Below are 135,953 nucleotides of genomic sequence, written 5' to 3'. Positions count from 1 at the left end.
ATGTGCATAGTTTCCTAGCATACTATGCACAGACAGCCGTCAGAGTGGGATGTTGGTCTTCTGAGCAGACCCTAGTACAGTCCGCACCAGGGATGTGCCTGTGGACTTTGATGTTGCCTCCAGATGAGCTGGGCAAACTCTGGCTCAGATAAGAATCGCTTTTGTCCTGACTAATACAGAAGTCCTTTCTTTCAACCCATCTATATATACCCATCTGCCCCTTACATCCCATGATGCCTTGTACCGGTTCTCACATACAAGGCCCATTTTCTTTAGAATTCACACACCACACATCTGGAGGCATGGGTAAGAAACTATAAGGGATGGGGTGGGGAGGTCCTGTGGGTCCTGCTTTCTTGTGGGGTGACCAAATAGACAGCCACATACAAAGCTCTTCAGCCACATACAAAGCCATTTTTTGAATTCATGAAGAACATTATGCGGCGGACTTCCAGGGCTTGGACTCAATGCTCCTCTCAGGGATGGCGAGCCTGAGACTGTCTCATTCCCAGTAGTTGAATAACGTCTGGAATGCCGAGACCCCAGCAGCTTATGTCCTGGAACTCTGAGTAGGAGTGAGCACGGAATAAAGAAAGTGCAGACGCTTGTACAATAAAGCCCGTTTGGGTGAGAGTTTTCTAAACCATTGCAACCCAGAACCTCAGGGTGTTTGTTACATACAGCATGGGTGTGTGTGTGTGTGTGTGTGTGTGTGTGTGTGTGTGTGTGTGTTCGTCTAGGTTGTAAACATCCAGGAGGAGGAAGCCATAGTTATAGGCCTTACACACACTGCTCAGTCACTCATGGACTCCTGAGAAAACTCTGCTTTTCCTTGAGCCTGGGCCACGTGGGAAAGGGTTTGGGTCTGGGCCTGGGAGTCCTTGGATTGGCCATGTGCATGTCCACAGTGCAGTTCACAGAGGCCCTCACTCTGGGCTGCACTCACTCCGGGTTCCCTCTGCTCCCTACACTGAAAGGCCTAGGAATCCCTGAGCCACACAGCTCCACCCATCCCCTGACATTGCACTGTGGCTCTGGAGAACTTTGACAGGGCCTGCCACCATGAGGTTTCTCCATGTCATCACACTTACTTTGTCCCTTCCCAACACTGGCCTCCCCTGGTGGAGATGCGCACAGCAGTCTGAGTTTCCAAACCTTACAGTGATTTTCCTACCCACAGAGTCAGTGAGTCAAACCAAGTCCCAGTTCCTGATTTTATAGTTTACAAACGTTTCTTTCTTTTTTTTTTTTCTTTTTCGTAGCGTGACAGGGAGGGGGCCTGCCAGGGCTCTGTCACTAAGCTATATCCTTAGTTCCTCCATTTTTATTTATTGTTTTGAAGCAGGGTCTGGCTCAGGTCCCAGGCTAGCCTCTGACTTAGAATCCTTCTTATTAGTTTCCTGAGTTGTTGGAACTCCAGGCCACCACATAGACACATGTGAATCAAAGTAGTGTCTATGGTATACTACTATATAAAGAGGTTGGACAGTGGTCCTTCTCACACACCTAAGGAGGACTGGCCCACCCACGTGGAGAGACAGCCAAAGTTCTGAGCACACGGTGAGTGGCTTGGGGAGCCCAGTGGTTGACTCAGCCTGGCCTTGTGTGCTGGGTTTAAGGTGGGTCTTCATGTTAGGGGATTTGAATTTCCAGGCTTGTTTTCTTAGCTACCTTGGAGTGTAGTGAAAGAACTCAGACTTAGAAAGGAAAGATTGGACCACTACATACATAACTCACTCATCCAGAGGATTCCAGGAGATCTTGTGAACTCTTTATGGTCACTACATACATAACTCACTCATCCAGAGGACTCCAGGAGACCCCGTGAACTCCCTATGTCTGAAACGACCAGTCGTCACTCAGCCCCACATTGTGTTCCCATTTGCTCACGTGTGGCATATCCTGAGGTCATTATTGATGCTTCTTCCTCTTGCCTTTCTAATATGGGAGGGTACTTGGCTGACTCTTCCAAACATCCAGAACCCACCTATTGCAGCGACCCCCCCCCACAAGGATCTCCCCACATTCTCCCTTGCTCCCCACAGCCTGTCTTCAAACCACCAGTTCTCCACAGCCAGAACGAGCCCGTCAAGTCACCCCTTGAAGCCCTGCCACAGCAGCCCCTTCTGACTCGGCTACATTCCCTCAGGGACCGATGACATCAGTGTCTTTTCTCACGTAGTCTCCTTTGCCCCAGCCATGGTGGCCTTGCTGCTAGCTCCGGAGTGTGGTAGGCCGTCTTAGGACGTTTGCTCTGTCTCTGCCTGGAGGCTCTTCCCCGGGTTGCCCTTTGGCTAGTTCTCACTTCCTTATAGTCCTTAGGGAATGTCACCCCTCCTGGTCTCACCGGGACACATGTCAGGCAGACTATGTCACAGAGTCACAGCTCCCGGCTCTCCCATCTTCGCGGCTGCAGCTACCTCAGCCCCACTCACAGTACTCTGGTCTACTTACGCTGCCCTAGTCCGTCATTTTTTTCCCCACAGAATCGATAACTTTATCACGTGCTTTTTAAATGTATTCATATTGTTCATTGTCCCACCCTCCCTCACCCCACAATAGAATGTCAGCTTCTCAGCCGGGCGGTGGTGGCGCACGCCTTTAATCCCAGCACTCGGGAGGCAGAGCCAGGCGGATCTCTGTGAGTTTGAGGCCAGCCTGGGCTACAGAGCGAGATCCAGGAAAGGCGCAAAGCTAAACAGAGAAACCCTGTCTCGAAAAACCAAAAAATAAATACATAAAATAATGAAATAAAAAAATAAAAGCTACCAGTGGAGATGGAGAGATGGCTCAGTGGTTAGGAACATGTACTGCTCTTGTATAAGGCCCAAGTTCAGTTCCCAGCAACCAAGTCAGGTGGCTCACAACTACCTGTAACTCAGCTCCAAGGGATTCCACACCTCTGGTTTCTATGGACACACACGCACACATACACTCTTAATAGTAGTGTGGTGGCACACACCTTTAGTCCCAGCACTTGGGATACAGAGACAGGTGGATCTCAATTCAAATTCAAGGCCAGCCTGGCCTACATAATTCAGTTCCAGGACAGCCAGAGCTACATAGTGAGACCCTGTCTCTTGGGGGGAAAAAAAAAGCAGAATCTATCAACTATTTATGTATCTGTTTGTCTTCACAGTGTCCTTGGTCCACTTATAAAGAATGGGTGTGCTGGGCTTGTTGTGTTCAGGGGCCAGTTAGCCTATTAAGCAAGTTTACAAACTTCAGGTTGCTTCTGACAGGAGACTTTAAAATCCCTTTTAAACAAAGATGTATTTTTGAGGCTGGGTGGTGGTGGCGCACACTTTTAAACATAGCACTTGAGAGGCAGAGGCAGGCAGACGTCTGAGTTTGAGGCCGGCCTGGTCAAAGAGTTAATTCCAGGACAACCAAAATAAAACAAAGATGTATTTTTTAATTTATGTGTACCCCTGTGTGTTTGTGTATGTGTATGTAGATCTGTATACATGTGAGTATACCAGGGGAGTCCAGAACAAAACACCGAATTCCCCTGAAGCTGGAGTTACAGGCAGTTGTGAGCTACCCAGTGGGTGCTGGGAACTGAACCCTGGTCCTCTTCGAGACAGTGTGTGCTCCTAACTGCTGAGGCATCTCCTTGGACCCAGGAGGGTTTAAAGTGTCGATCTTCAAGCTGGGGGTGCAATGAAAGAGTACTTACTTAGCATGCAGGGGGCATTGGGCTCCAAGGACAGGGAGGAAAGGGGAGAAAATGGGTAGGGTGGAGAGGTGAGAGAGAGAGAGAGAGAGAGAGAGAGAGAGAGAGAGAGAGAGAGAGAGAGAGAGCGAGCACTTTGTCCTGGGTCAGAAGCCGTCAGAACCACCCTGACATGTCACTAAAATCAACCATGTGAGGAACAGTAGCCATAAACTCTGGCAAGTCATTCTTCCAAGTAATTTTCCAGAAGTTTCTGCTCACACAGTCACAGATGCCTAATCTTGAGCTCTGAACAAAGGACCGTGAGCGGTGGGACCGCGCAGTCTACCCTGTGATCAGCTCCATTCTAGAGCCTGGTTCACTGAGTCATTTTTTTTTTTCCAGCTCTTTTTGGCCCAACAACAATGCCTGAGTCCATGGCGGCTCCATTCAGAGAGGAGAGAGGTTGAGTTCCCTCTGTGGGGCAAGCCTCCGTGACACACCAGGTCCAGGGACCTTTGTCACCTTTGGCAGAAAAGCAACATCTTCCAAACAAGAGCAGTCAGTCCCCTGTGCCGTTCTGGAGATGGTTGTGCCGGTGGAGACCTTCTGTCTAGTCTCCCCTTCATGGAATCTTCTCTGCTTTGCTTCCTGTCAGCCCATCCCCCTGTCAGCCTATCCCCCTGTCAGCCCATAGGCACCCAGGGAAGGAACAGCTGGAAAGGCCGTTATCAGTCGAGGTCAGATTCAGACCTTACGTGAAGCCATGCTGTCCCGTGGACTATAGGGAAACATTGAGCACTGTTGCCTCTAAGAGACCAGCGTGCCCAGGGTTAGCCTAGTAACGAATGGACTAGCTTGTGTACACCCGAAAGGCTTCCCCTGGAATTCCACGGTTAAGCTGTGACCATCACCTGCCCTTTCTCTCCTGTCCAAAGAAAGGATTCAGGATCTGCTAGATCAGTATTCTCTCCATCTCTGACCTCTTCAGTACCTACTGGATGGTCAGCTTTATGAGGGCATAGCCTGGTCCGTGTCTGTTCATCCTCGCAGCCAGTGCTGGCCTATAGCGTGGCTCAGATATGTGTCCAGTGATTGAGGAAGGATTGGAGGGGTCAATGAGAGCTTTAACTGGACACATATCCGGGTAGTGAAAATGGATCCACTAGTGTGTGTGTGTGTGTGTGTGTGTGTATGTGTGTGTGTGTGTGTGTGTGAGAGAGAGAGAGAGAGAGAGAGAGAGAGAGAGAGAGAGAGAGAGAGAGAGAGAGAGACTGAACTCAAGTCCTCACAAATGCTAGGCTCTCCCATGTAGCCACATCTCCAGCTCATTAAGATGTTAGAAACACATGAAGTGAACTGGTTGACCAATCAAGAGAGTTTCCCAACTAATAACAGTTGTTTTTTGTTGGTTCGTTTGTCTTCCTTCCTTCCTTCCTTCCTTCCTTCCTTCCTTCCTTCCTTCCTTCCTTCCTTCCTTCCTTCCTCCCTCCCTCCCTCCCTCCCTCCCTCCCTCCCTCCCTTCCTTTCTTCCTTCCTTCCTTCCTTCTGATAGTACTGGGGATCAAACCCAGGGACCTGCATGTGCTAGTCAACCACTAAGCTACATTCTCAGTTCTTTATGCTGTCAACAGCATGGATTAAGAGTTTCCTGCAAGGCTCTCAGGAGGCAAAAGCAGGTGGGTTTCTGTGAGTTCTATTCTGTATACTGAATTCAGGCTAGCCAAGACTACATAGTGAGACCCAATAACAAAACACACACACACACACACACACACACACACACACACACACACACAAAAAAAAAAAAAGAAAGAAAAGAAAAAATAAAAAAAAAAAGAAAAATGAGAGAGAGAAACACAACAAAAAGTATTTCCTCCACGCAGCACATTGTACCACACCCAGAAAAGTGGAAGGGGTGCTCTTGGTTTACTGACCAGAACAAAGGCAACCGCTGAAATGTTACAGGATGACACACACAAGAGCATGATACTGACTGTACCAAATGCCGTGGCTCTGAGTCACCAGGGATCGGTACTCATAGTGTCTCCATCAGAGCGTTCATTATCCTGGCTGGTCTCTTAGGAACCAAGCTCCTTGTCTTCAAATGCCTCATCACAGTCTGTGATTGGATAGCAATCAGATGTCATTTTCCCCCTCACGACACTGCAAGCCTGAAAGACTGTATCTCTCTCTATATATACATACAAATATATATATATACATATATATATGTATATATATATACATATATATATATATTGATCAAGCTACAGTCCAAATGCCTGCACTGTACTGAAAATGCAAACAGTGTATGAATTAAAGGTCATGGCCAAATTCCTTCTTAAAATGTTTCCTTCCTGGGCAGGATTGCAGTAGCCATTTAAGAACCTAGATAAGGGTGTGCACAGTACTCATTGACTGGCCACAGAGGCTATATGTGGTCATACCCAGGCAAATAACTGCTGTTATTTTTACAGAGTAAAACTCAAATCCAGACTCTCTCTCTTGGTTTCTCAAGGTAGGGTTTTTCTGTGTAGCCCCAGCTTTCCTAGAACTCACTTTGTAGACCAGGCTGGCCTTGAACTCACAGAGATCCGCCTGCCTCTGCCTCCTGAGTGCTGGGACTAAAGGCGTGCGCCACCACTGCCAGGCTTAACTTTATTTCAACTCTGGTGAAAACTCACGGTGACTATTAAAGCAGACAGCCATTCAGTGATATTCATTCATGTTTTTATGTGATGCATTTGGGTGTAAGCCTTTAGACATCATAAACCCGACAAGACATGTTTAGGAAATGTGAGTGGAGATGAGGAATGCGTAGCTTTTCAGAAGTTATTATTATTATTTTTTAATCACATGGAGATAGTTTTCAAATCACACAAAAGTCCCCAAGCTTGAGAACAAAACCCTAGGTAGGCTTTTATGGTCATTAGGTGAACTCATTACTTTCTAAATCTAAACCTACTGACAGAGAAACTACAAACTTCCTCTCACTTAGTCATTTTACAACCAAAGTGTCTCTCGCTCTCCCCTCTCCTCTCCCCTCCTCTCCCCTCCCTTCCCCCACCTTCTTCTCTCTCCTGCTTTGAGACAGCCCCACTGTACTGCCCAGGTTGGCACTGAACCCCAGGGTCACACAATACTCCTGAGTAGCTGGGAATACAGGTTTTCATTGTCACACCAGCTCTGTGTTGAGTGCTATTTTTTTTTTTTTTTTTTTTTTTTGGTTTTTCGAGACAGGGTTTCTCTGTGATTAAATTTAATTAAGTTTATTCCAGCAAAGTAAAACAAAGCAGAAAGGACTGGTGAACTAGAGAGTCCCCAGAACCAGAGCAAAGTTCAGTGAGAACTTCAGCCCAACGTCACTGATATTGTTAATTAAAGTCAGAGCCTGGAGCTGGGCGGTGGTGGCGCACGCCTTTAATCTCAGCACTCGGGAGGCAGAGCCAGGCAGATCTTTGTGAGTTCAAGCCCAGCCTGGTCTACAGAGCGAGATCCAGGAATGGCACAAAGCTACACAGAGAAACCCTGTCTCAGAAAAAAAAAAAGTCAGAGCCTGGGAAGTCCTAACAAGCTAGACATCCTCAGTGGGCCAACTGAAGAGACAAAGAGACAAGTAGCATTGAAAACCAGAAAGGGGTGGGGGTGGGGGGACTTCGTTCAATATGGCTACATTAGAAAGAGGAACAAGCCGGGCGGGTGGTGGCGCACGCCTTTAATCCCAGCACTCGGGAGGCAGAGCCAGGCGGATCTCTGTGAGTTCGAGGCCAGCCTGGTCTCCAAAGCGAGTTCCAGGAAAGGCGCAAAGCTACACAGAAAAACCCTGTCTCGAAAAACCAAAAAAAAAAAGAAAAAAGAAAGAGGAACAAGAGGCCCAGTGACCCCCCCCAAGTCCATCTCTGAGGTCCTGAGATGAAGTTTAGATTTGAATAGAGGGCAAGAGGTATGCAGAGAGAGCTAAGCAGTCCTGGTCAAGACGGAGCCCTGCTCATCACCCACCCATCACTGCCTGAGTCCCTGTCCCACCCTTCAGGACTGTGAAATTTCTTTCCTGGAGACAAGCTCCTCCTCCGGCTGCACCAGGCTTCCCTTTTCTTTCTCCAGCTTGTAACTCCTGGGGAAACTCCAGTTGCAATGGCTGGTAGCCTGAGAGAAAGACACAAGAGTCTCTTTAGACTGTATTCATTGCTGCCAAGACAATCACACACACACACACACACACACACACACACACACACACACACACACACACACACATCAATAGACAACATTTGGAGGAAAAAAAAAAAAAAGACACAGACAGCAAAAGTATTGGCCACAGCCTGGCCGGTCACCCAGTTAATTGGTTACAGGGTCTCTACATCCCAGGGAAGTTCAGTGACAGGCATTACATTCTCTGTTGGTTTGGTCTCTTGGGCTCAAGGCAGGTGCCCAGACCAAATCTATAAACTCCCACAAATTTTAACAGTAATCAGCATGACTTTGTAGCTCAGTGAATTCTCTTAAATCGGAAAGAACTGAGAGGAAGAAATACATAACATATATAGACAGAAATGCTGTTCCTTCAGATTTAAGCTCACTCTCAGACTCACCTGAGAGGTTGGAGGGGCCCTGATGGTTTTAGCACAGTGACCAGTTAGAAACCTGTTGTAGAGTATTATTATTATTTTTACTTTCATTTTTATTTTTTTAGTTTTTACGAGACAGGGTTTTTCTGGGTAGTTTTGGTGCCTGTCCTGGATCTCGCTCTGGAAATCAGGCTGGCCTCGAACTCACAGAGATCCTCCCGGCTCTGCCTCCCGAGTGCTGGGATTAAAGGCATGCGCTGCCACCACCACCCAGCATAGAATATTATTTTAAGATGTGTTACATTTGTTTATGCTGTAGAACATTTGTTTAATGATGCAAAGATGTGTTGCATTCTGTGTTACTTTGCCTGTCTAAAACACCTGATTGGTCTAATAAAGAGCTGAACGGCCAATAGCTAGGCAGGAAAAAGGATAGGCGGGGCTGGCAGACAGAATAAATAGGAGGAGAAATCTGGGGAGAGGGAGATCAAGGAGCAAGGAAAGGAGAAGGAGAGGAGGACATTAGGGTCCAGCCACCCAGTTATACAACCAGCAACAGAGTAAGAAAGAAAGGAAGGAAGAAAGAAAGAAAGGAAGGAAGGAAGGAAGAAAGAAAGGTATGTAGAATAGAGGAAGATAAAAGCCCAGAGGCAAAAGATAGATGGGGTAATTAGTTAAGAAAAGCCGTCTAGAAACAAGCCAAGCTAAGGCTGGACATTGATAAGAAAGAATAAGCCTCTGTGCATTTATTTGGGAGCTGGGTGGTGGGGCCCCCAAAAGAGCAAAGAGTAAAAACAGTCAACTCCAGAAACCTAGGGAGGAGACAGTTCAGGAGGAAGGAAAGACTGACATCTGAGGGTCAGAACATTAAGATCTGGGTGATGTAGCCGACGGTAACACACGAATTATCCCGTCCAAACAGAAAACATCCTGTGCGGCTTTCTCCTCCTGGCTCCAGGGCTGCCCCTCTGCCTGTGACTCTGCTTGCTCCCATTTCCTCCTCTAAGGAGAATGGGAGCCTCAGTTGCTAAGTATTTGAAGAAAACATTAGCACAACCACAAAGGAAAGGGAGCCGGCTCTGGCAGAGTCCCGGTGGAAGAGCCTGGGCCCTCTTGCTGTCTGGCTTCCATTTTTTTTCTCACTTTTATTCTTTTCATCATTTCTTGTCACATTACATGCTTCTTAGCCTTTCCCAACGCCTCTTCCCACTCTAAGCCCAACAAACACTTCCACCCCGGTTCTGGAATGCTGCTACAAAACCCACAATCACACCAGCCACTACAGTGTAATGGAAAGAAAATTCCCATTTCTGAGCCGGAGAGATGGCTCAGTGGTTAAAAGCACTGACTGCTCTTCCAGAGGACCTAGGTTCGAGTCCTAACCCCCATGTGGTGGTTCACAAACATCTGTAATTCTAGTTCTACTAATGTTCTCTTCTGGCCTCCCTGGGCACTGCCCACACACGACACACATGCAAGCAAAAACACTCATAAAATAAAAACACGCATGAAATAAAAATACATACATCTTAAGACAGAAAAGAAAATTCCTTTTTCTATAAAGGCAACATGAAAGTCTTTCCAAGTGACTGAAATTGTTCTTGAATGAAAATGAAATAGAAATCAAACAAAACTGGCAGACATTTTGTTTTCATAGAGACCTGCATGTATGTCTTTCTGAATTTAGTCTTGCTAAGAGTGGAGTTGGGGGCGCGGGGCGGGGGGGGGGGGGGGGGGGGGGAGGAAGTACTCCCTTAACAACAATCATGAGACTCTAAAGGCATAGCTTCATGGAACACATTTCTGCAAAGCCACAAAGATGTCATGCCCTTTTTAAACCGAAAGATCCACGTGCAGGGGCTTATCCTAAGAAAGCAGAGATGTGCACAGGGAATTGTGTGAGAGGAAGTTTAGCACAGCAGTATTGGAAAGCACCAGAATGCCCAGGTGTTCCCCCAGTGTTCTGGAAAGACCTAGAAATTTTACTTGCTTCTTTTGTTTGAGACAGAGTTTCTCTGTGTAGTCCTGGCTGTCTGGGAACTTGCTTTGTAGACCAGGCTGGCCTCGAACTCACAGAGTGCTGGGATTAAAGGTGTGCACCACTACAACACAGTCCAAGACCTGGTATTTTTAACTTGTATTGTCACCTAAACCTCAGCTGGATGATCAGGACCCTGGCCATCTGTGATCTCTCTAGGTAATGATTGCTAATCTTACTTTTATAGTATAAACGGTGTGGTTTCCCCAGTATTCTACTTAAAAACCCCAACTAGTGTACTTTCCGTTGCAACCCTTCAAACTTCCTCTGTGGTTACCGACAAAAATGTGATCTTTGAGAGCCAGTGAGATGGATCAGTGGGTAAGGGTGCTTGCAGGGTAAGTTCAACCCCCAGAACCTGTATAAAGGTAGCAGGAGAAAATGAACATCCCAGAGCCTTCTAACAGCCAAATGTGCACCATGGCATGCGCACCCACACAGACCTCATCATGTCTATAAGCAACAATAATAAATTAAGTAAAAGAAAAGTGATCTTTAAAACAATTATTATATTGTAACACACACCAACAGCATATTGTGGTTAATAGGAACTTAGCAAAAGGGTCTTGAAGGCTAGAGAGATGATTCGGTGGTGAAGAGCGCTTGTTGAGCAAGCATGGGGACTGGAGTGTGGATACCAGCATCCAGCTAACAAACCGAGCATCCTGTACACGCCTGTATCCTAGGAGATCAGACAGAAAGACAGCTGGGGCTTGCTGGTTTCTGGTTCATCCAGTACACACAGCCCCAGGTTCAGGGAGAGAACTTTCCTCAGAGGAGAAGTCAGAGAATGATAAAGGAGGACCCCTAATGCCCTCATCTGACCTCAACAAGTGCACCCACCTACCACGCTCCCCCAATAGATGAGATGAATCCTTAAAATGCTTTGAGTAATCGAATTGAGTGTTCACAATCTATTTAAGCTGTAGGCTTAATTTTTTTTCTGCACAAAGAAAGCATTTATGCAGCAATAACCTCGTGGAGAGAAAATGGCTGACCGGAGCGGGGGGGGGGGGGGGGGGGGGGGGGGGGGGTACAGCTCAGTAGTAAAGGACTTACTTGCTCAGGATGCGCGAGGCCCTGCTACAGAAAAAAAAAAAAAATCTGTCTTAATTTTTAGAATTACATTACTTTATGTGTATGAATGTTTGCCTGCATTTATATCTGTTACCATGTGCATGCCTCGTGCCCGTGGAGGTCAGGAGAAGGCATCAGATCTGCTGAGACTGGAGTTACAGTTGGTTACGAAGTACCATGTGAGTGCCGGGAACTGAACCTGCGTCCACTGTAAGACCAACAAATGTGCTTAGCTGATAAGCCGTTTCTCCAGATCATAAACACAAATTCAATTTTTGGTCACCCATTCATTCAACAAACGTACCTTCTGTGTATCAGGCACTTGGAAAACCTGGAATAATAATAAAGAAAACTGAAGCTTCAAGGAATCACACTTTTTATATACCTAAAATTAGACACAATACACTTCTTAAGAGTGTGTGTGTGTGTGTGTGTGTGTGTGTGTGTGTAAAATGAAGTTATGCCACTTGGACTGACAGTCTTCCCCACAAGAGCCATAGACTAGTTAACAAAAACCCCATTACCAGGCACAAGAAACCGGGGTTGGGGATTTAGCTCAGTGGTAGAGCACTTGCCTAGCAAGCGCAAGGCCCTGGGTTCGGTCCTCAGCTCCTTTGTTCACGTTGCTGGTCATGGTGATCCAAGTGGTTACCAAAACAACATACGATGTTGCTGCTGCCCTTGGTTACCTCTCGGTGGCTGAAAACACTACCTATCGCTGAAGACACCAAGTACATACAAGACATAGGACTCGGAAGGGGCAGGCTCCATCCAACCTGAAAGCCTCTTTCCTGGGTGTAGCTTTCAAAGTACCAGACAGGTGTCAAGGGGGATGTGCTGGCTCGTGTTTGTGCCAACTTGACGCAAGGTAGATATGGGAGGAGCTGGAGGGAGGGCTAGGAAGGAGGGAAATGACTAACTAGATTTTTTTTTTTTAAAGATTTATTTATTATGTATACAGCATGTATGACTGCAGGCCAGAAGAGGGCACCAGATCTCATTACAGGTGGTTGTGAGCCACCATGTGGTTGCTGGGAATTGAACTCAGGACCTCTGGAAGAGCAGCCAGTGCTCTTAACCTCTGAGCCATCTCTCCAGACCCCGACTAACTAGATTTTTTTTTTTTTTTTTTTTTTTTTTTGGTTTTTCGAGACAGGGTTTCTCTGTGTAGCTTTGCGCCTTTCCTGGAACTCACTTGGTAGCCCAGGCTGGCCTCGAACTCACAGAGATCCGCCTGGCTCTGCCTCCCGAGTGCTGGGATTAAAGGCGTGCGCCACCACCGCCCGGCTTCCCTAACTAGATTTTAATGTAAATATTTTTAATGAAAAGAAATTAAGGAAAACATAGGGGGTTGGGTATGGTGGGTGGTGGTGCATGCTTTTATTGATTTACTCTGTGTGGCCCTGGTTGTCCTGGAACTCACTCTGTAGACCAAGCTGGCTCTGTACTGGTTGGTAAAGTGCTAGCCACTTAAGCTTGACCATCTGAACACACACACACACACACATACATACACACACACACACACACACACACACACACACACTCATAAAAAGAAAGCTAGGCATGGCAGTCACATTTCTTTTGTTTATTTATTGTGTGTGCATGTATGTGCTGTTGTTTGAGTATGTGTGTGGGAATGTGTGCTATGGCCCTCCTGTGGAGGTCAGAGGACAATTTGGGGCCACCAAGATGCCCCAGTAAGTAAAAGGCACTTGCTGCCAAGGCTGGCTATGTGAGTTCCATCCCCCACCCCCAGAACGCAGTTGGTGGAAGGAGAGCCCCAACTCCTGCATTTGTCTTCTGACCTCTGTCTCTGTCTCTGTCTCTGTGTCTGTCTCTCTCTCTCTCACACACACACACACCAATGGAATAAAACATTTAACACAAGAGAAAATTCTTTAGCCAGGCGGTGGTGGTGCATGCCTTTAATCCCAGCACTAGGGAGGCAGAGCCAGGCGGATCTCTGTGAGTTCGAGGCCAGCCTGGTCTACAGAGTGAGATCCAGGACAGGTACCAAAACTACACAGAGAAACCCTGTCTCAAAAAACCAAAAAAAAAAAAAAAAAAAGGGGTGGTGGTGGTGGAATTCTCTAACCTTACTCTTATAAGCCACACTCTGAACAAAGCTATAGGGAGATTTGGTATTTTTTCTTCAGTCTTTAGAGATGTAACTTGAGAGTTCTAATTGTGACTAACTGGAGAAGCCTACACTCATCCTATGGGTATGGGCTCCCTCTCCCCCTTCCCTCCTCCCTCCCTTCCCGCCATCTTAATTTCTAATTACCCCCCCCACACACACACACTTAAGATCTACATTAAAAGAGGCTATGTGCCTCCACGCCCAGTTCTACCCTGCAATTTCTTCTCTGAGTTTTGTCTGAGTTCCTACTGGTCCTGAAAGAAAAGGAATTCTTCACATTCCTGGGGGCGAGGAGGGGGAGGGGCAGAACGAGCTGTGCCTGTGTCCCAATCTAGGTTGATAGGGTGACTCAGCAAGTCCAGATAGTGACCTCTGCCTCTCGAAGGGACTAACACCCTCAGGAAAAAAACATGTACGAACATGTACAAACATGTCCATCGCAGGATTTCTCGGAAAAAAAAAAAAAAAAAAAAACAACGCAAATGCTGAGATGGTTGGTGACTAGACTGGCAACCAAAATGTGCGCACCACGGTTCTGGTGCCACACATGGAAAGACTGGACAAGCACAGGCCTGGTGGTGGACACCTTAAATTCTAGCACTTGGGAGGTAGAGACAGGCAGATTTCTATGAGTTTCAAGGCCAGCCTGGTCTACATAGTAAGTTCCAAGACAGCTAGAGCTACATAGTGTCTCAAAAATCAAAGGAGGAATTGGGTCAGGACAGGTGCGGCACGTGTCTGTAATATCAGCTTTTTGGGAGGGAGGGGGAAGAGGATCATAGAGTTTAGCCTGGGCAATGTAGATGACATGGTTGAGATCCTCGTCTAACAGACAAAGAAGAATGGGACAAGTCTAGACCAACTTCAATAGCTAGCGTGCATCCTGCTGGAGAAACCATGTAATATTATATATTTACATAAAAAGAAAACCAACTCCAATACAGAATGAAATGGTAGTGTGAGGCGCGTAATGGGAAATGTATTATTAGACGTTCTGCTTCATGACCCGGAGTAGTTAAAATCCTCAGAAATCCCAGAGTGCTGGAAATGTCTTCCCCATTCATAATGAGCCCTCTTTGATCACACTTTGATTTTTTTAATTAATTAATTAATTTTTTATTTTTTAGACAAGATTTCTCTATGTAACAGCCCTAACTATCCTGGAACTAACTCTGTAGACCAGGCTGGCCTCAAAATCACAGAGATCCACCTGCCTCTGCATCCCAAGTGCTGGGATTAAAGACATTTGCTACCGCCGTCTGGCACACTTTTGAGTTCATGGTAACAAAGGGACATAGCTTGGGACCCCAAAATAGCTCAGGATGGGTCCTGTCTCTTGAAAGACAAATAAATTAGAGATTAGAGTTCAACCCCAGCCTCCAGGAAAGGGAATCAGGAGATTAAGCTCTATAACACTTCAGCAGGAGTTGTGCATACAGCTCAGATGGTAGAGTGTTGGCATGCACAAGGCCCTAGGTTCGATTCTCAATCACAACAAAACAAAATCCTTCTGAAGGTAAGATCTGAGGAGCTTCTGTCCTGGGACTGTGGATCACCCAAAGAGAGCATGGAAGTTTACCCACAAACCCTGCCATCTGGCTACTCCTCTATGCCCTTTGTCATATCGTTATAGTAGAACAGAAAGCATAAATTGTTTCCCTGAGTTCCCTGGCCATCCTAGAAAATCATCAAGCCCAATAGAGAGCATTGTGGGAACTCCAGCAGAGAGCATTGTGGGAACTCCAGCAGAGAGCATGGTGGAACTCCAACAGAGAGCATGGTGGGAACTCCAACAGAGGGCATGGTGGAACTCCAACAGAGAGCATGGTGGGAACTCCAACAGAGGGCATGGTGGAACTCCAACAGAGAGCATGGTGGAACTCCAACAGAGAGCATGGTGGAACTCCAGTTTACAGGTAGCTGATGGGAAGCAAGGTCTGCATGATCTGGGACCTCTGGTGAGCTTTTGAAGTCCTCAGGAACAGCCTTTGGGATCCGATTCTAATGCAGGTGGGCTTTTTTCTTTACACACATTTTGTAAGGACGACATGTAAGTGTGAGCAAATGCGTGAGAGCAGCGAGGAGGAGGAGCCAGCTTAGTTGGTAAACCTGAGTTGCTTCCTCCGGGATGACCAGAGATAGTGATTTGAATAGTGTGAAAGGGCTTTTATCCTTATCCATAATACTCTCCTGTTTTTGTTTTTATTTTAAAGCATTACTTATTACTTGTTTACATTTTATTTAAAAATTTTAATTCATCTTTTTTTCTGGTCAAATATACATATTCCCCATAAACAAATAGAAGTAACTGTCATATAAACCAAATAGATAACTGTCATATATGTAGAGATGGAGGGACAACACAATTTGAAATCAAGAGAGATACTTTCTTTTTTTTTTTTTTTTTTTTTTTTTTTTTTTGGTTTTTCTTTTTTTTTTTTTTTTTTTTTTTTTTTTGGTTTTTCGAGACAGGGTTTCTCTGTGTAGCTTTGCGCCTTTCCTGGGACTCGCTTGGTAGCCCAGGCTGGCCTCGAACTCACAGAGATCCGCCTGGCTCTGCCTCCCGAGTGCTGGGATTAAAGGCGTGCGCCACCACCGCCCGGCGAGAGATACTTTCTTTTATATCCAAAATGAAAAAGAGAGGTCTAAAGTCAAAATAATAAGGATGTCTGAAGCCATGAGGCTCCAGAGCAAGCAATCTGAGAGGAGACCTCCTTCCTGGGGATAAGGTTGGGACCTCTAGGCTTGTAGCATCAGAAGCTACCAGGATGTGGAAAGCCGTGATTATGAGCCCCATAGCAGAGCACGTGGCTAGAATTCCTACCAGCCAGCCCCCTTGTCCTGAAGATTAAACCTAGGCCCTCACACATGCTAGACAAGAGTTCTACTACTGAGCTATCACCTCAGCTCTCTTTATCTTTTTTTTGCTTTGAGGCGTAGGCTCACTAAATTGTTAAGGCTGGCTTTGAACTTGTGAACCATGTTCCTCAGGCTCCTCACTAACTGGGATTATAGGTCTGTGCTATTAGGCAGGGCTATGGGTAGAGATTTCTAAATCTCTTAGCAATCAGCCACTAGCTTTGAGCCTAATGCTCTCTAGGGAAGAAATTCTAGACACGCACTGAGCATGGCCAGAAGTATTTCAAACTCGCCTTGGGAGGAGAACTTTTATGTAACCTAAGATTGCCAGGCAGTCCTGAGAGGCAGTGCTGCTTTTGAGAGATTTTAATTTAAAGCCCATTCAAACCTATCTTTCAAAAATACTGTAATTGAGGCTGGGCAGTGGTGGCTCACGCCTTTAATCGAAGCACTCGGGAGGCAGAGGCAAGTGGATCTCTGTGAGTTCGAGGCCAGCCAGAGTTACACAGAGAAACCCTGTCTGTCTTAAAAAACAAAACAAAACAAAGCAAAACAAAAATGCTCTAACTGCCTAGACTGTCAGACTTTCTGAGTTTTGGGTTGTGCTATCTCTAATTCCCTCAATGAAAAATAGTGTCAGGGCTACATAGACAGGTCAGCAGTTAACAGCACTTGTTACTCTTGCAAAGGACCTGGATTCAGTTCCCAGGACCCACATGGTGGTTCACAACCATCTGTAAACTCCAGTTCCAGGGGATTCAGTACCCTCTTCTCTGAGAACACCAAACATGCATGTGGTGCACATCCATACATGCAGACAAAATACACATAAAATAAAATGAACAGGGCTGGAGAGATGGCTCAGTGGTTAAGAGCACTGACTGCTCTTCCAGAGGACCCAGGTTCAATTCCTAGCACCTACATGGCAGCTCACAACCGCCTGTAACTCCAGATCCAAGGCATCTGATACCCTCATACCAATATACATAAAATAAAATTAAATAAATTATTTTAAAAAGAATATAAAATGAATAAATCTAAACAAGAAGAAAAAGTAAAAGAAACATCTCATCAGTCATGATCCTTAGTTGTAAGCGGCAGAAAAGCAACACTAACCTTGAGTGATGCAGGAGAGAAAAATATGTTTAAAAAATGAACTCAATGAATCATGGATTCATCTAAGAAATAGTTTTGGGAACTGAGCAGGTTGAAAAAAGTCGAGCACTGCCAGAACCCCATCCAAAGGCATGAGCCAAGCCCTCCCAGAGAGAACATCCTACTGTCTGTGGGACACTGGACAGTAGCCTGCGCTGCTCCAGCATCTCTTGTGAGATCTTGGCTTTTCCATTATTAGCACCTGATCTGGGTCTAGGTAACTTGCCCTTCCTTGTCTAACTGCCCTGGAACTGGGAAAGCAAGTATGTGGACTTTTGCGTTATTGGTGGGAGGAGACAGTGCTACCTCCCACCATACATGGAAAGAGAATGCTTCAAGCACAGAGAAGGGGGTTAGAGGTTAAGCAGTCTAAACAATGAATGTCCACGCCAAAGTACGTTTGCTACCGCTACCCTTGTTCACACAGCTGCTAGAAACACAATATTTGGGCCAGAATTCTGAGCTGCCCTGGAACTCCTAGAGTCAAGGAATCCTCTGCCTTCATGCTGTGTTACCTTTTTCTAGGGAGATGAGTGACCAGATGGGGTACCAGTGACAGACCAAAGCACAATTCCACCTATTAGAACGTAGGCCCGCACCTTTAGGCCAGACCCCATAACCTGAATTAGGCCACACTTCCCTGCGGCTCCCTCTGGGACAGAGGGTTAAGAAGCTGTCTGGTCTGTGTCCTAAGAGCAGACCCTGATTTATGATCCTAACCAGTACCAGGCTTCTTCATGCTTTTTGTCATATCCGCAATGTTGAACTGAATCATGTGATGTGAAACCTCCTGCCATCCCTAAAAGGTTATGAAAAATCAGATCTTTCCCTTGTCCTGGGGATCGGGCTGAGACTCCTGGGTGGGGGTGGGGGGGCTGCTGGAGAGGTTCTTGCTCTCTTTCTCTCTTCCCCCCCACCCCCACTCTGAATGAACATCCTCTCCAAGCTCTAAAGGGAAACCTCTCAGTCTCTTTTTCTTTTTCAGTCTCTATCATATTTAGATCTCCAAATATTGTATTGTCTCTAATGTGTTCCACTCCTAGAGGCCCAATCACGACCTTGAGGTCCTTCTAATAAACCTCATTGAAGAGAAATGGACCAGCTTCCTTTCAGAACCAGCAGACTGCCGCTTTACCTCTTTATATTTAAAACCACAAAATCCAACTTGGCCACACAATGAGTTTATTGGGTTTGCTTACAGAACACGGGTGAGGGGTTATTTTAGGAGAATGAGTGCCACGCTCCCCCCCAAACAGCTGCATTCTGCACAGCCTCACCTCACCGTGGATAATGACGTGATAAAATTGCATCATGGATCGAGGCCAGCCTGGGCTACCAAGTGAGTCCCAGGAAAGGCGCAAAGCTACACAGAGAAACCCTGTCTCGAAAAACCAAAAAAAAAAAAAAAAAAAAAAAAAAAAAATTGCATCATGGAGTCCTCTTAGTTAACCTATCCCTTCCTATATGCTGTATAGGATTCTTATATCTATTATATTCTATTTTTTAAAAAGATTTATTTATTTATTATGTATACAGAAGAGGGTGCCAGATCTCATTACAGATGGTTGTGAGCTACCATGTGGGTGCTGGGAATTGAACTCAGGACCTCTGGAAGAGCGGTCGGTGCTCTTAACCTCTGAGCCATCTCTCCAGCCCCTATATTATATATATATACATATATATATATATATATGTGCGTGTATATATATACATATATATATATATTTTTTCTTCTAGTCTCTCACCAAATCACTTGCAAGTTGAGGAGGGGAAAGGGGGTAATGGTTGGAACCCGAGGTGAGGATCTTAAGACCCTTCTGTCCCTCTTTCTACTAAGGAGTGCTGATAGGTCCACTGGCATCCTTATAGACCTCACTACTTCTATACTGTTCCGTTTAATTAGTTACTATGGCTACCAGGCCACAGTGACCTCTAGTCCAAGATGGTGATTGGATGAGCATGTTATTTCTGGAGGAAAAATGCCATATGGCAACACTCAGCCTCCCCAGCAACTGAGAATATGGGTGTACGCACCAAGTTCATTAGAAAAATCTCATTTTTCTGTATTCAACCACCTTCTTCTTCTCCAGGGCCTGCTTGGCATGGAGGAAACTCCAGCAGCTTCTCCATCTTCAGGAGTGAGGATGCTGCCCACCTTCAGCGGGCTTCTGCTTCTTCAGCTTCTTTCTCTTGAGATCTGCTCTCAAGGCTTGGATTTATAGGGTATACAGGAGATTACCAGTGTTGTTCCTCTAAAAGGTGGCTTCGGTTGTCCCTGTTCCTCTCTGTGCTGATTTGAATGAGAATGGCCCCCACAGGCTCACATATTTAGTGTTTGGTCTCCAGTTAGTGGAGTAGTTCTCAACTTTCCTAAAGCTGCGACCCTTTAATACAGTTCCTCATGGTGTGCTGACCCCCAACCATCAAATTATTTTCGTTACGACTTCATAACTCTAATTTTGCTACTGTTAGGAATCATAATGTAAACATCTGTGTTTTCAGATGGTCTTAGGAGACCCCTGTGAAAGGGCTGTTTGACCCCCCAAAGGGGTTGTGACCCATGGATTGAAAACCATTGAGTTAGTGGAACTGTTTGGAAAGGATTATTTAGAGGTGAGTTTGTTGGAGGAGGTGTGTCACTGGGGGTGGGCTTTGAGGTTTCAAAAGCCCATGCCAGACCCAGACTCTCTCTCTGCCTCCAAATTATAGACAAGGATGTAAACTCCCAGCTACTGCTCCGGTGCCGTGCCTGCCTGCCTACCTCCATGCTCCCCACAAAACTGCTCATGCTTTCATCCTCTGAGAGCGTAAGCAGTGAGGTGCTTTCTTTTATAAGTTGCCTTGGTCATAGTGTCTGGTTTTTTTTTTTCAGAGCTGAGGACGGAACCCAGGGCCTTGTGCTTGCTAGGCAAGCGCTCTACCACTGAGCTAAATCCCCAAATCTCTTGACAGCAATAAAAGGTAACCAAGACACTTCCGTAAGAGTTTCTATGGTAAATGCTATCAAATGAATTTGTATTGCTCCCACAATCCAGAATCTCAGGCCATAAATCCTTAGGGCCCTGAATCTAGGTCAGTGCTAACACACACACACACACACACTGTAAAGACACTCAAATTATCTTCATCTCTCAGTAGGGATGTGGCACTAGCCAGGTGTGTGTCATTCCCAGAGGCAGGTGGATCTTTCTGAGTTCAAGGCCAGCTTGGTTTACATAGTGAGATCCTTTCTCAAAAAAGCCAAAATCTCCAAACCAAAAGAACAACATTTTAAAAATAAGGATCAACTTGTCCCCAGAAAAGTCTCAAGCGAAGTGGCAAAAGGTTACCCTGGGTGGTAGGCAAACAGCAGCCGTGGGCCTGCTTCCCTCCATCTTTCTTTGTGGGACTGGGGACTGAATCCAGGTGAAATGTTTACCTGGGTTTGGGGTGCAAGGGGGGGGCACTGGCAGATTTCCTTTTGGGTAAGAGATTTATTAATGCACTGGACAGGCAGATTGAACGGCTAGGGAAGGAGGTGATTTCTGATGAGAGTTTGGATCCACAAGACAACAGTAGAGGGGTCCCTTTTAGTAAATCTCAGAGGAAGGGAAAGGTTTCACGTGGTCAGTCTGTCTGATTCTCCTGTGGGTGGCAGGGGAGCGGGAAGGAGGGTCTTGCCAGGGAGGAATGTGTGACTTCAAGGGTAAGGGGGAGGGGAGTGAGGAAAAGGAGGGAGCGCACCTGGCTGAAGTGTTCCTATTATACAGGTTAGGGGGATGTGTTATCACCCGTAGTCCTCGGATGTCCTGGAGTCTGGTAGCCTGAGCCTGTAAACTTGGTTGGGGAAGTGAGAATGGCCTCTGACCTCTTCTATAATCCCCTGCACCCTAGAAGTCTATTAAATAGGGGGTTAGAGATCCACAGGCAGGGAGCTAGCTTACCATTTCCTCCTCCACACCGCAGCTGGAAGAAAGAGGCTGCTGCAGGTGGGTGTGGCCTGAGCTGCAGTCTGGTGTGGAGTCTACCACCAGGGGCCTGCTCATACCAGGCAAGTTCTGTCTCCAGTTCTGTAGCAATTGCTTTAGAGAGAGCAGATCTGGTTTGATTTCTCAATCGTCAGGGTCCTTAACCTATACAGTATTGATCCTGTGACTCTCTGGCTGGCCCCAAGTGGGTTGGCTTCCTAATTGTTCCTCTTAGTTCTTCTTTTGCTGTTTGAAGCTCCGCCTCCAACTCAAGCTTCACTCCCAGGTTCTCTACTCCTGAGTGTTCTGGGATGTTTCCTCCCTCCACACTTAACAACTCAACTTTTTGCTCCTTCTAGTATTACCCATGTCAACAGTACCATTATTTTCTTTGGCTGGAAAGAAAGTTTGGCTGGGGTCCATAACAGCGAGGGCTATGTCTGTTTTTGTTCACTACTCAGCCTATGGTACTGGTACTTGGTACTTTGTCTGGTGTGTGGCAGTTCTGAGGAGTTAAACGTTTTCCCTCTTTGAAGATTCAGCAAATGGTGGGCAGACTGGAATTTGAAGTGGCAAATAAATGTCTCGTGTGTGTAAGCATGGGAACCTCACAGAATATAAGACTTAAAGGGCCCAGGAACTTGTCGAATATCCTGAATTCCAGAGAGTTGGGGCTTCTAGAAACAGGTGGCCAACAGGGGAGGGGGAGGGGAGAGATGCACAGTTAAAAGGTTGTTTATACTGTGCAGACTCTGGAATGTTAGCACTGCCCTCCGAAGAGTGGTGACAGCCTGTGGCAATCTAAATGACCTCATGTGGATTGTCTTTAGGCAGACATGTCTCAGCAAATGCCCCTGCTTGTCTGCCGTACACTAATCGAGATAGATGGACATCTGTTACAAGGGGGATGGTTTTCAGAGGGATACTTGTGTCTGCCCTTCCTGTAAGAAGCCATCTCAAAATAGGACATGAAGTCTATTTTGGGGAGGCATGTATTGGTATATTCTTGTATACACCATAAGCATCGAGTACTAAATCCTTGAAAGACTGAAGATTAAACCCAGGGATGTGAACATGCTGAAGGAGCGCTCTCACCATAACTGGTTATTACCAGCAGGCCTTTGACGGGGATTAACTGCCCCCCTCTCAGGCTTTTGTTTTGGGATGTAATTTTGATTACATAGCCCAGGCCAGTCTTTGTTCTTTATTCAGTCTGAGCTGACCCTGAACTTTAGAACCTCTTACCTCAGTCTCTTGAATGCTGGGATTACAAGTGTGTAATATGTATTATTTATGCTTACATATTTATTTTCTATTACTTGAGGTTTCCTTCTTATTCTCTCTTCCTCCCTCCCATCCATCTGTCCATCCATCATTTATGAAATAACCTGGGATGGCCTCATAAAACTCCTGTCTCAGACTCCTGAGTGCTGACATTACAGGCATGTGCCACCATACCCAGCTTGAGGTTTTCTTCTTTTTTTTCGAGACAGGGTTTCTCTGTGTAGCCCTGGCTGTCCTGGAACTCTATATAAACCAGGCCGGCCTTGAATTTAAGAAATCCACCTGCCTCTTCCTCCCAAGTACTGGGATTAAAGGCGCGTACCACCACTGCCTGGCCAGCTTGAGGTTTTCACTCATCCAATGTTAGGTATAGAATCTGACAGTCAGAAATCTAACTGTATTTGATTTCATAAAGGCATGATTTAAAAGCCACACCAAGCCCCTGAGGTTAATAATGGAGGGAACTTATTTCAACACAGGATCTCATGTTGTCTCTGGCTGGCCTCAAACACTCTGTAGCCAAGGATGACTTTGAACTTCTGATCCTCCTGCCTCTACTTCCCAAGTGCTGGGATGACACATATGCTTCATCATGCCTGGTTTATGTGGTACTGGGGCTGGAGCCCAGGCTTCATGCCTGCTAGGTGATCTCTCTACCAGCTGAGCGACTTCATCTCCTAAGGATATTACATTTGTTTGTTTTGAGACAGGGTCTCTGTGTAGACCAGGCTGATCTGGAACTCACTACATAGATCAGGCTGACCTTGAACTCACCGGTTTCTTCTTCCCTAGTCCTGGGGTTAAAGGCTATGCCATCATGTCTGGCTCAAACCCCAAAGAACAAAAGTCCCTTTCTCTCTCTTCTTGAGATGGGTTATCAATGTTGTCCAAGTTAGTTTACATTGCTCATCTCCAGCTATCCTCCTGTCTCACCTTCCTGATTATCTTTGATGGCACAAACTGTCACCACACTGTTATTTTGTTTTTAAGATTTAAGATCTGGGGGCTTTTGCTTTTGGTGCCGAGGACTGAACAATGCGGGACCTCCCCAACAAAAGCCTTACCACAGCCTACATTTTTAAATGTATCTTAAAAAGTAGATCCAGCCAGCCGTGTTGCTCCCTGTCTGGGATTACAAACACACACCGCTACACCTGGTTTCAGCCTCAAGGCCCAATCCCTTCTATAACTTGAGCCCTCACGATAACCACCAACCAGGAAGTTTGCAAACACTGGAGTGTACGTTTATGGCTTTTTTTTTTTTCATTTAAATTTTAATTATGTATGTGTCTTTGCACACGAATGCAGTTGCTCATGGAGACCAGAAGGTTTACAGGAGCTACAGTTACGCGATTGTGTCGTCTGGGTGATGAGAACCGGAAAAGGAGCAGTATGCACTCTTCACCACTGAGCCATCTCCCCAGCCATATTTTTATTTTCAAATCTGAAAATAACTCACTCGTCTACAACTCCAGCTGCTGGCGGGGCGGGTTTAAAATATCACACAGCTGTTATTCTTGCTTCCGTTTTGGTAGCAGCAGCAGGAGCAGCACCTGGATACGAATCTGCCGCGTTACCATTGCGGTTTGAGGTGTAAACACATCAACAACAACAACAACCACCGAAAAACAACTCATTAAAAGACTGTGCGCCACACCCGCGTGCTGCGCGGGACAGCGACCCCCTTTCCCCATCTCCTGCGCGTGCGCGCACTGCGCGGCCGCCGAGCCCCGCCCAAGCCCGTCTCCTATTGGTCCAGGAGGCGTGCGCGTGCGTACGCGCTCGCTCGCGCAGGTGCCCGGATGGGCCGTGGCTTCCGGCGCGCTGCCCGCGGACGGTAGGGGGCGCGCGCGCGCGCGCGCCTGCGGAGCTGCTCCAGCTCCAGCTCCGCTTTGTTGCTCCGGCGGAGAGGCGGGGTTGGCCCTCCGCGGCCCCGGGGTAGCCGAGCGACGGCCGCGCTCTGAGTCGGGAGCCGCCGTCGCTCGAGCTCCGGAGCGAAATGGTCGCCCAGGCCCAGGCCCCGAGCCAGGCCGCGGGGCCTCCGCGTGTCCCGTGAAGGGTCGGGTCGGATCGGGTCGGGCGGGAGCCACGCGGGGAGAAGAAGAAGCAGGTACGCGCCGGAAGCGAGGCTCCGTCCCGGGCTGGGCGGCGGAGTCGGTCGGTGTGTGTGTGTGTGTGTGTGTGTGTGTGTGTGTGTGTGTCCGTCCGTCCGTCCGTCCGTCCGTCCGTGTCCGTGTGTCCACCGCTCCTGCGTCCTCCGTGGCCTGCTCTCAGCCCGGGCGGGGCCGCGGGGCCCGAGGCCGGGCCACCGTTGGCTGGCGGGTGGCCCCGGGTGGCCCCGGGTGTCCTCGGGCCCGTTGGGAGGGCGGGGTCTCGACTGGCGCGCGGGGAAGAGGGGGGGACGACGAGCCGGGGTCTCCCGGCAGGCCCCGCGCGCGGCCAGATGGCGGCGGCGGCGGCGGGGGGTTGGGAGGGTCTCCGGGGTCGCTCTCGGCACCCTGCGGCAGGGGTCCGGTCGCCAGCAGGTGCCTGTCGCCTGGCCCTCTGGGACGGGCGAGCCAGGGCTGCCCCGGGAGTTGACTCAGCTTTTTCCTGCTGGGCTGGTCAAGTTGGGACACGTTCGGCGGCGCCGGTTGGAGGAGCTAAGTCCTGACTTGCCTCCAGCTGGGGTTATTTAAACCCGCTCCTCTCCGCAGCTGGGGTGCCGGCGGCGAGCGGGAGACGGGGACACCTGTGGCCTCCCCGACGACGACGACGACGACGACGGCCCCTCTCCGGCCTGCGATCCAGGTAAGGAACAGCTCGCCTCGGGTCGTTTTGTTTTTTTTTTTGATTTTCGAAAGCCGCTGTGAAAGACGTTTTCTTTCCTCTTTAAAAAATAAATAAATAAATAAATAAAAAGTGTCTTTTTATTTTCGCAGATATTTTACCATTTCAAGTTTTTATCGTATGTGTGTTTTTTTTTCTCCCTACTTGTAGGCCAATGTGCAATACCAACATGTCTGTGTCTACTGACGGTGCTGTAAGCACCTCACAGATTCCAGCTTCGGAACAAGAGACTCTGGTTGGTATTTTTGTCTTGAGTGTATAGAAATAACTTATTTTACCAGGTAAACCCAAACTATAGCAAAGCCCTTAAAATTAACTGTGCGTTTAACTAAAAATCGTTTCTCAGTTGTAATTGTTGTATTAGAGAATTAACAGCAAGAATCCATATTTTCATAGCCTTACACCTGACACAGGTTTTAGAAATGAGTTCCATTACGTCAAGGGTGGATGCTGACGCTTATGACATGCGTTTTCTAGTTTGTTCTACCACTGTTTAACTTTTTAAATGATAATCTAAAAGTCACAGAAGTAATGCATGCTTTTTGTGAAGGTTTTAGTCATTACAGAAATGCATAAAATAAAAATTCAAAGTTCCAGTCTTTGCTCTGTCTTTTAAACTTCCTATTCTATATTAACGTATAAAGGTGTTCTATAACTTGGCAGTAAACTACAGAAGTACTTTTAATGGCTGCATAGTAGTTGATAACATGAGTACACCATTTGAACATTTTTCTTAAGTCTTTATAGCTTTTTTTGTTTGCTTTGGTGTTAGGGATTGACCCCAGCCTTTGGGGTGTGGGTGCATAAATACTCTCCCACTGAGTTGAGCTACATTCTTAACCCTATGACCTACTGGTAGATGTAAAAGTTGCCTCCTGTTCTTGAGTAAAATATGTGATTATTCTGTAAGAAAGATGGGGAAATAAAAATCCTGAGACTTGAATAAACACATTTGATTGCTAACTGGTAACTGGTTCAGCAAAAGGTGATGATTGTCTTCACTCCTGCCAGCTTTCTTTCCCTTTTCTTTTTGATGTAATTTTGTACATATTTGTGAAGAATAATGTGATGATTTGCTATATGCATGTAAATCAAGGTAATTAACTTTCCATTCCCTTCATCATTTATCATTTCTTTGTTGGAAATTTCCGAACTCACCTTGTAGTTCTTTATAGAGTGTGTTGTGTTACTATGAGCCCGTTCTTACCATTGCTGGACTGTTGTTTCAGTATACATGCCCCAGATCTCCTCCGGTGAGGCAACACAGCTTTTCATGTGTTAAGTAACTTGTTTATCCTGAGCTTTGCCCAGTATCCATCTCTCTTTAACCCCTCTTCTTAGCCTCTCCCTTTTCCCTCTTCCCCTCAGTTCCTTTTGCATTTTCTTAGTGGTTTCTTAATAGTACCGTGTGCAACTTGATGTTGTCTTTCCCACTGAGAATATTTTTATAAAGTCAGATTTGTCTGTTTGGATGGCTTTTGAGTTTTCTTTCCTTCCTTCCTTCCTTCCTTCCTTCCTTCCTTCCTTCCTTCCTTCCTTCCTTCCTTCCTTCCTTCCTTCCTTCCTTCATGGTTTTTTGAGATAGTGTTTCTCTGTGTAGTTTTGGTGTCTGTCCTGGATCTCACTCTGTAGACCAGGCTGGCCTCGAACTCACAGAGATCCGCCTGGCTCTGCCTCCCGAGTGCTGGGATTAAAGGCGTGCGCCACCACCGCCCGGCGAGTTTTCTTTTATTCTTAAGTATAAGAGTACGAAGAATGTTATCTTTTATAGTAGTTTGTTTTGTTTGTTTTTAAATCAGCTCTTACCTTGTAAGCCTTAATAAGAAACTGGCTTTCCGCCGTCGGGCGGTGGTGGCGCACGCCTTTAATCCCAGCACTCGGGAGGCAGAGCCAGGCGGATCTCTGTGAGTTCGAGGCCAGCCTGGTCTACAGCGCGAGATCCAGGAAAGGCGCAAAGCTAGCTACACAGAGAAACCCTGTCTCGAAAAACCAAAAAAAAAAAAAAAGAAACTGGCTTTCCATTGTAGAGTTTTGATTTGAGTTAATTTAATATGTAAAAAACTTAGGAGGTGTTTGCTTGGGCAGTACATATGCTAAAACTGACACACTACAGAGAAGATTAACATGAGTTCTGCATAAGTGACTGAGAATTAAGGATTAAAAAGTAATTTTCAAATTTTACTAAGTGAAAAATTTTTTTTTTTCAAGTTTTGGAGATAGGGTTTCTCTGTGTAACAGACTTGGCTGTCCTGGAACTTGCTCTGTAGATCAGACTGGCCTTGAACTCACAGAGATCTGCCAGGCTTTGCCTCCTGAGTGAGTGCTGGGATTAAAGGCGTGCGCCACTATACCCAGCTGGTTCCCATTTCATTTTTAAAGCTTTTTCTTTGTTTTTGAGATTATAATTATACCATTTCTGCCTACTTTTTCCATCCTCCAAAGCTTCCAGTATACTTTTTCTGATTCATGACCTTTTTTTCATTAATTTTTGTTACATGTATACACACATCTTCGTCTGTGTGAGTAATGCCATTTGTATGTATGTTTTCAGGGCTGACCATTTGGTATTTGATAACCTATTTGTGTGCTCTTCAGGAATACATGCACTTTTAAAAGGGCATTTAAAACTTTGCTAAAAAGTCTTTAAAACAAAAAAGTGAGGCTGGAGAGAGAGCTCAGCAGTTAAGTGCACTTGCTGCTCTTTCAAAGGACCTAGGTTGGATTCCCAGCACCAACCCTCTTGAATGTAATCCTGGTTCCAGAGGATCTACTGGCCTCTTTTGGCCTCCAGGGGCACTGTATGCACATGGTGTACAGAAATACATGCAGGCGAAACATCAGTACATATAAAATACAAATAAATAAAAGTCTTTAAAAAAATACCAAAAATAAATATGCAAAGATAATGGTTTGTGTGGCAGTGTCAAATGTAAAAGTTGAGTTTTGCAGATAAAAAGCATAATCACGTAACATGCCTTCTCCATCCCGGTTTTTCAAACTTTCTTTCAACTTTAGTTGACGCAGTATATTTATTATCCTAGAAGCATTTAACGATATTTAAAAAGAAACTAAATGCTGTCTAAAGGTAGTATTCACTTCAGTCCTGTTTGTCTTCACGCTTCATCGTGAGGTTGCATTCTAGGCCATGTAGACCAAGAGGGCTGCTAGCACAGTGTGATCTGCAACAGTGGAGCCAGAAAAAAAAATAGCTGTCTTGTTAGAGAAAGACAGCTAAGTGGCAAGGGGCACTGGCCACTCCTCAGTGGACCTGGCCGCTATTCCCAGCACCCACGTGATGGCTCACAGCCATCTGTAGCTCCAGTTCTAGGGAATTGGACACTCTTTTCTGGCCTCCCTCGGGACGAAGGACACAAGTGGTGCACAGAAGTACATGCAGATAAAACATCCAATGCATAAAACCAAATGAAACAGAAGGCTGTCCTTATTGGCACCCAGTAGTTCCAGAACACAAGCTAAGAGGAACCATGACCATTAAAGCTGTGAAGAGCAGGAGCATCTTCAGAGTAGTGCATGACTGATGGTAAGAAACTTTGAGTTCAGTGCCACTTTATCATGGTGCTCCTTGCTGGTACTCCACTGGTGGGTGTTGGCTGCCAGGCTGGGCTCCCGAGCAGCTCTGTGGTTCACAGCTTGCTAGTTAGGTGGTAGTTGTCTTTTTTTTTTTTTTTTTTTTTAAAGGATTTTTATTTTATGTGTATGATGTTTTGCCTGCATTTGTGTATGTGTACCATATGGATGCCTGGTGCCCACAGAAGCCAGAAGAGGGTGTCAGATTCCTTATAACTCAAGTTACAGATGGTTTTGATCTACCATGTGGGTGGTGGGAACCAAACCCAAGGCCTCTGTAAGAGCAGCAAGTGCTCTTAACCTCTAAGCTATCTCTTTAGCCCCACCAATTATCATCTTACCACTGGGAAAGCTAGATTAGAGACCGACAAACTGTAGCTTCTGGTAAAATTTGACCTGTCTTTGTAAATAAAGTTTATTATATATTCACTTCTATAGTTCATATAGTACTTTACTTTAAATTGGCTGGGTATGGAAAAAAATTCCTTATGGCTCTTCTGGTCTTATTGGCATGCTCTTTAAATAAAGGTCCTATGTCTTTTTTGGTGTCAATGTCTAGCCTTTTTGAGTGCATTGTAAAAGATTGTAAGTGGGTGCTTGAGGTGTAAATCACATAGGAAGAAAATACTGAGCTGTAGTTGAGGGAGATGAATTGTCTTTGAAGTGCTCCTACCTCTTTGGCTTGGATTTGTTGTGTAGCAGTCAGGAATCTGGTGTGTAATAGGTTGGTGATGGCTTTAGTCTTAGAGATGTAGTCTCTTTTCCTTCATTCTGTAAGTTTCCGTACAGTACACTAGGCATACTGGATCTCCACTAGATTTTGTGGTAGTAAACAGATGATAGAGCTGGAGAAGAAAATAGCATCACACTCCCGTGTATGTGCAGGCCCTGCAGAAGCCAGCAGAAGACGTGATCACCTGGAACGAACTGGAGTTTAGACAGTTGTGAGGTGCCTGATGGTGGGTGCTAGGAACTGAACTTGGGTCCTCTGCAAAAGCAGCGAGTGCTGTTAATCTCTGAGCCTCTTGATACTGTTTTTTGATCACAACTAATAGTATTTAATGATTTCATGATAATTGCATAATAGCTTTTTCCAAAGCATTTTCCCTCCTTTTTGGTGATGTGTGCTATTCTGTTTATGAAGTCTATTGCACTTGGTGTAAAACCCAACTTTTTGAGGTCTGACTTTGTAACAAATTGTCAAACACAGTATTTGCTGCCTTTATTGAGCTTCTTTCTGGACAGACTTGCAGGGCTTACTGTAGAATGCTTTCTCCGGTGTTAACAACAGCTCTTTTCTTTCACAGGTGAGACCAAAACCATTGCTTTTGAAGTTGTTACAGTCTGTCGGTGCCCAAAAAGATACTTATACTATGAAAGAGGTAAGCAGAGCTGAGAGATGGAGAACTGATGTCGTAATAACATTCAGCGCTTTTCAAGTTCGTGGGTGACATTGGTCATATCGAAAGATTTTGTAATAAGCAGGGACATGGTTTTGTGGCCATTTGAACTGTTTTGAAGCTAAAAATACTAATTTGTGGACTTTCTTTTTTAGAGACAAGGTCTCTCTATGTAGCTCTTGATTGTCCTGGAAATTGCTATGTAGACCAGACTGGCCTCGAACTCCCAGTGATCCGCCTGCCTCTGCCTCTGCGTGCTGGGATTAAAGGTGTGTGTCACCACACTCAGCATTGTGTTTCATTTTTTAACTAGAAACCCAAACTGAAAGAGGTACTATAGAATTCTTGGCATTTTTGTGCTGTGAACTCATTTGGCAAACTGGTTAAAGTCTCAGATCTGTAACTTCTCAGAATTATTTAAATACATATTAGTAAGCAAATTTGTGATGATACACTTTTTACTTAGTTTTGAAATTTTTTTGGTTTTTCGAGACAGGGTTTCTCTGTGTAGCCTTGCACCTTTCCTGGAGTTCGCTCTGTAGACCAGGCTGGCCTCAAACTCACAGAGATCCGCCTGCCTCTGCCTCCCGAGTGCTGGGATTAAAGGCGTGTGCCACCACCGCCTGGCTAGTTTTGAATTCTTTTTTTTTTTTTAAAGATTTATTTATTATGTATACAGTGTTCTGCCTGCATGTATCCCTGCAGGCCAGAAGAGGGCACCAGACCTCATTACAGATGGTTGTGAGCCACCATGTGGTTGCTGGGAATTGAACTCAGGACCTCTGGAAGAGCTGTCAGTGCTCTTAACCGCTGAGCCATCTCTCCAGCCCAGTTTTGAATTCTTAAAGCTGCATTTATTTTGTGTATATGTGTGTCTGTGCCTGGTGGAGATTAAAGGATGTTGTGAGGGAATCACTTCTTTCCTGCCCTGTCAGTCCTGTGTAATGAAACAAGGGTCATCTGCCTTGGCACCTGCCCAGTGTAACGCCTTCTAGATTAATAAAGCACTGGTAGGAAGTTTAATAAATTTGATGTTAATGTAATGAGGAATAAAAGAATATGTTGATGGGTTTGCTTCAGGTATAGGATAGTACAAAAGCATTTTGGTGTTTATTGGTGACAAGAATTACTTAGAAATATCATAACTTGTTGCCTATATTCATAATGGAAGTGAAACCTAAATTGCACTTCAAATTTAGTGAAAATGAAGATCTCCCCACCTGCTGCATCCAAATTGTTGGATTCTCTAAATTTTTATCCAAGGACCTCTTGGGCATCCCTGGATCCCAGATTGGAACTTGTACTCTAAAGATACATGAGTACTGTACTGAAATTCTCCGGTGAGCTGAATCATGAACCTGTGTTCTGTTTCATGGATACAACATTGTATTCTTCTTTATTTTGAAGTTTGTTCATAAAAGTATGGTCTTCAGTGAGTGGCTGGGCACTTGTAGACAGAATTTCAGTGTGAGTGAGATACAAGATTACCTTGTTTACTTAAAAGACTGAAGTTCTATTCTTGTGACAGGCTAGTGGGACAGGAAGAAACTCCCAATTTGTCTGTAGCTATACTGTTAGAAATGTGTCCGAGGATACTTTCTAGAAGGAACCTATTCTTTTTGTCCCACTGCCTGTCAGCAGTGTTCATGACCCATGGACATGTAGGAACATTCCTTTAAGATTGATTGACTCCTGCTGCACTACTAAGTCTCTTAAGCATTAAGTGATGGTTTTTAGGGACATTAACTTTGGATTGACCTTTATAAAATTAGTTAAGGAAACAAAGTATGGCTTTAGTAGTAGATAGAATAGAAAATAGATCAAGGCCATCAAAAAGATGTAGGGTGCTTGTACTGAGCTGTATGCATGGCTCAGTGGTCTTCCTCTGCTCTCTGCAGGGCATTGGCTTTAGGACCCTGCCTTCCAAGTCCCTTACTTAAAAAATGAAACTTTTACTGGCTGATGGTGTTGCACACCTATAATCCCAGTACTCGGGAGGCAGAGCCAGGCGGATCTCTGTGAGTTCGAGGCCAGCCTGGGCTACCAAGTGAGTCCCAGGAAAGGCGCAAAGCTACACAGAGAAACCCTGACTCGAAAAACCAAAAAAAAAAAAAAAAACCAACTAAACTTTTTTTGTTGTTTTGTTTTTCGAGACAGGGTTTCTCAGTGTAGTTTTGGTGCTTGTCGTGGATCTTGCTCTGTAGAGCAGGCTAGCCTCGAACTCACAGAGATCCTGCCTGGCTATGCCTCTTGAGTGCTGAGATTAAAGGTGTGCGGCACCACTGACCGGGTACATAAAGAAACTTTTTATGTAATGTATGTACAACCTCCCTTATACTTTAAGTTGCTCTAGATTACCTATAACAATGACAGTACAAAGTTGTTAATACTGTATTATTTGAGGAGTATTGACAAGGAAAAGCATTTCCATGTTTAGGACAGACCCCTGGAGTATTTTAGACCCAGAGTTGGATGGACCATGGAGGTGGGACTTAGGGCTGTTTATATTGTCTGTACCAGTTTTCAGTTACAAGCTCTTTATCCTGGGGCTCTTGAAAAAGTAGTGGACACCTGTATGGGATAGTAGAAAGTGCACTGGAATAGGTCTCCGTCCTAGGGGGTTTCCTCAGGTGTCAGACCAAGGGGCACCCTCTCGGTTTCCGTACAGTGCTCTCAGTTCTGTGGGCTGTCAGGATGACGAGACTACTGACAGACTCGCTGTGCCCTGCAGAATGCTTACCGATGTTGTGATGGGCTGCTTTTGGGATAACAAAGTATGTGCCTGAAGCTGACTTAATGGCACACATGGAATATTACTTACAGTATATTACCATGGACTGTGTAGAAAGATTCATAACTTTGAGGATACTCCATTGGGAGATGTCATTGAGGATTTTCCTGATCCTCTGTGATGACTTTAGAGCTGTTGAAGAATATATTTGTGACATTTGTCATTGCTCTAATTTACCACTGTGTTTTAGTTGATTTTTTTTTCCTTCAATTTTTTGCATTTTTTTTTGCCTCTCTTTCCTTTCCTAGTATGTTAGTATCTAGATTTCTGGGAAGAATTATTAAAGTTTTTTTATGAAAAAAAAAGAAAAGAAAAGCAAGAAACACATTCAAGTAATGTGGAGAAACAGTTACTTCTATTTTCATCAACTTAAAGGGAAAGTGTTTTGGTTTTTTGAGATAGGGTTTCTCTGTGTAGTTTTGGTGCCTGTCCTAGATCTCGATCTATAGACCAAGCTGGCCTCGAACTCACAGATCAGCCTGGATCTGCCTCCTGAGTGCTAGTATCATAGGAGTGCGCAACCACTGCCCGGCAAAAGGAAAGTGTTTTAAATGGGGTGGTGGTGGCACATGCTTTTAATCCCAGCTCTTAAGAGGCAGAGGCAGGCGGATCTCTGTGAGTTCAAGACCAGCCTGGCCTACAAAGCGAAATCCAGGACAGCCAGGACTACACAGAGAAGCCCTGTCTCAAAACAAAAAAAGTGTTTAAAAGAGGTTCTAAATACAAAATGTTGATCTTATACATGATTGTGGATATGGTGGTTGTTTAGATAAGTAGGGTATTACTCAATGTATGTAAAATTGATACTTAGTTTTAATACTTAGAAACCGTTATTTCTATTTCAGATTATATTTTATCTTGGCCAGTATATTATGACTAAACGATTATATGATGAGAAGCAGCAACATATTGTGTATTGTTCAAATGATCTTCTAGGAGATTTGTTTGGAGTGCCAAGCTTCTCTGTGAAAGAGCACAGGTAAATCAATCAGTAAAGCTGCAGCTCCTCTCCATCTCTGTCCCTCTGTCAGAGACAAACTGTAGCCGTGTTTACAAAATGCTCTACTGCCGGTAACACTCCTGGCCCTGACGTTTGTTTGTTTTTTGGTGGGAGCAGGTATGTTGTTTGGGAACCTGAACTCTGGAATCTTAAAAATCTGTTGTGTTTGTTTGTTTTTAATTGTGCATGTGCCACTCACTGTGAGTGGGGGGTTCCAGAGACAGCATTGAGGAGTCAAACTCGGGTCTCCAGGCCTGACTTCTTTTTGAGAGCAGTCCAGTCAAGTTGTGTGGGTGTGTAAGTGGATCTAACTTCTTCCAGTCATAGGTTCTCTAGTTATAATTTTTCTTTTTCTTACAAGGAAAATATATACAATGATCTACAGAAACTTGGTGGTCGTAAGTCAGCAAGGTAAGTTAATTTTGAATAATATGAAAATACTGTAATTTTAAAGACAATTCTTTTTGATTCAGGGTCTCGTGTATCCTAGTCTAACCTCAAACTCACTATGTAGCTGAGAACCCTGGAGCTTTTAAATGTGTGTATATGTGCTATGTGTCTGGGTGGGACACAGGTACCATGATGCACATAACAATTTTGCAGAGTTCTCTTCATGTGGGTTCTAGAGATCCAGCTCAGATTTTGAGGCATACATGCACACCCTTCGACCTTGTGAACCGCCTTGCCAGTTCTTACAACAGTTTGAGGACTTGAGGTACACTTAGTGATAGAGTGCTTTCCTGCCGTGTGTGCAGTTCTAGCTCGAATCCTTAGCACTGTAAAGTAAAAATGCAAAGCAAAACATCAGAGACATTGTTACTGATGTGGATTTTGTGTTTCATATATCTGGTTCTCTGATTTTTTTAGTCAGCTCTTTCAGTGCCCACTAATTTTTTTTTGTAAATTATTGCTTACTTTCATATGTGTAAGTATTTTGTATGTCTGTGTACCATCTGTGTGCAGTGCCTCTGAGGACAGAAGGGACCATCAGATCTCCTGGAACTGGATTAGAGATGGTTGTGAGCTGCTGTGTCGGTGCTGGGAATTGGATCCAGATTCTCTGGAATAGTAACCAGTGCTCTTAACCAGAGCCATATTTCCAGCCTCTATTTACTTTTTTGTTTTGAGATTAGATCTCCCTGTAAATTATCCAGGCTGGTTTGGAACTCAGTCTTCCTGCTCCCCTCCAAGTAGCTGGGATTAGAGCCCCTATGGCATTCATTTATTTATTCAGGACTGCTGGGAATTGAACGCAGGGACTCATCTGTGCTTGGAAAGTGTTGTACTAGTTAGCTGCCTCAGCAGCCCTGTGGTTTGTTCTCATTCTTTTTTTAAAAATTAAAAACACGCTGGGCAGTGGTGGCACTTGTCTTTAATCCCAGCACTTGGGAGGCAGAGGCAGGTGGATCTCTTGTGAGTTCATGGCCAGCCTGGTCTACAGAGCAAGTTCCAGGACAGCTAGGGTTGTCAAACAGAGAAACTCTGTCTTGAAAAAACCAAAACCAAACAAATAAATTGAAAACGGCTCTTTTCATGTTATGTGTAGGGGTGTTTTGCCTGTATGTTTGTCTGTGCATCCCTTGTGTGCAGTGCCCACAGAGGCCAGAAGAAGGGCATTGATCTCCTAGGACTGGAGTTAGACTATTGTGAATGAGCTGCTACCTCTTGGAAGAGCGTCCAGTGCTCTTAACCTCCAGAGCCATCACTCCAACCCTCTTTTGAAAAAAATTTAATTATGGAGCCTGGTATGGTGACTCATACCTTCAATCTCAGCACTTGGGAGGCAGAGGCAGATGGATCTGTCCAGCCAAGTCTATATAATGAGAGCCTATCTCAAAGAAAAAAAAAAAAAAAAAAAAAGAAAAATTATGTGTGTGTCCTTGTATGTGCACATAAGTGCAGGTGTCCACAGAGGCCAGAGGTGTTGGATTCCACGTGACGTGAGTGCTGAGAAAGGGAACTTAGGTCTGCTCCAGAATGTGCTTTTACCCACCGAGTCATCTCTCCAGTCCCATGATACTCCTTTAAAACAAAACAAACAAGCAAACCCACGTTTGTGTGTGTATGAGCACTTCTATGTGCTACAATGTGCATTGTCAAATGACGACGTGAAGGAGTCGGTTCTCTTTCCATCATGTGGGTCCTGGAGATCAAACTCTGTATTGATATTGAACTCAGGTCATCAGGCTTTGGTGACAAGCATTCTTACTTTCTTTTTTTTTTTTTAAAGATTTATTTATCTATTTATTATGTGTACAGCATATGTGACTGCAGGCCAGAAGAGGGCACCAGATCTCATTACAGGTGGTTGTGAGCCACCATGTGGTTGCTGGGAATTGAACTCAGGACCTCTGGAAGAGCAGCCAGTGCTCTTAACCTCTGAGCCATCTCTCCAGCCCGCATTCTTACTTTCTGAGCCATCTTGCCAGGCTCAGTGATTCTTTTCCAGAGTTACTCTATGTAAATTACAGTAGGTGTATAAACTTGAGTAGGAAATGCATGTCAACTGAAACTGTAGTATGAAAAGTGTAATCGACAATGTGTGATACAAAGTTGAATGCCTGTTTATGTCTGTTGAAACCTTGAGTTATCAGTTAGGATGTCTTTTGAAAAATAGACGGTGTTAAAGGCTGCCTGGTAGAAGTGTGGTCGGACCTTGAGGAACTGAGGTGTTCGGGACCTACGTAGGCCCTTGAAGAGTGAGATCTCATATCTTTTCTATTCTTGGTCTTTCTCTTGTTTTTGAGTAGACAGACCTTTTCCATTTTTTAGGTAAGCAACAGTTTAGCTCTCTACTTGCAGTTCTTTTTTTGTAGTGCTGGGAATTGAACATAGGTCCACATGTGTGGTTCACCAGCACTCTTGACACTGAGCTACATTCCCAGACTGACTTAACTCATTATTTTGGGATGCAGCCTTTTTGAGACTCTAGTAAAGGCATTTGGTTTTCATTCTGTAAAGGCAGAATACATGGAATAAGTATTTTCATAGATACTTTTTTAAAAGAAGGGTCAGTCTTCCTCCTTCTTCTTCCCCCCTCTTCCCCGTCCTTCCTCTCTCCTCTCCCCCTTCCTCCTTCTTTCTCCTCCACCCTCTCTCCCCCTCCTTCCTCCCTTCTCCCCCTCTTCCTTCTCCTTCCTCCTCCCCCTTTTCCTCCTCCTCCTCTTTTCTTCCTCCCTCCTTTCCCCTCTTCCCTCTTCCCCTTTCTCCCCCCCCCTTTTTTTTTCAAGACAGGATCTCACTATACATCCCTAGCTGAGCTAGAATTCACTATGTAGACCAGGCAGACCTTGAACTCACAGAGCTCCACCTCTCTCTGCCTCCTAAGTGCTGGGACTAAAGGTGTGGGCCACTATGCCTGGTCCCATAATACATTTTTAACAAGCTTCTTTCCAAGGAAAAAATCCTGATTTGTAGTGGTTGCTGATTTTCATGCTATAAATACTTTTATTTCTACAGTATATAAACACTGAGTTGAGAAGACTTACATTATCTCCCCAACTTTAAAGATGTTTTGAGACAAGATTCTACTTTGTATTTCTTACTATTTTGGAGTTGGTGATCTTCCTTCTTCAGCCTCCCAAGCTCCCTAGGATTATAGGTTTATGCACCACCATATCTGGCTAGTAGTGTATATTTGAATACTGGTAGGTACAGGCTCCAAAACATTATCAAACTTATAAAGGTTATCCTTAACCTGTAGCTACTGTGTTCAGAAGCTTGTTTGGTTTCTAGACTGAATTGACCACTCTCTTGTGATTCACTATTCCATTCTGTAGTCAGGGTTTATTGTGTTGTGTTATTGTGTATACTACACTATATGTCTGCTTCCTGTGTCCCATTCAGATCGCATACTGCATAGTATAGTATTTTATTAAATTGTTGATTTGGGATTCAATACCAAAATAATGCCTATAAAAAGCACCAGGATCTTAACCCAGAACAAAGTAATGATTAATTTGGTAACTGAGTCTTTTTTTTTTTTAAATGTGAAAGAGTAGCCAGACTGGCTTTGAACTTGGGATCTTTTGGCTTCTGCCTCATGAATGTGCTGGGATTACTGGTGACCTCTAAGGCTCTTTATGAAGTCAAATGGTGGCACAATACATTGTTATGGAATCTGTGGCAGCACTTTGAACTTTCTCAAGTTTCTTATAGTCGTCATTCATTTAAATAACTGACAGATGACTAGAAGAACTAAAGGGTCAGCTGTAAACTACTTACGTTATTTTCATTTTCAGTTTTGTGTTTCAGTTAGAGTCATTTTGAAAATCCTAGATCAGAATTGTCAACCTTGTCACACTTGGTACTTTACTAATTTGTCCTATATCTATAAATGTACTAAGGCAAATACCCAGGTAACACAGCCTGTCTGTGCACGTATTCAGTTTACAGTCTGTCTATTGCCACAAAATGTGAGAGAGTTAAATTGTGGTAACCCATCATTTCAGAGTGCCTAGTCAGTGCTCAGGCATGACTGTTGGTGATGGAAGTGCTTCAGGCTGCCAGTGAAGGGTATTTGATTATGATTTGGGGTAATTTTGTCCTTCCCAGTTCTGGAATTTTGATGTTTTGAGAGATTGGTCTGTAAAACTAAATGCAAACTATACCTGTCTACCTGTGGCTCATTAAAATTCATTATTTTCCAATCTAAATCTTCCACCTTCCTAAAATCATCTCTTGGTGAGTGGTACCACACATGTTTTCATCTAGTTAGTCTCTTGGGATTCACTTTATCAGCTCCTTCCACACTACATAGCAAACTCCTGGTCTTTGTTTTTCTTTTCAAGACAGGGTTTCTCTGTGTGTAACCCTGGCTGTCCTGGAGACCAGGCTGCTTCCTAGGAGTCCTGGTTCATGCCATCACCGCCCAGCTTCTAACACCTGGTCTTAACCAGTTCTTATAGCCTTACTGTTTCTCAAGTTGTTTGCTTGCCTCTATGTTCTATCGGTTGTTTTCCCCTTCTGGACATTGAGCCCAGGGCCTCACTCATGCTAGTTGAGGCCTCTTCCACTGGATTACCTACAGCTCTTGTCATTTTATTTTGACAGTCTCACTGAATTGCCCGGGCTGGCCTCAAATTTGTAATCCTATCTGAGTCTGCCCAGTAGCTGAGGATGATTGGTGTATGTCATGCCCAATGGTTTGTTGTTGTTTGTTTCTATGTTTTTTTCTTTGTAAATTCTACTTTATCAGTGATTTGTTACTCCTTATTTGGGAGTTTTCTGATTGCTCCCTGGGGAGAATAGTTCTATGAGCTAGGAAATCAGCCATATTTCTTGAACTAAAACCCTTTTAGTGTTGAGAGGTTACAAGATGGCCTTAGGCAAGTTTAAATAACTGCTCAGAAGGAGGACATCTTGTGCTGTTTGACTGAGCACACATGGCTCCTTGCACAGTGACCCTGCTTCCGTTCCAGTAAAAACGAATTAGTTTTTAATACTGTGCCACAGAACTGTTTGTGTGTCTGGATTCCTTCTTAGATAGTATTTTTTCTGTCTGGAATGTCTTTTATACACTAGCTTCAGCACAGGCTATTACAAAATCTGTCCTGATAGTTCTTTAGTCTCTTTCCCCCACATCTATCAAACAATACTTTGTTTCCTCTGCTAGTACAGCCTCTCCTCGCCCCTCCCCAAGACAGGGTTTCAATGTACAGCCCTGGCTGTCCTGGAACTCACTCTGTAGATCAGGCTGGCCTCCAACTCAGATCTGCCAACTCTGCTTACCTCTGCCTCCCGAGTGCTGGGATTAAAGGTGTGCGCTACCATGCCCAGCATCTGCTAGTATATTATAAAAAGGTGCTCATTTTACTTTATAATTCTTGTTTTAAAGTTTCATCTCCAGGTTTTAGCATGCAGATGACACTCGGGACATCCATGGTTAATGTTTGTTGAAAGGTTAAATTTTGTACAGGCTGTGTTAGACTGGTGATGTTGAGTTCTTGTTCTTGAGTTGAGTCGGTTTTTACTTTGTCTTAGAGCCTGCAGACTCCGGCACATCCATGAGTGAGAGCAGGTGTCAACCTGAAGGTGGCAGTGATCGGAAGGTAATGGTTAAATAAGTTTCCTTTTTAAAATTTCTATTTGTGTATTGTCTGTGAGTGTGTGAGCGTGTGTGCGTGTGCATCCTCGGGCCAGAGGAGGATGTCAGGTCACCTGGAGCTGCCCCAGACATGAGTGGTGGGAACCGAAAGTCAGCCAGGCAAGAGCAGCACAGGTCTTAATCTCTGAGCCATCTCCCCTCTTCATGACAAGCAGTTCTTGAGAGCTGGAGGGTTGTATAAAACAGGATGTGGAGAAGCCTGGGCTGTGTGTTTGCTTTCATGTTTCATGTTTTCATGTGTGCTTAGGACCCTGTGCAGGAGCCACCGGAAGAGAAGCCTTCCTCTTCAGATCCAGTTTCCAGACCGTCTACCTCATCCAGAAGGAGAGCAATTAGTGAGACAGGTATAGACATATTTAACAGTTGTTCGGGTGTGTGTGTGTGTGTTTGTGTGTCTTCCTCCAATGCAGTGCTTCTCAACCTATGGGTCGAGACCCCTTGGGGGGGGTGTCAGACCTTTTCACAGTCACCTAAGACCATCGGAAAACACAGATGTGTACGTTATGATTCCTAACAGTAGTAAAGTTACAGTTATGAAGTAGCTACAAAAATAATTTTATGGTTGGGGGTCACCACACCATGAGGAAACCAGCTGTTAAAGGGTCGCAGCATCAGGAAGGTTGAGAACCGCTTCTCTAGACCCCTAATTTTGGTTCTTTTAATAAAAAAGGAGATGAACTCTTATTTTCTATTTTACTTTAATTATTTTTTTGGACAGCATCTCTGTATAGACCAGGCTGGCCTCAAACTCAGATTCACCTGCCTCTGCCTCCCAGGTGTTAAGAATTAAAGGCATTAGGTATGCGCCACCATACCTAGCATAGTTCCATTTTTAAAGCTTAGTGTTGACAGAAAAAGCTCTAGATGGATTAAATTTATTGTAACTTGTGGAGGTAAAGTTCAGAAAAAAGATTGGAAGCTCTTTTTTTTTTTAAGATTGATTTATTTATTATGTATACAGTGTTCTGTCTGCACATATCCCTGCAGGCCAGAAGAGGGCACCAGATCTCATTACAGATGGTTGTGAACCACCATGTGGTTGCTGGGAATTGAACTTAGGACCTCAGAAAGAACAGCCAGTGCTCTTAACCTCTGAGCCATCTCTCCAGCCCGCCTTTTTTTTTTTTTTAAACTTTATTGGTGTTTTGCCTGTATGTTTGACTGTGTGAGGGTGTTGGATCTTGCAGTTACAGACAGTTGTGAGCTGCCATGTGGGTGTTGGGGAACTGAACCCAGGTCCTCTGGAAGAGCTGTCAGTGCTCTCAACCACTGAGCCATCTCTCTGGCCCCAAAGATTTGAAGCTTTGAAGTGTACTTAGTTGGACAGATCCAGTGGAACATTTGACTTTTGGAATATAAATGGTTGACTTTCTGTTTAAATTAATTGAAATTAAATTTTGTGGCCAGGCGGCAGTGGCACACGCCTTTAATCGCAGCACTTGGGAGGCAGAGCCAGGTGGATCTTTGTGAGTTTGAGGCCAGCCTAGTCTACAGAGTGAGATCCAGGAAAGGCACCAAAACTACACAGAGAAACCCTGTCTGAAAAAACAAACAAACAAATGTTACAAATAGGTAAATAGGTACTGAAGACATTTCAGTTTCTAAATCAGCCATGGTACAAGGATTTAACTACCGTTTTCCCTTAATATAGAAGAAAACGCAGATGAACTACCTGGTGAGCGACAGAGGAAGCGCCACAGGTCCCTCTCTTTTGATGAAAGCCTGGCTCTGTGTGTGCTGAGGGAGATATGCTGTGAAAGAAGCAGCAGCAGTGAATCCACAGAGACCCCCTCAAACCAGGTAGGCCTCTGGTGTTGATGATTTAGAAGTTATCTTATTTGTTTTATTTTTTATTTATTTACTTATGTATGTATGTTTTTGGGAGACAGAGTTTCTCTGCAACAGCTCTGGCTGTCCTGGAACTTGGTTTGTAGACCAGGCTGGCCTTGAACTTAGAGAGATCTGCCTGTCTCTGCCTCCCAAGTGCTGGGGTTAAGGCGTGCACCACCACCACCACCACCACCAGGCTTATTTTTTTATGTAAGGGTTTTGTCAGCCAGAATGTTTCACGTGCATGCAGTGCCCTGGAGGCCAGAAGAGGGCGTTGAATCCCCTGGACTGTAGTATGGATGGTTGTGAGCCTGTCTGGGTGCAGGGAATGGAACCTGGGTCATCTGCAAGAGCAACAAATGCTCTAAACCCTGAGTCATCTCTCCAGTCCTGTGTTTTGGTTTTAAATTAGAAAAAAAAAAGGTTTTTAAAAAATGTAGTCCTTAAAGTCCTAATAAGCTTATAAATAGAATGCCTGTTATAGGAATTCTGTCACTGGTCCACTAGCCAATTGAGAAGAGCCTTTTGATCCAAGCAGCGGGTTATTCATTGGGGATGGATGTGACCGAGAGAGGAGGCAGAGCAGAGGGATGCTCATCCTTGTTGAGCCAGGAAGCGGTGGTGATGGGCTTTTTCAGCAATAGCTTGCCACCTACTTCAGGTTTTTATCTTATAGTTGTTCTTTAGTTTTATAATAAAGAAACATATATCAATAACAAATGCCCATGTTTGATATGAGATTGTTGCTGAACACAGTGGTAAATTGTAATTTTAGAGCTACGTAGAGCTCCCTGCTTGTACCTCTAGGTTTGGAGATAAAGGTGGGAGATTAGAGGAGCCCTGCTCCTGGAAAAATGAATACAGGTTCCATCATTACTAATGTCATCTCTATGTGAGAGAACCTTTGTGGACCCCTGTACTAGTCTAGTAGTCAGCTTAAGTGTGCTGGAGTATACAGTCATCTGAACATTTAGAAGTGACTTTTTAAATACAAGAAGGAGCCTGGAAATTCAGCTCAGTCATGTACTGTAGACATCTAAGGCAAGTTTGCTTTCCTTGCCAAGGATCAAACACAGCACTTGCTAGGCAAGCACTGTACCATTGTATACCCCTGACCCTACTTGAATATTTAAAGACAGGGATTCACTGTAACCCTGGCTGGCCTGGAAATTGCTGTGGAAACTTCATGTGCCCCACTAAAGACGGCTTTCAAAGTTGGGAAGTTTGGCTTAGTTGGAGCTCTGTACCAGTAAAGACAATTCCGGTACTCACTGTCCATGTGTAAGCCTATGTTTCACAGAGCTGATTAATAAATAGGCCTCTGATTTCTAGATCTGTGTATGACAGATATTAAACTCAGACCATGCTGATTTATTTGTTCAAAGTTGAGCTGCAATAAAAGTCCCTTAAACTCAGACCATGCTGATTTATTTGTTCAAAGTTGAGCTGCAATAAAAGGCCCCCCCCAAGGGGTGGGGAGAGGTGGAGACTGGAGAGGTAGTCAGTAGTGAAGAGCACTTGCTGTTCTTCCAGAGGACCTAAGTTCAATTTCCAGCATCCATGTTGTGGCTAACAATCATCTGTAACCATAGTTCCAGAGGATCAGATGACCTTGTCTGACTTCTGTAGGCACCGAGCATACACATGGCGCATGTCCATACGTGCAGGCAAAACACCCATACACAAAAAATAACAACAAAGACAACTTTTTAAAAGAGTGATTTGTTTGTTTTTGTTTTTGTTTTTAAATGTAGTCTTGGACATTGAACTATACCCCCAACCCAGGGCCTTCCACATGCTGGGCAAACCTCTATTTAGCTGTAAGGATGCTTAACCCTTTAAAATATATTTTTTTTTTTTTTCGGTTTTTCGAGACAGGCTTTCTCTGTGTAGCTTTGCGCCTTTCCTGGAACTCACTTGGTAGTCCAGGCTGGCCTCGAACTCACAGAGATCCGCCTGGCTCTGCCTCCCGAGTGCTGGGACTAAAGGCGTGCGCCACCACCGCCCGGCTTAAAATATTTTTTTTTAAAAAAAGTGCATCGTTGGTGTTTTAGTTTCTTTTTTGTTGCTGTGATAAAATATCATGACTAAGGCAACTTACCCAAGAAGGAGCTTATTTTGGCTTACCATTCCAGAGGGGTAAGGATCCATCGTGGTGGGGAGGTGTGGCAGGAGGTAGGCATGGTTTTTGGAGCAGGAAGTTGAGAATTTGCATCCTTAACAACAAGCATGAAGCAGAAAGACTAAACTGGAAATTGGCAAGGCTTTTTAAATCTCAAAGCTCTCCCTCAGGACGTACTTGCAGTAAGGCTGCACCTCCTCAGCCTTCCCAAACAGTGCCACCCACTGGGTACCAAGTAATCAAATGCCCAGGACTGTTGGAGATGTCTCATCTAAACCACCACACTAGTTAATATGGCAGTGTCTCTTGGTCACTCTTTTTAATTCTGTGTGTGAGTGTAGGCACAAGTGAGTGCAGGTGCCCTCAAGTCCAGAAGAGGATGCCAAAGTGGGTGATGGGAACTGAACTGCAAGACTGGTGTGTGTTCTGTGTTCTTTTAACAGCTGAGCTATTCTCCAGCTCCTTTTTTTTTAAAAAATTTTTTTATTTAATATTTTTAATTCTTTGAGAGTTTTCATATGTGTATACAGTGTTTTTAACTGTATTTACCTCCACCCGTCCCCGTATCTCTTCCCACATGCTTTGGATACAACTTATTTAGCCATATGCACATAGGTAGTGGGTCTTTCATTGGAGCACACTCCTGAAGACAATTACCCTCTTGCCCTTTCCCCAGAAGCCATTGACTGCTAGTAGTTCCTCAGTGAGGTGTTAGGCCCTGTAAGCTCCCACCCCATGCATGCTGGATTGTTGACCAGCTTCACTTTCGACAGGCAGCCACAGTCTTCAATACGTGGTGCATAGACTGTCAAGTCCAGAGACACTGTTCCGAGCTCTTCCCCCCAACCTTTGACTCTCAAAATCTTTCTACCCTCCTTCCTATATGTTGTTCAATCTCAGAGTGTCTCTCTGTGTGTGTGTGTGTGTGTTCTAGCTAATTTAATAGAGTCTATGTGCTTACAACATGGCCCATTCTCAAAATAGAAGTTTTTTTTCTGTAGGGGTGTGTGTGTCTGTGTGTGTGTGTGTGTGTGTGTGTGTGTGTGTGTGTGTGTGTGTGTGTATTATAAAAATCAAGTTAAAAATTTAATTAAGCTTAAATTTCTTAAATGAGAATGCTTTTAATAGGACTATTTTTTTGCTTTGTTTTAACTTCCCTTATATTTGAATGTTAATCTCAGCAGTCTCACCGTCCATTTACAGGAAAAACTATAGTTAAATAATTTGTTAAAGGTTCCTACAACTGAACACATTTGAAATAAGACAAATAAAACATTTTTAAAATTTTTTTATTTTATGTGCATTGGTGTTTTACTTGAATGTATGTCTGTGTGAGGGTGTCAAATCTTAAGAGTTAACAGACAGTTGTGAGCTGCCATGTGGGTGCTGGGCATTGAACCTGGGTCCTATGGAAGAGCAGCCGTGCTCTTCACAGCTGAGCCATCTCTCCAGCTCTGACAAAACATATTTCTGTGATGCCTTTTTATTTCTGTGTTGCCCCTTAGCTCACACTTTACAAAACAACTTGTTTTTTGGTTTTTGAGTTTTTTTGGGTGGGGGCAGGGAGTGGATTTGAGACAGGGTTTCTCTGTGTAGCCCTGACTGTCCTAGAACTCTCTTTGTAGACCAGGCTGGCCTCAAACTCAGAGAAATCCACCTGCTTCTGTCTCCCAAGTACTGAGATTAAAAGTGTATACCACCACCACCACCACCACCACCACCACCACCACCACCACCACCACCACCACCACCACCACTACCACCACCACCTGGCTTCAAAACGGCTTTCGACATTGCATTTGAAAAAAACACATTTGCGTATGTGTGTGGGTGTTTATGTCTGCCACAGTGCATTTGTGAGAGTGTAAGGAGGACAGAGGACAGCTTGAGGAAAGTGATTTCTTCTTTCACCATGTGGGTCCAGGGATAGAGAACTCAGCACCTCAGTCTTGGCATCGTTACCCATGGGCCGTCTCTGGCTCCCAACAGTGTTGCAGTTTTCATGATACTGTAGACCCAAAGGGTTGTCAAATACCATAGAGGTAACCTTTTAGTTCTGGTCTGCTTTGGTCCCTGTTAGGTCGTTGTCTTTTTTTTTAAAGATTTATTTATTATGTATGTGTTCGGTCTGCATCTATGCCTGCAGGCCAGGAGAGGGCACCAGATTGCATTACAGATGGTTGTGAGCCACCGTGTGATGCTGGGAATTTAACTTAGTATCTCTGGAAGAGCAGCCAGCGTTCTTAACCTCTGAGCCATCTCTCCAGCCCCCTGTTAGGTCTTCTTTTTTTTGTTTTGTTTTGTTTTTCGAGACAGGGTTTCTCTGTAGTTTTGGAGCCTGTCCTGGATCTCACTCTGTAGACCAGGCTGGCCTCAAACTCAGAGATCCCACCTGGCTCTGCCTCCTGAGTGCTGGGATTAAAGGCGTGCGCCACCACCGCCCGGCCTGTTAGGTCTTCTTAATGTGGAAAAGCAACCGTAGCTGTGTAGCACACACAGGCATGGCTTTGTTCAGGAGAGAGTCATTTATAAAGATCCACTGGTGTTATGATACAGCATGCAGAGCACTGCTGCAGGAAGTAGGTCTGATACCAGAGAGTCGAGTGGGGTGAAGGAACACTGTTGGGTCACTAGAGATGTGACTGACTGTCCTAACCTGTGTCAGTGGGATTTCCCTAGGAATTAGAGCTAGTTCTTAATGAGTTGTTTTTCTACTGTTTTATCAACATCACTTTAAGTCTTCACTTAGAAATTTATAAAGTAATATACTTCATTTTTGTGGATTATATTAATTCAGACTCCTTTCGTATTTCAAGGGACTGTATTCTCTAGACGTTAAATGATGTGTCTGAAGTTCAACAGCTTTTGGCATCACATTGAGAATGCCTGTATTCTAACTCAGAGTCATGCATTTTTCTCAGTTATAGATTAGGATCCAATTTCTGATCAATTTAGTGTAGAATTTGAAGTTGAATCTCTTTTTTATGTTGTTTTGAGATTGGGTCTCTCTATTTAGTCCTGGCTCTTGGCTGTCCTCTGTAGACCAGGCTAGTCTTGAACTCACAGAGATCCTCTTGCCTCTTCATCTGCTTCCCAAGTGCTGGGAATAAAGGCGTGTGTCACCATTCCCAGCCTTGAAGTTGAATCTCTTGATTCAGAACATTGTAGCCTTGGTAGGTGTATGCTCCCTACCCTTAGCATAGACAGACATTAGGTTCTGAAGCTGTGAGTTACTCAATCCTAAAATGAGAGGCTAGTTGAAAATACGTAGAATTTTTTTTTTAATTTAAAAATGTATCTTGAAGCTTTTCAAATCAAGTTATTCTCAAAGTTTATTTCAAAACAAATATGCCATTGCTGGGCTGATAGCACAGGCTTTTAATCCCAGCATTCAGGAGCAGAAAGAGGCAGAGCTCTCCGAGTTAACATCCAAGTATGGTCTACACAACATGTTCTAGGCCATCCAGGGCTACATAGGAAGATCATGTCTCAAAAAACCCAAATACCAGATTTGTATTAGTGTCGTAACTAGCATTCTGGCATGCTAATAGTGTGATTAAGGTCGATCTTAGCCTTCTTGTATATAATAGGAGAAGCTTGCAGTTATGCTTCATATAATTAGTAGGTGTGTATATAATCAATAATCGTATAATTATGAAAGGTCATTAAATGTGGTATTGTCAGAGAATTAGCCAGAGAATTAGCAACTCAAATTATCTTAGGGAGGGAAAGTTAGTGTAGGATTATTAGGAAACTAGATCTGGCTGGAGTGTGGTGTTGAGTAGAATAGAAGGCGTGTTTAGCTGGGGGCATTTCAAAATGCTAACTTCAGTGCTCAGGGCCTTTGACCTTTTTTCTTCATGTAGTAGAATTTTGAGCAGGGAAGATTCACTGTTCATGTAATAACCTTGAACCTTAACCTTGAGCCAGTCTGTTCCGCATGAATAGGGGGAGGAAGTAGTGACACAGGGTGAGTTTAGGGAGCTCTTACTGAGGCCCAGAGGCAGTGTGTTTAAGTTCACTTTATTCTTTCTCCATAGGACCTTGATGATGGTGTAAGTGAACATTCGGGCGATTGGTTGGATCAGGATTCGGTTTCCGATCAATTTAGTGTAGAATTTGAAGTTGAGTCTCTTGACTCAGAAGATTACAGCCTGAGTGAAGAAGGGCATGAGCTCTCAGATGAGGATGATGAGGTGGGTTTCTGTGCTCATTAGCTTTTTAATAAGATTGAAGATGTGATACGTTCAGATTCACTTGAAATTCTTGCTTTTTGATTTGTGGATTTAAGGCGAAAGTTTATAGTTTCTTATTGCATGATTTATTATATTACTCATATTACTATAAACTTAGTTATTTAACAACTCTTGCCATGTGGGTGAAGAGTTTTCTCTCCTACTTGACTGGAACTGTGTTTGACTTTGCCTTCGGAACTCCTCATGGACAGTTAGTGGCTCAAGTTCTTTGTTTAGGACTTACTAAGAATTCAGCCTTTTTGGTTGAAATGTGGTAAATTGATACTAATGAATTTGTCTTACTAGGTCTATCGAGTCACGGTGTATCAGACAGGAGAAAGTGATGCAGACTCCTTTGAGGGAGATCCTGAAATTTCTTTAGCTGTAAGTATCCAGATACGTCACAGAAATAAAAACACAGCGCTGAGGTCAGAATTGGGAAACTGCTTAATTTACTTCTTAAAGTGAGGTGATTTGTATAGTTAACATTTAAACTCTTAGGACTTAGAGCATTTTTCTTCTTTGTAATGGGGTCTGTTGCTATATTTGTTTGGTTTTATGGGGTGGAATTTAAACTTGAACATATTGGACCCCTTGAAACATCCATCCCTGCCTTGTAAGGCCTTTATGTTTGGTTTTGGGGATGAGTGGAAGCCACACTTAGGAATCAAAGAATCACTATGGGAGGGTATGTAAACTTTACCCCCATTGCTTCTGTATTAGGCTGCTTGTCGGGCAACATAAACTGGATCTATTTATTCAGGGTACACTGGGAAGTGTCCTCAGGGAAAATTCATCCTTCAGTTTATGCAAGGATATAGGATATGTTCAGTGATGACTCAGGGATGTGGAGAGTTCGCCCTGCCAGTTGTGTAGAGAGAAGTTGCCACATGGAGGACACACTGAGCAGTTAGAATACAGGAGGACTGACGAGGATGGGCATGTAGTTTGGATTATGGTGAGAACGGCAGATTGTAGCTCCAGTAGTTGACAAGAACTTCTCTTAGGGATAAAAACGGGGTGTTCAGCTGAACTGGCCTTTAGAGCATGTCTTAAGGAATCCTAGTGACTGGTGGGTTGGAAGTGTTTCTCTAGGAAAAGCAGATTTCATCTGGATTTATCATGTAATGTCTAGGCAGTGTTCCAGATTGAGCTTTGAAGGAAGTGGGAACAGACTTAAAAACATAGGGAAAATGCTGTGCCGGTTGCTTCAACTAAGTGGATAAGCTATGTTTTCCCAGCCAGATAAGACTTGATAGGCACACGTACCACACTGAGGGTTTGTAACTTTGGGATTTCCAGTATGGAAATCAGTCATGCATTGAAGAGACTTTCCTCAGTGCTGAGCATGGAGCCAGGCCCTTGTGCATAATCAGCAAGTAGTCTGCCTGTGGACTGGTTCCCAGCCCAGCTGGTTCTGTTTCTAAAACCTTTCAAAAAGTAACCGATTTGGGGCGAGTGGCGGGGAGATATAACTTTTTTTAGTTTTTTTCTTTTCTTTTCTTTTTTTTTTTTTTTTTGGTTTTTCGAGACAGGGTTTCTCTGTGTAGCTTTGCGCCTTTCCTGGAACTCACTTGGTAGTCCAGGCTGGCCTCGAACTCACAGAGATCCGCCTGGCTCTGCCTCCCGAGTGCTGGGATTAAAGGCGTGCGCCACCACCGCCTGGCGTTTTTTTCTTTTCTTTCTTTCTTTTTTTTTTTCTTTTCTTTCTTTCTTTTTTTTTTTTTTTTTTAAATCAGTGCTAGGGATTGATCCCCAGGCCTATAGTCAAAGAAACTAGCATCTGTTATTTTACATAGTTCTCCTTTTTTGTGTGTGTACATGTGGGGAAAGTACCTACTCTCTTAGCTAATTTCTGGTATACAGCATTAACTATATTCCTCATGTTCTTTTTTCCTGTCTTATGTAAAACATGAAATGCTGAAAATTGAACTATGTGATAGACTTTTCCTCAGGCATATTGAAGCGACTAGCTTCGTTATGACTAGTAATGAAAGGGTTCATGTCTTCTTTTATTGAAGGACTATTGGAAATGCACCTCCTGTGGTGAAATGAATCCCCCGCTTCCACCCCACTGCAACAGATGTTGGACCCTTCGTGAGAATTGGCTTCCTGAAGGGAAAGGGAAAGATAACAGAGAGATGGCCGAAAAAGAAGGCTTAGATGTGCCTGATGGGAAAAAAACTACAGTGAGTGACCCTAAGGAGCCGTGCCTTGAGGAAAGTGATGATAAAGAAGGACAAGCCTTCCAGTCACAGGACAGTGAGGACTGTTCCCAGCCATCCACTTCCAGTAGCATCGTGTACAGCAGCCAAGAAGATGTCAAAGAGTTGGAGAAGGAGGAGACACAGAACAGAGGAGAAAGCATGGAATCCGGCTTCTCTCTCAATGCCATTGAACCATGTGTGATTTGCCAAGGGCGGCCTAAAAACGGCTGCATCGTTCATGGCAAAACCGGACATCTCATGTCGTGTTTCACATGTGCAAAGAAGCTAAAAAAGAGAAATAAGCCCTGCCCCGTGTGCAGACAACCAATTCAAATGATTGTGCTAACTTATTTCAACTAACCCTGCCCATAACAATAGAAATATATATTTCTAACTATATAACCCCCCAAAACAGACAACATGCGTTTTATTTTTATTTGCATTTATTTTTATCTACACTAAAGCGAGAAAAGTGTCTCAGTCCACTTAAACTTTGTTGTATAATTGATCTCCTTGAGGGTATGAATAGTGACTGTTTCCTTCTTTTAGGAAAACTTCACTTGATTATATTTTACATTTGGGTTTTAATGTACTCTGCATTGGCTGTGTGGCTCCTTTTTCATTTTCCTTATGTTTAAAGTAATTTCCACTTGGAAGTGAAATGTGTCCTCTCCAGCTAAAATGATGATGGGCCCTTTCTGAGAATTGACTACATTAGAAGCATTTGATTTCCTTTTTTTCCTCTGTTAATAAAGAACATTTAATTTATTTAGTACCTCTCACGTAAGGAGTTAGAAGCTGTGTGAAGGATCGAATATTTAAGTTATTGAAATTCTGAAACTCTTTAGTTCTCTAGTGGCTGTGGGCTGTGGGCTGGAGAGATGACTCTCTTGGTAAGGCACTTGCTTGTGTAAGCCTGATGATGTAAATTTGATCTCTGGAGCCCCCAAAAAGGGGAAGAAGGGAACCAGTTCCACAAAGTTGTCCTCTGATAACCACACATGCCCCATGTGCACACAATTTTTTTTTAAAGGTACGAGTTGTATCTGTTGGTATGTAAGTAAAAAACATGCACCGTATTTTCAAGTGCGTTGTCATATGGAGTAGAGCAGATGATGCACTGATCTCTCAGGTGGAGAATTCTGAGGCCCTTAGAAGCACCTCCTTGGACTTAGCCCCATGGTTCCCGATGTTGCCTAAGTTTCAGGCTGTACTTAGGCTAGGTGTAGAAACCATTCAGCAGAAAGACTAATTCAGAACATGGGTAAAGAGAACTCATTTTAAAACATGCGTAGTATTTTAAAATGATTTCTCTGTGTAGATTAACCTCTTGATTCATAATAAGAATCTTTCCCTTTGCTTGAAGGGCTGTGTATAGAAAGGGCTCAAGTATAGGAAAGTAAAATCCTCTGGACTATAAGTTTAGAGTAACCAAAGGTAGTTTTGTGCTAAACTCGTTGACGGAAGCATCAGAAACGGGAAACACTCCTTGATGAAGTATCTATCCCATAAGTAGGAGAATGGCAGGAGCAACTGCTTCAGCTTTGGCTCCTGTGACTCAGTGAAGCTTCACTCTATCAATTTGTAATACAGAAATGACATCCTTGGGGAATACCAGTTTCCAAATGTTTATTTAGGTGTGGTCTACATACATTATTTATTTGCAAATGAATGATTTATTAAATATCTAAAGAATTGTTTCAAGAGCTTCATTGTCTTATATATTTTTCATAACAGTCTACATGGCTAACAAATCTTGACGTCTCTGCGTACCTGTGTACGTTGGCTGTATCTTCCCACTTTGCCGAGGGAGCTGGATGCTGTCTGGAGCCCGCAGGACACTGAGTAAGAAGTAATGCTGCAGTTCAGCAAGGCATGAATGAATGCTGTTGGGTCATCAAGTGGCAGGCTGGCTCAAGTAGTGTTTTGCTTGGTTGTAGTGAATGGTGTAGTCTTCTTATAATTGCTTTTTTTCTTTGAAACTAAATCCCAGGAAGCCGGGAAAGTCTTGTCACAATTTTATTGGTGCTCAACAGGAATTGACTGGATGGGGCTGGTGATTGAGCTCAGTGCACACATGAATTCCTCAGTTCAGTTTTTTAGCACTGGGGGGAAAAGTAACTTTTTGTTTTTGTTTGTCTTGGGACTTGGGTTTTGAGACTAGCCTCACAATAGCAGCATGCAGACTTAAGACCCCCAAACCGAATCCCAGGAAAAAAGTAATTGCATCATTCTTGGGACCCAAGTCTTGAGGCTGACCACAAAAAGCAGCATGTGGACCCCAGACTCCAAAGCTAAGTGGTTAGATCCCTATTTTTATTTAAATTCAAAATTTCTTGCGTTTTTATTTAAAGATGTTGCTGTTCTGTATATGTGAAGGCTTGTGGTATTGTGAGAAGTTTATAGTAGTACTTGCTGGTTGAGTGTTTTGTAGCCCAGGTTAGTCAGAACTCAGAAATCTGCCAGCTTCTGTTTCCCAAAACTGGGATTAAAGATATTCCTCCACCATACCCGGCCTGAATTAACTTTTTCCTTTTTTAAAGGCAGGTGCCACCACGACCCAGTTTGAATTAACTTGTAAAAGGTTTTTTCAATTAATTTACTTTGTGAGTGAGACAGTGTATCACAAGACACATGAAAGTCAAAGAACAATTTGCAGTTGGTTAATTCCTTATATCATGTGGGTTCTGGGAGTTGAGCTCAGATCATCAGGCTTAGCAGTAAGCATTTGATGAGCCACCTTGGTGGTTCCTGGATTTGATTTTGTAGTATGTGGTACTTGAATGTAATTGGTCCCCATAAGTCATAGAGAGTGAGTGGCACTATTAGGAGGTATGGCCTTGTTGGAATGGGTGTGGCCTTGTTGGAGGAAGTGTGTTGCTGTGGGGGTGGGCTTTGGAGGTTGTCTATGCTCAAGCTACGCCTAGTTCAGTTTGCTTCCTGTTGCTTTGGAGCAAGATGTAGGACTCTTGGCTCCTTCTCCAGCATCAAGTCTGCCTGCATGCCACCATGATGATGATGGACTGAACCTCTGAACTGTAAGCCAGCCCAGTTGAATGTTTTTCTTTGTAAGTGTTGCTGTGCTCATGGTGTCTCTTCACAGCAATAGGAACCCTAACTAAGACAAGTCTTGAAATCTTACTGGGAATGTAAAGTCAATCTGTGACATTTATCCCTCCATTGATCATTAGGGTTGAGCTGATCTGGCTGGCTAGGTGGATGCCCCCTGTGTGTGTCTCTCCTGAAGCTGTATGCTTGATCAAAGAGGATGCCTTCTCTTGATAGAGGGGGACCATTCTGGGTTTGTTTTGTTTGTTAACTGGACAATGCATGTGCATCTGTACCTGCACATGCACAAACACACACACACAAATAAGTTTGTGACCATATTTTCTGTCATTTGATCAACTGTGCGTGTGTGTTAACAATAGATGTGGATGTGAAGAGAGATGCTGCTGGAGATTGAGTGCAGGCCTCAGCTATATCCACAGCCCTTGTGGGGAGTTTTGCCAATGATAAATAGTGTATTAAAAAGAAAAATGAGCTGGAGAGATGGCTCAGCAGTTGAGAGCACTGGCTGTTCTTCAGAGGAGCTAGGTTCAATTCCCAGCACCCACATGACAGCTCACAACTGTCGGTAACTCCAGTTCCAAGGCATCCTCACACAGACGTACATGCAGGCAAAACAATGAACATAAAATAGTAAATTATTTAAAAAAAAAAATCCACCTGAAAGCACCTGATGGAAGGAGCTGAATGTTCTAAAGTGGGCTGAATTTAACCAGTGGTAAGTGATAGAATATAAGAGCAGAAGGCCGAGCAGTGGTGGCACATGCCTTTAATCCCAGCACTCAGGAGGCAGAGCCAAGCGAATCTCTTGAGTTCAAGGCCAGCCTAGTCTACAGAGCGAGATCCAGGACAGGCACCAAAGCTACACAGAGAAACACTGTCTGGAAAAACCAAAAAATAAATAAAACAAAAGAGCAGAAGGTAGATGAGAGACAGTCCATTGATTTGATGTTTTATTACGGGTGGTTGAGATATTTAAAATCAGTATTATTTTTGGTAAAGGAGAATCACAGTTTCTTTGCTTTTGTTTTTTAAGAAGAGGGATGCTATTGAAATAGACTTGAATTACATGTTCTTTCCTCTGTGTACAGGTTTGGGTAGGTACACTTGGTAGATGTGGGTGTGCATGCATGTATGTAAGTGCTTGTGAAGGCTACAGGTTAATAATAGTGACCATCCTCCATTGCTCTCCACCTTAATTTTTTTTTTTTTTGTCTACATGTGTATGTAAGGATCACACGCATACAGTGCATTGAATCACATGCATGCGGTGCCTGAGGAGGCTAGAAGAGGGTGTTGGACCCTTAGAACTGGAGTTTCAGACATTTGTGCCGCTGTAACCCTGTCCTCTGCAGGAGCAGCAAGAGCTCCTAACCAGGCAGCTGTCTCTCCCGTCCTCCTCCCTGAGGCAGGGTCTCTGCTGACCTAGTGCTCACAGATGGGGCTAGGCCAGCTGGCCAACAAGCCCAGGGATGTGCCTGTCTGTCTCTGCAATCACTAGATGTGGACCGTTCGGTGCAGCTTTTTACATGGGTGATGGGATCCAAATGGTCCTCATGCTTTCATCAAGCACTCTACTGACAGCCAGGCCCTGAGCCCCGCCCATGCTTTGCTTTTCCAAACCTCTCTCCTTTGAAGGTTTTAGAAAGCTATATAATAATAATAATAATAATAATAATAATAATAATACACTTTTATTTGCTAATTTCATACATAAGCACAGTGTATTTAGACCATATCCACACTCCCAGTTTCTTTCAGATACCTCACATCTCCCTCCTGATGTCATGTCATGGTGGTTGCCTTTTTTTGTTGTTAATAATCCACTAACTCTAAAGTGCTGCCCTCAGGATTTTTTTTTTTTTTTTTTTTTTTTTTGGTTTTTCGAGACAGGGTTTCTCTGTGTAGCTTTGCGCCTCTCCTGGAACTCACTTGGTAGCCCAGGCTGGCCTCGAACTCACAGAGATCCGCCTGGCTCTGCCTCCCGAGTGCTGGGATTAAAGGCGTGCGCCACCACCGCCCGGCTGCCCTCAGGATTTTTAATTACTATTTTTTGTTTCAATCAGTATCTCCACTGCCTGCAGAATACTATCTTTCTAACAGTGTGGAGTCCTCAAAATAGTCTCTCACCTTCTGAATTCCCCAAACTAACCTAAATTTATTGCCATTATTCTGGATGGATGTCATAGGGTTAAATTTTTGTACTGGCCTAATTTTGGCTCACAGTTTTCCAAGCCTGTTAATTGGGGCTTCATGTAGGGTTATAATAACACCCCACTAAGGTGACTTCAAACTTGATGTGTAGCAGAGGCTGGCCTTGAACTTCTGATCTTACTGCCTTCCCACATGCTAAAAGTACAGGTATGTACCATCACGCCTGGTTCCAACGTCTGGTTGGTTAGTTTTTTTATGATAGTCTCATGTAACCCAGATGGCCTTGACCTCTGTGTAACCAAAGATGGCTTTGAATGACTGATCCTTCTACCTCCACCTCTGTGTGAGATCACAGTGTGCCATCAAGCCCAGGACTATACATTCTTGGCATGCTGCCAACTGAGCCACATCCTCTGGAGTCCTCTGAAATGGTTGCTTTTCACATTCTAAAACTAATATTCATAAGCTTCCTTTAGTGGGAGGTCAAAATCAAGATCACAGATAGGCTACTCCTTTAGTGAGCTCTGACTTAAAAGTGTAGAGACTAGGAGAGGTGTGGCACAGCCACCCAGAACAGACCTCAGCTTAACAGGATTCCCTTGGATTCATTCATGACTAGCCATTTCCAGAACTCTACTAGGTGGCCCAGATCTCATCTGTGCAGACACATGGTCACAGGTAATGTGGTCACGGGTCCCTTTGTATTTTCTCTTCCTGGGAAGATGGTTGCTTCCTTTTGTGCCCTTCCTCAAGCTATCAGATAAAATGCATTGTATAGACAACTGGGCATTCAGGATATTGACAGGCAATGAAAACAGCTCCGCACATTTGTTTTTTTTCCTAATTTCAAAGAAGACAACTTTTTTTCTTTTTTGGTTTTTCGAGACAGGGTTTTCCTGTGTAGCTTTGCGCCTTTCCTGGAACTCACTTGGTAGCCCAGGCTGGCCTCGAACTCACAGAGATCCGCCTGGCTCTGCCTCCCAAGTGCTGGGATTAAAGGCATGCGCCACCACCGCCCGGCAAGAAGACAACTTCTTAAAATATGAAAAAATACTGTTGGTATAAAAATTGTCCCTCCCTAAAAAGTTCTATGAAGACTGATCTTTAAGACTCAAGTTAGAACTGTAATATAGAAAGAATCCCCCAAACCCCTTATATAATTTTATGTATTCACAATACCCATTTCCAGACATTTTCTTTTTATAGAAACAGATTTCCAGAGAGCATGAACTGTGACTTGGAAGCGGCTTGTCGGGAGGGCTGAGCTTAAGCACTCATTAGCAGGAGACTCCTAACTACTACGAGAACAGCTCAAGAAGAAAAGTTGCTGGCCGACAGAGCAAGGAATTCGAGACCAATTTCATTTTAAAAACACCGTGTATACAAAATATGAGGCTTTCTTGTTGGACAGAGGCCTTTTGTTTTGTTTGGACATAGCTAACCAGTTCCCTCTTTCCCCTATTATAAAAGCAACACGGGAAATTTGGAGGCTGGGGTTTGAGCTGTGGAGAGAATTCAGCCTTCTCACACTCATGAAGGAAATGGGGGGAGAAAACAATTCTGTGCTCTGGAATAACCCACGGACATACATGTAGACAAAACGCCCATACACATAAATAAAATCCCAGTTGTGCAGCCGTTTTGGCAATAGATGTGCACTCAGATCAACATGTCCTTGACTAGAAGGCGCAATAACAAGATTTTTATTGATGAGGTTAGGACCCTTAAGTTTCCCAGCTCCTTCTGGAAGCAAATTCTTTGTTTACAGCTCTGCTGTATGTTTCAACAAAAGGACTTGGGAGCCAATAAAACGTGTTACTCAGGACAAATGTTTTTTGTCAGGGTTCCTCAAAATGTGTTTGGAAATCTAAGCTTATACGAGGCTGATGATTTAAGAAATGGTTCCATGGCTTAATGTACTTCAGATTTTGGCTTCTCTTCTGCATGACTACTCAGATCCTTTACTATGTTAATGTGAATATTTCAAAAGCATTTTGTTTCTGTGGTGTTGGAGACTGAATCCAGGCTTTGTGCGAGCTTGGTAAGCACTTCCACACGGAGCTGCATCCTTTGCCCCAGATTATTTTTGATCAGAAGACACCCTTGCCCATAATCTTGTCCATGGAACACACAGCCACATAATTCAAATTAACTCAGAATATGTCACAGATAGCATACACGGTCCTGGAAGGACCATCTGGACTTTGGGAATATTATTGAAACATTCTTGTCTAAGACCTTAAATTTGGTCTCTCCTAGAGTATATTTGATGGCAATTTTCTTTCTGGTTTGTAGATTTTGTTATGTTTGCAAACAAAAAAGTAATGGAAAGAGACAGCATTCACTAAATGAATATTTTTTTTATTGATAAGCAGATAAATTTAATAAGCTCAGAGGTAGTCATGGTCCCTCCACAGCGAATGTTACAGTCTTAGACAATTTGAGCGTACTTTTTATTTTCTGTTTTTCGAGACATATTTTCTCTGTGTAGCCCTGGCTGTCCTGGAACTCACTCTGTAGACTGGGCTGGCCTCGAACTGCCTGGCTCAATCTGAGCATCTTGCTTACTGGTCTTTTAATGATAAGAATCACTGAGAAGCTTGTAATAAAAAAAAAAATCAGGAAGAAGCCACTTGCGAAGGGCTGTGTGTGTGGGGTGGCTTGTGTGCTAAGATACGATAAAATAGTCCGTGAGTAACAGTAGTGTCTATTAGTGATGTAAGTTCTAGAACAAATCCAGGAGTGTGAAGTCTGTTGTAGGCATCCAGAACCGTGGTTTTACCTCATCTAGCCATCACCTGCCCCCTCACCCCACCCACAAGATCACAAGGAAGGCAAAAGTCACCTCACAAACATCCACTAGATTGCTGCCTCACAGAATGGAGTCAGACTTCTGCTGCAGTAGGAGAATACCCACGCTGTGCAGATTCATACACATTTCCTAGAAACAGATACTTCTCCACCCAGAGTCCATTCATACATTGGAAAGCAGAGCTAGTGTACACCGTTTTGAGACAAATGACACATGCAGATTTGCTTCTGGAACAAAGCATGGCATTGAGTCTTGAAAAACACTGAGAATTGAGTAGAGGAGGCCAAACATTTCTAACTTGCTCAGCAGTTTATTGAGGGGAAAAAAACGAAGCACCAACTTGGCGTCTGTCTAAACATCCGCCACCGTTCATTTAGCTGGGTATTTTCTTTTCTTTTCTTTTTGAGACAGGTCTCTATTATGTAGCTCTGACAATCCTGGGACTCACTCTGTAGACCAGGCTGGCCTTAAACTCAAGAGATCTACCTGCCTCTCCCTCCTGAGTGCTGGGATTTCAACCATCCCAGTTCGAATAGGCACACAAGTGAGCTAGGTCACTTTGTGAACGTTCCCTTGGAAATGACATGATTCTTGCTAACCAGTCTTTTCGTTACCAGCTCACCTTTAATACGGTGAGCTGCCTTCAAAGGAGTTACTCAAGTATTCATTGTGCTTTCTCTACCCGAAGGAGCACCAAAATGTGGTCTGTACCACTGCAGCGGCTGCCCGACAGGACCACTGTGAGCCTGGCTCTTCATCTAGCTTACATTGTTCTCTCTACAAGGGTTACAATTGAATTTGGAACCTCAGAGCGTATCCGCCAGGGTAGGGGACATACAGAAAGAAATGGGGGTTGTGGACTTTTGAGGACCCAGACCATAGAGTAATTTCACGGTCATGGTTTGTCTTGAGGGCGGGGGTACTTTAGTGGAGATTGAACCCAAGACTGCTCATGCTAAGCACATTATCACCGAGCCATACCTCTTCCTCCCCTTGTTTAATTGAGTTTACCTTGGGTTTTGATACAGACTTCTAGTATAAGTAATGTTATTTTAAGAAGGACATAGTCCAGACCGTCATAGCTGCTCTGGAGGCTAAGGCAGGCAGATTCAAAGCCAGCTTGGATTATGGTGAGTTTCATGTCCGGCCCACACAAGTTAGTGAGACCTTGTGACAAAACAGAAGAGAAGCTGGGCCTCCATGGCAGAGCACTCTTCCTGTGCGTGCAAAGCCCTGGGCCTCTCCAGTAAGACACATCCACGTGCAAGTTATTTTAGTAACACGTTTTCTGTTAGGTCCGGGAACCAATTCAGAAAACAGCCCATTTCCTTTAAAACCTACCCTAGAAAAAGGTAGGTCAGAATTCAGACCATCCAGCCGATGGCAAACCAAATTTTTCGAGACAGAGTTTCTCTGTGTTAACAGTCCTGGCTGTCCTTTGTAGACTAGGCTGGCCTTGAACTCACAAAGATCCACCTGCCTCTACCTCCCAAGTGCTGGGATTAAAGGTGTGCGCCACGACCACCGCTACTGTTTTTCTAAGATGGCTCTCACTTACAGTCCAGGCTGGTCTTGAACTTGTGTCGCTGTTCCTGCCTCAGCCTCCCAAGAGCTGGGATTATAGGTGCTAGCCACCACACCTGGCTTAGTCTTATATACTTTAAATGTAATGTACCCAAATCACTTTCTGAACTATTATTAATGTACACTTTCCAAGATATAAGCTAATGCTTATTTAAATACAGTGATCAAGATAATCATGCTATTTTCAAATTTAGAAGTGGTTAAAAAAAAAAACTACACATACTATCAATTAAAATATAGAGTAAGTTTGGCACCAAGAGAGGGCATCAAGGTGCCCATGTATCTCTTCAGTCCCTTAGAGTCTCAAGGCTTCACCATGTGCCAAGCCCTGCCTGGTTTCACAGCCATTCAGGGCTTGTGATTGAAGAACCAGGTGACTCAATTCCCATGGAAAACTCACAGCGCGCAGGAACCTGCACACCAGAGTTGCTATGGATTTTCCTGTTTGCTCTTTATCCTTAGTTATTTACCTATCTGTTTTTGAGACAGTGTCTTGCTGTGTAGACCAGGCTGGCCTAGAATTCAGAGACCCACCTGCCTCTGCCTCCTGAGTGCTGGGATTAAAGGCACGTGCCACCACACCTGGCCTCCTCTTAATTCTTGCGGTGAGTTAGAATAAATTTACTTTCACATAGGGACACTTCTACTTCCAACTGATTGTAAGATTTTTTTTTTTCTGGTCTAGAAGGTAGTGCATAGTGCAGCTAACAGCTAGCAAACGCCCTCATACCCAGCCTTACAGTGCATTCACTTTGAATTGTTTTTCTTGATGTATCCATGAAAAGTCTCTGTCTCTCTCTCTGTGTACACCAGTGAGCTGGATGTTGCCAAATATAAAACTTACTTCCATAAAACTGCTCAAATCTCTACCGTTCTGGGAAGGTCTGTAGCAGGTTGCTGAAACACTTTCCCCAACCATTTCTTTCCTATTTTGTGCTAGGCTCCGAGGATGCAGGAGCGAACTTTTCCAACAAGTAGATCCTGGCCTCGAAGAGCCCATGCTATACCAGAGAAAGCCAGCATGAAGTAGATAGCACCATTGCACTGGAAACTAGTAACCAAGACAACCAGCTCGTTTGAAGGGTCCAAGAGGACTGGCCTTGACCCAGATCATTTGGAATTTCACGGGAGAGAAATGGCAAGGCTTCCTGGTTGAAGAAGATGCTTGGAGTGGAGTTTTACTGAGTGGGAAACAAGATGTGGTCATGGTGTCAGAATGACATCCAGATCTGGGACTTCGAGCACTGTGTTGCATTTAGGGAGCAGAAGGGCTTTTGGGCAGCCCCCTTCCTCCAGGGCTGTGTGGAAGATGGGCCTGGCAAAGAGATACCTGGGAGCGAGAGACAGTGGAGCTGGGTCAGCAGAGAGGGGAGCTAACTGGCATGGAGAGGATGGGCTGAATCAATACAGTCGCTTTCAGTGCCTGACTGGATCCACACAATGAAGAAAGGACCAAGCACGCACGGAGCAGGGTCAGCTCTCACACGGTGGTGTCTCAACTGTCAACAGGATGTGGTGAAGTTCATATGGGCCGTATCCAGGTGGGTGTGTCTAGTGAGCAGCTTGCCCTGCATCGGGGGGCTCAGGCAAGAGACCAGGATTACGACGAGGGGACCATCTTAACAGGACTGTGGCATCAGGTGCAGGGAGGCAAGGACACTGGCACCGGAGGCCACTTCGTCTGTTGCGTTCTGTACACACGTCAGGCATGTTTGCCCATTTCCTCTCATTTCTCCTTAGAACACCGGAAAAGTAAATGTTCTTAGTCCTGTTATCTAGAAATTTCTTCCTTTAGGGAGAACCATGTATACGTACGTAGTAGTATTAGCTCTTTACAAATAGCACTCATGGCAAGGTGGTGCATAGGTGATCAGGAAGTGTCCATCATTGCTGCTTGGATCCATTTGGATTTCTGTATACAAAATTTAACTTTTTTTTTCTTCTTCTAGGGATGTCTGTTTTGCTTCTCAAGTTTCTTTCAAATTTCTGGGGCTACCTCAAGATGGAGCGTATGTGGGCCGCACTTGCTAGGCAGTGACCTCCATTCATCCAGACTGAAGATCGCTTTTATCGTGGTACTGTTGCTCTCTGCTGGGTTTGGAAACATCCAGTGTTCCTCTTGGGGAAAGAGGGACAGTTGCCATAACCTGGAGTGACCAATCCCTGATTCCAGGTGCTGATGGGGCTTGAGTGTCACATTCCACTTTATTTGAAAAATATGTGCAAAAGAGTCACGAAGAAGACGAACAAACTGGGCGTTGTCGCAGCCGAGTGGTTTGGCCTTAGTTTGTACAGAGGAATCGTTGGGCACGAAGGATCTGATACAAGGATGGAATCCAGCGGCCCTCGCAACGGGAGGTGAAAATCCTTTTTAAGAGCACTGAAGGTCTGGGACTTCCCTGGGATCGTCAGCTTTGTGAGGTACGGGTCATGTCCCGGGACTGTAACCTGAGGAGGAACAAGAAACAGTTGCATGAGTGATTTCAGAAGCGTGTGAGGCCAAGGCTGAAGACGTCATCTCCGCCACGAGGAGGCAGCCTTTGCGCCTTGAGTGACAGCCTCCCAGGCCAGGGAGTGGGGGGATGGGGAGGCGGGGGCGGGGGCGGGGCTGGTGCCCGCTGAGTTTGCCCAGTGTCTGCTGATACCAAGAATTACAAAATGAAGCTAGGTCAAAGACAGGTTCAGCATCTGGTGTGTGAGTCAGGAGAAAGGAGGAAGCCGCGGGCCGATTCTACCACAGTCATTTTCACAGCGTGCCACGGTAAGGATGGTTTCCTTTGTACCGAGTCTATACTCAGTATCCTTACTGGAACTCTTCCCCCCAGTTTGCTATCATTTTGCTATCATTTTCTTTGCCATTGATCTAAGTGTACAATTCTACTCCTTTAAAAAAAATTTTTTTTAATATGCATGTTTTTTTTTGCCTGTATCTATGTACCACTTGCATGCAGTGCTCACGTACACCAGAAGAGGGCATCAGACCTCCTAGAATTGGAGTTACAGATAGTTGTGAACTGCCATGTGGGTTCTGGGACTCCAGCCAGGGTCTTCTTAACTGCTGAGCCCTTCCACGGATTTTTTAAAAATAACAAACAAACAAACAACAACTTGAAATTTTCTTTTCTTTCTTTTTTTTTTTTTTTTGATTTTCGAGACAGGATTTCTCTGTGTAGCTTTGCACCTTTCCTGGAACTCGCTTTGGAGACTGGGCTGGCCTCGAACTCAGAGAGATCCTCCTGGCTCTGCCTCCCGAGTGCTAGGATTAAAGGCGTGCGCCACCACTGCCCGGCTTTTTTTTTTTTTTTTTGGTTTTTTGCTTTAACTTGAGTTTTTCTAGCTTTGTTCTTATGCATCTTCAGCTAGATTGTGCTTGCTTTGTGTTTTGAGGTCCTGGCTGGCCTAGAACTCACTGTGTAGTCCAGGATGGCCATGGACTCAGAGAATCCACCTGCCTAAGGCTTCCTTTTGAGTCCCTTATGCATCCTAGAAACCAACCTCTTTTCTCTCAGTTCTGGAGACTGTCCTTGAATTTGCTGATTGGCTCCTTTGCCATGTTCTTAATTTGTTTATCTCCTTGTCTATCTTAACTTTTGTACCTTGGGGCCCTATCATAAGAAAATTCATCATTTACACGATGTCTTGAAGTGTTTCCCTTGTTTTCAAGTTTAATATTTGGGCCTTTGGTCCATCTTAAGTTAACTTTTGTGTATATTAAGAATTAAAGATCAAGTTTGATTCTTATACAAATGTCCATCACTATTTATTCTTGAGATTATCTTTTCTTCACTGTATGCTCTTGGTGTTTTACTCAAAGATCTGCTGGCCATATGGACACAGACAAACTTCTGTGTTCCCTATTCTGTTCTGCTGGCCTACATGTCTGTTTCTATGCCTGTGCATGCTGCTTTAATTACTGTAGCTTTGTAGTATGTTTTACAGGTAAGTATTTGTGATACTTCCAGCATTGCCTTCTCCCCCTCCCCAACAGGATTGCTTGGCTCTTCTGGGTCTTTCATGGTTTCATATGAATTTGGTGTGTGTGTGTGTGTGTGTGTGTGTGTGTGTGTGTGTGTGTGTGTTTCCCCCTATTTCTATGAAGTCATTGCTTTTTTTGATGGGAACTGCATTGATTCTAGATCACTTTGGGTGGTAAGGTATTCTGATGATGTTGCCTCTTCTGGTCCATGAATGGGGTAGTTTTGTGTGTTCTCTAATAAATGCTTTCATTAGTGGTTTGCAGTTTTCTTTTCTCGAGACAGGGTCTCATTGCTGCCCTGGAGCTCTGCCTCTCTAGTGATGGGGTTAAAGGCATGTACCACCATATCCTGCTTATAATTTATATTGTATGGATCTTTTGGTTAAATTTATTTTTAAACATCTCATTTGTTTTGGTAGCTATTGTGAATGAAATTGCTGTCTTAATTTCTTTTTCACCAAGTTTATTACTGATACATATACATGCTACTGGCTTTTTTTTTTTAAATTTATTCTTTCATCCTGTAACTCCCTGGAATTAATTTGTAAGGCTCAGCTGCTCTTTGATGGAAGTTAGGTTTTCCTAAGCATAAAACCACGACATCTGTAAATATAATTAACTTCTTACTTTCCAACTTCGATATCCATTTTTTTCCTTGCCTAATTGCGCTTGCTAAGACTTCCTGTATTTGCCTTGTTCCTGACCTGAGAGTGAATGTTTTAGGCTTTTCCCCATTCCGTATGGTACTGCCTATGAGCCTTTCACAGACAGGCTTTGGTAGGTACCTTCTACCTCAGGGAAGCTGAGACGGTCTGCATCTGCAGCCGTGGTCCCAAGGCTGTGGTTGGGGAGGAACCAGGTGAGTGGTTGGTCTGAAGCCACATGGTAGCTCTGTCCCTGGAGCTGTGGGGCTCAGCTGGCACCTGTCTAAGCTCCTGATCGACAGGTGTAGTGAAGCTGTGGACTGAGGCGTTGGCTCGCTGCAGTGCCAAGGCTGTGGCTGGCAGAGCCTTCCCTAGAACTTGTAGGGCAGAGGAGATGGCACTTGGGCTTGGGCTACGGTAGCGGCTGGGCTCTGAGGGATCTGTCTTCTGTTCAGTGAAATGTATAGTGGACCAAGGCTGCGGTCAGAGTCCAGGGTGGGGCTACCAGCTCCTACGCCAAGACGGCGTCCGGTGTGGCTGTGGAATGGCAAGGAAGAGTTTGAAGTGACAGCTTTCTTTGGAACGGGAAAGCCACTTTTCAGAACAGCTCCCCGGACTGGATCTAGAGCTTGACTTTTCATTCTTGGTCTCCTGGCACGCTGGAGCTTGCGGGCACTCCCCTGCCTTCCTGCCTGTCAGTTCTCCCGCAGGCCCCTCCCCCGGGGGCGGGGCCAGGCAGGGCTGAAGTTTCCAGGTGCTTCCTTCCTTCTTTTCAATGGGGTTCCGTTCCAACCATCCTGTCACTACTCCTTTGCTCGTCTTCCGAGTTCTCCCTCATTCATCCCGACAATACAGCGTCTCCTTTTGCTGCCCTGGCCTCTCTCTGGCAGGGCGCCGTGGTGCAAGGCACCTTGGCTCACCTCGGCTTGCTCCTGATCTGAATAATGGGGTTGCACGTGTTTATTAGAACAGCCCTCTCGAGCTGGTGGGATGGTTCACCAGGTGAAAGCCCTTGCCGTGCAAGCCCGACAACCTGAGTTTAATCTGAGTTTGCGGAAAGGACAAATTGACGCCCCGCCCCTCCCACGCCCCGCCGCCGTCTGACCTCTGCATGTGTGCCATAGCACATGTACACGAACATGGAAAAATTGAAGGAAAAAAAAAGTGTTTGGCTTCTATTGAGAATTATCTGCCAGTGAGGAAAACACATGATTTTTCTTCTGGTTTGTTCCCATCATTCCCACCTCCTCCACTCCTTTCCTATCGCCGGTCGGATTTCTCTTTTCTTTCTCCCTTGCTGTCCCCACAGTTAAGGATTTTTTTCCCCCTTACTTTGGGCCGTCCAAGGTTGCATTCTGTTCACACTAGCTGGCCTTACACACTTACATTGATCACGTAGGACCCCGGCAAGAGAAGCAGGTAGTACTCTCCAAGTTTGTTGGTTCGAAACGGGCAGATGTGTTTTCTGTCTTGGACTTCCACGATGACATTCGGCAATGGATTTCCACTCTGATCGAACACTTGACCTTTTACACCTGCAAGACAAAAAGAAAATTAAATATAAATATCAGATTTTGGGATCAGTGAGATGGCTCTGTGGGTAAGAGTGCTTGATGGGCAAGCCTTGGAACCCACAGTGGAAAGAGAGAAGAGACTCCCTAAAAAGCTGCCCACTGACCTCCACATGTGTCCTGCCTGGCACAATAATAATAAAATCGAAGAATTTAAAAGTAAATAAAACCTCTTATGGCACGTGGAAGAAATTTCCACTTTAATGATTTAAGAAATATATTCCTAGTATTCATCTGTCTTAACAGTGTTAAGAAAAGAGAGTAATTTTGATGCCTGTAAATCACAGCCGAGCTACAAGCCTGGTTTATAGCCTAAACTGGCTGGTTATTGGCTATTCAGTGTTTAGCTCACACTATCAAAACGGAAGATCAGAAACAAGAATACCCATTCCTGTCATTTCCAAGTTGTTTGTTTATTCACCACACTGCATTGACACATGATGGTGGTGAATGCTCTAAAGTCCCCCAAAAAACTACTCACTCACAAGATAGTTGTCAACATTTAAGGACTTCAGAGGTTTGTCTTCACACCAGGCAAACTAAGCGGGAAGCAAAATTATAACCACAATGTTGCTTGAACCAAGGAAGTGACTGATGGGGCCTTCTTTTTAGTAAGAGCAGCCCACATTTAATGCGCAATTACTGTGTTCCAAGCTGTAGACTAAGGGCTACGGGTGCATGTTCTCAATGACTCTTCACATCAACTCCTCAAGATGACAAGGCTATTATCAGATTTTTACAGGGCCAAGGGAGTAACTAAGTGGTAAAATTCTTGTCTAGGAGGAAGCGTGATAAGCAATGGCCACAAAGCATGATAAGCAATCGCCAAGACTGCAAAACAAAACAAAATATTGCAAATGTGAAGAATAAGGCTTTGAGTGATTAAAATAACTTTTGTCTTTTTTTTTTTTGTGGTTCAAGGGACCAAATCCTTGCCCTAAACAACCTCCTTAGTCTTAAAAAAAAAAAAAAAAAAAAAAAGGTTTATTTATTACATATACAGTGTTCTGCCTGCATATATGCCTGTAGGCCAGAAGAGGGCACCAGATCTCATTACAGATGGTTGTGAGCCATCATGTGGGTGCTGGGACTTGAACTCAGGTCCTCTGGAAGAGCAGCCAGTGCTCTTAACCCCTGAGCCATCTCTCCAGCCCCCATCCTTAGTCTTATGGTCACCTAAGTGGCAAAGCTGGACCCGAGATGCCAGTCTCTGGAATCCACACTAAACCCATTCTATTAGACTTGTCCCACTCTGAGAGTTCAATGTCCCCCATGCTGGGGATCGAACCTAGGGCCTCCTGCATCCCAGGAAACTCTCCCCTGAACCACACTGGCCACATATTCCAGTTTGTCCCTTCAGTGACAAGCCAGGGTATCTTAAAGTGAAGTCATTTGTGCCTAATGACATCCATGAAAAGCCACCATGGTAACAAGACCTTGGGCTATCTGCAAATAGCTACACTCAGCCATTACTTGCCACGGAAGAAAACCACCGGGCACACATTGTCCTCTGGAAAAGATTGAGGGGAAAGGTGAAGGTCTTGACATTTAGCGACCAAGTCCTTATCTCGACCGTGAAGCAAACCTCTGACCCAGATGACCTGCCTAGGCCTTTCCTTCAGTTCCCGGCTCATTCCCCAGGGAATAGGTCATTGAAGGCCACGTTTCCTTTCCACGGTGTCTGTGGAGGTCAGCTCCGCAAACCCATCTTCATGTGGCTTTTCCCTCTTTTGCCTTTTTATTCAAAGTCCCATTTGTATTTGTTCTTACTATTTACTCAGGGTACTGAAGTTGAAGACTGAAAAGAAACCTGTAGACCCACAGGTTCAGAAAGACCTACGATGGCAAGAGAAGGGAAAGCCAACGGTTGGAAAAAAAAAAAATCAGCCCTGTTGTCAAACCTGAAGGTGCCAGGAGGGTGCGAGCTTCCCTGGGAGACACACACGCACAGCCTCCTGAGTTCTCCATGGTAGAATCTGGAATCTGGTCACCATTCAGAGTGGAAGCCAAACAGTCCCCAGAAAAGTGCTCCTTCAAGCCTGCTGATCATGCAGCACCCTGTTCTGGATCCGATGAAAGATCCATCTCTTGGTCCAACATGGTTCTGGAGCTCAGTACCTATCCAATTTCTCAGAGCCAGGTTGCTTAGTTATCGCAGGGTGGCAAGGGGAGCGTGGGGGGGGGGGAGGATGGGGGATGGTGGGGGGGTGGGGGATGGTGGTGGTGGGGGTAAGCCATTCCTTAGCCTCTAGGTTCAGATCCGCCTTAGAGAGCAGGGGAGGGCCAGGGCAGCGGCTGGTCACACTGTACTCTGCCTCCCAGGGCAGGACATTGCATGCCCAGAATTCAGACTGACCGTCTGATCGACCTCAGGTGTTACCATCTCTAGATATCTTTCCCAGCCCACATCAAGAACATCCTCTAACATAGACACATGAAACCATGGAGCCCAGGTTCAGACTGAGGTCTCCTGTGAGTCCCAGCAGCCCCTCTGAAGCCATAGAACAGGCTGGCGCGAAGCAGGGAGGATGTCTTGTTCCCAACTCTCAGTCGACTACACCCAAGTCTAGTGCTTTCTTGAGCTTTCAAAGAGGCCTCGTGACCAAACCGTGTGGCGTCTACACTGGTTCCTGTCCTCCAGGCAAGGCCCCTGTGCTACATACAGCGGAGGCTTTTCCATCCCAGATAGGGAAGGTAGAGACTTCCAGATGGGTTACCATCTCAGACTCAGAAGCCTCCTAGCACGCGGTGAACTGAATCAGTGGATGAATATGGTGTGACAAGGACCAGGGAGTACCGATAAAGGGGCACTTGCCTTCATCACCTACAAATAAAAGTGCCCCTTGACTTCAGGCAGGGCACTAATAGGGACCGAGACTTTCTATTAAGTAGTAACAACCACGCATCAGTAATTTGAAAGTTTCATTTTTTTTTTTTTGGTTTTTCGAGACAGGGTTTCTCTGTGTAGCTTTGCGCCTTTCCTGAAACTCACTTGGTAGCCCAGGCTGGCCTGGAACTCACAGAGATCCGCCTGGCTCTGCCTCCCGAGTGCTGGGATTAAAGGCGTGCGCCACCACCGCCCGGCTCTCATTTTTTTTTTTTAAATCAGAAAAAAATTTCTGTCTCAAACCACTAGGGGGCAGGGTTGAGACGCTAATAAACACACTGTTAGGTGAGTTCCCAGCTGATTACAGGGACAGGCAGACAGACAAATATTCTCAATACAACACGATTAAATGGGCTTGTATTATTACTTCTGCATTGATACTAACACTACTTACGCTATAATTTGTGTGGTAATTTTCAGGCTGTACAGCTCCTTCACAGTCCTATCCTATCAACATGGCGAGCAAGCCCGCCCTGACTCGGCATCTGCACAGCTAGATTAGAAGTCTACAGGGAAAGCGGTGAGGTGCAGAGACATGTCACGTCTGTCACACTTCCCCAATGACACCGACAAAGGGTGAGTTTCAGAAAAGAGTTCAGAGTAACACAATGAAGGATCGATATTGGGAGAACCCCGGTGGAACGGTTAAATTATTCCAGGACCCATGGGGACTCGGTGAAAGCTGAAATGTCAGAGCGACAGCCGAGGAAACAACAGAGCGATTACATAAGAGGGAGGGGGAAGAGCCAATGAAGATGTCTGCAGTGTTCTGCAGATGCTGGTAAAAAAAATTTCACATTGATTTATTTACTGGGTGTTGGAGGCACACGTGTGCTATGGCATAAGTGTGTGGGGGTCAGAGGACCGTTTGCAGGAGTCAAGTCTCTCCTTCCACCCTATGGGCTCCCAGGCTAACCTCAGGTCATCAGGCATGGTGCAGACACCTTCACCTGTGGAGTCATCTAGGGGGCTCAGACTAGGCTTCTAATTGGAGATGTTGCAAAAGCGTATCGTCAGGTCTTCCTGCTCTTTTGCCGGATTTACGTATCACTCAATATGTAAAGTTAGGGGCACCCTGGGCTTTCACACCCTCAAATCAAGTGAACACGAACCGTCCTGTCTTATGAACAGCTGGGCACAGCACCTCTCACACGCTGCAGATAAAATATACGTAGGGAATCCAAACACTTAGTCCCGGGACTGAAAATGAAGTCCTGCCCCAAGCTCCCAAGAGGTTTTGTATATGCTTAACCCAAAGGTTCTAGGCATGCTGTGTGTGTTAACAAAAATTATTAGACACAAACCTAGGTGCACCTGTTTTATATATTCAATCAAAGAGGCTTTGTTATCATCCCAAAACAATGGCAGCTTCTCTTCTCGAGGATATTTACAGCAGGACAGCTCCAACGTAATTTCAAAACACTGGGCCCAGATGTAGTTGTAATCTTGCATTCCACCTAAAAACAAGCACATTTGATTTTTGTTAAGGTCTAACGCCGGAGAGGAGCCAAGTATCGCATGCCTAGGAAGTGTGTGAGCGAGATAGTCGCAAGGAAGAGCTTAGAAATGGAAAAAGAGGTGTTGGCTGTATTAACTAACATGTCACATCAGGGCTTCACATCTTTATCACCACGTGACCAGACAGACACAAAGAATCCCATGAGGTAACTGGGTTGGAGCTGACCGAAGTTTAGCTATGCACCAAAATTAAGTGAGAGGTGCAGAAAGATCCCTTTTTATTTTTAGAAATCCTACATTTCAAACAGTTTTTCCTTAAATTGCATTTTAATTGGAAAGTACTAGGGATATGGCTGAGGGGCAGAAGTTATATCTTATATGGATACAAGCTAGAATAGGAATTCTTTCTTCTTTTTTTTAAAGAGTAACTTATTTGGGAGAGGGAGGAGAGGAGATGATGTAAATCCAGTATTCATGTCCTCAGAAACATTTTCAATTAAAATTATCCCACAAAAAGAAAGAAAGAACCATTTATTGACTATGCCACAAAAAGGCAGTGGGGTAAGTAGTCTTACTGCCTGCAGAAGGGGCTGCCCAGGACAGCGGAGTAAGATCCTTCTTAAAAATATTTCTGTAGAGCTGGAGAGAACACACAGCAATTAAGAGTACTTGGTACTTTACCAGAAAACCCGAGTTCAGCTCCCAGAACCCACATCACGTGGCTAAAACCAGCTATAACTCCAGCTCCAAGGATCTGACCCCTCCTGGCCTCCTCAGACACCTGCACACATGTGGCATACACTATACACACACACACACACACACACACACACACACACACACACACAAAATTTTAAAAAATTCTTTACAAAATATCTCTGTAAGCTATAAAATCCATGGACTAAATCCAAGAACCCTAGTTTTAGAGGAAATAATAATGTCTAATGTTTACTGAATATTCAGTGTTTTCGGTTCTTTCCAAAGACCTCTCTATCACCTCATCCAATCGGGACAGCAGTCCCTTCTTCAGGGCAGCAGCCATAGGTATTAAGTCACGCAGGTCCAGGGACTCTTGCCTGTGGGTGGCAGAGACCAGGGTGCAGCCATTTTGCAGGACCCTTGTGGCTTTGGCCCTCGTTATGGCAAAATGTTTCTGAGGCTCAGAGAAAGGACCCTGTTGGGCTCAGACTCAGGTCCCTGTGGCTTCCAGCTGTCATTTTTTGACATTAGGAGACCCTACTTTCAAAAGGTTATAATTAGAGCATATTTTGTTTGGCGTGAAGTTTCATATGTGACATCTCTGGATTTATGTGTCTTAAAGTTTATGCCTGAAAAACCTGTATTTAACTGAGGAGATTTAAGAGTATTCTTCCCTGGTGGCATGTTGTATTTCATAGGAATGGACATCTTAGAGTTGATGAAATGCAGCACGTTTTCTGTTCCTTCTCTTTCTCCTGTACTGTACTGAAGTCTCCTCATCATCCTGGGTAGGTGGCCCACCACTGAGCCACATCACCAGCCCTCTAGGTAGCTTTGAAGGAAGTGGATTTTACCTTCTTACACCTGATACCTGGTCTGGTTTGAATAGGAAATGTCCTCCTGCAGGCTCATGTTTGGTCCTGGCAGAGGCAGGGTGGCATCTGTCCTGGGGTCTGGCTAGTGGCCTCTGCTTCCTGATCTGCCAATAGCCCCCCCCAGCTCCCCAGCCCCCCCCCCCCCCCCCCCCCCCCCCCCGCCTCAACCCATCATGCCAGTGTGAGGTGAAGGAAATCCTCCTTCCTCTAAGATGCATCTGTCATTGTCTGTGATGATAAAAGCAATTACTACAGTATCCGCCTGAGAAAATGCAAAAGGGCATTCTCAGTTCTGCCAGGTATCGGAGAAGTTCAGTTTCAACAAAATGGTCAAGGTGTGGAGAGATGGCTGTGGTGTGTGTATGTGTGTGTGTGTGTGTGTGTGTGTGTGTGTGTGTGTGTGTGGCGTGGTAAGAGTACTGTCTGCAATTACAGAGGACCCAGGTTTGGGTCCCAGCACCTACAAGGCAGCTCACAACCCTCTGTAACTCCAGCTCCTGGGGAGCTGACACCCTCTTCTGGCCTCTGTGGCACAGCACACACGTGGTTCCCAGACACGCATGCAGGGAAAAACACTCACATACATAAAATGAACATATAAATAAATCTTTTTTAAAAACTCAAAAAGAAAATGTCAAGTAATCTATATAGACCCAGATTCTACTGACAAAGAATTCCTCTGTCCTTTCAATTTTCTTTTTTTAAAATTTATGGATGTTTTATTCCTCTCTGAATTCATTCACACACACACACACACACTTGCAAATAACTCGCAACCACTTTGGGAATTTCCACACATCTGGATTTTCGTCTTGGCAGTCACAGTGGCCATGAAGGACAGTTGTGCCACGGAACAGAAGGTCCTTTGTCGAGACGGAGAGGGAGGTCCAGGACTCTGCTGGTGACCTGAGGTGGGTGGGAGCAGATCTCGAGCAGCGGGATGAATTTTAGGGTGCCTCTGTGTCTGGTGGGGCCCACTGCCTGAACACCATCAATTCTGGTCTATGCTTATTTACTTCGTCTGGAAAACTGGCAGTGGGCCACCAGACACAAAAGTACCAGTTTGTGCTAGATCACTAGACAGCCCATGTACCCAGAGTGACAGCTGGGGAAGGCGCCTGTGGAAATGGCCTGTGTGCAGACATGCAGGCTGCAGCTTGCTGTCGGTGGACCAGGCTGTAGTCTGGGAGGAAAGGCTGCTCCTCTCTAGCATGAGGAAGCTCCTCCTGCCCTCTCTCCCTACATCCCTCCTCGAGTTTCTCAGTATCTAGACTAGTCCCAGTTTCGATACACCCCTGGGCTTCCGTGTTGACGTCACTCTTTCTGATAAGTGTGAGCTAAGCCTTAGGGTGCGGGCCCGTAAATTCCAGTTGCTTGGGAGGCCGAGGCAGGGGATTTGAAAGTTCAAAGCCAGCCTGGGCAATCTAGTAAGCCCCTGTCTCCAAAGAGAAGTAAAAAGCGGGCTGGGGATAGTTCAACGACAGAGCACTTCAAATCTGCACTTGGACGTGCAAAGCCCTGGCTTCACTGCCCAATACTGCCAAGAAGACAATACAGGACAAAATAAAAGAGGAATAGCCTTCCTCTGAGTCCCTCCTCCTCCATCATCATCCCTCCTTTGTCTGGCCATCTTTGGAAAGAGACTAGCCACATGGGCTCCACTACTGCATGGTCATAATCAGTGGCAGCCTGGCACCAGTCAGCTTTGGCTGTAGACCCCTTATATATACAGTGTTCTGCCTGCACATATGCCTGTGGGCCAGAAGAGGGCGCCAGATCTCATTACAGATGGTTGTGAGCCAACCTGTGGTTGCTGGGAATTGAACTCAGGACCTCTGGAAGAACAGCCAGTGCTCTTAACTGCTGAGCCGCAGAGTCAACAAACAAACGTCTGAGTGCGTGAAGGAGGCCCTGAGCAGTGAGGCCCGTGTCTGCTCATCTTCCAGAACTACCGGTCACCTCCACTGCTCCTGTGATATTATGGGATGGAGACCGACTGAGGGACTGCCTTGTGCCTTAAAGATCTTTCGACACTAGCTGGTAATGCCAGCCGAAGGCAACAAGGCAAAGACAAGGAAGAGGAGCTCACCTTGCAGTGGATACCAGGAGTACCCGTTAGTGATTCCATTGGGGAAGTTCCTTTTGTTTTTACACTGATCTCCCTTCGTCATATTGGGGTTCCGGGAAGCATAGGTATACGCGAGGTGTTGAAAGACGTCGTCATCTGGAGTTAGGCTTCGGGACAACAGCGTCCCCGTTGCTGTGTTAGAAAGACAAAGGGGCACGTACAACACACATCAGTTGACACAATCACAGGATGCGCAGACAGCCTCCTTCCTCACTTCTGCACACCCCCTGGGGTAGTTTGAGTGTAACTGGCCTCCATAAACTCATGGGGAGTGGCACTATTAGGAGGCGTGGCCTTGTTGGAGGAAGTATGTCACTGTGGGGGTGGGCTTTGAGGTTTCTTTTGCTCAAGCTATATGCTGTGTGACACTCAGTTCACTTCCTGTGGGTCAAGATGTAGAACTCTCAGCTCCTTCTCCAGCACCGTATCTGCCTGCATGCCGCCATGCTTCCCGCCATGGTGATAATGGACTGAACCTCTAAAACTGTAAGCCACCCACAATGAAATGTTTTCCTTTGTAAGAGTTGCTGTGGTTATGGTGTCTGTTTATAGCAGTAGGAACCCTAGCTGAGATATGCCATCCCCTCCCCCCTATCTTCTTTCTACTTTTTAACCAACAAGGGTATCATCTCACAAAATAGTCTAAAAATGAAGTCACTTCTTCATCATACTTGTCATTTTCTGGAGTTCAGCAACTCCCCTTAGGTGCTGCTAGAGGTTAATGGATGCTGCTGTCACACTTCCAATTCTTTTTAGTTGTTTGTTTTTTGAGACAGGGTATCTCTATGTAATCCTGGCTGTCCTGGATCTCGCTCTGTACACCAGGCTGGCATTGAACTCATGGAGATCTGCCTGCCTCTGCCTCCTGAGTACTGGGATTAAAGGTGTGTAACACCATACCTGGCCCTTATACTTAAAACACATCTCATGCAACAGACTCTAAGGCCGGGTTCTCAACCTCCCTGATGCTGCGACCCTTTGATACAGGTCCTCATGCTGTGCTGACCCCCAACCATAAAATTATATTTGTTGCTACTTCATAACTGTAATTTTGCTACTGTTTTGAATCATAATGTGAATATTTGATAGGCAGGGCATCTGATATGCAACCCCGTGAAAAGGTCGTTGGACCTGCAAAGGGGTCGCCACCCACAGATTGAGAACCACCAGAGTCAACACTGTTCATGAGATTTAAAAAAAAAAAAAAAGAAGGTAAACCATTCTGGTTTTATTTTCTTTTAGCCACTTGACCTACGTCTGTGAAACGATCTATGTCTGGCTGTCGGATTTCCCCCACGGATATCTTGTTACTGGCTGTCATTTCAAGCCACACTGCCCATCCACTGTTGAAGAATTATACGAAGACCTGGCCATGTCGTTCGGGATGCACAGTGCTTGCCTAGCATGCACAAAGCCCTGGGTTTGAGCCCCGGTATTTCATAAATCAGGCCTGGTGGTGCATGCCTGTGAGGGTCAGAAGTTCAAGGCCACTCTCAGCCACATAGTCTGTTTCAGGCGCCCTGGTTGGTGCACATGAGATTCATTCTTACTCCTTTTCTTCCACCAACAAACGAACAAACAACAACAAAAACCCAGTGACAGGAAGGATTGCTCAGGGCTGGGGACAGCAAGGCTCTTTTTCCGGCCAGCCAGAGAAAGTTAAGGGAGGGTTGCAGGGTTCATTCTGCTCCGGGGGGTGGGGTGGGGGGTGGGGGGAGTGGGGGGGTGGGAGGTGGAGTGCTTCCAGCTCAGGTCTGCCAGAGCAGGGTGGGGGGGGGCACATCACCCACCTTGCACGCCATTGTCGAAGGGGTAGCTGGCTACCAAGGCACCGCCATGGAGATTCGCCGAGAGGACAAAAGTCTCCGTTTTCAGCCACTTCATGACGGCCAGCGTCTCAGGCTGCTTTGACACGTTATTGTTTTCAAAGGCATCGGGGAAGTTTCTGTTCAGGTCATAACTGTTGTAATTTTCCCTTTAAAAGAAAGGATTTTGTTTATTGGGGTGTGTGGGTGTGGGGGAGTGGGATCTTGCTGCGCACAGACCTGAGACTTGGGTTCCAGGTGTTTCCCAGATGTGCATGCAAGCGCGCGCAGCGGATGATTGATGTGGGGACCTCTCACGAATCGTACCTAAAGTTCCCGTCCCCTACTGTGTTGTGATTTGCTTTCCCGAAGGGACGTGAGCTACTGTGTCGCCAGCAGAAGGCTGGACAATTGTCTGCATTCTGGGACTTTTTGTTCTTGGAACACGGCCTTTTAGACACCGAGGCACCACGGGTAGCCACATGTGGGCTGTGCAGAACAATGAGGAACACAGGTGACAGCCAGAATTCGACGGCGCCAGACACACGGCCCCAGGCTAACTGTCTCAGTCAGACCTGAGCTGAGGCCCTAGATGAAGCAGGGACTGACATCCATCTTGCTTTGCCCCTCTTAAATTCGGGACTTCTGGAACCAACAGTCCATAAAAAGGCTCCAGTCACCACGCTTGGCAGTGGCTCCTTACCCCGCACCGGAGGGCAGAGACTGGTCACTTTATATAAACACGCCTCAGAATCCTGGCGTGACCATGCTTAGCTGTGCTAGGAGAGTCCAAGATGAAGGGACTCCAGAAGTGAGAGTTTACTTATTTATTTTTGGCAAACCCGATAAATTTATAAACCGTGCAAACACACGTTGTCTATGAAGCACAGAGAAACTCTAAACTCCCTGAGGCACTTTGAAACAAAATACACTATTAGACCGGGCCATAACACCCACACTTCTTAGGGTACTGGATTAATAAACCAATGGGTCATTTGGGAGGGTCTGTGTATGATGCTTAGGCATTGGTTCTCAACCCGTGGGCCATGACACACTTGGGGAGATCAAACAATCTTTTCACAGGGGCTGCATATCAGATATCCTGAATATCAGACATTTACATTATGATTCATAACAGTAGCAAAATTACGGCTATGAAGTCTCAACGAAATAGTTTTATGGTTGGGGGTCACCACAGCACGAGGAGCTGGATTAAAGGGGCTGCAGCACTGGGAAGGTGGAGAACCACTGTGCGAGGCCAATGCCGAGCTAACGATGAGAAACACCATGATAAACTGCCCTTAGTAGCTTGCAGGTTAGTGGAGAGAAAGCTATTAAAGAAGAAATTAGACTTTAGGGGCCCGTGAGATGGGTTACCAGGTAAAGGGCCCGATGCCAATCAAGCCCGGGGACCTGAATTTGCTCCCCAGGACCCACCCACATGGTGAAAAGAAGAATCACCTCCCATAAGTTATTCTCTGATGCCCACCGTGGCAGGCCCTCGATCATGCCCCACAAATAAATAAATAAACATAATAAAAATTGTACCATGAAGGTATAGTGTCAGAGGGTCGGAAGGCACACAGGAGACTGAATACACATTTGGGGAAAGAGTCTTTGTGGGAATGCTATTTGGGCAGTTGATGGGGGTGAAGAATGGAAATGGATGGACACAGTACCTGAGCTGAGAAAGCACCCAAGAGTTCCAGGAGAAAGAGAGAGGCCGAACGAAGCAGGGAGGGTGGGGAGTGGTCAGTAGAGGTCGAGGGACTAGGTTGGCACCATGTATCATCCTCCAGGATGGAGGCCTGAAGCGCCTCAGGGCACCTGTGACAAGCACTGGCTCTGGGGTGCTTTATCGGGGGTGACTCCCTCTGGCCAGGGCCGGTGGGTGCCTGATGGGAGAGCAAGCCCTCTTTACCTTCCGTTACTGTAGTAACAGTCGGGCTTCTTGACGGCTTCAAATCCATCGGGGTTCATGGACGGCATGATGTGGATCCGGGTGCTGTCGATTAGGTGTGTGATTTCGGCGTCTTTCCCGTGACTGGTCACCAGATAGTCAATCAGGTGGAGCAGCAACTCCCGCCCCACGGTCTGTGTGCAAAAGAGGCACGGGGCTATGGTTGTTAAGTCAGAAACAATGAGGAAAGAGTTCCCCAAAGCACAGCTCCTTCTGTGGGGGTCTCCACATTTGCTATCTTAGGTCAGAATTCATTTGTGAGATCACTGGTTTTCTTTCCTTTTCTTTTTCCTCTCTCTCTCTCCCTCCCTCCCTCCCTCCCTCTCCCTCTCCCTCTCCCTCTCCCTCCCCCCCCCCCCCCTCTCTCTCTTCCCCTGAGACAGGGTTTCTTCGTGTAATAGCCTTGGCTGTCCTGAGCTCACTCTGTAGCCCAGGCTGGCCTTGAACTCACAGAGATCCTGCCTGGCTCTGCCTCCCGAGTGCTGGGATTAAAGGCATGCGCCACCACTGCCGCCCGGACACTGGGTTTTAATGTGATTAATTTCATTAATTGATCTCAGGGTTGAAGCGGCTTTCAGAGTTCCATAGTCTCCTTTGGCAGCCTCTGCTTTTGTACATCTGTGCTATTTTTCTGTATATTTCTGATTTTTACATTCTTATGGCCATGGCAAATAATGACTTTATTATTTGCTTATTATCCACATACCATTCAGTTTTTGCCATCTGAATGTGTTATATGCTATTATTTACATTTTCTTCAAATACGCTCACTTTCTTGTTTACATGGAAAGTAAAACTTCTGGCTGGAGAGAGGGATCAATAAGGTAAGAGCACTGGGCTGCTCTTCCAGAGGACCCGGGTTCGATTCCCACATGGCAGCTCATAACTCCAGTGCCAGGGTCCAGTGCCCTCTTTTGGCCTCTGTCGGCACCAAGCACTAATGTGGTGCACATACAGGCAGGCAAAAGACCCAGACATAAAATGAAACTAATAATCAAAAATTAAAAATTAAAGCAAAACCGACTGATTCCAGCAGGTTGTCCTCTGACCGCCACATGTAAGCCCGTGACACGTGTGTGCCCAAACACTCGCACACACATACACACACACACATGCACATACACATACCCCCTCTCTCTCAAGTACACCCAATAAATAACACATAATATAGAAACTTAAAAAAAAATCCAGAATATTAAGCTCCCCATCCATTTTTTTTAAGATTTATTTTATTTATTATGTATACAGTATTCTGCCTGCATGTGTCCCTGCAGGCCACAAGAACTCAGGTCCTCTGGAAGAACAGCCAGTGCTCTTAACCACTGAGCCATCTCTCCAGCTCTTCCCCATCCAGTTTTACTTCAGTTTTGTTTTCTGGTTAATACATTACATTTGACTAAATTTCATGCATTTTACATACCGAATATGCCACATATTTTATTCTAGATTTTTAAACTTTTTGTTTAACTTTAATTTTTTTTCTGTGTATGGCTGTTTTCTTGCATGTATGTCTGTGCACATGTACATGGCAGGTGGGGCCAGAGACGGGCATCGGGTCCCCTGGAACTGAACTTGGGTGCTGGGAACTGAACCCGGGTCCTCTTGAAGAGTGGCCAGTGCTCTTAACTGCTGAGCCATCTCTCCAGCCTCCTCTGCCAGATTATTTTCATTTCTCCTGAAAGATATGAATTTCTAGAAAGATTTTGAAAATATTAACAACAGTCATTCTGGGTGATAGTTCCTGGATTGCTTCTCAATGCTTATTTTTCTAGTATCACGTTTGAAACTGGAGAAAACCCATGTTGTCTTCATAAAATAATAAAATAACGTTTCTTTCAGAGGAAATCCGTCTGTAACCAGAGAAGTATCTGTCTTAATATTCCAAAATAAATCCCTAATGCTTAACTACAGAAGGTAAAAAAAAAAAGTCTCATAAATATGAAGAAACAACCAGGCACCAGTTAGTTTAAAAGGCTGAGGCAAACACACACGATGTCTCAGAGGGAGTTAAACAAGATCCTCTTGTTATTTTCTTTATGGGGCCATATTTGCTGCCCCTGTGATTTATGACAAATATTATTCAAATGTATTCTTCCCAGCCTGGATATAAATGCCTCAAATACTCATTCATGTTTTATGTATAAATCTCCCTTTCTTCCTTAAGTTTAAGGCTTGGAGTAAGAAACCTCAGGCGCTCAAACTTTAAGACAGACTGTGGTGAATTGGCCCCTCAGCTTAACCAGCTTTTCTCTACACTGACTTGCTGGAGACTGCAGACGGCTCATGAGGGTCCCCAAGAATGATGGCAGGCCCGAGAGCCACGCCAGCTTCTGGGACACCCTCCCCAACCTCCCCCTTCTCTACTCAACTCAGAGAGCAGAAAACAAATTCCTGATCAGTTTAGTTCAACGCAGCCAAGTGGAAGCTGGCCAGACAGGTAAAAATGAGTCCGAGTCTCAGTCTACAAAGAATGCTTAGAAGTAGTGGAAAATTCTGAAAGAATCTCCATGACAGGTGCCAGTGAGAGAGCAAGTGGAAAGGAGGAGGGAGAGAGAGAAGGAGAGAGAGAGAGAGAGAGAGAGAGAGAGAGAGAGAGAGAGAGAGAGAGAGAGAGAGGAAGGGAGGAGAAAACTTGAACCAGGGGGAGTTGTTTTTAAACTGCTCCCTGGGTGTGGTAGCACCTGTCTTTAATCCCAGCACTCCCGAGGCAGAGGCAGGCAGGTCTCCGTGAGTCCAAGGCCAACCTGGTCTACAGAGTGAGTTCTAGACTAGACAGGACAGCATAGTGAGACTGTATCTCAAAAAACAAACAAACAAACAAAACAAACAAAAACTATGCTGTAAGGCAGCTGGGGGTGGTGGTAGCAGCAATAAGTCTGTCCATTTGGGTTGTTGCAGGGTTAATCCATTTGTCTGATTGCGTGGTCCTCCTTGCTCAAATGTTGGCCTAAATATTACACTATCTAGCGTGCTTTCTCTGGTCGCCGCGTCCGGGCTGCGGCCCCGTTACATTGGACATCTCTGTTACTAAAACAGGCTACAGTCTCGGGACTAACCACCCCTGCCCATTCCGCTGAGGCCTTCAGAGGAGGGATCCTGACTGTTCTCCTCTGGACCCTCGGGTCCTCTGGATGGTCTTACCGAGCTTCTGCCATAGCAGGCATCCGATAAACAAATGCTAATAAATTACCGTTGCCAAACACGTTACAAGATCAGGACTATTCTAAGGAAGAAGCAAGAGGCCCTAAGGGAGAGATGTGCACGTGATAAATTTAGCCAAGAGACTTTCGGTGTTGAGCAGGTTTTGCAGAGTGAGAGCTGATAGTTCTGCAATGGCAAGAACTCAGGGAATCTGGTCACATTAGGCCAAAGGGAGACAGAGAACAGGCTGATCATATGAGCAGTCTAACTAACACATGCTTCAAATCAGATACTTCACCTGGAATTCTCATTAGTTCTGCCTAAATCCCCAAACAAAGAATTGAATTATCCGAAGCCACACTGCCTACATGAGAATGCAGAACAGTAATAGGAAGAAAAAAAACAAATCTGGGAAGTGACATTTGGAAGGGCAAATTTTACTGTTGGGTTTTGTTTTCATAAATGTGGAACCCTGACCATTGAACTACACACCTTCCAGGCTGTCTTAGTTTATTTTCTATTGTTGTGATAGACTCTATGACCAAAAGCAACTTGGGGAAGAAAGGTTTGAACTCATCTTACAGCTTGTAGTCCGCTAGGAAGGAAGCCAGGGCCGGAGCCTGGAGGCAAGAACCGAAGCAGAGGCATGGACGAGTGCTGCTTACTGGCGTGCTTATACACAACCCAGGTTCACCTGACACCGTCACAGTGTGCTGGACCCTCCCAAATTGATCATCGATAACATCCATAATGCTACTACATGTGATGGAGCTTTCAAAGTCTATAGCAAATAAACAACCAGAGTAAAAAACATTTCATTGCCATAAATTATGGGAAGGTATGATACAAACCTTTAGAAAAAAATCCCCTAAAAATCCTAGCGCCTCACCACTATAAAAAAACAAAACAAAACAAAACAAAACAAAAAAAAAAAACAGAACTGCAATTCAGTTAAACTTAACAACTATTCACTGAGAAATTCATTTATTTCTACGGTAATCAGGACACGGGCCCTGAGGTCAAGGGAACCTGAGCTAGTGCCCGGCTCCGACCTCCTCTTTGTTGCTGGGTTAGCTGAAGGCTTGGCGCTGGCTCCTTCAGCACACTTGTGACCTGCCTAAGTACTTCCTCCTAAGAACAAGTAGAGATGGATGGTTTATGAAACTGGAGATTGCGTGTGTCAGTTTTTTTTTTCTACAAAAATTTAAAAAGCATGGGCTAGAAAATAGGTCCAAAACAGTGGGAAGAGCTTGTGGAAGAACAGGGGTCCCTACCCTTGCTTCTCTCTGGCAATCCGGGTCCTGGGGATCAAGCTCAGGTCATCAGCCTTGGCAGCAGGTGCCTTTACCCCCATGAGCCATCTCTCTGGTCCTTAACATTATTATTTTAATGTAAAGATACATGGTTTTCAAAGAAGGCACTAAAGAGACAAAGTGGAAATTCACAAGGTGACAGAAATGGGCCCTGATGCTGCAAACTAATCTCGTCAAGCAAATAGAACCAATTATGGACCCCCCCTCCCCGCCATATGGTGGTGTCTAGGGGAGAGAGGAAATGTCCTCAAAAAAATTGTGTGGTACATTTGGTCTGCCACACCACTCAGTATGTATGCGTCCTACAGGAATTCACTATAAGGTCCTAAACTTCTGGAAGCGCTAAAGATCCTGGGGTCGGAGGTTCAACTTTATATCAGGAAAGCAAGAAATACCTCTAAAGAAGGGATAAAGTCACTGCCCAAGATGTTAGCTACGTTGATTTTTTTTTTTTTTTTTTTTTTTTTTTTTTTTTTTTTTTTTTGGTTTTTCGAGACAGGGTTTCTCTGTGTAGCTTTGCGCCTCTCCTGGAACTCACTTGGTAGCCCAGGCTGGCCTCGAACTCACAGAGATCCGCCTGGCTCTGCCTCCCGAGTGCTGGGATTAAAGGCGTGCGCCACCACCGCCCGGCGCTACGTTGATTTTTAGGAGGACTGAAATCAGCAAGAATTGAAGATACTTTCAATTCCAAAAGATGTAAGAGGAACATGGTGGGGCTCAGATTTTATGCCCAGAGTAATTCCTCTGCTTTCAGGTAGGTTGTCCCTGTCTCCAGCTCCTGGAGGCACTAGTAGGGGGGCAGAGCCCACAGCCACAGCCATTCACTGGGACATAGAAGGCATTCATTCACAATCCTTCAGATCCCCACTCAGAACACACGAAGGCTTTCTCCGCCATCCCTCCACCCCAAATCCATTCTCAGAGTTCCTTAAAGACTGGGGGTGAAGTGGAGAGTCTGGGTTTGATGGGACATAGTGATGCTCCGGAGAGAGAGGACCAAGAGTTCGTGAAAGAACACAGAAAGGACAAGCAACCATAGCTAGGCAGGGAGAGAGAGACCACGCTCCTCTCTGGAAGTTTCAGTGCTGAGGATTAATTTCCCAGCAGCAGCCTGTGACCTCTGAATCCCCGGGAAGTCAATAAATAACTTCCTGAAGACAATGGGTGCCACCTGTCTCATATTAAAAATGGACGCTAGGGACCCTTGATCAATGGACTAGATAGAAAAAGGAAGTCTGGGCTGCTGTGTGGAACAGACAGCCGTTCAATAAAAGCAATTTTGGGCAGACTCCCAGCAACATAAAGTCTTTTAAAGAAACAGTCCATTAGGATTAGGATTAAAAAAGCAAAACAAAACAAAACAAAAACAAAAAAAATAGTTGCATTGTTCTTTACCCACCCCAAATCAGGTTCCTTTCTTGCAAGCATGTATTTGCATTTTAACTCTGGCTGCAAGAAACATCCTCTCAGCAGGACGGGTTGGGTGACATGCTTGTCAAGGGTTGGCCGTGTGTGTCATAGAGGGTGGAGCCCAGGTCCTACGGAACCAGAGCTTGAGGAGGTTAAATCGGGTCACGAGGTTCAGCATTGATGAGAGCATCCCACTCCAGCTATTGCAAACAGAGAATGATTTGGTAACCAGCAGGCTGTGCTACCTGCCATATGCACTGACTCTGAAATTCCTAAAGGCTAAATATGCACTTTATATATGGTACCTCATACATTCCCCTATCAATTTCCCTTACTGTGGTAACTGGGTGCTACCATTTCTTCCTCAGCTGTGTGTGGAGTCTGGTATACAGAAAACATTGAAAGTATCCAGAGGAAGCAAGGTGGGAAAAATCAACTCCTGGTTGGTTTTCTGTCAACTTGATACAAGCTAGGGTCACGTGGGAAGAGGGAACCTGAGTTGAGCAAATGCCTCCATTAGAATAGCCCGTAGGCAGCATTTTCTTGAGTAATGAATGATGTGAGAGGGCCCAGCCCACTGTGGGCGGTGCTAACCCCTAGGCTTGGGACATATGAGAAAGGAAGCTGACTGTGAGCTAGGGAAAGAGGCTGTAAGTAGCTTTTTCTTCAGGATCTCTGCTTCAGTTCCTGTCCTGAGCTCCTGCCCTGACTTCCCTCAATGACCTGGAATAAAACTCCCCCCTCCTCCACTCCAAGTTGCTTTTGGTCATGGTCTTCGGCACTGAAAAAGAGAGCAAACTGGGGCACCAGCCATTGTTGCAAGAGTGGTAAAAAAGGTATTTTGTGGAACAAAATAAAAACAGTGCTCATCTCCTCTCACTTGGAAAAAAACATACTAAAGAGTCTAAGTGTGGTGATGGGATGGTGGTTGGAAGGAATGCTGTGTGCATCTAAGCTTGCACCCTGAAGGCACCGGAGCTGTGACGGACAGCTCCGAACGCCATGTTCGTGGGCTGGAGGAGCAGCTCAGGGACGAAGTACTTGCCTAGAAAGCACGAGACCTGGTTTCAATCCCCAGCACCATAAATGAATAAATAAAGATTAAAATGAAAAATGAAAAAACTAAAAATGCCAGATGCTGGGAGTCTGGATGACTGTTTGGTGCCTCCTCATCGCTTTGAGTTCAAGTACAACAGAACCCCTGTGCTGGGTTTCCTAAACATCGACAGGAGATAGGAAATCAACCCAGAAGGGAGCTGCTGGACAGGGCTGGAGGCCGCTCAGAGAGTCAACACAAAAGCAGCTCTGGTTACTCTCTCAAGAGACCAAACGTACAGCCACATTGTCTGATGTTGCTTGAGCTGGCCCCCTCAATTTCCTCCCAGGTCTCCCAGGGCTGCTTGACTATGATGCGTGATCCTCATCCAGGCTTTCTCGTCAGTGTTGACACAAGACCATGAGAAACCTGAGGGCAATTTCACCCAGGGCACATACCTCATCCCCGTGCATATTAGCCACGTATTTGAATTCAGGAATTCCAACTCTGTGTTCCTTTGGAGACTGGCCCACGACGAGAACCCACAGGTTTCTACCTTCACAGGGAAGAAGGAGAGAAAAAGAAGAGAAAAATAAGTTATCTCATAAAATGACAACTGAACTCTGAGAGAATGGGAAGGGAGGCACGCTTCTCCCTCCTGGAGACTTTACAATGTCATGGTGACTTATGTTCATGGGACGAACGTTTCCATGCTTCAAATGCTCATTATTTACCATCAGAGTGAAAAGAAACTCGACTTAATAAAAACATTTATTATTCTAGAATGTAATTTAAAAGAGCAATATATTAGGTTACGTTGATCTTATTTTTCCAAATGTTTACATACTGTGTTCTGGGATCCCGGAGCCTTGTAGCAACAATCTTGCTGAAACACACAATTACACAGTGAAATCGCAGTTGATGGTTGACTGGAAGAGTGCCATAGCTTATAAGCAAGAAAGGAAAACTTATAATTCAGGAGGGAGATTTTTTTTTTTTAAAGTAAGAAAGGTCTTGTATTCTTGTCTTGTACTGTAGGTCTAGTATTGAGTGCTGATGTGGCCTTGGCTGTACCTTTGTACTTCTGTGTTGTGTTTTGTTTTCTCCAGTGGTGGGAAATCCAAGGCTCAGCACACCAGCAAGGCATGTGCTTGCCCACTGATGAACATCTCTTCTCACCCTCTCCTTGTTTTTTTTTTTTTAAAGCTTTATTTATCTTTATGTCTATGAGTGTTTGCTTGTATGCTTGTATGTATACACATTGCATGCATGTATGTATACCTCTTGCATGTATACACGTTGCATGCATGTATGTATACCTCTTGCATGTATACACGTTGCATGCATGTATGTATACCTCTTGCATGTATACACGTTGCATGCATGTATGTATACCTCTTGTATGTATACACGTTGCATGCATGTATGTATACCTCTTGTATGTATACACATTGCATGCATGTATGTATACCTCTTGCATGTATACACGTTGCATGCATGTATGTATACCTCTTGCATGTATACACGTTGCATGCATGTATGTATACCTCTTGCATGTATACACGTTGCATGCATGTATGTATACCTCTTGTATGTATACACGTTGCATGCATGTATGTATACCTCTTGCATGTATACACGTTGCATGCATGTATGTATACCTCTTGTATATATACACATACATGCATTGTATGTATACCTCTGTGTGCCTGGTGTCTAGGAAGTCAGAAGAGGTTGTCGGATCCCCTGGAACTGAAGTTACAGATGGCTGTGAGCTGCCATGTGGGTGCTAGGAGTTGAACCTTGGTCTTCTGGAAGAGCAACCAGTGCTCTTAACTGCTGAGCCATCTCTCCAGCCCTGCTCTTTGGTGTTTTTGAGACCAGGCTGGCCTTCAACTAACAAGTCTTCTGTGTAGCTCTCCCAAGTGCCAGGGTGACAGGCATGAGTTGCCATGCCTGGCTTCGGCTGTGCCTTTGAGTCTATTGAGTTCCGTCAAGTAAGCCAGAAACCACAGCCCGAGCTAAGAGTGCCAAGGAAAAGCTTGCAAGTCCCCTTTTGGCCACAGACTGTGGTGCAGGCAAGCAAGGGCAGAAACAGGGTCACCGAGGCTGTGCGTGTGGCGGGCCGTACAGCTGGCGCTCTGCCGCAAGTAATCGTAAATGCTTTCTTGTCGTGAACCACTGAGCTAGACTGCCAATCAAACTCCACACCTGGGAAGCTATTACGCAAACTGCCATGATCACACAGTAAGAGACTATGACTTGGTCCCCAGAGTGAAGAACGGAATCCTGGCCTATTTAACTGCAATTCTAGCATTCCTCCTACCAACCAACAAGACTCCTCTTCAAGGGGATAAACTTCCAAGCTGGTAACACGATCAAGAAGTCAAGCCAGGCATGGTGGTGCACGCCTGTAATCCCAGCACTCAGGAGGCTGAGGTAGGAGGATTGCCATGAGTTCAAGGCCAGCCTTGGGCTACATAAGCAAGAACCAGGCAAGCCATGGCCATATAGCAAAACACTGCCTTAACCCCCTCTCCTACCAATAACCTAGATTAAGAAGTCTCTTTTGATTTTAAAATTGTTTAGCTCTTTTAGTACAGTTTCAGAGATTTATATAAATATATAAACATATATAATTATAAAGTAGATATATCATGCATATATACATAAATACAAATACATATATATACACACACAGAATTCATGTATCTGTGATAACTGTGCTATATGTGGAATTTAAGAGCCTAGGAAAGGAGCGAAACAGCAACAAATGGGCTAATGCTGAGCAGGCGTCGGCAGGTTTTCAGATCTAGCTCCTTCAGTCAGGGATACCTAGGGGCTGAGGAACGCTCACTGTCCCGAGGGACCAAGGGGAAGCACGCACTGGACTCATCTTTTTCAGCATGTATTCATAATGAATTGGAATAAAACTTTAGGGAACTCTGCCATGACAGAGCGATGCTTTAAACTCAGCAAAATGGCAAGAACTCTTAGAAAATGCCCAGAATGTGGTTTAGCTGATAGTCCCTGCCCTATGCAGAGTTCTCGTTTGTTCATTCATTCATTCATTCATTCATTCATCAGCTTATTGAAGACCACTATATCCAGTCATCCATCTACCCTAATTCAGAGTGTACAAGTAAGTCATGCTCTACATCTTTTACGAGGGTACCGGGACTTGAGTCCAACATGCTAAATCCGCGTTCTCCCACTTCATTACGCCTGCAGCCCCTAAATTTCTGATTTAGTGAAGCAAAGCAATATGCAAACATAATCACACCAGTGTGGCATATATAACAATAGAGGCCCCTGTAGGGAGCTGCTCTGTGTGCAGAAGGAAAGAAGAGAGGGTTACCCTTCTCCCAGCAGGGAACTCTAACACACTCTACAGGGCTCAAAACTCGATGCTTCTGAACAGGATTCCAGAGAATGACTCTGGCTTTGCCATGTGGGGAGGGACACGCTCCACCCCATCACTTCTCCACCTGAATTTAGTTAACTGGAACCCCTCCATTCCCCACTACTGTGAGCTCTCTGGTCATCTGGAAATTCAGTTCTACAAAGTGAACATTTTTTTATAGGAAACAAAGGTTTTTTTTTTTTTTTAACGAGGCAGCTATTAATCATGATTCTTTGAGTTTGTTCTGAGAAACACTCTTTTTTTTTGGTAATTATTAGTGCTTTCAAGGATAGGTCATGACAGGTTTGTATTGAGTACAGTCTTGTTCCTCGTAGTCGAGGGGAAAATTCGGTACCATCGCAACAGCAGCTGCTGTTCATAATTCAAAGTCTGCAGTTGCTGGCTTCTCCCATACATGGCAGTGAATGACAACAAAAGTCTGCTTGAAATGGATACCCAATATTATTTAGTATAAAGGAAATCAGATCAATCAAATGTAAGCGGGGGCGGGGGGGGGGATCCTTCAAGGGGAAACTCAATCCCACTTTCGGTGTGGATGACCTCTAAGTGAACTGCAAGATAAGAAACTGACCTTGAGTGACCTCAGTGGCTCCAAGTCTGAGAAGGAGGAGCAATCAGTCACCTGAAGAATGCATAATCCTCTTGGCATGAGGACCCTCTTCAGGGGCTTTAACCACCCTTTCTACCAACACTGGGCCCTCTAGCTTGGACTCAAGTAAGCAAACAAAAGACAAACCACTCGCTTTTAACCAAATAGTTGCCAAAGTAAAATTTAAGCAAGTCCCCCCCCCCTTCCCCAGTAAGGTTGAAAATACTTTATTTCCCAAAGTTGTAGCAAATAACAGGGGTGCTCTGAGTTAGCTGGGAAACATAGCCCAGCAAGTAAAACCACTTGCTGTGTAAGCCCGAGCCAAAGTCCTGGTGGAAGGTAAGAACCAGCTTTCTCCTTACCGCTGAGTAAATGAAACTCGGATTCAAGATATTTCAATATCTGACTTACTGACATGGGTTTGACGGAAATTCTGGGCTTGTCACATGGGTGCTCAACTGGGCTTGTATGGGGGATCAGGAAAAGATTTACAGTTTAGAAGCATTCACTGAAATATAGAGTCAGTGGGTAAAGTGTCTGCCACCAACCTGGTGACCCGAGTTTAGTCCCCAGAACCCACAATGGAAGGAGGAACTGAGTCTTAAAAGTTACCCTCTCACTTCTGCACGGATTCCAGGGCACACACGTGCCCATGCATATACAGATCACATATGCATGTGTACACTAGATTTAGTTACATAATTGTTATGTGTATGTGAGTTTTGCCTGCATGTATGCATATGCATTACGTATATGCCTGGAGGTCAGAAGAGGGTGTCAGCTAAAACAGCGACCTGCATGTGCAATAGTGGCGTAAACGTTATTCATGTAACCAACAACTTAAAAAAATTAGATTTAAGGCCCACTCAGTGTTGAAACCCCATACCTTCCACTGCTAAAATGGCCAAGAACCTGAGACTGGATAGGTCATAGGCCTAGAGGAAAACTCACTACTCTTATTCTGCTAAAGGAACATGGCCATAAATTGACTCCTAGTGACATATGGCTATACTCATAGATCAGTGCCTCACTCAGCCCACATCAGAGAAGCTTCTTCTCTCAGTAGATGGGAGTTAACACAGAGTCACAGCTAGACAGTGTGCATAGTGAGAGACTTTGAATGCTGTCCTAAATGGGATGTCTTCTTCAAACTCTTCCTCTCAAGGCTCGGGGATCTATGTGGAAGAGGAATCAGAAAGATTGTAAGAGAGGGGATGGATGACGACCAAGGACACAGTGTCTTCCAGACACGACAGGACTGATGCCCACATGAACTCAGAGACTGTGGCAGCATGTGCAGGACCCACACAGGCTCAAGCCTGCAGACAGCATCCCAGCACTGAGAGGAAGTGGACACAGAGTCCCACCCCAACCAGGAAGCTATTTGCAATTGATACCTGCTGGGAAAAGAAAATCAGTTTTCTATAATGGAATGTCACTGGGTATATCAACTGCACTCCAGGGCAGACCCCAGGCCCAGGAGTTGTTGGCCAGCATGAAATGAACTCCATGGTTTTTTTTTTTTTTTTTTTTAGACAGGGTTTCTCTGTGTAGCCCTGGCTATCCCAGAACTCACTCTGTAGACCAGATTGGCCTCAGACTCACAGAGATAATAATAAGGTGAGAAAACCAAATAGTTTATTTTCACATTTTGATTTTCCAAATTTTTAATTAATCAGCATACTAAAAGAGCATTTGTTAAGCACAGCTATTTTGTGTCAGTCTATGCCAGGTTCACGCTTCATGCTATTTGATCCCCATAACCTCCACAATTTATAGCCGAGGAAACTGAGTTCAAATCCAGTCCCTTCTGATTCCCAAACTCTTTTGACAACACCAGAGTGCTCCATTCTCCAAGTGCATCCTGGGAAAAGCCCACCAGCAAGCAGTGCATGTCCTGTGGTTTACCCTGGAGCGGATTCTGCTCGCTGCCTGGCAGTGACTGAACCAGAGGCTGTGTTCTAGGAACATTCCAGAGTGGGTGTGGATGTAACAATCTGAGGGTCCCAGGGGACACGTCCAGAGAGGGGCAGGGACCTTGAATGGCCCTGTCACTGGAGCAGAGCTGCAGATGCAGTTTGTCATGAGTCTGTCAAATGTAGGATCTGGTACCCTGATTACTAAACCAGTTTCCGGTTTCCCAGACTTCCACGTGTCTCTTTGTGGCCTTACAAGCGCCCTTTGACCTAAGTCAAAGCTTGCGAGCATTCCCCCTGTGTACCAGGTTTCAGTTTCCTCAAAGATCAGAAGGAGTAATCGGCCCACCGGAAAGCTGCTACAAGGGTGCCCAGGAACAAGTTATCGACTGTTTTGAGTTCCTTTAACTCTTCCTGAAGAAGATCTTGGATCTGACACCAACCCTTAAGGGCATTCCCCTATGTACGATCCCATTACCACACACACAAGAGGCTTATCATGTGCAACATGCGAATAATGGCGAGTCCACTGAGGAGCTGAGTAAAATCAGACACATGTTCATCATGCAAACAACCATCCTGTACACAGATTCACCTTTTGTTGTTGTTGTTGTTGTTGGTTTTTTGAGATAGGGTTTCTCTGTGTACCCCTGGCTGTCCTGGAACTCACTCTGTAGACCAGGCTGGCCTCGAACTCAGGGATCCACCTGCCTCTACCTCCCCAGTGCTAGGATTAAAGGTGTGCGCACCCGCCCTCCTCGGTCTCTACTTCCATCTTTTATTCACTCAACAAATGTTTATAGACGTCTCTCGAACCCGGCATCTGGCCAGCTGAAACAAATGCAAATCTCTAACCGACCCTATTGTTCGGCAACATACTCAATTCTATTTCATCCATTGTTGAAGAAAATGATCCAAAGCAAGCATGATATTTCCGTTCTTGGAAAGTATGTCTTGGGGGACTAGTCACCGAGACTGGATCCATGTGCCACTTGCTTTATCTGCTATGGTTCCTGTGGCATCAACAGAAAGCCCGTGTCCTTCAGCAGCACAGTGGGGCTGACAAGGTTCTGCTCCTTCCTGCCTTGAGTATCCCCCCACCCCAGTGCCACAGGACAGGCTCTAGCGTGTCTTCATTATGTGTTGCCCCCTAAAGAGCCAACATGCATGAATAGTGTGACCACAGTGGCCGGCTTCTACTCACTCAAGAAAAATTCCTTTTCCATCCACCCTCCTCCTCTTCTCCTCTTCCTCTCCGGCCACTATTCCTTTCCTTTCTCCATCTCCTTCCCTCCCACCTTGTACATTTTTGAAACAGGCTCTTCCTTGTGTAGCCCTGGCTGGCCTAGAACTTGCTATGTGGACTGAGCTGATGGTGAATTGGCAATAGTCATCCTGCCTCTGCCTTACTCTGAGTGCCGAGATTAGAGGCGTGGGCCACTTGGCCTCCAACATCTTTCTTATTCTTCTCCTACATAACCCCACCTCCCGCCAGGCTGGGATGGATGCTCCTCGTGCAACTCTCCACAGTTACTGGGACCACAGGCTATATGCGGGCCAGGAGCCATGATTCTCTGTGCATTTAGTACGGTCCTGGCACATAATACCGTAGAGGATCAGCACAGGGATGCTGAATAAACAGACGAGCAGCTAAATGAACAGGCAAATCAGAGGAGGTCAGTTGGAGCTGAGGTCACCCCTGGCCCAGAGATTGGTTGGATGTTTTTGGTTTTTCCAGCATTGATGGAAACATCTGTGACCTGCCAACCAAATGCCTTCTGGGGTGGGCTCTGGAAAGGAGTCAGTTTTCTAGTTAGTTCCAGAATACATGGAGCGTCTTGCGGCACTTCCGTGTAAGTGAGTCCTGAAGTTCAGAGCAAACATCTGGTTTTGGGTTAGACTCTGCCAGGACACACTGAAGGGTGGGGTTTCATCTGCTCACACATCTGTCCCCATGGATGGAAACGTCGAAGCTAGGCTTCATATTATTCCTCAGGTGATGGGGTGGTTTGGGGAGTTTTCATTCCTAAATGAAAGGTCTTTCCATTTTTATTTATCTTTTTTTTATTAAAAAAGGAAAAACCAAAGCCATAAACAATGCCAGGCATCAAACCCAGGATTTGTGTGTGCTCTACCAAGAACACAAGCGGTTAGTGGCAAGCCCTGTACCACGGAGCTTTACCTCCAGCCTGACGGTACGTTTTTAATTGAAAAGGGGAAAGAATGTGTTCTCTTCTTCTGTTTGATTTCAGCATGGTTAAGGCTCCTAGAGAACAGAGGAGTGCGTGTCAATGAGCAGTCATCAACCAAACAGAACAGCCAAGGTGAATCCTCTTCCTCGTCCCCCCTACCCTCCACTCTCTAGGTCCCCTTCTCTAGTTCTTCTCCTTCCCCACATCACAAACTGAAAATTATTCATGTGTAATGAGTTTTCAAAAAAAAAAAATAGACATAAATCATCATGTCCCAACCATCGTAATGTCTGTTTTTTTTTTCCTAGTCTTTTCTTTTTTCTTTTTTTTCACACAGAGACAGGAAATTTGTTTTAAATCCCCAAAGCTGGAAAAAAAAAACATCTAGAGGTCCCATACTATAAAAAGCCCCAGCTTCCCTTATTGGTCCCTTGGGGGAGAGATAGCAACTCAATCTGCCTCTCTTGAAGGGCAGGTCAGTAATCATAATGAGAAGCTGAGCATCCTCTTGAAGTGCAAACAAGTCCTTAAAGAGACGTCTTAGATGTCCCTTTAATGTTTTTGGTGTTGGGGCTAAACCCAGGGCCTCACACATGCTATGCATATGCTCTGCCATCATGCTCTACACTTCCAGTGTCTTGGATTTTAAAAGATGCGGTCACCATTGCAAGCTACAATGGATTGCCCTTCGGGATTTCTGTTTTATTGACAGAAGCATTCCGGTTCCGGGGTGACGTTGGGCAGGTTAGACCCAGGACGTACTAACCAACTGGCCTGCAAACATATGACATAAAGGCCAATGGGTGGGTCAACTCGAGACCCCGACACAGCATAAAAGATAATGGTGGTCAGGATAGAACGAAAGTAACTGTGGTCACTGCGCCAGCCCAGGGCTCCGAACTCGGGAATAAGGATGAGGGGTGATAGTGAACAGTACCTAGATTGGATCAAAGTGACTTTAGAGATCTCTCTCCACCAGAGCAACAAAGGCAAAGTGCTCTTACCCTTCCCTCTAGAGAACTTTGCAACGTTAGGTGTACTTAAGCTCTTTGACATAGTCTTGCATCCTCCACATTTACTTATAACAGACCGAATTCTGGATAACGGGGGATTTTTCTAGAAGATGGCCTGGGAGAGGCACAAGGGAAGGACAAGAGAGAGAAGAAAAATCTAAGCCCCAGTGACTGGTTGACTCAGACCTCTTATTTATTTTTTTTAAAAGAGTATTTTTTAAAAAACAAACCAACATTTTTTTTGGAATTAAAATCAAATTACTGTGGTGATATTTTATTTGTGCTCTTAAAAAATAAAGCTTACCTGGAGATCAGAGGGCAAAGCCAGCCAGTATATTAAACATAGAGGTCAGGCAGTGGTAACACATGCCTTTAATCCTAGCATTCGGGAGGCAGAGATTCATCCGGATCTCTGTGAGTTCAAGGCCACACTGGGAACAGAGCCAGGCATGGTGGCACACGCCTTTAATCCCAGCACTAGTGAACCATAGAGGTCTGGAGGTCTGTACAGACAGACAGGAAGTGAGAGCTGAGCGGAAAGAGGAAGTGATGGAGCTGGGCAGAGAGAGGAAGTAAGATGGCAGGGCACAGAAAGGGATATAGGTGTGAGTATACAGGAAGTAATTCTCTCTGGAGGCTGAGGAGTTGGTAAGGTGAGGTTGGCTGTGGCTTGTTCTATTCCTCTGATCTTTCAGCTTTCACCCCAATATCTGGTTCTGGGTTTTTTTTTTATTAATAAGACTGTTTAGCAATTCTTGTTACAAATTATATCATCTTCCTCCTTCCCCTTCCACCCTCTAAGCTCTCCTCTATGTTCCCTCACCCCATCTTCTCCCATGCATGGCCTCTTTTCTTTGAGTGCTATTATAATCCTATAATACTACTTAGATGTCTATCATCCCAAGACTGACCACTGGGGATTGGCTAATCAACAGGGGGCTCCTCCCCAGGGAAGACAGTTCTCCCATCCTCAGCATTATTTGGTTGCCTGTAGTTCCTTGTCTAGGAGGGTGCTTGGTGAGATTTAGCGAGTCTACCGGAGTCATCCTTGTCCAGGTCTTGCTTAGGCAGCCACAGTGTTGAGATTCCACGGGTGTTGCCTCCCTGACATTTCTAAGGAGAAGCAATCTCACAGCAGATTTCCTGGTCCGCTGGCTCTTACAAACTTTCCACCCCGTCTTCCACAAGGATCCCTGAGCTCTATGTAGCTGCAGGAGTCGCTTTGTGGATGGATTGGTTGGGGCCGGGCACCACTCAGCCACTGTTCTCTGCATTGTGGGTTGGCTGTGGTTTTCTGTAATGGTCTCCATCTGTTGCAAAGGGAAGTCTCTCTGATGATATATTGCTTCCTTGCTTGCTTTAATTAGACGCTCGACTGCTTGATTGGAACACTGCTTGTGTTTTGTTGAATTCTTCTCTTCGGGGAGCACAAGAACCGAGAGATTGCTGTTGAAGTTGAGACCAGCGGGGAAAAAACCGGGGCCCTCCCCATGACAGTGAAGTTGTGGTCCTTCTAGCCTAACTGGTTGTCAATGTCCTCATCATCGTTGTCTTCCTCTTCCTCTTCCTCTTCTTCTTCCTCTCCCTCCTTCCTCCTCTTTCTCCTTCCTCTTCTTCCTCCCTTCCATCTCTCCCTCCCCCTCCCCCCATTTCTATAGTGAGAGGTAAAGACTTGCATACCACAGTGCATGTGTAGGGCTCAGAGGACAGCGTTGTGGAGCTGGTTCTCTCCTTTTCCCTTTACACAGGTCCACAGATTACACTCTGGCTGCCAGGCTCGCACAGCAAGACCTTTTACCTGCTGGGCCATCTCGCCAGCTGCAAAATGGTGTTCTTACGTCATACTGTGTCTATAGGTGCATACTTCCGTAATTTATGACTAGGTTAATTTTGAGCCACTGACTCCTCCCCCAAAGAGTGTGTGTTTGCAGTCTGCTTGTCCTTTTTGTTATGTCCTTCTATTAGGAGAACTTGTCTTTCGGTGACAGGGAGTAAAGGTCATTAATTTGCTAGTTTCCCCGGAAGCTATTCTGGAGAAGAGAGACTACTTTTGGGCAGGCTCTTCCACCCTGAGTCTGAGCCAGAGAATCTTTCACTCTAATGGCAAGCAAGCCAGGGCCTTGAATGAAGGATGGCACACTCCCAGAAACAGCCAAGAGTCTAAAGTCACCCACATGAAATTCTTTCAAGGACCAGCCTAGGACATTTGATGGATTTGGTGGACAAAGATGGACTGTTTTTACTATTGTTATTTTTCTGGATCTCATTTGCAGTGCTGGGGTGGGGGGGGGTGGAACCAGGGTCTTGGGCACGTTAGGCTTGTGACTCTATCACTGAGCTACATCCCCATCCTTATTGGTTTTTGAGACATGGTCTCATTATGCAGCCCAGACTGGCCTGGAGCTTGGGATCCTCATACCCATCCCCCCTCAGTGCTGACACTGAGCCACCATCATGTCTAGCACCGTTCTGACATTTAAATCTCCAAATGGATCACTTGTGTGGTAAGGAGAGCAAACCTGTATTTGAGCACCATGCTAGCTGCCTCCCAAACAGCGTCTTTCATCTCTTAGATACTGTGCACTGGTTCTAAAAGTGAACCGCCAGCCTCTAGAACCTGCCCTGTAACTCGCTAGCCATGTGACACAGGACAAGATGTTTCATCTCTTCCAGCAATCACTTTTCTCATCTATGTCATGGGATTAAGAGGACTGATACTTCATGGGATTGTGCCCTATCACTTAATCCTCCCAATCCTTAAAACACTGTCAGTGAGCTGAGGAGGTGGCTCAGTGGTATAACACTTCCCTAGCATGCTCGAGGCTGTGGGTTCGAGCCCATGCACCACAAAACACGAACAACTACAAAGGACGTGTTTGTTAAAGGACAAACCTCAGGCCCTTCGGGATAGCACTTCATTAGAGCAATTAAAGCAACATTTCAAAACATAAAGAGTGTCCACACCACGTGATGGAGAGTTTGGCCAGCAGTCAGCAGAGGCGCGTGCTCCAGGAAACCTGCCATTCAGTCTGAATAGACCAACACTCACTGATGTGCACAGAGGGGAAAATGGAGTACAGCTTCAGAAAACACGCTCTTCCAAAAACACGTGCCACAAAAGCTCACGCCATCAGGCATCGACTGAATTTACATTTTAAACTCATTCATAATTCCCAGGGCATGATGCCAGAGGACAGTGCCCAGCCTGGAAGTGGCATGCACACACCACCGTGAGGGTAGGGCCGGAAGATAAGTCACCTTTGCTGGCTGTGTTGGATCATTAAGCACAAACATTTTACACAACGTTTTCTCACATGCCCTGTTTCTGAAGGCATTGAGGTCACCATGCAGATTTTAACTATCTCCATGCTAATGAGGCTGAATCTCTAGTTTGGCTCCTCAGGAGAGACTACAAGGCACCATCAAAGGGGGGTAAGCTGAGGGCTTGTAGATGGGAGTTGGCTCATTAGGAATCAATCTACTACAGAAAATTTGCTCTGTATGTGAACACAGGGCAAAGAGATTGTCCCACATTATAAGCCTGGACAGATGGCCCGGGGGTAAGAGCACTCACTGGCTGCTCTTTTAAAGGACTTCCATTCTCAAGACCCACATGGCAACTCATGACTGTCTGTAACTCCAATTCCAATTCCAGGGCATCCAACACCCTTTTCCGACCTCCATAGGCACCAGGCATACACACAGCACACAGACATGCATATATACAGAATACTCAAACACATAAAATTAAAAAAAAATTCTGAGAGAAAAAAGTTACAGAAGGCATTGCTGGAGCCATAGAGAACTTTAATAATGAAGTATGTGGCTTGATATTATGGAACTATTACATTTCTTAGTTTAAAGATAGTATGTTGTGACTAGGTGGAAGTTATATTTAGGAGACCCATGCTGAAGTATTGAGATGGATATAGCACACTACTTACTATTTCTAATGGTTCAGTAAAATCAATAGAACTTGGCCAAGCAGTGGTGGCACATGCCTTTAATCCCAACACTTGGGAGGCAGAGACAGGTGGATCTTTGAATTTGAGGCCAGCTTGATGTACAGAGTAAGTTCCAGGACAGCCAGAGATATACAGAGAAATCCAGTCTCAAAAAAAAAAAAATCAATAGAACTCATATGAGACATGAGGTAAATGTGACAGAATATTAACAACAGGCAGATCTGGGTGAAGTTGGGCATTTTTCTATAGGGTTGAAACATTTCAAAGCAAAAAGCTGAAGGAATAAAGATGGTGGGAAGATAAGCCTCAGCCTGGGAAAAGACACGGGCAGAAGCCACATCTGACCCAAGACTTTTATCAAAAACACAGGATCTTAGGCAAGCAAAAGTACTCTGTGTGGTGGTGTGTGTGGATTCATGCCATCGTGCACTTATTCAAAACTCAGTAAATACATAGAACTCATGGCATTCAGAATGATGTGTAGAGGGAGCCCTGGACTTGGCTGCTTACAGTGTGTCTAGGGATGCTCACCAGCTGTAAAGAACATGCATTCTAGGAAGGGACGCTGAGAGCGGGGAGGATGGGCAGAAGGAGGAGACAGAGGTTTTATGAGAATTCTCGTACCTTCCTCTCAGATTTGCTGTGAACTTAACACTGCTCTAATAAGATCATGTCTTGACCAAAGAGCTGTTGGGGACAAAAAGTTTTAAGATCAATAGAAGAAACCATGCCCTAGTCCACTGGCTTCTTGAGATGTTCAAAGCCATGGGGAGACAGAATGTCTATCCTGAGGCGAGGAATTCACTGGCTGCTTCTCTTGCTAAAAAAACAAAATTATACTAATGATGCTGGAGAACAGATAAAGAAATATCACTATGTCATTGACCAGAAATATGGATCATAGACACCAATAACAATGTTAACTAAAGGACAGGAATTTAAAATTTTTATTATAACCAGGAAAGAGAACAAAAATATTTTAAAATAACATATTTAAATTATGTGACTTATATGATCATTTAGTATGGTGACTATTCAGCCATTAATTTATCAAAGGCCAAATTATTAATATAAGAATTCAGAGGCCCTGTGTAGTGGTATATGTCTGCAATTCCATGCACTTGGGAGACCAAAGTGGGAGGACCCCAGGAGTTTGAGATCCATCTGGGCAACATGACAAGATCTGGATTTCAAAAAACAAAACACCAAAGAACAACAACAAAAAAAAAAAAAAAAAAAGAAAAAAGAAATCAGTAAATTATAGGTGCCGGGCAACTTTATCACAACTTCCCACTTCTTCCTCCAAATTTGGCTTCCAGTGAGGGGAAAAATTTAAGTGTTGTCTTCTCTGAAGTTGACGCTATCACTCTCATGCAAGACAGGGCCTCCTGTTTCCACCCTAGATGGAAGAGATACTCTCTTTTCTTAGGACAGAGAACTTGAGGCATCGAACTCTGGAAAGTTGATGGTAGAGTAAGGGCATTACCTCTCCCATCCCTCTTCCCATCCCACAAAAGCAAAGGCTGATGTCCTGGTGATAACGTCAGACTCATCACTAAGCCACTGCTTCCTGGAGAGCCATTAGTTTATTTTCTCTAGTGTCTGCGAGAGCTTGGATACTGACTTACAGTTGAAAGTCAACACCAGCTGTAAGGTCGGCCCAGACATACTAGGCAAGACCCACAACTTACTCTGGAAATCACCTGATCTCAAGTCTTCCCCAAGCTGGAGACTGGAACGTCAGTGACGTCAGCATCTACCTGCCATTACAATTTTTGCTCAGGTATGTTGCACGCTAAGGCCTCGAACCATTCATTGGCCAGAAGATCCAAGATAACGTGGACCACCTCTACTGCCGTTTTAAGGCCCAATTTGGTAGCTTCATCAAACTATAATTAGCTTGTATCTCAGATCGGCTTCTGCCTTCCAAAGCGTTGAGAAACACCACCTCAGAAGGAACGTGATGCAGGCAGTCGCCAGTCAGCAGCTGAGCCTTCCCGCCCACTCAAGTGTGTCTTATCTCCATCTTAGCTTGTACTCATTTAATTAACAATTCACACCCAAAAATTTCACAAAGGACAGGAGGCAGCTTGGTCATACGGCACACGGCTCACTGGCAAGCTATTCTCAAGAAAGAGTGGGCCACGAGCCATATCCAGAGGCCTGCTATTGACTTAATGAACATGTATGTGTACATGGTTGGTACAAGCCAGGTCTCTGAAATGATACAGAAAACCTTGGTAGAAAGTCCCCCAAATCATAAGGGACCATTCCAAAGACACTCTTAACCACATTAGATTTTTTTTCATAGTGGGCTAAGGGAGTCCTGGTTTATGTCAAATTCACTGGCATAATCAGAACTTTTGTGATTTTTGAGACAAGGTCTCACTATGTAGCTGAGCCAGGCCACAAATTCACGGTGCAGACCAGGCTGGTCTTGAGTTCATGATTCTCCTGACTCTGAGGTCACAGGTGTGTGCCACCAGGCCTGGCTTGCAGTCACAACTTTGCCCTGTCCCTTGCAGCACTTGGTGGCCGGCCTTGATCCTCTGACAGCGTGTCCTGCCTCAGTGAAGTGGAAGAAATCTGCGGGACCCGAGTCACAATGAGGCTGTCATCATCGTTGACTTACTTACCCCACCACCCAGCCAAATGGTGGCCTGAACGGATGAGGCAGATTCTTCTTTTTTTCTTCCAGAGCTGAGGACCAAACCCAGGACCTTGCGCTTGCTAGGCAAGTGCTCTACCACTGAGCTAAATCCCCAATGAGGCAGATTCTTAGGGAGGAGCAGATGAGAGGATTTGTTAAGGGTTTTCTCCTTGCTCTCCAAGTTAGCAAGGCCTAGCAAGAGAATCACTAATAGGGCAATGCCCAACCACCACGCAGAAAGAGACCAGCTCTTAAAAACCAGGGGTAAGATGTTCAAGTCACCATCTCATCAAACATGCTTATAAGTGGGCATGAGCGGCATGAAGAGGCCCAGAGGGAAGGCAGGGGAACACTTTTAACTACAGCTTTGGCATTTATGTGGAATGTGAGGGAGATGAAATGGAGGAAGAATCATATGATAGGTATACACGGTTGACTCCCCTGATGGAGATACAATCTGATAGAATACAGTCAGGGCTGGCATTTATTCTTCTTGCACTTAAAAGATGGGAAGGGTCTTGAAACATCCCTTGTGGTAGGCATGAGGAGGAGACCAAGAAATCTGCTTGCAGGCATTCATGTTGGACTTCTGCATTGTTGTGCAATTTTCTTTCAAATCGTGAGTGAAAGGGTACGTGAACAGACATCCTGTAACGTGAGTTTAGTCTTTCTTGGATAATTCTTTGCTTACAGAGCCCTGTGTATGGCCAGGGGCGAGCAGATCAGTGATAGTGTTAATCAGCGGCAGGCCTGTGTGGATTATTTTATTTTATCAAGTTGGTGGTGGGAGGGGAGGGCATACTCTGGGGGAGGGGGGAGTTGTGGGGGGAATGGGAAGTGATCATATTTCTTGCTTGAAATTCTCTAAGACCAAAAGTTAAAAACTGAAAGTTCAAAAACCATTACTATGGAGAAATGAAGGTTGCAATTTACCTTTGAGAGGAAGAATTAGTGTAACACGTCAAGATCTGAAAAATGACATTTTGCCTATTTAATGCACACAAGCATCAGTTTAAGAAAATAAATATAACTTGCAGGTTAAGAAAAAGAAGAGAAGGAGCCAAGGGTCCAAAGGCTCTTAGAGCAGATGTGTGGGGTCAGTCGACTGGTGCCTCTAAACCCAGTGTCACAGACACTAAGGGTCAATGTCCAATGCCAAAGGAGGAAAGGAACTGTGGCAGTTTGGGCAGGTGAGCCTAGAGTTTGACTCCACCATCTTTAAATAGTTATCCACCCAATCCTGTCCATTAGTTATCCATTCTTCTGCTACAGAGCATTATTGTTCTAGAATCTAAAGAAAGTGTTAATTAATACCTTTAAACACTTTCACAGCCCACCACCTTTCTGAGGCAGAAAGAATGGAAATAATCAACAGTTAATCCAGGGCTGGGATCTCCTTTGGGACAGGGTATTATCTCAAGCTTGGTTTTGTCTCAGATGATGGACTGAAAGTTCTATTACAACCCTGATTCCTTCTGACTTGTCATCTGGCTCCTGTAAAGCTGTGACATTTCTTTATGCTTCCTGTGTATCTTGAGGTACCTTAGCTCCCGGGACACAAAGTAAGCCCGGGTTGCTCTTCTGGTCTCTTGTTCCCACGTGGACCCATTAAAACCTCAGTCTTCTCCTTAGGCTATGGCCCTATTCCTCATCCCTTCTCCTTTCCTCTCCTAGACACCATTCTTTGTAGATGTAACCAACGGTCTTATAAAATAAGAAACACAGAGCCAATTCAGAGAAGAAAGCCAAGAGGTCAGAGCTAAGAGCCTCACCCTTCCTGATTCAGGGATCCTCTCCAGCCAAGAGAGCTCTCCGAAAGGGACCTACTTCCTGTGTGTCTGTCCTTAAAGTCTTCCTGTTCTGCCTTGTCATTGGTTGTAAACCCAAACATGTGACTGCCTCGTCACTGCCTGAATGTACCGCCCTCCAGGTCCTTAAAGGCGTGCGCCACCGACGCCATGCACTTGCTATGACTCTAACAGCTCTGACCCCCAGACAACTTTATTTATTAACATACAATTAAAATCACATTTCAGTACAAGTAAAATACCACCACAATTCTTTGAATTTCTTTTCAAACTCCTCATGGTTATTTCTGTTTATGGAAAGTTACTGATCCTTGAGAATGTGAACATTCATAAATATACATTATGGGATGTGAAATCTGGTGACAAAGCCCTCTACTCTGAGATTCCAGATGAACTTAGGTCCTAAAATGAAACTATAAAAATGCTAGACTATGTTTATGAACTTTGGGTAAAGGTGAATTTTTAAAATAATGCATGGAATGTAATGGCTTAAAGAGAAAGCCTGCTGAATAGGGGCTTGTACAAATTAAAAAACTTACACAGGGCAAAAACATATTGAAAACAAAATTCAGTAGATGAGCCATAGAATAGATGAAAATGCTTTATAACAGAATGCCAAAGAAAGTCTACAAGTTAGTAGACAAATTGGAAAGAAGCATGAGAAAATGTTCCTGGGCAACAGACTGAAGGTCAGGTCCCCAAGGGCAGCAACTGGGCACACTCCCTGGTGTCCCCCAGCACTTCCTTATTGCTAGATAATAAGAAAACTCAATCTCAGTTTCAGTCATAAAAATGGCATGTGGAGTGGAGGGATTTCAATTCCTAAGATAGGAAAAGTAAGGTTCAGGCATTGGTTAGGAGTGTGGGTCAAATGTACATGCTTCATGTGGAGATCAGAACACAGACGGTGTGTCTTCGTGTGAAGGGGAAGGGTCAGGATCTACCAAGAAGGGCACACATGCATGTGTGGAGTTTTAGCAATGCCCACCCTGGGGAATGATTGAGCATGCGTGCTTGCTCAAAGGCCCTTATCACAGCATCCATCTGAAATATCCAAAAGGTGTAAACAATGTGAATGCTCACCGATGTGGGATGAGATAGATCATGATAATAAAAAAGCACAGCACAGAGTAATTGCGAAGCAGTTTAAAAGGATGAGGTCAGAGCCGGGTGGTGGTGGCACATGCCTTTGATCCCAGTCAGGCAGATCTCTGTGAGTTCGAGGCCAGCCTGGTCTATAGGGTGAGATCCAGGACAGGCACCAAAACTACACAGAGAAACCCTGGCTCGAAAAACAAAACAAAACAAAACAAAACAAAACAAAACAAAAAAAAGGATGAGGTTGGTACCTGCCGACCAACACCAGGTGAGAAGGGCAGGTATTGTAAGGGTGATGCTCATAGACAAGAACTGTAGCTGAACAGAAACACATTTGTGCCTGAGCCCTTTTACGTCACAATATGTTCTGGGCATCACGCCAGATCTAAACAGTAAGTCTACTCTATCCTTTTTATAAAAGTTGTATACTATTCCCCATTGATGGGGTTTGCTATATGCTTACCAATTTTCTGTTTTCTTAAAATAAAAATCTTTATTAAGATACAATTCACACATCACACAATTTACTAACTTAAAATGTAACAATTCGCCGGGCGGTGGTGGCGCACGCCTTTAATCCCAGCACTCGGGAGGCAGAGGCCGGCGGATCTCTGTGAGTTCGAGGCCAGCCTGGGCTACCAAGTGAGTTCCAGGAAAGGCGCAAAGCTACACAGAGAAACCCTGTCTCGAAAAACCAAAAAAAAAAAAAAAAAAAAATGTAACAATTCAGTGGTGTGTGGTGTATTACATTCTTTTTTTTTTTTTTCCGAGACAGGGTCTCTCTGTGTAGCTTTGCGCCTTTCCTGGATCTCGCTCTGTAGACCAGGCTGGTCTCGAACTCACAAAGATCCACCTGGCTCTGCCTTCCAAATGCTGGGATTAAAGGCGTGTGCCACCACCACCCGGCTCATTCTTAATTTTTAAGAATCAGTGTGAGAAATGAAATATGACTAGTCACTGAATACATGTGTCACACTAACCCATTTAGAAAAAGTGATTTAAGGAATCGTTTTCAGTTGGGAGGGAGAGACAAGTGGAGCTCTGTGAGTTCCAGGCCAGCCTGGTCTACATAGCAAGTTCCAGGCCAGTCAGAGCTATGAACTGAGACCATGTCTCAAAAATAAAAATATATGTTGGGTATTGGTGACACCAGCAGTCAGGAGGCAGGAAGATCTCTGAGTGTGAGGCCAGTCTGGACTACAAAGTGAGTTCCAGGACAGACAGGACTGTTACACAGAGAAAAACCCTGTCTCAAAAGGACAGCTGTAGCAAACCCCAGCCTGACCATGGTGAGGATTAGATCCTGTCCACAATCTACCTCATCTGCCCCATGTAACAGAATATTGAATCTGAAATCTGCACAAGTAACTAAATTAGAAGGATTTATAATAAACTGAAACAGACGTTCCCATAAGAACATTTGAAAACAAACATGATACCTGACTTCTCAGATTGCTTTTTTATAACCTTATAAAGTAGGTTCTTAAAACAATTACTGAGAGAAAAAAAAAACACTCAAAAAACAAGACAATGATAATTGTGCCCAATCACATAACAAAATTTGTCACGTGAGCCGTTTTGGGTTGTTTTAACCAAAGGGCTGCATTTTTGCTTTTTACTGTTGTACTCCAGGCAGCAAATCTCCGTCCCTTTTTGTAGTCTGTGCAAAGGTTTCCTGAGGATAGAAAGCCTCCGATGAGGGACAGTGGGGAAGACAAAGGGTGGCAGAGAAAAACGGGTTGGTCCTTCCCTAAGACTGCTGCGTTATTCCAGAATGTGATTTTAAGCACTTGAACGAGATAGGGATTTTCCAAAAGCAAATGTAAAAGTCCGGAGAAAATTAACCCCTCCCCGCCCAAAAGCTAATTTTCCTGTGTTTGATCATTGTCAAGTGCATAGTCATACAGCTAGTGACAGAGAAGGATGGTTTGCTACTCGGAAGTGTACATAAGGAAGCCGGCATCTGGACCTATTTTTATTTTATGGGTATGAGTGCTTGTCTGCATGTCTGCATGTGCATTACATGCATGCCTGGTGTTCACAGAGGCCAGAAGAGAGATCCGGATCCCCTCGAAGTGGATTTAGAGGTAGTTATGAGCTGCCATGTAGGTTTTGGGTCTTTGCAAGAGCAGCAGGGCTCTTAACTACTGAGTAACCTCTCCTACCTCCCTGAGGCTTTTGTTTTGTTTTTCCTTTTCTTCTCCACACATCCACAAGCAGCTGGGTCCTACCTAAACCTACCTAAAGACACAGCTTTGGTAGGAGGTCTAGTTTCCTAATCCACACATCATAACTTCGCTGGTACCTGCCTTCACCCTGTGCCCTCAGGATCCTATGGTACAGGAGAGGAGCCTGTTCAGGATGTTGTAACACGTGTGGCCCAGGTCCCGGTGTGTGCTGGCATTTGACAGTAGGAACAAGGTCAGCCTAAAACCGGTCAGCAACAGAGAGCCAAGTTCTGCAGGCCCCAAACTGTTAGGAGCTCCCTAGTGGCTCAGGGCACCCTAGCACAACAGCTCAGTCTGTAAAGCTGTATTTGCCTCTAAGGGTGCTGAAAAGAGGGTTCAAGGAGATGAAGTGGGGCCACTGCCTGGCCTCGTGCCTGACACCAAAAAACATGTCCTTGGTGAACCCTGAGGTTCAAGTCAGTGTCACACTCCAGAGCTGCCAAACAGCACAGTTCATGGAACAGCAACACAAATGCACACGTCCACCGTGTTCATGTGCGGATTGTCCTCTGTGCACCTGACATCAACTTGTTTAGCCCTCTCAACCGTTTATGAGGCAGGGACCATTATACACACTTTGTGAAGGAGGCCACAGACACAGAGAGCGGGAAAGACACCGGGGTAAGATCACAGCCACTCAGCCGCAGAGCCAGGATTTGAACCCAGCCCATTTGTAAGGTCTGTATTGTAAGCTACTACTACTTAACTGCCTTATTGTCTACACGTACCTGTGTGTTTGGGGTAAACACGTGAATAGGTGTTTTCCTCTTATTTTGATAGTACCCCAGTTCCTATAACTGAGATGAAGACCTCTGTCTAAGTTTTCAAAAACCAAGATGGCAGTCTGGGGGCAAAGCTCAGTGGTACAGGGCCTGCCTCGCATACACAAAACCTGATGCCCAGTTAGCTACGCAGGCAAAGAGTATCAAGACGAATTTGCCAGTTTATTTCCATACTCCTACCTAGTTCAGGAACCTTTCCTTCTTTCTGAGGACCCAGGGACTTGTTTCCCTGTCTGTCTACCCCAGGCTGGCCCAAATTTTGACCTCAGGGGACCTCTGTTTTAGTTTCCTAAGAACCTGGAACTCCAAGCACCACCATTCCCACTTCCTAAAAACCCATCTTCTCCCTTCCTTCCTTCCTTCCTTCCTTTCTTCCTTCCTTCCTTCCTTCCTTCCCTCCCTCCCTCCCTCCCTCCCTCCCTCCCTCCCTCCCTCCCTTTGTTTGGTTTTTGTGAGGCAGGGTTTCTCTGTGTAGCCCTGGCTATCCTGAAACTTGATCTGTAGCCCAGGCTGGCCTCGAATTCACAGATCCGCCTGTCCTGCCTCCCAAGGGCTGGGGTTAAAGGGGTGCACTGCCACCACCTGGCCTCATGTTTTTTTCAATAACTACCGATCGATTACTTGTTATTAGGGTGATGTCAAAATAAGAAGTATAAGAAAAGCCATTATAAAAGTTCTCATTGGTCATTTGTGACCTATGAGCCTAATGTAGTTTTGGACTCAAATGCTGGGCAAGTTGCCTTTGGTTCTGCGACCTCTCCCGCTCCACCAGCTTGCTCTGTTTCCCTAGCTTCCACCTCCACCTCGAACAGTTTCTCACAAGATCACACGCACCTTTACAGCAGCTTGTAATGTCATTCCTTAGAGGAAATGCTGACTGAGCACGCCTCAGTGTTTTGTCAGTCACGGGTTATTTGGTGTTTTTCTCTCAACTCACTCCTGTCTCCACTTGTAGTGCACGGGGGGAAAAGCTTTCTCCCTCCAGCTAATGCCACCCCCACAGTGGCGAGGACATAACGACCCGTGTAAATGGAAACCCCCTTCCCAGGATGCAGAGGACCTCAGCAGCTGAGGAGTGGCTCCTCGCAGCCCAGGACTGCACTGGCATCTTCTCCCAGACTGGGAAGGTGTTGAGTAGACTGTTTGCTTGCTGACTTCAGCACTCTCTTGCCCCAGTGGACCAGCATTCTTAGTACCTATGGTGTCTGGGATGCCACTTGTCCCTGACGGATCTTTCTCTCTTTTTTAAAGATCTATTTATTATGTATACAGTGTTCTTTTGACCTGAAAAGGGCACCAGATCTCATTACGGATGGTTGTGAGCCACCATGTGGTTGCTGGGAATTGAACTCAGGACCTCTGGAAGAGGAGCCAGTGCTCTTAACCTTTGAGCCATCTCTCCAGCCCTGGATCTTTCTCTTTTCTATTCCATCTTGTCCCTCTCCATAATTTGTCTAAATAGGAAGCTCGGTTGTGAGCTGAGAGGCTCCTGAGTGCAGGCAACTGGAGAGAAGGGGTAAAATGTACTTTATTTGGCTTAATATAGGGATCCATTTAATATTTCTTAACCATCTTGTTTCGATCAAGTTCGGAGGGCTCCAGACCTTTGTAAAGTGTCCCACGTGCATGTCTCAACTAGAATGCTGCATCCCAAAACATAAGGGCTCATACTACTTGGGCACCTTCCAGAGTGTCTCTACCATTAACTTGCGGATGGCGCATGCTCAGTTTGCTCCTGATAGCGCATGCTCAGTTTGCTTCTGGAACGATTCCCAAGTCAATACAGGGTTTTTCACAATACTCACTACTAGGAATAGAGCCTATATTCCAGTAAGATCTCACATGGAAACCCAGTGTAGAAAGAAATCCAGGCTGTGCTGTTCTGGCTTGGGGTGAGGAGCCCTAAGTGTTCCTGTCTCCTCACTTGGGAAGGAGTTGAGTTAAACTCTATGGAAGCCCCCAGGTCCTGAGACCTATTTGAAAACTGGGACTGGAGCTCTGAATCCTGACGAAACTCCATTCCTTCCTAAGTTACCTTCCCTGGGCCTCGGTTGCTCATCTGCAAAATGAGCATGGCAGTGTCTCATTCCCGAGGGTGAGGATTTAAGGGCTAGTGCTGAGCGTTCAGTGAAGCAGACCGGCTGCATTGCTCACCATCACATACCCCGTTTATTTCTTAGGGACATAGTTTCCCAAGGGCAAAGAACAGAATGTCCAGTGGAAACAGTTCCCCCGGGACCACAAATACTGCCTGACAGTTTTAGTGAGAAGTTTCGGGAGTCAAAGATCTTTTCCGGGCTCAACCACTGTTCTTTGGACATTCTGTTTTCAAAAACAAAGCACACAGTGACAAAAACATCCCAGGCTGTCTTTTTCAGTGAGTGTGGGTTAAGACGGTGTGGATGCTAAGACACACGGGAACAAACGTTCATCCTGGACCATTCACAGAAGGTAAGTCGCAATTCTTCCGCACACACAAGGTGGGGGCTGCCCCTTGTACTGTCCGTCAGGCCAGTATGTAGCACTGACCAGCTGTGTAAGCAAGTGAGGTTGCCTATCCATATCACCTGGAATTCCTCTTCCCTGCAAGTCACCTGGGAGCATCGGAATCACTGGTCAAGCATCAGCTTCCCTTATGAGCTTTTTTTCAGCTTTACCAAGCATCCCAGGGGCCAGACCTGGGAATCATGGTCCTTCAACAATGCTTTTCCCCATCACAGCCACAGGGTTTCAGCTCCCTCAGCTCTAGTGCTGAAAGGAAGAAAGCCCGGGTTCTGGTCTTTATATCCTCCTGGAAGGGTTCAAGGAACAAATATGTGTTAAATGCATTCATAAATGAATTACTAAAAGGTGGCAGATTTGGGTTAATGAACCAAATCTGTCAGTAACTAAGATCTAATCTGGAGTCGTTGATTTGTTTGTTTCTTCCTGTGTTTCTTTGCTCACACTCGTAAGTTATACACATATATACACACACATATATATATACACACATACATATATACACATATATGTATATATATTCATAGTATATATTTATATATAATATATATTCATTCTTGTAAAGGGCCAACAAACTGAGTTTGGTCCCTAGGACCCATATGGTGGAAAGGAAGAATGAACCCTCAAAAGTTGACCTCTGAGCTCCACACTAACACTGTGATACACACAGAGAGGGGGGAGATAAATACAAATGAAAGAAAAAAATAATCTATCCAATTATAAAATCACTAGAAATTTTCCCATCAAGAAAATGATCCTGTCGCCTTCCTACCAGGCATCAATCCCCAGGATGGTTATGCTCCTCCTTAGATGAAGCAAAAAGGCTTTGACCAGGCATTTAAGATCCTCAGTCTGCCTTCCTGCCTCCTTTCTCTCCTCAGCCACAACAGCTTCTTCTGTATCTCTAAGTCGACGGGCTCCTTCAGCCCAGGCCCCCACTGTCTGTCCTGCCTTTTCCGTCCTACCTGGCTGACTATCCTTCAGCCTGGCCACGCTGCCCTCTCTGCCCACCACCCCAGAACTCATCATGTCTATGTTTACCGGCTGTCTTGCTTCCTCCCTGCTCATACCAACTCTTTCAGGCCGGGGGTCATGTCTAACTTCTTTACCTCCGTATTCCTAGGCCAGCACAGGCCACCAACTATTTTAGGCACTGAACAACTGCTAAAGCAAATAAACCTGCCTATAGAAAAATAGAATTTCATTAACTATGGTTTGGGTCATATTACTCAAGTTTATGGCTCTCAGGTTTGACTTCCAGCCACATTTAATATTAACCGTGACCTTGAGAGGGAATGGTTAACACAGACTAATCTCCTTTTTTCAGTTCTTGCTTATCTCTGGGAACACCTGCAGTTCTGGCAGTGACTCTGAACCAAACCGAGCACTGAAGTCCTGAAATGCTCACTAGTTACGCTATTTTTGAAACCCACAGCAGTGGGTCAGGATAAAAGCATTGTCCAAAATGGTGTGATGTGCAGCTGGTACCCAGAGGTCTGTAATCCTGCTGCTCGGTCACACAGCTATGAAGAACTCTGAACTCTGAGGCTTGAGTGGGTTTCCCTGGATGTGGGGATTTTGCATGTGTCCCTACAGTTTACAGCTGGGAAGAAACATGCAATATGTGAACTGCTCCTGGCTGGAGGGAGCGGGGTGGGGTGGGGTGGTGGGGGGTGGGTGGGAGGGGCGGGGAGGGAGTACAGAACCTCTGTGGTCCTCTCTAGCTCTTGCCATTATAGCCTCAGCCTACTGTTTCTGTTTCTTGCTGCAATCTCAGCCTTGAGTATGAGTTTATCTCGACTTATAAGAGTCATTCCAAAACAAAAACAAAGAAAACAAAAAACATAAAACAAAAAAAACCTCCAACCAACCAAACAAAAAGAGTCCTTCCAGCAAATCCCTAGTGGATAGTCATGGGACCCTGGGTACCTCCTCCTTCCTGGGGCTCTACTCTTGGCTTTCGTCTGTCTCAGTACTGATTTCATTTCTCCTTCCTTTGCCGGCTCCTGGCTCTCCCAGCCTGTAAATGTCGGTCTGCCCTGCAGCTCTGCTCCAGCCTTCCATTTGTCTCAAACTCTTACCGGGTTATTTGGTTACATTCATTGCTGTCAATATCATCAGGAGCAGGATGATTCCCAAGTTCATGTTCACGGTCAAACTTCTCCTGAGTTCCATTTCCCTAAACACCCACTGAAGTCCTGCCTGGAGATCTACTGAGGATTTGAAGATTAAGAAAAGGGTTTAAGCCGGGCGGTGGTGGCACACGCCTTTAATCCCAGCACTCAGGAGGCAGAGCCAGGCGGATCTTTGTGAGTTCGAGGCCAGCCTGGACTACCAAGTGAGTTCCAGGAAAGGCGCAAAGCTACACAGAGAAACCCTGTCTCGAAAAACCAAAAAAAAAAAAGAAAAGAAAAGGGTTTAAATCAGAGGCATGCTTCGTTTTGAGCCAGGGTCTCACTGTGTAGGCCTGGCTGGCCTGGAACTCGATATGTGGATGGCTGGCCTTGAATTCAGATCCTCCTTTTGCTTCATAATCCAAGATGGTGGGCACGTGAGCTAAGAGAGTAGGCTAACTATACCAAAAGATAGAATTCAAAGTACTTGGATGCAACTATGAATACCAAAAAGGGCTCAAAGAATTCCACTGGGGATCACTCCACACGTGAAAAGCGTTTAATAACCTTGTCAACTCCTAGAATTGTAGGGTCCAGGGGCCAGTGAGGACAGATGGAAGAGCAGGGCAGGGACAAGAACAGAGAAAAGGATAGCTGGGGGAACCTTATAGCCAAAAGGCTGCAGATTCAGCACTTGGCCAAGGTAGGTTTTCATTTTAGTTAAGCCAAGAATGGATAAGTTATTTAATCTCAATTCTTATTTGTAAAAGATTTATTTTAGTGTGTGTGTGTGTGTGTGTGTGTGTGTGTGTGTGTGTGTGTGTGTGTGTAGGTACCCTCAGAAGCCCGAAGAGAGCATCGTATCCTTTAGAGTTGGAGTTACAGGCAGTTGTGAGGCACAGGATGTGAGTTCTGGACTCCAGTCCTCTGGAAGAGCAGCAAGTGCTCTAAACACTAAATCAAGGTGGTGATAATAGTACTGTATATCACTGTCAGAATGATTAGCGCTCTCTCTCTCTCTCTCTCTCTCTCTCTCTCTCTCTCACACACACACACACACACACACACACACACACACACACACACACTGCCAGGAAAACAAGTTACTTGATGTGGGCTATCATCATTACTTTTTAAAGGCCTTAAAGTATTTCTGTTTAGTTGCATTTGAGATTTGTAATGCACAGCCATAAATGAAGCAGAGTAAAATGCTAGCTTACTCTTTGGATATTCTCTGTTTCAATTTCCACTTAAAATATCATACTAAAAATGCAGAGGATATATAACACACTTCCTTACATTTGAAAAATGTAGTATATACTTAAGAAGCCTGAATACTTATAAAATAAGGCTTTATTTGTTAGATTTGTTAAAAAGGAAATGCTTGCTGAATGCATCTGACTAAATCACACACATGGACAGTGAGAGCCGAAATTCCAAGGTTTTTAGTGTTTGTCTTGGGGTTTAGCGTGGATAGGTCAATTATTTTCATTGCTTTATACAGGAGCTCAAGCAAATTGGTTTTGGGGAGTGTGTTTGAAAAGTGAGCAGAAAGTGACGAAAACCAACTGTTGTGTTCACATTTTGTATACGGGACTCATTCTCCCTCCAGGATAAACCACTACCTGTAACCTGTCCACAAGTCAGAGCAGGAGAGCATGAGAGAGGGCACATGTAATCACAGTCTCCTCCCTGTGGGGCAAGAATCTAGGCCAATTCTGGGGAGACTTCTGAACAGCTGAGATGGTGTACAGGCGCTAACCAACCCGTAGAAGTGAGATCCCCGAGAAAGAAGTGAGAAAAAGAAATCCCTCCTCATGCTTCAACCATGACGAAAAGCCACTGCAGTGATTTTCCAACTAATCATAGGAGATATTATAAACAGTGTAAGTTTTGGAAGATTTCCCCCTTAATATACATTTCTTGAGAGACTATAAATCAATATAATAGTTAAATTTTTTTATTACTTTTAAAGTTTGTGTGTGTGTGTGTATGTGTGTGTGTGTGTGTGTGTGTGTGTGTGTGTGTGTGTGTGTGTGTGTGTGGTGCACGTATGCCTCAGCACATGTGTGGAAGCCAAAAGACACCTTGTGGAAGGTGGTTCTTCCAGGGAGCAAACTCAAGCCGGGTCAGGCTTGGCAGCAAGTCCCTTTGCCAGCTGAGCCATCTCACCGGCCCAATAAATTATTTTGAAAAGGCATTTGCCTGTTATTTGTACAAAATTATTTGGCCATGCATATGAAATATGTATCAGGTTCTTAGTATTTTTGTGTAGGATGTGTGAATGTGGGTGCATGCATGCCCCAGTGAGGTGTGGAGGCAGGAGGACACCTTGCTGGGGTCAGTTATTTCCTTCCACCCTGTGGGTTCCAGGGATCAAAGTCTGGTCCGGCTTGGAGACAAGCACCCTTAACCACTCAGTTATCTCACCAGCCCAATATATATCAGGTTCTTAAAACTGCTTTAGACTGAGTAATTTCTTTTTAAAAACATATCCACAATGACATTATTATTCACCAGTATCAGCTCTTACATACATAGCATTTACTTTGGGTCAGGCCCAGGATTCACAGCTGCAACATTAAGGATCTAAAAGTTGAACTTGGGTACCAGGGTTCCAAAGCCTGTGTGCGCTCAAACCATGTTGTCTTAGCTCTGAAGATGTTCACCACAGCATGGCACACAACAGGAGAAGTTTAGAAATCAACTAAAGACCTTGTAACTATTTCCATCTGTGGCAAGGCGTATCTCTCTAAAGAGAAAGGAGATGTGCTTGGAAGATTAGCAGATGAGTTTGAATCGTTGCTTATGAGTGTGTCCATGCCTGTGTGGAGAGGCCAGAGGGGACAGTGAGTGTCTTTCTTTATTGCTTTCCCACCTTATGGTTGAGACAGGAGTGTTTCACTGAAGTTGGAGCTCACCTGATTTGGCAAGACTAGCTGGCCAAGAGCCCCAGGAATCCTCCTGTGCCCAGATGGGGTTCCATGTGCAAAGGACCACATACAGCCTTTTGTATACATGGGTGCTGGGTATCTGAACTCAGGTCCTCGTGCTTGTATAGCAAGGACTTCATGGAATAAACCATCTCTCCAGCCCTGACTTTGAATCTTCTAATGATGTTACCCATGTAAGTTCTCCATGACCCACTCAACATATTCTGCAGGATAATGCCAATCGAGTCAGTGATAGTGAACTATTATATTCAAACACTCAGTAAATGGTAGGTAGTTGGTAACAGAAATTCCTGTCTACCCCTTTGCCTTGCAACACTGCTTGTTCAGATAAAATGCAGCTTAGATTTGGTCATAGGCAAGGGACTATTCTCAACTCAGATACTGAATAACTCATTTCAAACGCTACTTTGGGATTTTATATGTAAGAAATGGCTCTTTTGCTGTAGTCTATCGGAAGTCAGCCTTTGCTGGGCATGGTGGCACATGCTTACAATTCCAATACTTTAATAGCTGAAGTAGGAGGGCCATTGTTGGGGGCACAGAGGTCCTTGAGTCCACAGATCTCCAGAGTAACCAGGAATGTTAAGCACACAGGATTGTCTCTCCAATGGGAAAGATGAAAAACCTGTTCTTCCATCCAGAAAGCTGCAAATTGGAAGTGGTTAATAGCCCGGTGATCTGCATTATCTGTTGAGCCAGGCCATATCAAGCTCTTATAATCATGACTGGAGGTGGCTAGTAATCTAAATGACCCTTATAGCCAGAGGCTCTCCCAAGCCCCCACAACCAGGACCACAGGTGGCTAGTTATCTAAATGACCCTTAGAGCCAGAGGCTCCCACAACCTGGACAAGCAGGACCGGAAGTGGATAACAGCCCAAATGACCTCTACAATGACAGAGATCGGGCCAGGCCCTTAGGCCCTTAAGCTAGTCCAGGTAGCCTATCTCTGAACCCATCTTCTTGGAAGAAATGACATGCACCCTGAGTTGACTTTCAATGTAATTATGCTTTCTGGGCAACGGGGATTGTATAACACCAGGAAACACTCTCCCAAAATATGCTGGGCTTAAACACATCGGGAATCAACCCCCTGAACTTCCCTGAAGTCTGACCCAGGTTGACAAGTCAGTCTGCACTGCTTTTCATTCTTATCTCTTTGAGCGATTTGCTTCCCTGTATGACACCTGCAGGGGCCCCTCAGACCACGTGATTAGGCAAGCCTGTACTCTACAGTGAGCTAAGGCCAACCCAAGCTACATTTAAAACTCTGCTTCAAGACGGCATGGTGGGTGGCACAGGCCTTTAATTCTAGCACTCGGGAGGCAGCCTGATCTACAGAGTGAGTTCCATTCCAGGACAGCCAGAGCTGTATAGCGAGACCCTGTCTCAATAAACAAACAGACAATCAAACAAACAAAAAACCCAAAACCTTTTTCAGAAAAACAAACAACAAACAAACACAGAGCAAGCAATAGTCCTAAACTGATTTGGTGAGGTGTAGACAGCTAAGTCTGAGAAATTAATAATAAATATATCTATATCTGAAAGAGGATACCTGAAGGCAAGCAGCACATGGGACACATCTTTGTTTGCTCAACAAATATACAGTTCATCACACACACACACACACACACACACACACACACACACACACACACCACACGCTACAGATAGTGGATATTGTGCCCTCTAAAAATATCCCAACTTGACCATCAGGTTTGAGCTGCTTCTCTTGTTTAAACCTAAGATTTTTCTACACTCTGTCAATAGGTCGTAAGAATTCCTTCAAAGCCTCGAGTTGAATGTGGTTCATCTACCATGTCTCAATCTAGGTTAAAAAGTAAATCTGTGATCAGCTATTGTGCGGGTTTCAATTTTTATTTAAAAATAAAAGTTCGTGACTGGAAAGATGGTTCACAGGTTAAGAGCACTGGCTGCTTCTCCAGAGGACTGGAGTTCGATTCCCAGCACCCACATGGAGGCTCACTACAGCAAGAACTCCAGTTCCAGGGGACACGATGCTCTCTGTGGATGATATGGGCACTGCACGCATGTCAGTGAAACATGCAAGCAAAACACACATACACATGGCATAAAATTAAATAATGTTTAAAAACTCAGTTACACTAGAAGAATACAGGAAGTATTCCAATGTCCCAAGGAGGCAAAAAAAAAAAATGACTAAGAAAATACACATAACCACAGTATAAAATCAAGAGAATTCAAATCAGTAGTCCAAATCATATTTACTAAAAATAAATAATAAAACAGCATGAAATTGGAAAAAAGTTGAATTCGTAATTGCAGCAATGGAAATGGGATGGATATTTACAAAACCCAAGATGCATTTGGCCAATTTTGCATTATGTTCTCTTCTGGGTGAGGTTGCCCATATTGACCACAGAAGAAAGAAAATCTAGAGTAAATCCTGCTTGCTGAGTACACATATCCCACAGCAGAGCGGAAAAAGTCCAGGGAAAATTTCTTAGCTGGTGGAGAAGAGCACCATGCCTATCACACTAAAATGCAGGACTACCTTGGCAACCGGCTCCTGATCACAGGTGTACAGTTTAACCTACTACTTGGAACCCAATGGCAGATTCGAGATTTTTTTTTCTAATCTAAGTAACTGCTTAGAGATGCACACTCAACACAAACGTTTGATGCTGGTGCCAGAGTTTATTTACCCACAAAAGTGCACTCAAGGCTAAAGTCAAAGTCAAGTCCTACTGGCTGTCACTGTGGTTCAATTTCAGACGGGACAGATCAGAGTGGCTGATTCATGTCACATTCAGAGAGTCCCAGCCATCTTTCACAAGCACCTCGTGTTTGGAAACGTAAAAACACACGAGTCATTTAGTCCTTGTATTTACAGCATCCCATAATCTTGTAGTTTCAAAATGATTGAACAATGGCATCAAGTTAGTTGGGTTGTACATTTCTTTTATTAATATATTTAGCATTCTTAAATCCTTTATTAAAATTGATCTACTCCAGCCCTTGGGATAAATTATTTCAAGGGGTTCGATATAGACGCTGATTCAAGATATAATTTTTCACATAACTAACCTCTGTAGTGTGGGCTTGTGGAGCCCAAATTACTTCAGACTATTTCTGGCACCAACTCCTTGGCAATGTCGTTTGAAAGTAAAGCTTCTGTCACACAGCCCAAGATTTTTTTTTTATTGTACTTCAATGTTTTGCTATAATATAAGAATCATGATATTAACTATTAGGAAAAGTGACTGCTTAGTAATATGGTTATGAGACTCTCAAGTGAGTCAAAAGACTGGAGCTAAAACTTCAGGCAAAATCTGAACACAACTTTCAAAGCTGAGATCCAAACCGCACGAATTTTATGAATCTTTGACGTCAAACATTAAGTTTTCCGGTAACCACGTTTTGGGAGGAATCAATGTAGTAACAGAAAATGAAGGAATAATGATACCTACTAAATTTGTCCCACCCGAAATGATCGGGTGCCAATCCTGGCTAAAAATTCACCATCTGTGGCTGGGGGGGGGGGGCACGGAGGAGGGTGTTAGATCAGTGATGGAGTGCCTGCCTAACACGCATGAAGCCCTGGGTTTGATCTCCAGGAGTGAAATAAATAAATAAACAAATACAAATAATGAAGAAAATCGCCACCTAGGTGACTTGACCAAAATACTTAATTTCTACGATTCACATCTGCTTTCTCCACCCAGAATATATAGTTTCTAAATTAAAGCAAAGTAAGTGATGAACACGAGGCTGCTAAAACTATCATTCGTCGCTACTTATTACCTAGCAGGCGTGACCTTTAAGTGGATATATTTAAAAAGCAGCCTTTAGCCATAGAGCCGCTTTTTCTCATAACTTTAAGCCATAGGGTTAAATACACACGCATAGAACTCAGCAAAACTATGGCACTGTCTGGTTTAAAAGCAATTCGAGGAAACAGTAGTGAACAGTCCCAAATAAGTATGCAAGGAAGCCAACCAAAAGGGAAACTGAGTTAGAGTAAACAGACTTCTTAGGAAGATGTTTACCCTGAAAGGGAACGAAAACACACCTCTCAGATAAACAATGTCCTCCTCTTAACTACTCCCCTGATCTAACAAAATTGAACAAAACCACAGATCGGGCCAGGTATGCTTTACCTGTGGAGCGCGGCCCCGGAGCTTCACCGACCGGGGACCAGACGCTGCCATTCAATGAACTTTTTTGAACGGGAGCTGAGGGTTGGGGACGTGCGCGGGAGGCGACCTACCTACCTCTCACAGACTTCCCGATGCTGTGCAAGTGCGTGATCGAACTGTAGTCCTGGGCAACGCTCTTTAGGAACGCCTCCATCCCTTCCTGGTGGTGGTATCGGAAATCCAGGGCCGTCACCACGGGCAGCAGAAGCCCCAGCCACAGGCGCGCGAGGTCCATGTCCTAGAAGAGATGGAGGAGAAGGGAAAGAGCTGCTGAGGACCGCCGAGGGGGAAGCGCGGGCACCTCCCGCCGGGACTCCTCCCGGCCCCGAGGACACCCGGCGGGCACCTGAGCTCCACGCTCCCTCTTCCGAGGTGTAAGAGGAGGGTGGACCCTTGCAATCCGGAGCCCCGCAGCTCGCCCGAGTCCCCGGCAGCAGCACCCTCCTGCACGCCCCGTCTCACCACCGCCAGGCGCGCGTCTCCGCCCGCCGGCGGCCGCCGGGCGCTCCGGGGAGTTATAGCCCGGCCAGAGGGGCGGGGCCCGGGACTCCCCGCCCACCGACACGCCCACTCGGCGCCTTGCCCGCCCCTTGGGGCGGGGTCACTCTCGCTCCAGGGACTGCGAGCCCCGCGGGGTGTTTGAGCTGCTCGTGGGCGGTGGAGCGCGACCCGTCCCGGCTCCCTGTTGGACGTGCGGCCTGCCCTCGGCCACCGCGGCCCCCGAGACACTGCACAGAAGCCGCCCACGGCCTCCGCTGTGCCGGCCGTGGTGGTGGTGGACACGGTGCCCGCGGTTGGGCTGTGGGCGGTGGGCGGTGCGGGGTCACCTGGCTTCCAGCCCTGCGCTGCAATGGGCGAAGCTGGGGCTGGGCTGGGCTGGGCTGGGCTGGGCTGGGCTGGGGTGGGGTGGGGTGGGGGCTTTTAAGAAAGAACGTGTTCTGTGAGCTCTAAGTGCCAAGTTGTGCAGTACGGGAGCATGTCCAACAAAAGTCTATAGCAGAAGAGATCTGACTAAATCAGAGTTAAGTTTGCGACCAACTCGCAGGACAGAAGCAGAGCCGCTGTCGCTACTGGGATTCCTCAGGCCAGTTCCGGCGCTTCTTCCTAAACTGCTGCTTTCTGGGAGGATGGGGTGGGCTGTGTTTGCACTAAACAGAACACAGGTCGTGACTGATGATGAGAAGTGCATCGGGACACTGGCCATCCCGCTGAACACAGACCGTGACTAATGAGCAATAGTTCGTGACACAGACTATCATGCTCTACAGGACGCCACATGCACTGTCCCACTGTCCGGTGGATTTTCAGAACCCTGTTAGAGAAATACAGACCTGTAAGGGTCTGATGAAAACAAACTTCAAAAGCTACTGATTAGTTACAACATTCGTGAACAGATTTTTAAAGTAGTGACGACAGGGGCCATCCATCCCAACCTGATGGGGTGAAATCTCCTTCCCGGAGCACAAAAGGAGGGGGTTATTCTTAAAAGGGCCCTTGAGGGTGGGAGAGATGATTTAGAGGGTAAAGATTCCTCGGGTTGCAAAACTGGCCCCCGGAGTTTGAGCCTCAGAACCCATGTAAAGTTAGAAGGAGAGACCAGACTCCACCAAGGTGTCCCTGACCTCCACAGGTGCAATGTGATCCTTGTTGCTCCCCCACCCCCAGGCACATACATAATAACAAAAGAATTAATGGTTTAAAGCAGCGGTTCTCAATATGTGGGGCAGGGCCCCTTGGGGTCGCACATCAGATAGCCTGCTTATCAGATATTTACATTACGATTCATAACAAAATCACAGTCATGAGGTAGCAACGAAAATAATTTTATGGATGGGTGTCACCACAGCACGAGGAACTGGATTAAAAGGTGGCAGCGTTAGGGAGGTTGAGAACCACTGCTGTAGTGGCTCTGTGGCGCAGACTGGGAGGTGGTGGCTTCATCAGTACTGATATGGATTACCCTCTCAATTCCAGGAAAATGAAGGGGTGAGGAAAAGTTGCAATCACTGCCCTGGAGGTTCACACCAGATCAGAAGGACCAGTCAGAGGATGGGGGAGGGGGAATCAGAGGCCTGAGGTCCTCAAGATTTAGCACTCAGTGACCCTGAGTGTGGTCTTAAGGACACTGATGTCACCTGGAGCATGCCGAAAATTCTGGATCTCTCATCCCATTGCAAGCCTTAACAGAGCTCAGAGATCCATCCTGCATTCCGGTTTGAGAAACACTGCTCTAGAGAAAGAAAGAGAGAAAAAGAAAAGGTTCAGTGTCAGAATATGAAAGCTGTGGAAAAATAAGAATTTAAGCTAATAGAGAAAAAAATCTCAGGTTTATGGTTTCAGAGGTGATCTTCCTTATCATGAAATGATTTAAAGCAAAACCGTAGTGTAATGGCTGATAATTTGGTGAAACAAAAGCATATGGTTTCTGTATAGGCAAACCCAGCACAAAGCTTCCAAAAAAAAAATAATAATTAAAAAAAAAGGACAAAACCGGATGTCATGGTTTGCATAGGAATGTCCGCCACAAGCTCCTGTGTTGAAGGCTGAGTCATGATTGGATCATGAGGGCTGACTTCATCAGTGGATCGATCCACTGGTGTGTGCATAATTGATGGCATTATTTCAAGATGATGAAAACTAAGAGATAGGGCCTGATTGGAGGAAGTAGGTCACTGGGCTCATGCCTTTCCAGGACATGCCTTGTTTCTAGCCTTTTCTGCTCACTCTGCTTCCTGCCTCTAAAGAGCTGAGTGGCTTTGCTCTGTCCTATGTTCCTACCGTGACCTGCCTCAGGACAACCAAGAGTCTATGTGCTGAACCTTTGAACCCAAATAAATCTTTCTTCCTCTAAGTTGTTTTTCCTTGGGTGTTTTGCCATAGCAGCAAAGGCTGATTGACATACCAGAAAGCAGAATTAACAGCTCTTACAAAATCAAGAATGGGCAACGGACAATGGGCAGGTCCTTAAGCAGCAATATAAACAGTCAATAAACACAGGGAATGTTACCAACCTGGCTAGCAATCAAAGAATCACATATCTAAAGGGAAAGATAATATTTTGTTTTGCTAATCACTAGGCATGATTTTTAAAAGACTGACAATACCAGGAAATGGTATTTATGATCTTTCAATTGTGTTACACTTGCTGGGAAAAGACAGCAACATTTCATGGGTGCGATCTCTTCTTCAAAGGTCATTCCAAAATGTGTTGTATTGACCGTGAAGGTTAGAGCTTCAGAATCAGTGTTGTTTTCAAATCCTGACAAAGTAAATAAAACCTAAATGTCTAACCTAAGCAGGCTGCTTCCAACAGTGATTCTCTCTGGGGCAATATTTCCCAAAGAGTCCCTTGACAATACCTGGAGCTATTTTTGATGGTTATGACTTGGGGGAAAGTGTTCACCCTAGTCCTGAGGCGATGGGTGGGGAGGGGATTGCTATCAAGACTCCATAGCAGTGCTTCTCAACCTTCCTAACACTGCAACCCTTTAGTACAATTCCTCATGTTGTGGTGACCTCCAACTGTAAAATTATTTTTGTTGCTACTTTATAACTGTAGTTTTGCTACTGTTATTAATCATAGTGTAAATATCTGTGTTTTCTGATGGTTTTAGGCAACCCCTGTGTAAGGGTCATTCAGTCCCAAAGGGAGTCACGACCCACAGGTTGAGAACCTCAGCAAAGACCCATCCTGGCAGAAGTGTCAATCATACTTGGGGGTGAGGCGTCTTAAGTCAGCTGAAGAATAGCACGAGCACTCTGCAAGTTATTTTTCAGTCATAACAATGAGGATACGGTTACGGCTTATCACCTTGGGAAGACAGATCATTTAGTGGAAAAAGGGCAGATAAAAGCAAAAAGTAGGAACTTTGGAGGTACAACGGATAAAAAAACCATTTCTGGCAAAATGCTGAACAGTTTTCAAGCAGGCTGACTGGCAACCCTCGGGCAGCAGTGTTTTAACTTTCCTTTCTTTAAAAAGACAACAAAACCGCTTATTTCTTTGTGTATGGGTGTGTGTGCATGTACACGTCATCACACTAGTGGAGACCGCAGGGAATCTTTGCCAACTTCCCACCATATGGAGCCAGCCTAGGAATGAACTGAGGTCAACACTGGCCTTGGCAGCAAGTGCCTCTTTCCACTGAGCCCCCTCATTGGACTTTTTTTTTTTAATGATGTATTTTCTGAACAACTTTTTTTTCTTCTTTTCACTTAAAGTGGGCATTTTTATATAAAATCAAAGCTGAGAAGAAAGCACAGAAGCATTAGTGATGAACGGTTCCTAAGGAAGACGACATCTAAATGTCACTGGGATGAGTCACAGGACCAGAGAGGAAGTAAAAGGTCACTGGAAAAGTGGGATAGTAAGGAACTGGAAAGCTAAGGTGTTGGAGAGTTCATGCAGAGGACACTGAGTCCCCCGAAATAGTAGCAGGAATTGGAGCAGAGGGAAAAACTGCAGCCAGGGGTTCAACACCCCAGCAGATGCTGACCAGAACTGAAAGAACAGTGTCACTAGACTTTGGGACCTCTCCCTCCATCCCTCCCTCCCTGCAGTTCACACTCAATGAATTACATGTTTTGTGTGTGTAGGTGCGCACACGCAGAGCCCAGAGGACAACTTGCAGGAGTTAGCTCTCTCCTTTCATTGCATGAGGCCTGGAGATCAAACCCAGGCCATTAGATTTGGTGACAAGCACTTTCAGCTTCTGGGACACTTCACTGGTGACCTTTTCCGGCTTTTTGAAAGGTCACAAGAAAATATGACTCAAAGTACATAGGGATGCTTAGAAAAGTTTTCACCCGCTTTGAAACAACTATTCTCGAGCACATGTAGACGCTACTCAGCAATCAACATGGACACATCCTGCTGGGATTTCATTCTCACACAAAACATAGCAATTGATATTCTTGGAGCAAACTCTTCGAGCACATCTTTATTTCCTTAGGATGAATTCTTAAATGTGGATTTTCTAGCTACCGGAGTACATGCATTTTAAAGACGTAAAATATTTGGGCCGAATTTCATTCCTATAAAATATCAATTCATTTTCAAACTGTGAAAGGCTGGGGCTGGACAGAACACTGACTGCTCTGCCTTGTTTGGATCTCAGCACCCACATTGGGTAGCTTACAAATGCCCGTGGATCCAGCCAGCTCCAGGGGATCTGATGCCCAGCCTGGCCTCTGCAAACACCTGAACAGACACAGACAGACACAAAACAAGCATACATGAATCTGATAAATCTTTAAAAATAAAACTATTAATAGTTCTCATCCGAGCACAGAGTAAGCATGAGCCAAGCTTTTATTTTGATTGGTTAGTGAAGAAACCACAAGGATATCGAGGAGTGACTTATAGGACGTAGGGGTAGAAGGAAGTATAAGGTGGCCAAGAGATTGCTGACCAGAAGCACTAACTGAATAAGCCTGGTGACCCATGAGCTCTGCATGCCAAGTAAAAGCCAGACGCAGTGGTGTTCCTCTGTGATGTCAGCTCCTATGGACAGACCAGAGGCAAAGAGAACTACTGGGAAGCTCGTGTGGCCAGCCGGCCTGGAGTACACAGCACAGCGGCAGAGACAAGAGAGACCCTGCCTAAAACAGGGTAGCAGGGACGAGCAGACACCTGATAAAGGTGTCCTCGGATCTCTACGTGTGCTCCATGATATGTGTGTGTTCCCACTGAACACACACACACACACACACACACACACACACACACACACACACACACACAGATTTTTTTAAAAAGAAATTTAGCTTAAAATAGTTTATTCATATCTTTTATTCACCCCTCCCCGATTTTTCACGTTTAGTATTTTCCTTTTTAAAAAATTGAGTTGCTTTCTTATTTTATCTATTTGTATGTGTGTGGGGGTGGGTGCGGGTGTGGCATGGCACAAGTGTGGAGGTGAGAGGAAAACCTGTGAGAGTTGATGTTTTCCCTTCACCATGTGGGGTCCTGGGGATGGAACTCGGGGTGGACAGGCTTCGCGGCAAGAGCCTTTTCCCACCGAGCCACCTCTCAGGCTGTACTGTTCTTCTTGAGAAAGTTTTCTTACCAATTCTTTATTTTTCTTAGTTACTAATTAGTATTTTCCTCTAGGTTTTTTTTTTGTTTTTATTTTTTTAATTTTTTTCCCTCTGCATTGGTCTCATTTAAACAAGTTAACTGAAATTTTTAGAGCAATTTCAGGTTTGCAGAAAAATTGAGTGGAAAGTACATAGAATTCCCACATGCCCAGAATTCCCACGCACCCCTTTCTTCCGCCCCATCCCACCTCTGACAGTTTTCCTGTTATTGGCATTGTGGGCATGGGGGTCGGGGGAGCAGGTGTTGATGTAGCCTAGACTGGCCTCAAACTTTAGATCCTCCTGCCTCAGCTTCCTAAGTGCCGACTTTCTAGGTGTGCACTGCCACACAGCTCTTTATATTTTTGTTTTGTTGAGATGGAGTGTGTGCATGTGGGGGGGGGGGGGGGCGTGTCGTCTTGCTATGTAGCCCAGGCTAGCCTCATAGTCACAGCATCCTGCTTTGACTTCCCGAGCATTTGGATCACAGGTGCGTGCCATCAAGCCTGGCTCTCCTTGTGGTTTTGAGTAGATTTCCTAGTGCCTAGTGATGATGTTTCTCTTTGTGTGCTTGTGGGCCATTTGGGTGTGTTCTCTAGAGAACTGTCTAGTCATGCCTTTTGCTTATGATTTTAGTCAGCTGTCGTCTGTCCTCAGGAGCAGACGATTGCCAGCGCCCTCTCTGTTCACATAGGCTGCCTTTCTCACTCTGGGCACCGTTTCCTTTGCTTCAGACAGGTTCTTTTTCATTTTTTTCCATCTAGCCATTGATTTTTGTGTTGGTGTGCATACGTGTGCATGGGTGTGCATGTGCTGCAGTGTACATATGGAGGGATGTGTGTGTGTGTGTGTGTGTGTGTGTGTGTGTGTGTGTGTGTATGCATGTATTCTATGCACTGAGCCATCTCACCCCCGCTTCTATATATGTGTTCTTCAGTGCAATGCTGTCCCCAGTGACATTTTTTGCTTGTGCTATCTGTGTTTTCAGTATCTTTTCCAAGAAATCCTTTCCAAATCTAATCGTTCCCTGCTTTCTTCTGCGTTTACGGTTTTAGGTCCTAAGTTTGGTTGTCAACTGCTTTGAGTAAATTTTTGCACATGGTGTACAGTATGGATCTAAATAAATTCCTTTTTTCATATGGACACTGTGGCACTTTTGTTCCCTTGTCATGGATAATTTGACTGTGTTGATGAGGGTTTCTTTGTGAACTCTCTGTTGTGTTCTGCTGAACTTCGTGTCTTGTGTTTATGACTCTACCATGCTGTTTTGATGACCGTAGTTTTGTAATATGTTTTGAAGCCAGCAAGTCTACAGCTTTGTTTTCCTTTTTCAAGTTCATTTTTTGAGTATTTGGATTTTAGAATGATTTCTTTTCTCTTCATTTATTAGGACTTTAATAGAGATTGTACTGTGTATGTAGGTGGCTTTGGCAATTGTAATATGAAAGCGACTTTTAATGACTACTATGGTAGTTGATGGTTGATTTTTGTAAGCTTGTCTTCTATTGGTGTGATAAACACCGTGACCCAACACAACTTGGGGAGGAAACGGCTTATTTCTGTTTACAACTTATAGTCCATCTTAAAGGGAAGCCAGGGCAGGAACTCAAGGCACGGACCTGGAGGCAGGAACTGAAGCAGAGGCTGTGGAGGAACACTACTAACTGGCTTGCTCCCCATTGCTTGCTCAGCCTGCTTTCTTATACAGCCCAGGACCACATGCCCATGGCAGCATGAACCACAGTTGTTTGGACCCTCCCACATCAATCATTAATCAAGAAGATGCCCCCACAGACTTGTCTAGAAGCCACTCTTCTGGAAGTATTTTCTCAAATAAGAATCCCTCTTCCCAAACGACTCTAGCTTGTGTCAAATTGACATAAACTAGCCAACATATCTCGTATTTAATAAAATGGTAGCAAACCCTATTTCTGTTTCCTGTTTGCTGGCCTGAGTCAGTGAGGTGGGAATTCTGCATGACTATTATACTCCGATGTCAGGGACGTACTAGACTATAGAAGGAAGCAAAGTTACCTAAAGCTGTCAGGTGGCCAAACGAACTAGATCCTCAGTGCACACTGAAGAAAAGTAAGGAGAAAGAGCATCCGCATCCAAAGCTATAACCTTCCTGCTAAAGCTCAAAGCTCAGTCTCTTACATCCAGTCACAGCAGCAAATACTTACAGTCTAAAGTCTTCATATATAGACAAACGTCAAATCCCGATTTCATTATTGTTTAACCTCGGGGAATACAACTCCCTTGAGTGCCTTAGTTTTTTGCTTTTTTTGTTTTTTCTTCTGTGTAACAAGGAAAATTGTAGTTTTGGTTTATGTTTTTCTTTTGTGTTGGAGGGTTGAATCCAGGGCTTTCGCTGAGCTGCATGGCCGACTCGGCACACGGCTACTACCTGAAAAAGTGCATGCAAGGACATTTAAGCAGTGACTTACGGAGTGAAATCTCGGTAATTGTCACCCAGTAGGAGCATGCTGGTGCTGCACCCCCATGACAACTCACTAACATGAAACAGCACCTGCTCCCAATCATCCGCTGTTCCCATTAGCAGTCACTCCTTTTCTCAATCACATTTGTGCGTGGCGTTGCTAACTTATTTGAAGCGTTCTCATCTCCAGGATTCTCATTTCCAGTGTTCTCATTTTAGTTTGTATTGCCCCATTTGATCCCCGCAGCCATATGAGTCATGTGTGCTTATTCTCCCTGCTTCCTGGATGAAAACTGTCACTACAGAAAGTTCCCCCATAAACCCAGAGTGCTCCTGCATGTCCCAGCTGAGTGTGCCAAGAACTCGACCCTAAAAGCTATTCCTTGGTGTTGTGTTTGTCAGCTGCAGCCTTGAGATGAAGTAATGTCTTCTTCTTCTTCTTCTAGGACAACGAACTATGTGGTCTCTGTTTCTTATAAGGCAGAGAAAAGTAAGGAGGGGGCTGGCGAGATGGCTCAGCAGGTAAAGGTGCTTGCAGCCAAGCCTGAAGACCTGAGTTCAATCCCCAGAATCCACGTGGTGGAAGGAGAGGAGCGGCAGGTTGTCCTCTGGCCACCACAGGTATTCCATGGTGTCTGCAAGGCTAATAAGCACGAATTTCTAAGCTCAGCACTCTGGGGTGTTATATAAATCCCCTGCACCTGCACCTGCACCAGGGTTCACACTCTGCCCCTGGGTCCGCCCTGTGGTGATATTGTGTTCCCCAAAATATTGTGCACCCTAATAAACTTATCTGGGGGTCAGAGAACAGAACAGCCATATTAAACATAGAGGTTGGGCAGTGGTAGCACACGCCTTTAATCCTAGCATTCCAGAGGCAGAGATCCATCTGGATCTCTGTGAGTTCAAAGCCACACTGGAAACAGCCAGGCAAGGTGGCTCATGCCTTAATCTCAGGAAGTGATAGCAGGAAGCAGAAAGGTATATAAGGTATATAAGGATCAGGAACTAGAGCCTGGTTAAGCTTTTAGGCTTTTGAGCAGCAGTTCAGCTGAGATCCATTTGGATGAGGACTCAGAAACTTCCAGTCTGAGGAAACAGGATCAGCTGAGGACCTGGCGAGATGAGGAAGCTGTGGCTTGTTCTGTTTCTCTGATCTTCCAGCATTCACCCTAATACCTGGCCCTGGGTTTGATTTTATTAATAAGACCTTTTAAGATTTGTGTAACACTGCCCCCTGCACATGGGTCCGCCCCCCTGCAGGACACTGTGGTTAAGGAAATAGCTCAGGAAAGGAATGGCAGTGTTCTCCACCTTTCATCCAGGAATCTCACACCTTCTGTGACTCTGGAGAAGCAGTAAGTAGCTGGCTAACTTATTAACTTCAACAAAGTCATCTCAAGAGTCAGACAAGGAAGTAGTGTGGTCACGTGTGTGCCAGTGTTTCTGCGGGATTGAGTCCTGTGAGTAGCTGGTCACATGGTTGTGTGTGTGGGGGGGCGGAGAACAAAGCAGATGCGGAGCCCTTACCCAGTCCTTGTTGGATGAATGTTTCAGATGATTAGTGACGTAATTTACCTAACTCACAGAGATCCACCCGCTTTGCACGCCACCACCGCCAGGCCATCACTTACATATGTAAGTACACAAATTATACGCATATATAATTTACATACATATCTCACAAGACCCTTCTAAAGAGCTTAGAAGGTAAGAGGGCATTATTTCCATTTTTTTACAAATGAGAATGCAAAGCTCTGAGTGCATGGTCACTGAGCCAGCAAATGGCACAGTCAAGACTGAATCCCCCACTGACCAAAAAAAAAAAAAAAAAAAAAAAAAAAAAAAAAAAAATCCATTCTTCATAAATAAATCACCCAACATGACAAGGAAAATTTAATTTATATATATTTAACATATAACTTAGAGTTAAATATAACAAACTTATAAATACCTGTTATGTGTTACAATACAACACAATTATATAATATGTTTATATGTATTAAGACCAGTTTTGTTGAAGTTCTATACATACAAGTACAGAGCCTTTTCATCTTTAGTTACGTGTGTGTGTGTGTGTGTGTGTGTGTGTGTGTGTGTGTGTGTATGTTTGTCTGTGTGAGTGTATGCCACGTGGGTGCTGGTGCTCTCGTAAGCAAGATGGGAGTATTGGGATGCTCTGGAGCTGCAGTCACATGTGATTGTGAACTGTATCATGTGGGTGCTGGGAATTGAACCCTGGTCCTCTAGCAGAGCAAGCCAGACTGAGCCCCTCAGCCATCCCTTCAGCCCTTCCATGATTCTAAAGCTTACTACTTCCGAGGTCTTTTAGCGCTTTTGGGCAATGATCTTGAGCCCACTTCTCCTGGTCACTCTTAGTACTGCTTTTTTTTTTTTTCAAGTGAGGACCCCAAATCAGATCTCAACTTCCATCAAAACCAAATCTGTTAGTTCTCAATAAAAAGGAAAGAAGAATGTGTCTTTATGATGCTCTAGGACAGAAAGCTGGCTATTTTCGGTCAGGGAGAAAGTTGTTAGTGAAAATTAGTCAGTTTTCATCAAGACCAAGTGGCTGTCTTTGCCCTGACTTCCACAGTGTTGTCTGGAAATACTGTGAAGCAGATGTTTGAAGAACACAGTTTAACTCAAGCCCTCTCTATTGAAGATGAGAGCTCTATCGTTTATAGGACTATAAAATGTTGTTCATTTATTTTTTATTGTCTTTTTACTTATTTATTTATTTGCTGTGTGTCTTTCAGAAGGATTTCTGTAAGAACTGTGACTGTGTTTTCTGTTTGCTATACAATTGTCTGTCAAAATTCAAACAGAGCTGTTCTTCTGTTTTGGGTCAGCAACTGCTGGAACAGTAGCATTCTGGGGCATTCCGACAGCACTTGTGTTCTGATGGACTTCTGGATTTTTTTTTTTTTTGATGGTCCACAGGAAGAAGTAAATGGATTAAAAGTACTGTCTAAGTCATTAAAAGTACTGTCTAAGTCACTCTTAGTTGTGAAGGAAAATAATAACAGTGGCAGTAATAATAACGATGATGGATAGCAGTGGTTGGGAAAGCATCCATTGTCATCATTCCGTCTATCATTTCCCTTCAGCATTATGTCACTGTGGGAGTAGGCCTATTTCTGCTCCGCTGGCTCTCTTATACTCATGCACCCACTAATTATTTATTACTTACTCTGTGCCCAGTATTTTACTAGGTCCTAGGAAGCACAACAGGCCGAATCCCTGCCTCTGAGCAGCTCACAGTCAACAAGAGCCAAGGTCTCCCTTACACAACCTTGCACGCTTTAGGAAACTGGTGGTCCTTCATGGGTGAGTGTGTTGACCTACCATTACGTTTCTACCTCAACATCTACCCTCATTACTTTGCGCTGCATTTAATGCTGCATGGGGTGACTTAGATGCAACATTGTATCTACTGGCAGTGGAGCAAAGTTCAAGTTTAGATGCTGTTTAATCTGCCCATCAGCTGAAAGAAAATCTAATTTAGTTCTGGAGGGGGCCTGAGTAAAGGCCGGGCAGCTGAGTTGCTTTGTTTCTTCCATAGCCTCTCTGTCAGAGGTCACACTGACATGGGGGCTATAACAGCTACTTGAGAAAGGACACCCAATTATACTTAGTTACCAAATGGTGCATTATTAAAACTTTGCATAGTTACACATATTATACATAGTAACTGTGGTAGTTTGAATGTAACTGGCTTCCATAATCCCAAATAGAGTAGCACTGTCAGGAGGTGTGGCCTTATTGAAGGAGGTGTGGCCTCATTGGAGGAAGTGTGTCACTGTGGGGGAGGGCTTTTGCTCAAGCTTCTCTCAGTTTGACAGACAGACCACTTCCTGTTGCCTGCAAGATGTAGGATGCCCAGCTCCTTCTCCAGCACCGTGTCTGCCTGCATGCCGCCATGTCTCACTCTGATGATAATGGACTGAACCTCTGAACTGTAAGCCAGCCCAATTAAATGTTTTCCTTCAATTGAGTTTAACAGAGTTGCCGTGGTCATGGTGTCTCTTCACATGAGTAGAAACCCTAACTAACACAGCCTTTAGGTCATTGTTAAAAGCAAAACCAATGGAAGCATGCTGCCATAGGCTAGACCTCAGCTCTGTTTCTAACTGCCTGGCTTTGAAGAAGTCATTTAATTTCTATGTTCTTTCAGGTATTTATCTATAGGATGGAGTGAATTGTGATATTGATTTTATAGGACTTAGAAATCATATAGTATTGCAGGTATTAAATAAGTTAATGTAAAGAGTTTAGGAGACTCAGTCTGACATATCGTAACCATCACACAGTTCCCAAACTGTTATTGTTGTAAATTTGGCACCCAGCCATTCTGCCCTTCAGTGATGGCAGCGGCAGCGGCAGCAGTAGGTTATGTCATCACCCACCATTGCCAGGTGCAGCGCATCTCCACTGCTGCTGTGAGTTGTGTAGAGTTGCAGATCGAAACACACCCCCTTTAAAGGTCCTGGCTCTGACTTAGTCTATGGATTAATTGTGGCATGGGTTTATAATACTGCCCTAGTTTCTTCTCCTGTTACTGTGATAAAACACCCTGCCAAAGACAACTACAAAGACAAAAGGTTTATTCTGGCCCAAAGTTGCAGGTTACAGTTCGTCATGGCGAGGAAGTTACAGGACAGTGGCTTGAGGAAGCTGGCCACATTGTATCCACAGTTGGGGGGGGCTTGAAGAAGCTGGCTACATTGTATCCACAGTCACAGGACAGGGCTTTGAAGAAGCTGACCACATTGTATCTACAGTCACAGGACAGGGCCTTGAAGAAGCTGGCCACATTGTATCCACAGTTACAGGACAGGGGCTTGAAGAAGCTGGCCACATTGTATCCATAGTCACAGAACAGGGGCTTGAAGAAGCTGGCCACATTGTATCCACAGTCACAGGACAGGGCCTTGAAGAAGCTGGCCACATTGTATCCACAGTTACAGAACAGGGGCTTGAAGAAGCTGGCCACATTGTATCCAGTTACAGGACAGGGCCTTGAAGAAGCTGGCCACATTGTATCCACAGTTACGATGAAGCATAGAACCCTAAATGCTTGTTATTGCTCAGCTCACTTACTCTATTTCATACAGTCCAGGATCCCCTGACCAGGAAACATCCTCATTCACAAATAAGATGGGCCTTCCCATCTCAATCAACATTATGCCGGGGCAAGATAGTGCAAAGATTCCTCCATCTTGTATTCTTGCTGAGGCCATTAGGTTTAATTACAATTTGATCTCCTTTATTGTAAGTCCTGTGAAAAATTACCCAACTCTATTCTAGGATCCCAAGGTCAAGATGTCCCAGATAACTTATCTTAGCTTTTGTTAAAATGCCTGCTTGTGCAGAACACACCCTCCTCCAACTAACTGCTTATCTTAGCTTGTATTTAACTGCTTGCTTGCACAACCCTCCCACCCCTCCACCCCCTGTAGCTACCAAGAGAGATATCAAGATGTTGTTTTTGCCTTCAAGAATTCCTTACTCTAAATGCTCGGCGATTCTGTCAAATTGACAGTACTAACCACCACAAATATGGTGGTACAGTTGAGATGGAGAAAAGTGGATGGGGCTGAACTGGAGGATGTAGGTACCCAGGGGCTTGATAGTACCTTGGCTCCTTCCTATATTACTTAGTTCTGCCTCTTGTCCATCATGATGGGGGTTGCTCCACCTCCTGCTCCCCACCGTGGTAGAAGGAAGGTTCTGAAGTTGTGAGCAGAGGGAATTCTTTCTCCCTTACATTGTTTCTGTCAGATATTGGTCTCAGTGATGATAGGCTAAGGTGGTAGTTGTTTGTGGGCGTACACACCCCTCTAGCAACTGGTCAGGCACAAAGGGCAGGAAACAGGCTTATTAATCACCGTATCCTCCATCTGGCCAACACATTATTTTGCGCATAATGGAAGCCACTCTGGTTTTGAGAACAGGTTGTAGAGTTAAGTAGATAAGGATTCAAAACACGAGAGCGGGGCATGACCATCGGTTTGGTGTGCAGAGCTGTAATTATGTATTCACCACTTAGCATATATCTAAGCTTATGATGTCTTGTTTTTAGGTGATTGACAGCATCTATATCATACGGGTACTGGGGGGGGTCGGTTAAATGCATTTGTGATGTAAAGCATTTAACAATATGCTCGGCCATCAGGAAATGTTATTAGTAGGGGTTGGGCAGCAGGTGCTTTGAGAAGTGTGTTAAATTGTGCTCAGGTAGGAGAACATGGGTAAACACAGCAACTGTGAAGTCTAATGGGAAGCTGACTTCGGGATGAGCCTTCTGGGAGGGCTGGGGGCAGTGCTCAGCTTGCATTGGCTCTATTCTCAGCCAGGTTGACCTAGGCTTGAGCCCCAGGAGTGCTCACTTTCCTCAACAGAAGAAGTGTCACTGGCTTGGATGGGACTGCCAAGGACCCTGTATTTGTGTCCACCCCACCGTGGGTACCATGGACTCGCTGGATCAGGTGGGGCTGTGGAGGACCCATTGCTGTGGCCGTGGGTACCATGGACTCCCTGGCTTAGGACTTGCTAACTTCTGGACCAAAAAGGGAGATAGCTACTTTTAAACCGAAAGGACCACAATTGGAGGAAGATCTGGTGCCGCCAAAAGAAACTGAGGCGTGTGTTTCCAGGAGGTTAATGAATGCCTGTATGCAGGAAAAACCAAATTGGTGTCTGTCACATTCTCTTACATCCCTCCAAATTGTCGACATTCCAGATTCTCAGTTCAGTGCTCTTTGTGGAAATCTCAGCTCTGGCGAATTCCAGGAACTTCTTTGGTTCAGACTATTTAGCTGAATCAAACTGCAACTACAGTTTCCTGGGTGGTCCCAGAAAAAGCAAACATAAGAAAAACTGACAAAGGTCCAAACCTGCCTTCTTCATAATTATGGGAAGCAACTGGTCATGGATTTAGTTATTGAGGAGATTAATGTATTATATAACATTCTATCAATGATCTAAAATTGGGTGTCAGGGAGAGGAAATCTTGTTTTAATTTGTAATAGTAAAGAAACTAGGAAGGGGAACGTGGGGATGAAGGCCCACGCCTTTAATCCCAGCACTCGAAGCAGAGGCAGGTGGATCTCTGTGAGTTCGAGGCCAGCCTGGTCTAGCTTGCACATTCCTGACTATCTAAGGCTACAAAGTGAGGCCATGTCTCAAATATCACACACACACACACACACACACACACACACACACACACACACACACACCCCAAACACAAAACACAAAACAAAACAAAAAAAACTAGAAAAGAGAATGAAGTAGGTTTGTACTGCATCTCTTTAGCTAACAGGAACTAGGGTTTCCAGAACTCCCTTCCCTTTAGAGTTTTGTGTTGTTTGCTTCACACACACACAAAAAAAAAAAACAACAAAAAACCCACTGTGCCTGTGGTTTGGGAAGTGGGAGTGCTGTGTCGACTCTTTTTATTACCAGGGTCAGTGAAGGGTGCTGGGGCTGTGGCGGCTGGACCACTGCCTTACCTGGTTGGTGTCCGGTGGCAGCGCTGCAGATCCTACCAGACTTCCTTCAGCATCCGGGACCCTGGGCCGAGGTGTGTGTGCTCTTGACAAAGTGGCCTTGTAGCTCCTGGAAGCTGCATTCAGACAGAGGTTGGAGATGGAGAGAGGCCAACATGGTTTCTGGCCCATGATGGAGAGTCCTAGTTCATCCCTGTGACTGGGGTTTCTCTTTACGTTTGCTTCATGCCCAGCTCTCTTTGCCAGGCTGACTGGGAGCAGACAAAGAAGCAACAGACTTGTGCGGAGCATTTAAGGAGTTCCTGCTATGGCACAAAGTCCAGTCCTTAAAAACAAATCACTTGGAATCATCCCTGGTGGTTTTGCCTCTCAGATGGAAGCCCGGATGGAGCAGGGCGTTAAAACACACGGAAATGGAAAGCTGATCATCATCTGGATGTATGCTTTCCCACTGTGGGAACTTAGGCAGCTTCTCTGAATGCTAGAACATGCTTCTTCTAGGAATATTGTGATACAACAAAGGGAAATCACTCAACAATGGCTGGTCTCCAAGAGTAGAATTGCCTCTCCGTTCTGGCTTGCCAGGTTTGGGGAAGTCAGCGGAGAACAAGACAAGAAGGTTCCCCTGCTGATCCGACACAGGCGTTAGTGGGGAATACCAGCAGGTTAACAGGAGCGCAGTCAATGCACTCTGGGTTGTATGGCCAGAAGATAGAGTGGCTTTGTCTTGGTGCTGAGTGGGGGAGGGGGAGAGGGGGGAGAATAGCACATGGAAGAAGCATTTTCTTAGTTTGAATCTGAAATGGTCTTCCCATTGGTAAGCACCTGCTCCTCAGGTGGTGGTGCAATTTTGGAAAGATTGAGGAGCTTTTAAGAGGCAGGGATGCTGGGGGACTCTGTTACTTTGTCCCCAACTCCTGCTGCTCTCTGCTTCCTGGTTCTTACGTCACCACGCTCCTGCTGCCACAGACTGAGAGGCTGCACCACATCTTTCTGAAACAGTGAGCCGAGACAAACCTCCCCCACACTGGGTTATTTCCGTCAGATAGTTGGTTCACAGTCGAACAACAGTAAGTACTAACAATACAGAGTCCCGGAGGCCATGTCAGCCACACTGAGATCGGAGACCAGGCAAGCAGGGTGC

At 45.0% G+C, this 135,953-nt stretch overlaps 2 protein-coding genes, 1 long non-coding RNA gene and 1 pseudogene across 8 annotated transcripts; 3 read left to right on the top strand and 1 right to left on the bottom strand.

Annotated features, from left to right (window-relative positions):
* Positions 1 to 24,542: 24,542 nt before the first annotated feature.
* On the top strand, positions 24,543 to 52,537 carry Mdm2 (MDM2 proto-oncogene). 3 transcript variants are annotated; one of them, XM_052753433.1, is made up of 12 exons: positions 24,543 to 24,839; positions 25,426 to 25,519; positions 25,709 to 25,793; positions 30,454 to 30,528; positions 34,183 to 34,316; positions 34,699 to 34,748; positions 40,320 to 40,387; positions 40,691 to 40,787; positions 42,098 to 42,243; positions 48,436 to 48,591; positions 48,937 to 49,014; positions 50,652 to 52,537. In XM_052753433.1, exons 3-12 carry the CDS (start codon positions 25,713 to 25,715, stop codon positions 51,195 to 51,197), a joined length of 1,431 nt encoding a protein of 476 aa, XP_052609393.1. In that variant the 5' UTR covers positions 24,543 to 24,839; positions 25,426 to 25,519; positions 25,709 to 25,712; the 3' UTR covers positions 51,198 to 52,537. The 3 variants fall into 3 exon arrangements, with proteins under 3 accessions (XP_052609393.1, XP_052609392.1, XP_052609394.1); XM_052753432.1 differs by having other exon boundaries at positions 24,545 to 24,839; positions 42,095 to 42,243; XM_052753434.1 differs by lacking the exons at positions 24,543 to 24,839; positions 25,709 to 25,793 and having other exon boundaries at positions 25,209 to 25,519; positions 42,095 to 42,243.
* Positions 27,630 to 27,730, top strand: LOC128120139 (uncharacterized; annotated as a pseudogene).
* A 5,863-nt stretch (positions 52,538 to 58,400) lies between the features above and the next one.
* Positions 58,401 to 119,296, bottom strand: Cpm (carboxypeptidase M). 4 transcript variants are annotated; one of them, XM_052753436.1, is made up of 9 exons: positions 119,240 to 119,296; positions 118,853 to 119,015; positions 85,818 to 85,915; positions 78,421 to 78,593; positions 76,485 to 76,669; positions 74,656 to 74,826; positions 70,839 to 70,991; positions 66,463 to 66,611; positions 58,401 to 62,904 (listed from the first exon to the last, which is right to left on the bottom strand). In XM_052753436.1, the coding sequence occupies exons 2-9, from the start codon at positions 119,010 to 119,012 to the stop codon at positions 62,662 to 62,664; spliced, it is 1,332 nt and encodes a 443-aa protein (XP_052609396.1). In that variant the 5' UTR covers positions 119,013 to 119,015; positions 119,240 to 119,296; the 3' UTR covers positions 58,401 to 62,661. The 4 variants fall into 4 exon arrangements, with proteins under 4 accessions (XP_052609396.1, XP_052609398.1, XP_052609397.1 ...); XM_052753438.1 differs by having other exon boundaries at positions 85,818 to 85,911; XM_052753437.1 differs by lacking the exon at positions 119,240 to 119,296 and adding an exon at positions 119,124 to 119,233 and having other exon boundaries at positions 85,818 to 85,911.
* Positions 63,081 to 76,363, top strand: LOC128119814 (uncharacterized). The gene is made up of 4 exons (XR_008221686.1): positions 63,081 to 63,217; positions 68,429 to 68,787; positions 69,955 to 70,110; positions 75,937 to 76,363. It is a non-coding gene; the product is annotated as an uncharacterized LOC128119814 (long non-coding RNA).
* Positions 119,297 to 135,953: the final 16,657 nt, after the last annotated feature.

The sequence above is a fragment of the Peromyscus californicus genome, unplaced genomic scaffold, assembly GCF_007827085.1.
Source record: "Peromyscus californicus insignis strain IS unplaced genomic scaffold, ASM782708v3 Scaffold_24__1_contigs__length_46423439, whole genome shotgun sequence".
Lineage (NCBI taxonomy): Eukaryota > Metazoa > Chordata > Mammalia > Rodentia > Cricetidae > Peromyscus > Peromyscus californicus.
This window is presented reverse-complemented; position numbering and strand designations above follow the sequence as displayed.

Coding starts and splice junctions, on each gene's coding strand:
- Mdm2 (XM_052753432.1), top strand. CDS start 25,713: ATGTGCAATACCAACATGTCTGTGTCTACTGACGGTGCTGTAAGCACC. Junction 25,794..30,453: donor CTTCGGAACAAGAGACTCTG/GTTGGTATTTTT, acceptor TTTCTTTCACAG/GTGAGACCAAAACCATTGCT. Junction 42,244..48,435: donor CAGAGACCCCCTCAAACCAG/GTAGGCCTCTGG, acceptor CTTTCTCCATAG/GACCTTGATGATGGTGTAAG.
- Cpm (XM_052753436.1), bottom strand. CDS start 119,012: ATGGACCTCGCGCGCCTGTGGCTGGGGCTTCTGCTGCCCGTGGTGACG. Junction 78,594..85,817: donor CTAATATGCACGGGGATGAG/GTATGTGCCCTG, acceptor TTTTGCACACAG/ACCGTGGGGCGGGAGTTGCT. Junction 62,905..66,462: donor CGGGGTCCTACGTGATCAAT/GTAAGTGTGTAA, acceptor GTTCCTCCTCAG/GTTACAGTCCCGGGACATGA.